Source organism: Salvelinus namaycush, chromosome 12, assembly GCF_016432855.1.
Source record: "Salvelinus namaycush isolate Seneca chromosome 12, SaNama_1.0, whole genome shotgun sequence".
Classification (NCBI taxonomy): domain Eukaryota; kingdom Metazoa; phylum Chordata; class Actinopteri; order Salmoniformes; family Salmonidae; genus Salvelinus; species Salvelinus namaycush.
This window is the reverse complement of record NC_052318.1, coordinates 2,263,659-2,402,591: the sequence shown is the minus strand read 5'-3', so window position 1 is coordinate 2,402,591 and position 138,933 is coordinate 2,263,659. Positions and strand designations below refer to the sequence as shown.

At 42.8% G+C, this 138,933-nt stretch overlaps 8 protein-coding genes across 10 annotated transcripts; 5 read left to right on the top strand and 3 right to left on the bottom strand.

The window, feature by feature from the left end:
• Positions 1 to 12,212: 12,212 nt before the first annotated feature.
• Positions 12,213 to 32,646, top strand: LOC120056817 (beta-glucuronidase-like). The gene is made up of 12 exons (XM_039005037.1): positions 12,213 to 12,503; positions 12,881 to 13,066; positions 14,683 to 14,864; positions 15,432 to 15,574; positions 15,821 to 16,008; positions 17,232 to 17,384; positions 17,669 to 17,847; positions 19,626 to 19,772; positions 25,009 to 25,093; positions 25,763 to 25,939; positions 26,325 to 26,460; positions 31,564 to 32,646. The coding sequence occupies exons 1-12, from the start codon at positions 12,291 to 12,293 to the stop codon at positions 31,725 to 31,727; spliced, it is 1,953 nt and encodes a 650-aa protein (XP_038860965.1). The 5' UTR covers positions 12,213 to 12,290; the 3' UTR covers positions 31,728 to 32,646.
• A 5,894-nt stretch (positions 32,647 to 38,540) lies between these two features.
• Positions 38,541 to 56,478, bottom strand: LOC120056816 (vitamin K epoxide reductase complex subunit 1-like protein 1). Its single transcript, XM_039005036.1, has 3 exons — positions 55,916 to 56,478; positions 48,172 to 48,281; positions 38,541 to 38,892 (listed from the first exon to the last, which is right to left on the bottom strand). The coding sequence occupies exons 1-3, from the start codon at positions 56,104 to 56,106 to the stop codon at positions 38,666 to 38,668; spliced, it is 528 nt and encodes a 175-aa protein (XP_038860964.1). The 5' UTR covers positions 56,107 to 56,478; the 3' UTR covers positions 38,541 to 38,665.
• Positions 56,479 to 61,827: 5,349 nt separating this feature from the next.
• znhit3 (zinc finger, HIT-type containing 3) lies at positions 61,828 to 63,236 on the top strand. 2 transcript variants are annotated; one of them, XM_039005035.1, is made up of 5 exons: positions 61,828 to 62,014; positions 62,325 to 62,362; positions 62,517 to 62,585; positions 62,800 to 62,877; positions 63,035 to 63,236. In XM_039005035.1, the coding sequence occupies exons 1-5, from the start codon at positions 61,947 to 61,949 to the stop codon at positions 63,202 to 63,204; spliced, it is 423 nt and encodes a 140-aa protein (XP_038860963.1). In that variant the 5' UTR covers positions 61,828 to 61,946; the 3' UTR covers positions 63,205 to 63,236. The 2 variants fall into 2 exon arrangements, with proteins under 2 accessions (XP_038860963.1, XP_038860962.1); XM_039005034.1 differs by having other exon boundaries at positions 61,831 to 62,014; positions 62,797 to 62,877.
• On the bottom strand, positions 62,695 to 81,421 carry LOC120056814 (unconventional myosin-XIX). The gene is made up of 24 exons (XM_039005033.1): positions 81,142 to 81,421; positions 78,899 to 79,052; positions 78,427 to 78,575; positions 78,017 to 78,130; positions 77,631 to 77,763; positions 77,412 to 77,481; positions 77,233 to 77,335; positions 75,423 to 75,519; positions 75,066 to 75,142; positions 74,863 to 74,953; positions 74,500 to 74,668; positions 74,083 to 74,156; positions 73,503 to 73,624; positions 72,815 to 72,928; positions 72,300 to 72,476; positions 71,597 to 71,737; positions 71,356 to 71,463; positions 71,061 to 71,131; positions 70,626 to 70,705; positions 68,835 to 68,995; positions 67,199 to 67,328; positions 65,416 to 65,501; positions 64,677 to 65,003; positions 62,695 to 64,444 (listed from the first exon to the last, which is right to left on the bottom strand). The coding sequence occupies exons 1-24, from the start codon at positions 81,187 to 81,189 to the stop codon at positions 64,331 to 64,333; spliced, it is 2,910 nt and encodes a 969-aa protein (XP_038860961.1). The 5' UTR covers positions 81,190 to 81,421; the 3' UTR covers positions 62,695 to 64,330.
• Positions 81,422 to 81,494: 73 nt separating this feature from the next.
• On the top strand, positions 81,495 to 88,481 carry pigw (phosphatidylinositol glycan anchor biosynthesis, class W). Of its 2 annotated transcripts, XM_039005032.1 has the most exons (3): positions 81,495 to 81,659; positions 85,444 to 86,106; positions 86,235 to 86,335. In XM_039005032.1, exons 2-3 carry the CDS (start codon positions 85,447 to 85,449, stop codon positions 86,322 to 86,324), a joined length of 750 nt encoding a protein of 249 aa, XP_038860960.1. In that variant the 5' UTR covers positions 81,495 to 81,659; positions 85,444 to 85,446; the 3' UTR covers positions 86,325 to 86,335. The 2 variants fall into 2 exon arrangements, with proteins under 2 accessions (XP_038860960.1, XP_038860959.1); XM_039005031.1 differs by having other exon boundaries at positions 85,444 to 88,481.
• Positions 88,482 to 89,455: 974 nt separating this feature from the next.
• Positions 89,456 to 103,708, top strand: LOC120056812 (gametogenetin-binding protein 2-like). Its single transcript, XM_039005028.1, has 14 exons — positions 89,456 to 89,643; positions 90,337 to 90,465; positions 91,106 to 91,186; positions 91,373 to 91,626; positions 91,997 to 92,095; positions 92,826 to 92,939; positions 93,057 to 93,266; positions 97,147 to 97,321; positions 97,561 to 97,749; positions 98,150 to 98,318; positions 101,332 to 101,457; positions 102,110 to 102,261; positions 102,482 to 102,694; positions 102,870 to 103,708. Exons 2-14 carry the CDS (start codon positions 90,373 to 90,375, stop codon positions 103,056 to 103,058), a joined length of 2,064 nt encoding a protein of 687 aa, XP_038860956.1. The 5' UTR covers positions 89,456 to 89,643; positions 90,337 to 90,372; the 3' UTR covers positions 103,059 to 103,708.
• A 1,059-nt stretch (positions 103,709 to 104,767) lies between these two features.
• On the top strand, positions 104,768 to 112,661 carry sap30l (sap30-like). The gene is made up of 4 exons (XM_039005027.1): positions 104,768 to 105,443; positions 108,188 to 108,310; positions 108,604 to 108,702; positions 110,957 to 112,661. The coding sequence occupies exons 1-4, from the start codon at positions 105,258 to 105,260 to the stop codon at positions 111,083 to 111,085; spliced, it is 537 nt and encodes a 178-aa protein (XP_038860955.1). The 5' UTR covers positions 104,768 to 105,257; the 3' UTR covers positions 111,086 to 112,661.
• A 3,264-nt stretch (positions 112,662 to 115,925) lies between these two features.
• On the bottom strand, positions 115,926 to 118,172 carry LOC120056408 (heart- and neural crest derivatives-expressed protein 1-like). Its single transcript, XM_039004568.1, has 2 exons — positions 117,333 to 118,172; positions 115,926 to 116,785 (listed from the first exon to the last, which is right to left on the bottom strand). The coding sequence occupies exons 1-2, from the start codon at positions 117,804 to 117,806 to the stop codon at positions 116,690 to 116,692; spliced, it is 570 nt and encodes a 189-aa protein (XP_038860496.1). The 5' UTR covers positions 117,807 to 118,172; the 3' UTR covers positions 115,926 to 116,689.
• Between the last annotated feature and the right edge of the window lie 20,761 nt (positions 118,173 to 138,933).

Genomic DNA, 138,933 nt, shown 5'->3' with positions numbered 1-138,933 from the left:
GGGGGGGGGGGGGGGGTTGGGGAGGTGGGGGGGTGTGGGGAGGGGGGGTGGGGGGGGTAGGGGGGTCGGGGGGGGCGTGGCGGGGGGGGACCGAGGGGGGTGGGCCGAGGGGCTGGATTCGGTGGCGGGGTGGGTGGGCGCGGAGGGTCGGGCGGGGTAGGTGTCTCGGGGGAGGGGGTGAGAGGGAGGGAGGGAGGGAGGGAGGGAGGGAGGGAGGGAGGGCACACGATGTTGAGCTCCCAGAATGACCTGTTTCACCTTGCAACACATGTTTACCGGACGACGGGCACAACTTCTGGTGCAGGACAGCTTGTGTCATCTTTCCGTTCTCCCTCCCCCACATTCTGACCCCTTGTCGGTATGACACGTTGGTAATTGGCACATCCAATTCGTCATCTGAAACTACAAAGTGAGGCCGCCCACCAGCCCCCTGTGCCGTCCCCTCAATATCACTCCGTCCACATTCTTTATTTACTGATTCAGTCAATGAGTGTCCAGTCTGTCACTGACATTAAAAACCCTGCCAACCCAGCGGTTCTTATTGTAAATAAGAATTTGTCCTTAACCAACTGACTTGCCTAGTTAAATAAAGGTTAAATTATATTACATTTTAAATAAAAATAAAAAAAGATTAGAAGGGGTTTGAGGACTGACATAAAAACACTGCCAACCCAGATTAGAAAGGGTCTGAGGACTGACATAAAACACTGCTAACCCAGATTAGAAGGGGTCTGAGGACTGACATAAAAACACTGCCAACCCAGATTAGAAGGGGTCTGAAGACTGACATAAAAACACTGCCATCCCAGATTAGAAGGGGTCTGAGGACTGACATAAAAACACTGCCAACCCAGATTAGAAGGGGTCTGAGGACTGACATAAAAACACTGCCAACCCAGATTAGAAGGGGTCTGAGGACTGACATAAAAACACTGCCATCCCAGATTAGAAGGGGTCTGAGGACTGACATAAAAACACTGCCATCCCAGATTAGAAGGGGTCTGAGGACTGACATAAAAACACTACCAACCCAGATTAGAAGGGGTCTGAGGACTGACATAAAAACACTGCCAACCCAGATTAGAAGGGGTCTGAGGACTAACATAAAAACACTGCCATCCCAGATTAAAACGGGTCTGAGGACTGACATAAAAACACTGCCAACCCAGATTAGAAGGGGTCTGAGGACTGACATAAAAACACTGCCAACCCAGATTAGAAGGGGTCTGAGGACTGACATAAAAACACTGCCAACCCAGATTAGAAGGGGTCTGAGGACTGACATAAAAACACTGCCAACCCAGATTAGAAGGGGTCTGAGGACTGACATAAAAACACTGCCAACCCAGATTAGAAGGGGTCTGAGGACTGACATAAAAACACTGCCAACCCAGATTAGAAGGGGTCTGAGGACTGACATAAAAACACTGCCAACCCAGATTAGAAGGGGTCTGAGGACTGACATAAAAACACTGCCAACCCAGATTAGAAGGGGTCTGAGGACTGACATAAAAACACTGCCATCCCAGATTAGAAGGGGTCTGAGGACTGACATAAAAACACTGCCATCCGAGATTAGAAGGGTTCTGAGGACTGACATAAAAACACTGCCAACCCAGATTAAAACGGGTCTGAGGACTGACATAAAAACACTGCCAACCCAGATTAGAAGGGGTCTGAGGACTGACATAAAAACACTGCCAACCCAGATTAGAATTGGTCTGAGGACTGACATAAAAACACTGCCAACCCAGATTAGAAGGGGTCTGAGGACTGACATAAAAACACTGCCAACCCAGATTAGAAGGGGTCTGAGGACTGACATAAAAACACTGCCATCCCAGATTAGAAGGGGTCTGAGGACTGACATAAAAACACTGCCATCCCAGATTAGAAGGGGTCTGAGGACTGACATAAAAACACTGCCAACCCAGATTAGAAGGGGTCTGAGGACTGACATAAAAACACTGCCAACCCAGATTAGAAGGGGTCTGAGGACTGACATAAAAACACTGCCAACCCAGATTAGAAGGGGTCTGAGGACTAACATAAAAACACTGCCAACCCAGATTAGAAGGGGTCTGGGGACTGACATAAAAACACTGCCAACCCAGATTAGAAGGGGTCTGAGGACTGACATAAAAACACTGCCAACCCAGATTAAAACGGGTCTGAGGACTGACATAAAAACACTGCCAACCCAGATTAAAACGGGTCTGAGGACTGACATAAAAACACTGCGAACCCAGATTGGAAGGGGTCTGAGGACTGACATAAAAACACTGCCAACCCAGATTAGAAGGGGTCTGAGGACTGACATAAAAACACTGCCATCCCAGATTAAAACGGGTCTGAGGACTGACATAAAAACACTGCCAACCCAGATTAGAAGGGGTCTGAGGACTGACATAAAAACACTGCCAACCCAGATTAGAAGGGGTCTGAGGACTGACATAAAAACACTGCCAACCCAGATTAGAAGGGGTCTGAGGACTGACATAAAAACACTGCCAACCCAGATTAGAAGGGGTCTGAGGACTGACATAAAAACACTGCCAACCCAGATTAGAAGGGGTCTGAGGACTGACATAAAAACACTGCCAACCCAGATTAGAAGGGGTCTGAGGACTGACATAAAAACACTGCCAACCCAGATTAGAAGGGGTCTGAGGACTGACATAAAAACACTGCCAACCCAGATTAGAAGGGGTCTGAGGACTGACATAAAAACACTGCCATCCCAGATTAGAAGGGGTCTGAGGACTGACATAAAAACACTGCCATCCCAGATTAGAAGGGGTCTGAGGACTGACATAAAAACACTGCCAACCCAGATTAGAAGGGGTCTGAGGACTGACATAAAAACACTGCCAACCCAGATTAGAAGGGGTCTGAGGACTAACATAAAAACACTGCCAACCCAGATTAGAAGGGGTCTGAGGACTGACATAAAAACACTGCCAACCCAGATTAGAAGGGGTCTGAGGACTGACATAAAAACACTGCCATCCCAGATTAAAACGGGTCTGAGGACTGACATAAAAACACTGCCAACCCAGATTAGAAGGGGTCTGAGGACTGACATAAAAACACTGCCAACCCAGATTAGAAGGGGTCTGAAGACTGACATAAAAACACTGCCATCCCAGATTAGAAGGGGTCTGAGGACTGACATAAAAACACTGCCAACCCAGATTAGAAGGGGTCTGAGGACTAACATAAAAACACTGCCAACCCAGATTAAAACGGGTCTGAGGACTGACATAAAAACACTGCGAACCCAGATTGGAAGGGGTCTGAGGACTGACATAAAAACACTGCCAACCCAGATTAGAAGGGGTCTGAGGACTGACATAAAAACACTGCCATCCCAGATTAAAACGGGTCTGAGGACTGACATAAAAACACTGCCAACCCAGATTAGAAGGGGTCTGAGGACTGACATAAAAACACTGCCAACCCAGATTAGAAGGGGTCTGAGGACTGACATAAAAACACTGCCAACCCAGATTAGAAGGGGTCTGAGGACTGACATAAAAACACTGCCAACCCAGATTAGAAGGGGTCTGAGGACTGACATAAAAACACTGCCAACCCAGATTAGAAGGGGTCTGAGGACTGACATAAAAACACTGCCATCCCAGATTAAAACGGGTCTGAGGACTGACATAAAAACACTGCCAACCCAGATTAGAAGGGGTCTGAGGACTGACATAAAAACGCTGCCAACCCAGATTAGAAGGGGTCTGAGGACTGACATAAAAACACTGCCAACCCAGATTAGAAGGGGTCTGAGGACTGACACACTGCCAACCCAGATTAGAAGGGGTCTGAGGACTGACATAAAAACACTGCCAACCCAGATTAGAAGGGGTCTGAGGACTGACATAAAAACACTGCCAACCCAGATTAGAAGGGGTCTGAGGACTGACACACTGCCAACCCAGATTAGAAGGGGTCTGAGGACTGACATAAAAACACTGCCAACCCAGATTAGAAGGGGTCTGCGCAGTGTAAACAGGAGGATTGCTAGGATAAAAACACATGAAGGTTTACCTGTTCCAGGCCTATAGATCAGCGTCCTACTCAGACAGGCTGTCAAGGATTCCTTATTTATCGACTGTGACCCGAACAGTGGCCGACCAAGGGCCAACAATGTATTGAGACAGGAAGCAGAAATGGTATAGGGGACTGGGGAAGAATATCCACAATGCACTGGTCCCTGCTACTTAGCAGGCAGCTTGTTTTCCAGTTCCACTGATGTGTGTAGTCATGCATGATTATGCAATTGTTGTTTATACAAACAGCCTTTACTGTACGCAACGGATTATTACGGGGTCTAATCACATGGATGAACAGGTAATTATAGTGTTATGTACACTCCTTCCTCCTTCACTGTATGCCCATAGGTGTTATGGTACAGAGAGTCATCTCCGCTGCATGTCTCACTCAGAGATTGAAAGCCATCCATCAAATGAACATGTAAATCAACATGGCCCCCCACCACCATGGATAATACAGTAGATCGTGTGTTCAAGGGAACTTCTACCATGATCTACTTCTCCCATCGTCTGTCTTTATATTTTACTGATCTCATACATCATGTGCTGATTACAGTGATGGATCTGTTACATCCAGTACAAAGCAAAATATGGCTACTACAAATAAGTCTCTCTCTCTCTCTCTCTGTCTCTCTCTCTCTCCTCTTTCTTTCTTTCTCTCTCTCTCTCTCTCTCTCTCTCTCTCTCTCTCTCTCTCTCTCTCTCTCTCTCTCAGCCTCAAGTCTTCTTGGGTAGGATGCTACAAGCTTGGCACATTTGTATTTGGAGAGTTTCTCCCATTCTTCTCTACAGAACCTCTCAAGCTCTGTCAGGTTGTTTGATGGTTCGTCTGAGGGCATGGCGGGATTTCTTGTAAGAGTCCGGATTAGTCTCCCGCTCCTAGAGCGGCAGCTCTAGCTTTTAACTCAGTGCGGATGCTGCCTGTAATCCATGGCTTCTGGTTGGGATATGTATGTACAGTCACTGTGGGGACGACATCATCGATGCACTTATTGATGAAGCCGATGACTGAGGCGGTGTACTTTTCAATGCAAAACAGTCCTGTAGTGTAGCATCCGCGTTATCGGACCACTTCTGTATTGAGCGAGTCACTGGTACTTCCTGCTTTAGTTTTTGCTTGTAAGCAGGAATCAGGAGGATAAAATGATGGTCAGATTTGCCAAATGGAGGGCGGGGGAGAGTTTTGTATGCATCTCTGTGTGTGGAGTAAAGGTGGTCTAGGATTTTTTTCCCCTCTGGTTGCACATGTGACATGCTGGTAAAAATTTGGTAAAACTGATTTAAGTTTGCCTGCATTAAAGTCCCCGGCCACTAGGAGCGCCGCTTCTGGATGAGCATTTTCTTCTTTGCTTATGGCCTTAAACAGTTGGTTGAGAGCAGTCTTAGTGCCAGCTTCACTTTGTGGTGGTAAATAGATGGCTACGAATAATATAGATGACAACTCTCTTGGTAGATAGTGTTGTCTACAGCTTATCATAATGTACTCTACCTCAGGCGAGCAATACCTCGAGACTTCTTAATTTTAGATATCGCGCACCAGCTGTTATTGACAAATAGATACTCACCCCCACCCCTCGTCTTACAGAGGTAGCATCTCTGTTCTTCCAGTGCATGGAAACGCCAGCTCAATATTGTCCGTATCGTCGTTCAGCAACATCTCGGTGAAACATAAGATGTTACAGTTTTTAATGTCCCATTGGATAATTTTAATCGTACGTCATCAATTTTATTTTCCAATGATTGCACGTTAGCAAGAAGAACGGATGGCAGTGGGAGTTTACGTGCTACGAATTCTCAGCCTGATCTGTGTCTCCTTTTCCTGTGTCTTTTCTTCACGCAAAAGGCGGAGATTTGGGCCTGTTCCAGTGAAAGCAGGATATCCTTCTCGTCGGACTCGTTAAAGGAAAAAGTTTCTTCCAGTCCGCGGTGAGTAATCGCTGTTCTGATGTCAAGAAGTTAGGCAGCAACATTATGTACACAATAAGTTAAAAAATAAGTTACACAAAACGCAAAAAAACGAACAAAATAGCACAATTGGTTGGGAGAATGTAAAACGCCGGCCATGTTCTTCGACGCCATCTTGTTTAGGGTTCTTGGTCACTTCCCTGACCTAGGCCTTTCACCCCCGATTGGTCAGCTTGGCCGGGCGGCCAGCTCTAGGAAGAGTCTTGGTGGTTCAAAACTTGGGGACCTTCAATGCTGCAGAAATGTTTTGGTACCCTTCCCCAGATCTGTGCCTTCACACAATTCCTTCGACCTCATGGCTTGGTTTTTGCACCGACGTGCACTGTCAACTGTGGGACCTTTATATAGACAGGTGTGTGCCTTTCCAAATCATGTCCAATCAATTGAATTTACCACATGTGGACTCTAATCAAGTTGTAGAAATATCTCAAGGATTATCAATGGTAACAGGATGCACCTGAGCTCAATTTCAAGTCTCATAGAAAAGGGTCTGAATACTTATGTAAATAAGGTATTTCTGTTTTTTAATACATTTGGAGAAAAAAATATGCGGTATTGTATGTAGATTGATGAGGATTTTTTTTATTTAATCCATTTTAGAAAAAGGCTGTAATGTAACAAAATGTTGAAAAAGGGAAAGGGGTCTGAATGCTTTCCGGAATGCACTGTACATCAGAGCTCAATTTTCTTATCTACGGTGATAAGGTATGAGTGGAACTGAAGAATTGCAGTTGTTTATGTTATGGTTTGAAAGTGAAACACATACTTTAAATGCATCAGATAAGGCAGGGTAACTGGCGGCCCGAATTTGGCCCGCGGGAGGTTTTATTTAGCAAATGTTATTTTAAAAACAAACATTTTTATTGTTGGACATAAAGGACTGTAAAAAACACCAGGAAATGAGCTCCAAGTGATTTTAAATCTAAGAAATCTATACCCAGGTATTCTCACGCATAATAAAACAAGATTTGAAATTATTATATTTTAGTCAAACATGATATCTGTTCGAGCTTCTTGCGGTTAATTTGCAGTCTACAAATTATTAGTAATTATGTTCCGGCCCCCCGGACAATCCGCTCAAGAAAGAAAATCGTCCCACGGCTGAATCTAGCTGATGATCCCTGAGATAAGGTTCATTCATTTCAAAACAGTATGACTGTGAAAAGCAGGGTGCAGAGAATTCACACACAGGGTTGTCCTCTATCTCTCCTTCTTTCCCTTCGTTTCTTTTTTTCATTCTTTCATTCTTTCTTTTTTCTATCACTTGTTTACTAATCAATTATGCATGGATAGCACCCTTTAAAACACACTCCCCAAACACTACTTTCTCCTTCATGTAACACCATCTCATGTACTATTAAATGCTGAACAAAGACTAATAGAAAACCATATGATGTCAGCCGCCGATGACCTGCATGCAATTATGCATTTATTCCCAAATAACACGATGAGCTAAAGCGCCTCCTCTTTTCATGACATTCCCCTAACAAAATGTCCAGCCCATGACATCGAAGGTAGCTGGTCCCAGATATATTTGTGTTGTCTTGTCAACTCCTATGGTTGTTTTGTGTGACAATGACCATGTGATTTGGCAAAACAGCAAACACAGATCTGGGTCCAGGCTACAGCTAAGGTGATTCTCTTATTACAAGGATCAACAGCAATAAACTTTATAAAAGGATTTTAGAATGTCTCTCTCTCTCTTTTCCCGCTCTTTAGATAGAACTTTTCTATTGGGGTGGAATTTGATGACGTTCAGGGTTTTCCCCGGTATGCTAAAATGATGGTTGGACAATTTCACTATAAAAGCTTCATTTTTTTTGCACCAACAGAGCAAAAGCATGAGCACAATTTGAGGATTCCCTAAAAAAAAAAAACGTTTTATTCAAAGTAAAAACACGATGCAGCAGAAATGGGTTACTGAGTGTTGTTCCTCTAAAACGAAACAATGTGATTGTTATGCTCAGGGCCGTAGTGCCACATGGACTTTATATATAAATAACAGTAAATTGGCAATTAAACTATTTTACATTTCATTTAACTTTTCTGTCCTGACCCCTGTCTTAACTCAAATTCATCCCCTAACAGCGGAAAGATGCCCTGCATAGCAAATATTAAGTTACAATGAAGGTCTGTATCCCTATGCTCAGCCTGTTTTTTTATTTATTTTTTATTTAACTAGGCAAGTCAGTTAAGAATAAATTCTTATATACAATGACGGCCTACACCGGCCAAACCCAGACGACGCTGGGCCAATTGTGTGCCGCCCTATGGGACTCCCAATCACGGCCGGTTGTGATACAACCTGGAATCAAACCAGGGTGTCAGTAGTGATGCCTCTAGCACTGAGATGCAGTGCCTTAGACAGCTGCACCACTCGGGAGCCTGTAGTGCTGTAGCTCTGGTGCCAGGTAAGAGCTGAGGTTTCTGTTAATTGCAACAGTTCAGAGGTCAGAGGGTTAATTTAGTTTCTCTTTCATCTTAATGAGACCAGAGATCAGAGGGTCAATTCAGTTTCTCTTTCATCTTAATGAGACCAGGGGTGTATGTATTAGTCGAATTCTGTTGCAAAACGTTTGGTCTGTTGCAAAACGTTTACCTTTAACTCGAGGAACCAAATGGAAGCAAACGGAACGAAACGGGAGGGACCTACCTGAATTTGTCCAATAGAAACTCTTGTTTTCATTGCAAAACATTTTCCGTGTGGAGTAAACGAGTTCAGTTGCAAAACATTTTGCAACAGATTAAATGTTTTTCAACAGAATCCGACTAATGAATACACCCCAGCTGAACCTTAGAACAATCCATTGAGTCATCGAACCGCTGAACATGCACACACTAACACACACACACACTGGAACCATGCATAGCATAATTAATATATAGCCTAAACTTAGTGATTCTCATTATTTATAGTGGAGTAAACATATGAATGACGCATGTGGATTATATAAAGGGCTCTGTGTGTCCCTCTAGGACCCAAGTGCGGTTCTGCACCAACATTGGGAAAGTCGCCTAAAGGGGGGGATGAAACAACCTAATGCCTCATATCCAAAAGTTTCATACTACCTCTATAAACTAAAACCTTCTATACTATGTTTATACTGTATGGCTTGGACCACGGATGGGTATATGAATGAAACATGGATGGATACTGGCTCAGCATTGAATGACATCCAAAATGACACAGGCCAGTGACCTTCACTTGCCCATTTCTTCTAATAAACTAATTTCATTCAGAAAGAAAAAAAAAATGAATGAGGAACTAGACTCAGACAGGAAATTAACTTAAAACTCAGCAATAACATAAACACTCATTTAAGTTGGATTCTTTATTTACATGATGTCTCAGAGACAAGGCTATGGTATCAAATCAAATCAAATCAAATTTTATTTGTCACATACACATGGTTAGCAGATGTTAATGCGAGTGTAGCGAAATGCTTGTGCTTCTAGTTCCGACAATGCCTCTATGACCTCACAGGGAATCTCTCTCCATAGGCTGTGATCTCTTAGCCCGAGGATCCTCTCGCTCATTGGATACGAGACAGACAGATCCTCTCTCTCATTGGACATGACATGAGATCTTACAACATGGTACAACAAGGAGCATGCTGTCCTCTGTCCATCACTATACTATACATGCTATGCTTTGCTCTCATTATATGCTCTGAAAGGTTAGATTGTACACCACTTATTATTGATCAATAGCGCCATCTGGGTGGTTGACTATTGATTAAACGTCTCAATCTGATGAGAAGTTCAAGATGATAATCGTTGATGGACTTTTTGATTAGTATCGTCAAGGAGCTTTCAATTAAAAGACAGTTGATGTAGCCTATTGCTGCAGAGTATTTACTTGGCAAGGGCCAAACCTCAGCCAACTGGACAAAAAACTGGTTGAATCAATGTTGTTTCCACGTCATTTCAACAAAAAAATGTTTGATGATGTTGAATCAACGTGGGAAAACTGGTTGGATGTTGAAAAAGTCATCAATGTAAGGAACTTTTGTATTTGTTTCACCCAACTTTTTACCTAAATCCAGTGGCATGGTGACATGTTTTGTTGATTTCATCTTGATTTTACGTTCGTTGACAACTCATCAAAAACTAGACACTGAACTGACATCTGTGCCCAGTCCGAGCCCTCGCTTTGTACCACGCCGTCTGGCCCCTAGGCAAGCAGAGTATAAACGATTGCAGCTGAATACTGCAGGACATGGTCTGGATCCCCCATACTCAACCAGAACGGGGTCAATACTACAAACAAAGTCGAGACTACAATATATATTTGTTTTTTAATTTGGCTGGGGGGGGGGGGGTTTGGTTGGTATCATATTCGCCCCTGGTATCACACAAGACATGGACAATGAGCTTTAAAACAGCAAACAACATCTCTGTCTCATGCAAAATGTGTAGAATTTAGGAAAATTTGATTTAAAATTGCTACATTTTCTCTACATCAACAAGAAGGGTGTGGACAGTTTGGGCTCGCATGAGTCGCGACTACGCCAATAAATGACCATATCTATCCAGACATTTGCCACCTAGGAAATGTGTGTCCGGACCTTCTCAAATAGTACCGAGTAACCCTGGTCTAGATAGTTACATGAATTATCTGGGGTTCATCCAAATTAAGTTGTTGGGCCATGGTTCAGGTTGTTTACGTTAGAGTAGCCTACACTCATTAAGTTTAGTGAAATCAGATCCATGATGTTTCCAATCCCAACCAATGGCAGTGAACCGCAGGCACAAATCATTAATATACACCTTTCTGCTTGGAGAGGTTTGCACGGTTTTTGCATACATACATTTCTTGCTCTTTATGAAAAAAGCATGACATCTCCTGTGTTAGGCTCCGCCTAGTGGTCAGAGCTAAGCATTACATTTTTGTTGGTGCATAGGAATTTTACAAAAACATTCTTCTTCCTGTGCATTAATGCATAGAAAAATACAATGGGAAATAAATGACCAATCCATTTGAGATATCCAAACTGGTGGAGAGAGTTCTGGGAAGAGTGAAGGCTGTGAGGATCACTAGAGGCGGGGCTTGTTTAGATTTTTTTTGTGCTTCTGAGGAATAGAAGAAAGTGTGTTGCGTCTCACCCGATTTGATACGTTTGAAGTGTCGTGTCTCCTAGGAACCAGTGGTGAATGAAGAAACAGTGAAGAGTTTCTGTTCTTTTTTTATTTTTTATATGTAGTCTCTCCCTACTCAAGTAGGCGGCAAGTAACCTAGTGGTTATAGTGTTGGACTAGTAACCGAAAGGTTGCAAGCTTGAATCCCTGAGCTGACAAGGTAAAAATCTGTCGTTCTGCTTCTGAACAAGGCAGTTAACCCCCTGTTCCTAGGCCATCATTGAAAATAGTAATTTGTTCTTTCCTGACTTGCCTAGTTAAATGAAGATAAAAGAAGTGCAGTTAGGATATACAGAGTCAGAGCTTTTATCCCAAGACCAATGCAGTGGGATCATTGCAAATCTTTTGGTCATGTAGCAAGCGTTTGCAGAAGGGAGAAGCCGAGATGTGGAAAAAGGTCATATTATGTGTTGTAAAAGTGATGAACATGTGACACGTTGCCATTGCGGTGGGAACCATGAAGCCACCTCTTTCGAATGCCCCGCAATGATGAAAGATAATTTGGACAAAGTCAGGGCTGTACAGAACATTTCATAAGCAGCAGCTGTGAAAAGGGTTGGGAGTTTGAATGGTGCATCAGAAGAGTTCATGGTGGTGGATAGGCCTACACTGCAGGATGCAGGGGTTGCCTTTCACCAGCAGGATCCTGGCATTTTAAAGGTTAAGGAGGTGGATTTTGTGGCCTTTATAGCTGTGGTAATTAATGGCACTGCCAAGGTGGAGAGAAGGTCCAGGAAGATAGAAAACATAGTGGATGCGGCAGAGCGGTTCCCAAGGCTGAAAGATTTCTCAGCGAAGGAGTTACATGGAATATTGGCACAAGCCGTACCACCCCTCTCAGGTCCTCAAGCCTGAGAAGGGAGATATGGAGAATTAAAAGAAGGAAGGAAGTGGGAGTTTTGTTAGTTTTGGCAATGTACTATTTTTATTGGGGTGTTTCACTATTACTTATGGATTTATTTTTGATTTTTTTCAAACCATCCAGTTGGTGGCGGCAATACACCTTTATGGGTTGTAGTCCGCCATAAAACCCACAGAAGAAGAAGATTTACTTTAAAGGTGGTCATGTGACTAACTTCTGCAAGCCAAATACGTTTGTTGTTAGCTAATGTGTGAACTGTGAAAATGGAGCCTTTTGGAAGGCTAGTAAACTATTTAGTGTTCCTATCTGCAGTATGGGATGTCGCTCATTTTCAGGACCGTGGAATGCTCTTCCCCCGAGAGTCGTCGTCGCGGGAGATCAAAGAGCTGAATGGGCTGTGGGACTTCAGAGCCGACGTCTCCCACAACAGGAACTTGGGCTTTGAACAGGCATGGTACAAAAGTCGCCTTGCAGAGGTAAACAGAGAACATCCATTGTTTAATAAACCATATTAACTTTGTAACGTAGATATTGTGTCATAAAATCGTCGCCAAAAGCATGTGGACTACTAGTCCTGTTTGTTCAGAATAGTTATCTGCCATTAACTTTTAATGCGTGGTCTATTTGGTGAACATTGATAGGCTAGTCTGCAGAACAAACAGTTTATCGGTAGTCTGTTAACTTCAAACCAACTAGAACTGTTTGTTTCGCCAAGTCTTTGCATGTATTTCAGCTAATACTTTGTGTAAACTGTCTTGATAATAATTCAAGTCAAAATGAGTGTAAACATTTGTTCTTATTCATTCTTCCCTCTTCTCTTTTTCTCTCTCTCTCTTTCTATCCGTTTGTCTAGACCGGTCCAGTGATTGACATGCCAGTGCCTGCCAGCTACAACGACATCACCCAGGATCCAGGGCTGAGGGATTTCATTGGCTGGGTGTGGTATGAGAGAGAGGTGTTGGTACCCTCACGATGGGTGTCTGATGAGGGAACCAGAGTCGTGCTAAGGGTCGGGAGTGCACACTACTACTCAGTGGTCGTGAGTATTTCATAAATCTTCTACCACTTGTTTTCAGCTCCAGGTGACATTCTGTATCACTTGTGTGAAAGCTGTAACTCCACAGCCTCTTACGTGAGTTCATCTGCAATGTACATCCCTCCGTGTGTGTGTGTGGATAGATAAAAGTCAGAAGTTTACATACACTTAGGTTGGAGTCATTAACTTGTTTTTCAACCACTCCACAAATTTCTTGTTAAGAAACTATAGTTTTGGGAAGTCGGTTAAGACATCTACTTTGTGCATGCCACAAGTCATTTTTCCAACAATTGTTTACAGACAGATTATTTCACATATAATTCACTGTTTCACAATTCCAGTGGGTCTGAAGTTTACATAAACTAAGTTGACTGTGCCTTTAAACAGCTTTGAAAATTCCAGAAAATGATGTCATGGCTTTAGAAGCTTCTGATAGGCTAATTGACATAATTTGAGTCAATTGGAGGGAAGGAAGGAGATGTGTTCTGTCTCCTAGAGATGAACGTACTTTGGTGCGAAAAGTGCAAATCAATCCCAGAACAACAGCAAAGGACCTTGTGAAGATGCTGGAGGAAACCGGTACAAAAGTATCTATATCCACAGGTAATAGAGTCCTATATCGACATAACCTGAAAGGCCGCTCAGCAAGGAAGAAGCCACTGCTCCAAAACCACCATTAAAAAAAAAAAAAAAAAAAAACTGACTTCGATTTGTAACTGCACATGGGTACAAAGATTGTACTTTTTAGAGAAATGTCCTCTGGTCTGATGAAACAAAAATAGAACTGTTTGGCCATAATGACCATCGTTATGTTTGGAGGAAAAAGGGGGGAGGCTTGCAAGCCGAAGAACACCATCCTAACCGTGAAGCACAGGGGTGGCAGCATCATGTTGTGGGGGTGCTTTGCTGCATGAGGGACTGGTGCACTTCACAAAATAGATGGCACATGAGGGAGGAAAATTATGTGGATATTTTGAAGCAACTTCTCAAGACATCAGTCAGGAAGTTAAAGCTTGGTTGCAAATGGGTCTTCTTAATGGACAATGACCCCAAGCATACTTCCAAAGTTGTGGCAAAATGGCTTAAGGACAACAAAGTCAAGGTATTGGAGTGGCCATCACAAAGCCCTGACCTCAATCCTATAGAAAATGTGTGGGCAGAACTGAAAAAGCGTGTGCGTGCAAGGAGGCCTACAAACCTGACTCAGTTACACCAGCTCTGTCAGGAAGAATGGGCCAAAATTCACCCAACTCATTGTGGAAAGCTTGTGGAAGGCTACCTGAAACGTTTGACCAAAGTTAAACAATTTAAAGGCAATGCTACAGAATACTATTTGAGTGTATGTAAACTTCTGACCCACTGGGACTGTGATGAAAGAAATAAAAGCTGAAAGAAATCATTTTCTCCACTATTATTCTGACATGTCACATTCTTAAAATAAAGTGGCGATCCTCACTGACCTACGACAGGGAATTTTTACTAGGATTAAATGTCAGGAATTGTGAAACTGAGTTTAAATGTATTTGGCTAATGTGTATGTAAACTTCCGACTTCAACTGTGTCACTCATAGAAATAACAGTCCTATATTTCTCACTTTTTTTTCCCCATTCCCTGCCAGTGGGTGAATGGAATCAAAATGACAGAGCACGAGGGCGGCCATCTTCCCTTCGAGACTGAGCTGGGTGATGTCCTCCGTAAGGCCCCAGGTGTGGCCTGTAGGATCACCATAGCTGTGAACAACACCCTGACACTCGAGACGTTGCCCCCAGGAACCATTCAACATATAGACGACCCCACCAGGTGAACTGATGACCCCACCACATTTGACTTCATTTCAATGTAAAATATATTTAAATGTTTTTTTTTTTTTTTTGCATAAAATTTTAATTAGGAGGAATCTCACATTGTCAGACACTCATTTTAGATGTTCTGGAGATCAAACCTAGAACGGTTGAGGCTAAGTAAGCATTTCCTGATGGTTTTGAGGGGGGGTATAAACAATAAAAAAAATGTTTCGGAATACAAATGTAAATCTATATATAGTCTACAGCAGGGGTGTCAAACTCATTCCACGGAGGGCCTAGTGTCTGCAGGTTTTTGGTTTTTCCTTTCAATAAAGCCCTAGACAACCAGGTGTGGGGAGTTCCTAACTAATTAGTGATGTTAATTCATCAATCAAGTATAAGGGAGGAGCGAAAACCCGCAGACACTCGGCCCCCCGTGGAATGAGTTTGACACCTGTGGTCTACAGGTATCCTGCTGACTGTTGTGTCTATATATTGTCTACAGGTATCCTGCTGACTATATTGTGTCTATATATTGTCTACAGGTATCCTGCTGACTATGTTGTCTATATATTGTCTACAGGTATCCTGCCAACTATGTTGTACAAAACACAAACTTTGACTTCTTCAACTATGCTGGTTTGCATCGTCCTGTTCTACTGTATACCACTCCTAAGGCGTACGTTGATGACATCACAGTGCTGACCAACTTTGCTGACAACATTGGTGAGTGCAACAACAACAACAGATTCTCATCCACTTTGCTCGAGTGGTAGTTTAGGTCTTTTCATTCCCCAGTTTATCCATACCCTGTTTACACTATCGTGCCGACCAAAACCACACTGTGCTGACTTGGCTAGTTCCTTTTCACATTGTCCTTTTCTGCATGATTCCAGTATCTATGGAATAGTGTGAAAAATGGCACAAGTGTACTAAGGTGTTAGTCTCTCCTGTTCTGCCCTTTTGGTGTAGGGCTCATCAGTTACCAGGTGTCCGTGCTGGGCAGTCCCAATTCCACGCTGAAGGTGACCCTCTCGGACAAAGATGGCCACTCTGTGGCCTCCTCCACTGGACCGTCTGGGGTCCTCAACGTGACGGACGTCAGCCTGTGGTGGCCGTATCTAATGCATGAGAGCCCAGGTTATCTGTATTCTATGGAGGTAAGTTGGGTTATGTTCCTAGTTGCTAGGCTTAGATGATCCACTGTCTGTTCCTTTTTAGTGTTTGGTTTTTAATTTAACTTTTTATCAAATGTATGAACTACATGACATTTTAATTATACTGAACAAAAATATAAACACAACATGTAAAGTGTTGGTCCCATGTTTCATGAGCTGAATTAAAAGATCCCAGAAATTTTCCAGACCTACAAAAATATTATTTCTCAAATGTTGTGCACAAATTTGTTTACTTCCCTATTAGTGAAGATAATCCATCCACCTGACAGGTGTGGAATATCAAGAAGCTGATTAAACAGCATGATCATTACACAGGTGCACCTTGTGCTGTGGACAATTAAAGGTCACTCTAAAATGTGTAGTTTTGACACACAACACAATGCCACAGATGTCTTGAGAAAGTGTGCAATTGGCATGCTGACTGCAGGAATGTCCACCTGAGCTGTTGCCAGAGAATGTTAATTTCTCTCTACCATAAGCCGCCACCATCGTTCTTTTAGAGAATTTGGCAGTATGTCCAACCGGCCTCACAACCGCAGACCACGTAACCACGCCAGCCCAGGACCTCCACATCCGGCTTCTTCACCTGCGGGATCGTCTGAGACCTGCCACCCGGACAGCTGATGAAACTGAGTATTTCAGTCTGTAATAAAGCCCTTTTGTGGGGAAAACGTATTCTGATTGGCTGGGCCCGGCTCCCCAGTAGGTGGGCCTATGCCCTCTCAGGCCCACCCAATGGCTGCCCCCCTTGCCCATCATGTGAAATCCATAGATTAGGGCCTAATGAATTTATTTAAATTGACGGATTTCCTTATGAAATCATTGAAATTGTTGCGTTTTTATATTTTTGTTCAGTGTACGTTATTTAGAGAAATAAAAGCACTTGCTAAATATTAACTGGTTTGTTCTCGTGTATTACCCTTTTCCGTGTGATGAGTCAACGCTACCATGAACATCGCCTTAGTTTGACAACTCAGCATCACACCGTCCCTACTTCCTGTGTTAATGGAAAGACTGACTGGAACAATCCTCCTGGCTAGAGCCTGTTCATTACAGAATCTAATGCAACGTTATAGAATGTTCAGAATCATATTTTCTAGGCTGTTTATTTCTATCTGTTGAGCAGATTTGTTATTGTCAGCTCTACTCTTTCCATTTCTATCTGCTACATTCTGAACATTCCACCTCATCTCAATTGTTTCCAGGTTCACATGACGACAGCTATCGAGGGTTCTGTCTGCGAGGATGTTTATGCTCTGCCCGTGGGAATCCGCACTGTACAGGTCACCAACACACAGTTCCTCATCAACAACAAACCCTTCTATTTCCACGGAGTCAACAAACATGAGGATGCTGATGTGAGTACCGAGTAGTACCACTAGAGGACAGCAAAACACTTGTCTTGCGTGTACAACTGGTGTCCGTCCTGCAGGTGTTTAGTTGCGTTCCATATTTGCAAAGATATAGAAGTAATGAATGTTGACGCTGATTTAGAAGTTATCGGTTTCTGTGGTTTTTAACAAACTAATTTCAGTTCTGTCATGCGTTTTGGAATTATTTTAAAGGGTCAATGGAATTAGGTCTCTTAAGTCTATTAAATGGGTCTCTAACTGTTTCCCCCTGCTTTCTGTGTCTGTGTCAGATCAGAGGGAAGGGCCTGGACTGGCCCCTGATTGTGAAGGATTTTAACCTGTTGAAGTGGCTAGGGGCCAACTCGTTCAGGACCAGTCACTACCCGTACGCTGAGGAGATCCTGCAGATGGCAGACCGCCATGGCATTGTGGTCATTGACGAGTGTCCCGGGGTGGGCATCAAAGACATGTAAGTTATATTGTATTTGTCACATGCGCCGAATACAACCGGTGTAGACCTTACTGTGAAATGCTTACTTACAAGCCCTTAACCAACGATGCAGTTCAAGAAAGAGTTAAGAAAATATTTACAAAATAAACTAAAGTAAAAAAATCTACGTATCAATAAAATTACATAACAATAACGAGGCTATGTGCGGGATTAGTCCTGGTAATTTATAAAGTGACTATGCATAGATAATAAACAGCGAGTAGCAGCAGTGTAAAAACAAAGGAGCGGGTGTCCATTAGATTAATTGTTCAGCATTCTTATGGCTTGGTTGTTCAGGTGCCTTTTGGTCCTAGACTTGGCGCTCCGGTACCGATTGCCGTGCGGTAGCAGAGAGAACAGTGTATGACTTGGGTAACTGGGACTTCCTCTGACACCGCCTGGTATAGAGGTCCTGGATGGCAGGAAGCTTGGCCCCAGTGATGTACTGGGCCGTACGCACTACCTTCTGTAACGCCTTACGGTCAGATGCTGAGCAGTTTCCATACCAAGCGTGATGCAACCAGTCAGGATGCTCTCGATGGTGCAGCTGTAGAACTTTTTGAGGATCTGGGGACCCATGCGACATCTTTTCAGTCTCCTGAGGGGGGAAAAGTGTTGTCGTGGCCTCTTCACAACTGTCTTGGTGTGTTTGGACCATGATAGTTTGATGTGGACACCAAGGAACTTGAAACTCTTGACCCGCTCCACTACAGCCCCGTCGACGTTAATGTTTTCCTGTAGTCCACGATCAGCTCCTTTGTCTTGCTCACATTGAGGGAACGGCTGTTGTCCTGGCACCACACGACCAGGTCTCATTGTTGACGGTGATCAGGCTTACTACTTGTGTTGTCAGCAAACGTAAGGATGGTGTTGGAGTCGTGCTTGGCCACGCAGTTGTGGGTGAAGTCCAGGATCCAGTTGCAGAGGGAGGTGTTTAGTCCCAGAGTCCTTAGCTTAGTGACGAGCTTCATTGGCACTATGGTGTTGAACGCTGAGCTGTAGTCAATGAACAGCATTCTCACATAGGTGTTCCTTTTGTTCGGGTGTGAAAGGGCGGTGTGGAGTACAATAGACATTGCGTCATATGTGGATCTGTTGTGGCGGTATGCGGATTGCAGTGGGTGTAAGGTTTCCAGCATGATGGTGCTGATGTGAGCCATGACCAGCCTTTCAAAGCACGTCTTGGCTACTGACGTGAGTGCTACGGGCGGTAATCATTTAGGCGGATTACCTTCAATTTTTTTTTTGTTTTGTTGCGCATTGCCATGTTGACAGTTTCTGTGACCTCTAAAGGGTCAAAAGTTACACGTTCCCCAGGGATATATTCATTCAGACGATTTATTTAGAAAAACATTTCTTAAACGGAAGCAAATGGAACGATACGGGGAGGGGCATACCTGAATTTGTCCAGTTTTAAAAACGCTTGTTTTGCCTCTGTTTGCTTTCAGTTGGTTTGTAAACGTTCTGTAATGAATACACCCCTGGTGTAACATTTTTGAAGAGAACTTCAGGTGTTTTTCACACGGAACTGCATGCCAGACATTTTTAAAAACACTTTTTTTTTTTTTAAGCTTGCGTGCATGTCTTTACCATTAACTCCTCAGTTGTTAATGGACGGTTGTTAAGTTTATATACCACATAAAACAGAGCAATATATAATATCAATGCTCAGGCTTTACATCATGGATAGAATCTAGCGTCAGGTCTTCTGTGTCTCCGGGACAGCCATTAACCCTGTCCTCTCTCTCGTCCCCCAGCCGTAGTTTTGGGAACGCCTCCCTGTCTCATCACCTGGCGGTCATGGACGAACTGGTGAGAAGGGACAAGAATCACGCCTCCGTGGTCATGTGGTCTGTAGCCAATGAGCCGGCCGCTGAGATGCCCCCTGCCGGATTATATTTCAAGTAAGAGAACGTTTAGCATTCATTCACTTCCCGTGAATGTGGGTCCTTGTTATTTTAAAATGCACATTGACATTATGATGTTGTAGTGAACAGATTGTCTGTTTTTAACTTCCTCTTCTCACATTAACACGTTATTGGTGATGTCATAAAGGAAGGGAAATGGAGCAGTAATGGTGACCTCATAGAGGAAAGGAAACGGAGCAGTAATGGTGACCTCATAGAGGAAAGGAAACGGAGCAGTAATGGTGACCTCATAGAGGAAAGGGAGTATTAGTTTGTTGCGGTTGCTTACACACTTATGCAGAATTTGGCTCATTGTGTCAGAACTACACAAGCCAAATAAGACAACACTTCTATGTCAAAACACACGTCTGTCAAAATGAAACTCTGCAATTAAAACAATCCTTTTTCAAAACGGCATTTTTGCAACAAAATAATACACATGCACCAATTTTGAATGACTCTTTCATAGCAGCAACAACACACTGATGTACTTTATGGAAAACACTGCTGTCTTTAGTACTTTGTAAACCTTCTCATACAGGCTTCTGTGAAAGATTGCTCCAGTGCAGTACATCTACTCACATTTCAATGAACACAAACATAGAAAGGCTTCAGAAAAAATATGTACAGCTCATTTTTTTTTTGCCATTGCAGGTTTATACAACAACAAAAAAACAAAGGTAGAATTACAGTAATCAATATGTTACTGTAAACTCATGGAAACAAAATGAATTACAGTGCAATGATTTAAAAAAATATATATATAAAAAAAAAAATAGTAGTTGATGGATCCTGTCTTCTGTTAGGCTCTGTCAATATCACCTCATCCATGTCATCCCTGGCTAGGCAACGGGGAAAATAATCTCCTCGTGTGCCGTATCCAACCCTGGACTGACCCCACCGCAATGTCTCCGCATGCCTCTTCCATTGCTTGCAGAAGAGGCAGGCGGGCATGTGGTTGGCGGTCATACACTTTCCAAACGCCAAGACGAAAATAATTTCTTCAATCGGATTGATAAATGGGGAGTAAGGGGGCAAGTATACAACTGTGACGTTATTGTGGTTGGTGAACCTGACCAGAGCAGCCCGGTGGAAACTAACATTATCCCAGTTGACAACAAACCAGGCTGCTTCGGTCCGTCCTGTACAGCTGCATTATGTAGTGCATCCAGACATATGATGATGTGTTGCAGTATTGTAGGGACCCAGGGTGGCATCGTGATGGAGAACTCCTTGCAGACTAATGGTGTCACACAAGGTGATATTTCCCCCCACGCTGCCCAGGGACATTCACAACGGCTCTTTATCCTATAGCATTGGGGTCAGACGCATTCAGTCAAAACTACAAGCTGCAAGGCAGGTGCCCCCACAGACAACACCCCCCCGCTCCCCCCTGCCTAGGTCACATACTGTTTAGTCTGAATGTATCTATGCAGTGCCAGTAGGACACAATCTACTGCCATTACAGTGTAGTACGGTGACACTTACATAGTGCACGTCGTCATAGCGAAGATCTTTGACTCTTAACGCTGTTCCCCTCAAATAGAACCCTGTACAGCTGCTTCATTGTAAGTTGGCGTTGACGCAAGATGTGGCAGAGGGTCAACATACTGACACGGTTGATTATTATGGGATGCTGTGTGATCTGCACTGATTTGCTCTGGTAGTTGATGTATGATGGTGGTGTTTGCCAACACTAGATTGACAACGGCCAGTTCCTGGTGAAACAGACGTTTCCTTCCACCCTCAGGAGGTCGTCTGGGAGTTCTGTAGAAAAATGCAAGAATATGATGTCATTGGCTTGGTTCTTCTTTACAGACTGTACACAGTAACATCACAACTGTATTACAATGTACTTCACAGTACTATACCTATTTTGTTTTGTTCACTGAGGAGCGTAGACCTAATATTGTAGGACTACATTGTATTGTACTGTGATGCAGAATGATGGGGAACAATTCAATAGGTACAGTCTAGTGTAGAACGTTGAACACATACCTGTTCTCCAGTCTAAATGTCTGTATTATGGATGCTACCGTGTAGCGAATCAGGTTGGGCTGGACTCTCTGACTCAAGAGGTGAGCTTACCTGAGGTTTATTTGTAATGGTAAGGCTCAGACTAATTGGTGTTCAAATACTGTAGAAGTGTTTGTGTGGGTGTTGCCAATTTCAGGTATGTTTTGCATTTTGAATACAAGTGTTTTCCCAATGATTGCAAGATTTAATTCTTGAACGAAGTGTCTAATGTAAGAAGTAGTGTGTTGCAGAATTGCAAACCAAAGTGCAAAACAGAAAATGTTTGTACTTTTGGTGACTTGTTTTTAAGGCATGGTTACAGAAGTTTTGATGCTTTTGTTTACACACTGAAAGTGAATTAGACAATCGGCAAAAACTGTAACGGTGACGTCATAGAGGAAGAGAAACAGCATAACAGATTGTAGGTGTTTTTATTGGAGGACTACCTAGCATTACGTCATAGAGGAAGGGGAAACAGCATAACAGATTGTAGGTTTTGTTTTTATTGGAGGACTACCTAGCATTACGTCATAGAGGAAGGGGAAACAGCATAACAGATTGTAGGTTTTGTTTTTATTGGAGGACTACCTAGCATTACGTCATAGAGGAAGAGAAACAGCATAACAGAGATTGACCTTTAACTAGGCAAGCCAGTTAAGAACAAATTCTTATTTTCAATGATGGCCTGGGAGTGCCTTGGAACACTGCCTTGTTCAGAGTCAGAGTGACAGGTTTTTACCTTGTCAGCCTGGGGAATATGATCTTGCAACCTTTCGGTTACTAGTCCAACGCTCTAACCACTAGACTACCTGCCGCCCCAAAGATTGTAGGCTGTGTTCTTATTGGGGAGGATTACTCAGTACTGCTTGAGGGGGGGAGGGGACCGGGCAAGACCTTGAAGGCTACAATTTCCAAGGTATTTCAAGCAGCTTTGGTATTTACTTTACATCTGTAAAACCCACGTATGTGAGTGGGTGTGTACTTTGCATGCTTATTCATCAGATGGGAGAGAAGTGTATGGGTGCGTCTGAGCATGTCCTGGTAGAATGGATTGCTGTCATGTGGAATGCAGTCCGAGTACTAGTGAACCCTGCCATTCACAGAGCAGTTGTAGGTGTCCTTTATCATTGGATCACAGCCTACTTCGCCAAACGGGTGGTGATTTAACAAGCGCATTCGCAAAGTGTCGTTGCACCAATGTACCTAACTATAAATATCAACGTGACAGACCGACAAGCAAACAGCAGGAATTTCCTCCATGAAGTTTCTTGACGTTACAATACTTGACTATGTATCATAGTCAATAGTCTGATACTGTGAGACTGAGTTTGTATCATAGTCTGATACTGTGAGTAGAGGTCGACCGATTATGATTTTTCAACGCCGATACCGATTTATTGGACAACCAAAAAAAGCTGATACCGATTAATCGGACGATTTTTATATATATATATTTGTAATGATGACAATTACAACAATACTGAATGAACACTTATTTTAACTTAATATAATGCATCAATAAAATCAATTTAGTCTTAAATATATAATGAAACATGCTCAATTTGGTTTAAATAATGCAAAAACAAAGTGTTGGAGAAGAAAGTAAAAGTGCAATATGTGCCATGTAAGAAAGCTAACGTTTTAAGTTCCTTGCTCAGAACATGAGAACATATGAAAGCTGGTGGTTCCTTTTAACATGAGTCTTCAATATTCCCAGGTAAGAAGTTTTAGGTTGTAGTTAATATAGGACTATTTCTCTCTCTACCATTTGTATTTTATTTACCTTTGACTATTGGATGTTCTTATAGGCATTATAGTATTGCCAGCCTAATCTCGGGAGTTGATAGGCTTGAGGCATTGCGAAGAGCTGCTGGCAAATGCAGGAAAGTGCTGTTTTAATGAATGCTTACGAGCCTGCTGCTGCCTACCACCGCTCAGTCAGACTGCTCTATCAAATCATAGACTTAATAACACACAAATACGAGCCTTAGGTCATTAATATGGTCAAATCTGGAAACTATCATTTAGGAAACAAAACGTTTATTCTTTCAGTGAAATAAAGAACCGCTCTGTATTTTATCTAATGGTTGGCATCCCTAAGTCTAAATATAACTGTTACATTGCACAACCTTCAATGTTATGTCATAATTATGTAAAATTCTGGCAAATTAGTTCGCAACGAGCCAGGCGGCCCAAACTGTTGCATATACCCTGACTCTGCGTGCAATGAACGCAAGAGAAGTGACACAATTTCCCTAGTTTAATATTGCCTGCTAACATGAATTTCTTAACTAAATATGCAGGTTTAAAAAAATATATACTTCTGTGTATTGATTTTAAGAAAGGCATTGATGTTTATGGTTAGGTACATTCGTGCAACGATTGATTTTTTTCGCAAATGCGCTTTTGTTAAATCATCCCCCGTTTGGCGACGTTGGCTGTCTTTGTTAGGAAGAAATTGTCTACACACAGTTCGCAACGAGCCAGACGGCCCAAACTGCTGCATATACCCTGACTCTGTTGCACAGAACGCAAGGGAAGTGACACAATTTCCCTAGTTAAAAGAAATTCATGTTAGCAGGCAATAGTAACTAAATATGCAGGTTTAAAAATATATACTTGTGTATTGATTTTAAGAAAGGCATTGATGTTTATGGTTAGGTACATTGGTGCAATGACAGTGCTTTTTTCCGTGAATTCGCCTGTTAAATCACCATCCGTTTGGCGAAGTAGGCTGTGATTCAATGATAAATTAACAGGCACCACATTGATTATATGCAACGCAGGACAAGCTAGATAAACTAGTAATATCATCAACCATGTGTAGTTAACTAGTGATTATGTTAAGATTGTTTTTTATAAGTTTAATGCTAGCTAGCACCTTACCTTGGCTCCTTGCCGCACTCGCATAACAGGTAGTCAACCTGCCACGCAGTCTCCTCGGAGTGCAATGTAATCGGGCATGATCGGTGTCCACAAATGCCGATTACTGATTATGAAAACTTGAAATCGGCCATTCCGATTAATCGGTCGACCTCTAACTGTGATACTGAGTTTGTATCATAGTCAACAAAGACAACCTCGCAGTATCAGACTTTCAGACTCATTTTCTTCTTCCAGGTCCTTCCTCACTAAGTCCATCTGTATCCTGACCCCCTACCCCATCTTGGAACAGGGAAACCATTGCTCTTTAAATGTTTTTGTTTGTCTTTTTCAGGACACTGATAGCTCATACCAAATCTCTGGATGTCACTCGACCGGTCACGTTTATCACCGCCAGTAACTTTGCCAGGGACAAGGGGGTGAGATGGCACTTTTTCTCTTATGTTTATGAAGGATTATTCACCGAACTATGGCTTTCTCAATTTGCTTGTCCTTGATTCCTCTCCTCCTTCTCCAAACTTATTGAATGAGGTCAGAGGGGGAATTGTGGACCTCTTCCAAGACGTTTTTCAAAGTAGAGGATCTGAGGAATCGAGGAATGACTAACTGGAAAAAGAGCCTTTGACTGTGCTTGTTGCCAAAATATATAGTTTTTTTTTTTTTTAAGGCATACCTATGCCCTGATTCAATCATCCTGGCTCACTGAGGTCTGCCTCTGCAGCCACAGTGACTCCCTGCTGCAGATAACTCTATAAGAGGAATGTTTTACTGAATGTCTGTTCCACTCAGACTTACCAGACATAGTTTATCAGTGACTAAACTAAGCACAGTTATGACCATAACATTCCATACATTACTATGGCAATTCAATGCCAATGAAGAGATATATATATATATATCGTAACAAGGACCGCAACACTGAACCAGTAGTTCTATTTCTTCTTCTCACGTTGAAAACCGTCTATACATAGGCGCCATTTTAATTATGACCGTAACGTTCCATACATTTACAATGGCAATTCAATACCAATGAAGTTGTAGTTGAACACCGTAACACTGCTCCTCCCCCCCCCCCCCCCCCACACAAGGCTCCCTATGTGGATGTGATCTGTGTGAACAGTTACTTCTCCTGGTACAGTGACCCGGGTCACCTGGAGGTCATCCCCTTCCAGCTCAACACCCAGTTTGAGAACTGGTACGGGAAGTACCAGAAACCCATCATCCAGAGTGAATACGGAGCCGATGTGGTTCCAGGACTGCACACGGTGAGTGTTCCAGAACTACTTTGATGTTCTACGTTCCGTGTCATGTTCTCTACAGAACAGAAACAGACTAATTTATTTTTTTATAACATAAGGTATTGTCTAAAGCAAACACATGTGCTTGTTAAGATTGCAAGGTCTCTCTTTAAGGCGAACAATAGTCTGGATACCATTTTGTCAAATGTGCTTGAACAACGACCTCTGTCAAGCACCTACCCAGGCTTGAACAAAGACCTCTGTCAAGCACCTACCCAGGCTTGAACAAAGACCTCTGTCAAGCACCTACCCAGGCTTGAACACTGGTTGAAATCTATGAATTGAAAGTTAAGTGGTTGAGCTTGAGTGATCAATGGAAATAAAAGGTTGTCTTTTTTTCCCCCCCCCGCAGGATCCTCCCATGATGTTCACTGAGGAATACCAGAAAATATTGTTAAAAAACTACCACGATGTGTTTGACCAGAAGAGGAAGGAGTATGTCATTGGAGAGCTCATCTGGAACTTTGCGGACTTCATGACGGCACAAAGTAAGGAGGAATTCCTAAAAACCTGTAGGACTGGAGTAGATTGAAAGTGTCGTTATGACGACCGTTCTTGTAAAAACCTACCATTGAAGCTGGTTGTCATGCTGGTTGTCATGCCTTTGCTTGTTTAGCTAATATTGACTTTATTATTGCGATGAACTTCCACCATACGGATTGAATGGAGCCTAGAGTAAGGGGAAAGACGGCAGTAGTACGAGGAGTTAGTCGTGTGGGGGCGGTAGGAGTTAGTCGTGGGGGGGGGGGGGGGCGGTGGGAGTTAGTCGTGGGGGGGGGGGGGGGGCGGTGGGAGTTAGTCGTGGGGGGGGCGGTGGGAGTTAGTCGTGGGGGGGGCGGTGGGAGTTAGTAGTCGGGGGGGGGGAGTTAGTCGTGGGGGGGGGGGGGGGGGGGCGGTGGGAGTTAGTAGTCGGGGGGGGGGAGTTAGTCGTGGGGGGGGGGGGGCGGTGGGAGTTAGTAGTCGTGGGGGGCGGTGGGAGTTAGTCGTCGTGGGCCGGTTCTTGAAAAGGTGCTGATATTGATGTGAATTATATTTAAAGCTCTGAGTCAGCAGGGATGGGTGTGGCACAAGGAGGGTTTACACCAGGAATCATCAACTTTATTCAGCCGCGGGCCGATTTCTTTCTTGAGCGGATGGTCAGGGGATCGGAACATAATTACTAATTATTTGTAGACTCTAAATTGACCGCAAGAAGTCCAAACATTTTTATTTAAAATATAATAATTTCATACCTTGCTTACATTTTGTATATGATCACATCTCTCTACCATGCGTGGGAATACTTCAGAACAGATTTCTAAAATTAAAATCACGTTAGTATCGTGGTAAGGAAACAAAACCCGAAATAAAATATGAATCGAAACACGAAGCCGATTTTCACTTCTTCTTTAAGGAAAACAGCCCTAATGTTGGAAACAAACATGTCATCCAGAGTCACATTTTAATTATTTTACGAGCTATAGCACACAATATTATACATAGAGCAGGTTTTTAAAGGTCAGACTTCGGTTTGCTTCGTGTTTTAATATTTGCCACGGAAAAAAACATTGCGATACTGTTATCGTCCTGGCCCTAGCTTTTAATATTTTATGTCCCGAAAATGTAATAATGAATTTTAACAAATTCCAAATGCAAGCTTCATAAGTGATAAATTTCAAGCCATTTTGACATACTAAAAGACCTGTAGACCTATGCTAGTAATTGTTGATGTCCCATTTGCTTATGAGCTTGCAAAGTAAACAGTTCATATTCTTGATAAACAAAACTATTTTTTGGGAGGTGCATATTTATTTATGGAAATCCTCTCTCACAATTTGATGTTTGTTCAGGACCCCGAGCCAATAGCTGTACAGCAAATCAACAATCTGTTTGCTAGCTGAGTGGTTTTCAAACTGTTTGACCTGCGGAAAGAGAAACTGTGGATCAAAGCTTGCAACACAAAGCTGCCCAAGTGGAACCTGTCATTACAGCCATAAACGGCAATGCATTTTCAAAACTTAAGATACAGAAATAAATTGTTTTACACCTGCATTATTTTGTTGTTGCTGAAAGTCATTCATGTTAGCAGTCAATATCAGTTCTCTGGAGTCCAGAGCAAGCAGAGTCACACGGCCTGCATCTATGCAGTGGAGGTTGCAGGATCAGATGGGACAGCATGGTCTGTCTGCACATTATCACTTTGGACAGCCTGGTCTCGTAGACTAGATGTAACAGTACGGGACACTCAAATGAGTATATGTTTGGTATGGTCCGTGGTGTAAAGTACTTAAGTAGTACTTTAAAGTATTTTTACTAAAGTATTTTTTGGGGTATCTGTACTTTACTATTTATATTTTTGATTACTTTTTACTCCATACATTTTCCCTGACACCCAAAAGTACTTGTTACATTTTGAATGCTTAGCTGAACAGGAGAATGGTCCAATTTACACACGTATCAAGAGAGCATCCCTGATCTACTGTACCCTACTGCCTCTGCTCTGGCTGACTCACTAAACACAAATGCTTTGTTTGTAGATTATGTCTGTGTGTTGGAGTGTGCCCCTGGCTATCTGTAAATTTAAGAAAAACATGAGTACTCTGCCATCTGGTTTGCTTAATATAAGCAATTTGAAATGATCTATACTTTTACTTTTGATACATAAGTATATTTAAAACAAAATACTTTGACTTTTACTCAAGTATTATTTTACTGGGTGACTTTCACATTTACTTGAGTCATTTTCTATTAAGCTGTCTTTACTTAGGTATGACAGTTGGGTACTTTTTCCACCTTCATGAAACTACTTAGCCTACATTTTGAATGCCACGGCAGAAGCTTCAAGGCATCTTCCCAATTTAAGTAGCCTAGTTTTGTTGTTTGGCTACCTCTTCCAATGCATTGTGGAAAAGTGTGCATCGAATTCTACTAGATGAAGAGCCGAAATGAACATCTTGACGTTTTATTAAACCATACTGGATTTTTTCATATGTTGAATACTATTATAAACTTTCTTTTCGCATACTGAGAATGCGTCACATCAAATTGTATTTGTCACATGCGCCAAATACATAACTGTATTCAGGACAGAAAAATGAATTGCTTTGTCACATTTTTTTTTGCAGTTTTACTTTAGTGCCTTGTTGCAAACAGGATGCATGTTCTGGATATTTGTATTCTGTACAGGCTTCCTTTTCACTCTGGCAATTAGGTTAGTATTGTGGAGTAACTACAATGTTGTTGATCCATCCTCAGTTTACTCCTATCACAGCCATTAAACTCTAACTGTTTTAAAGTCACCATCGGCCTCATGGTGACATTCCTGAGCGGTTTCCTTCCTCTCCGGCAATTGAGTTAGGAAGGACACCTGTATCTTTGTAGTGAATGGATGTATTGATACACCATCCAAAGTGCAATTAATAACTTCACCATGCTCAAAGGGATATTCAATGTAAAAATTTAAAAAAAAATATCTACCAATAGGTGCCCCCCTTTGCGAGGCGTTGGAAAAACTTCCTGGTCTCTGGTTAAATCTTTTTTTTTTTTTATTCACTGCTCGACTGAGTGACGTTACAATTATCTGTATCTGTGGGGTACAGAGATGAGTCAATGCAACTTATTATGTTACTTAAATTCTCTAGGATAGGTGGGACGCTAACGTCCCACTTGGCCAAAATCCAGAAAAAATGTAGCGCGCCAAATTAAAATATATTACTATAAAAATAAATCTTTCATGAAATCACACATGAAAGACACCAAATTAAAGTTACACATGTTGTGAATCCAGCCAACATGTCTGATTTCAAAAAGAATTTACGGGGAAAGCACACCAAACAATTATGTTAGCTCAGTACATAGCCACAGAAAAACAGCCATTTTCCCAGCAAAAGATAGTAGTCGCAGAAATAGAGAAAATGAATCACTAACCTTTGATAATCTTCATCAGATGACTCATAGGACATCATGTTACACAATACATTTATGTTTTGTTCAATAATGTGCATATTTATATCCACAAATCTCGGTTTACATTGGCACCATGTTCAGAAATGCCTCCAAAATATCCGGAGTAATTGCAGAGAGCCACGTCATAACAGAAATACTCATCATAAACTTTGATGAAAGATACAATTGTTATTAATGCAACCGCTGTGTCAGATTTAAAAAAAACTTTACATAAAAAGCACACCATGCAATAATCTGAGACGGCGCTCAGATTTAACATTTCTCCGCCATGTTGGAGTCAACAGAAATACGAAATTACATCATAAATATTCCCTTTGATAATCTTCATCAGAATGCACTGCCAGGTATCCTAGTTCCACAATAAATCGTTGTTTTGTTCGATAATGTCCAATTAGCTACTTTTGCTAGCATGCGTAATACACGTGTCCAAACGCTCGCGCAGATGCAGGCAAACGTCGGACGAAAACTTAGTCATATTACAAGTCGAATAAACTGGTCAAACTTAGTAGAGAATCAATCTTCAGGATGTTGTTATCATAACTATCCAATAACGTTCCAACCGGAGCATTATTTTCAGTCTCTATAAGTAATGGAACGTAAGACGATAACTTGAGGAAAGCGCGTGACTAGGAACTGGCACTCTGCCAGACCACTGACTGAAACACCTCCCATCCGGTCCGACATCACAGCAGAGGCTTCATTCCACGTTCTACAGACTGTTGATATCTAGTGGAAGGCGTAGGAAGTGCAAACAGATCCATATCTTACAGGGAATTGAATAGGCAATGACTTTAACATTGACCACTCTCAGAATTCTCACTTCCTGGTTGATTTTTTTCTCAGGTTTTTGCCTGCCATATGAGTTCTGTTATACTCAGACATCATTCAAACAGTTTTAGAAACTTCAGTGTTTTCTATCCAATAGTAATAATAATATGCATATATTAGCATCTGGGACAGAGTAGGAGGCAGTTCACTATGGGCACGCAATTCATCCAAAAGTGAAAATGCTGCCCCCTATATGAAAGAAGTTAATTATTACTTATTTCAGCTTGCAATTACAAAGGGGTTAAATAGTTTATTGACTCAAGATATGTCAGCTTTTCATTTGTAATTTAATTTTGAGAGAAAAAAATAAAACATAATTCCGCTTTGACATTATGGTGTGTTTTGTGTGGGCCAGTGACGTCGAATCCATTTTAAGTGCAGGCTGTAACACAACAATATGGACAAAGGGGTGTGAATACTTTCTGAAGGCACTGTGTGCTCCAGTCAGACTACTCCAGTCATGTGACTCAAGTGAGTCTACACCTCTGGAATTTGGCATTGAATTTGTCGATAGTTCCCCTGTTTGCTTCCCGGGGCGGCAGGTAGCCTAGTGGTTAGTGTTGGACCATTAACCGAAAGGTTGCTAGATCGAATCTCTGAGCTGACAAGGTAAAAATCTGTCGTACTGCCCCCTGAACAAGGCAGTTAACCCACTGTTCCAAGGTCGTCATTGTAAATAAGAATTTGTTCTTAACTGACTTGCCTAGTTAAATGAGAATTGCTTGTATTCTGTACAGATCAATAGTTTTTCTCTATACTTTGACGGCTGAAACAAGCACTCAGGGAAATGAACCTTTATCTCTCTCTCTCCTCTGCAGCGGTGCTCCGTGTGGTGGGCAACAGGAAGGGAATCTTCAGCCGGCAGAGGCAGCCCAAAGCTGGGGCCTTCCTCCTGAGGGAGAGGTACTGGAGGCTGGCCAATGAGACGGGCCTGCTGCCCACCTGGTCCAGGTACCCCTGCTACCTGGCTACATACCCCTGACACACCTGGGTCGTATTCATTAGCGCAGAACCCTGCACATTATAACACAGCATTTTCTAAACGCTTTGCAACTGAAAACAAGCATTTCTTATTTGACGAGTCCAGGTAGTCCTCTGTTTTGTTCCGTTTGGTGTCTAACACCAACCTGTATGGAGCAGACTGCGTGACGACTAGAACGCTATGAAGACCACAGCACATAAATACCAGAACCAACTGGATCAATGGCTGCGTTTACACAAGCAGCTCAATTCTGATTTTTTTTTTTTTCTTCTCACTAATTGGTCAAATGATCAATAAGATCTGATTTAAGTGGAAGAATGATCAGAATTGGTGTGCCTGTGTAAACGCATCTATTCCTGTGCGACCCTCTGCTCAGACGTTGCTGACGCCTGGCAGATCTTAAAACGCCTGGGTAGGTATTTTACCAATCCGCTAACCACATGTTATAGCAATCTGTCAGTCAATGGGTGGATTTGATTATGCTGAGCTGCAGGACAAGGGTCTATGGCTCGTGACGTGAACGATCAAAAGCAGTAAGAGAAGGAGTGTCCTTCTCAAATCAAACAGTAATCTGCGCTGTTCGGTCATGTTAGTTTTCATTCGGAAGGCGGATAGTGTTTTTATCAAAAGCAATCACTTTTGCATTGTGAAAACACAGAATCCTACTCATTACTCCCATGTCCTTAACCGGTTCCAAAACCAATGCAATCAACTATCACCCTGTACAAAACACGCCTACCCGGGCCAGATTAATCAAATGCCCTCATTTGAGACAGTCTGACTTGGCACACAACCGTTGGTTACAACGTCTGTCTTGCCTCTTTTTGTCATTCAGGGATCAACCAGTTATATACATGAATGTGAATCATGATGCTGTTCAGTGTAAATAAATGGGAATGTGATGTAAGAAAAAATATGATTTTGTTTCTACTCTTGTCTTTTTATTTGTATTCATCTTAGGACTTTATTCAGTCTGAATCGCTGTATCAGATTGTGTGATAGAAATGTAAAGGACATATGCAGCGTTTACCGTGGACATACAGTCCGTTCAGAAACTATTCAGACCCCGTGACTTTTTCCACATTTTGTTAAGTTACATCCTGATTCTAAAATGGATTACAGTCCCCCCCCCCCCATTAATCTACACACACTACCCCGTAATGACAAAGCAAAAACCGGTTTTTAGAAACCTTTTGTTGAAGCACCTTTGGCAGCGATTACAGCCTCGAGTCGTCTTGGGTAAGACTCGAGGCTGTAATCCGCTCGCCCACAAGCTTTGGCAGACGGATTTGGAGAGTTTCTGCCATTCTTCTCCCCTCCAAGCTCTGTCAGAGACACTCCTGTGTTGTCTTAACTGTGTGCTTAGGGTCGTTGTCCTGTTGGAAGGTGAACCTTTGCCCCAGTCTGAGTTCCTGAGTGCTCTGGAGCAGGTGTTCATCAAGGATCTCTCTGTACTTTGCTCCATTCATTTTTGCCTCAATCCTGACTAGTCTCCCAATCCCTGCCGCTGAAAAACATCCCCAGTTTAGCATGCCAGATATTGGGTGCTACCTTGTCACCAATCAGTCTTTGTTTTTGGAACATTCCATTACTTCTGCCTGAGGCCTATACTAGGAATCAGCAAGGTAACTTTGGTCAACTCCGAGTTCAATTTGGGATAACCGGTACCACGGATATGGCTCACCAAATTAGCCAGGTACATTTCTATGGTAACGAATCCTTCAGAACTAACCGGGAAGCTAACTCGGGGCTAATTCCATTTATTTTGACATGTCTGAGCTGTGAGTTGAGGACCAATGAAATCAGATACCTTCAATCTCACAAAGATTAGGTCATCCCCTTCATTTGAGCAAGATGACTGAAAAAACAATACATTTTGTGATAAGTATTTTATCACATTACAAGCATTTTGCTACACCCTCAACATCTGCTAAACATGTGTATATGACCAATAAAATTAGATTTGACATTACATATTTAGTACAAAATGCATTTAACTTCACGCACAGAAACTTTTGTATGACCTTAATAAGAGTGGGGAGGAAAAGGTGCTGGTGTGTTGATAAGCACGCCAAAGACTGCATTAACAATAAGTCATTTAAATAAAGACGTCTGCTAAATGACAAATGTAAACGATAACAATTTTGCTTTTGGAACAAATTTAAAAGTGGCACTATTTTTGTCAGTGGTTTGATGTTTCAGGATTGTGAAGAGTTAGGTGTTCAACAAGCCATGTGCGACATGCATCCGGAGTTACAAGCCTGCTTGAGTCCGCTGTAGGCGGACGAGCAATATCCACTGTTGTAGTACGGATGAAGCCTGAGCTGGAATGCGAAGATAACTGACGCTGGTTAGCTTTAGAAAACCCTGAGTAGATTTAGCTTGCTTCGTAGTATACCCCTCTGGTGTAATTTAGTTCCTAACGTCCCTAGATAATGAACTGTAGAGATTCTTCAATATAGCCTTGGGTATTCCACATTAAATAATAAAACCTTTATACCGTGCTAACCAGTCGGTCCTTTCCCTGAAAGAGAGAATTATTTAGTGCAGAGGTGCTGGCTAACGGCGAATAAACTATAAAAAGAGTAGCACACTCCTATTAATCTAACCTCCCAGTAATTTGGGTAAAAAAACATCCACGTTCCGGCCTGAAGGCGGCACAGTGATGTCGAAGGTGGTTTCTATCTAGAATCTCCCTAACATTGACTGGTTACTACAAAGCCTGAATATACGGTGTCGAATACAACAGGAAATAGTTTGGACAAGTATTATCAATAAAATGCATTTATTTTATTTTTTTAAAGCTCCTCCTGAAAAATATTGGTTATTTTTTAACACAAGTGAAATTTGAGTGACAGCCTTAACATTGAGTAGCTGATTTTGTTCTGGTTGGCAAGATTACGTTCGGTGTTTTTCAGTTACATATTTTGTGTAATATTAATTTAAAGAGTGAAATGCTACAAGAGGCACAAAGGTCACTTCAGATGGAATGTTTTTTAATGGTAGACCATTTCCACACGACAATGACCCCATTTTAAAATGTTCACTGTAGTGTCAACTTTCGCAACAGTTTCTCACAAGGTAAAAGCAAATAGTGGATTTCATTCGATTCGTTTCTCTGTACCCATTTCAATCTACCATTCACGTAATACTTTCTCCATGTATGAAAATACAGCATTTGTCAAATACAGAAGCAAACCTACAGTATTCCTCCCACAAACAAATGTTGATGCTGACACATGGATTCCTAGACATCACTCTTTCTACTGAAATAACCCAGAATGTTAAGTCTATACAGCTAAGATGTAGTGACAAATGGAGAGCCCATTCATACAAAGTAGAGAAATACAAAATGATTTCACTTGTCACAGAGAAAGAACTTTACAATCTAGTAATTCAGACAAATGTATTTTTTATAGCAGAAACAAGTGACCTCTAATGACAGAAATTAAAGTAGACATTAATGACAGTTTAAATACAAGACAGGGCTTTTCGGTGAGTCATTTTTACCTCTCACGTGGTTTATAGAGTAGCCTAGGGTGTATTCATTACAGAAACCGTTTTAAGAACCAAATAGATCCCACCTCGCGTCGGTTCCATCTGAATTTGTCCAATAGGAACTTGTTTGCGCTTTGTTTTTGAACGCAATATTTAGCAAAAGAATCGGGCATGTTTACACCCCTGGTCTCTGATCTGTTAGTGCTCTTACCAACTCATGACATTTCCTTTTAAAGTTGTCAAGACAGCAGAAACAGACTGGCACGCAGGCTATCTACAGAGTGCTGTGGATATTGACAAGTGGGGTGGGTCCAATGATCAGAAATACATGTTTAGAAAAAGCAAGCAAGAGAGCCAATCCCCAGGCTTTATTTTACCGTCTCTCTTTAACTGCTAAAGGCCCAGTGATCCAACAGAAGGCACTTTTGATGGCATTTTGTTGAATGCAGTGAACATGACTGTCATGGTTCTAAATCTTGGGACATTTTTTGAATCACTTTCTGAACAGGACACATGGATTAAAATTAGTCGAGGGGTGCAGTATACATTTCTGTTGATTTTGATTAATACATGTTTATCTTCTAATTTGACTTGAATAAAATCTTTTTTTTTTTTATGTGTTGACTCCTTATCCAGCAGGTTAGCGATAGGAACACATTCAGCAAGCTTTTAAGGACTTTGACTTGTGACTCAACGCCAAACACTCCACCCATACTTCTCTGGAACAAGTCACTTTTGGGACTATTATTACACCTATTTAAGTTTGTTGCTCCAACGTTAGGACCTATATGATGGCTGCCAACATGGGCTCTGTGAGTAACCCCTTAGGAAAGTCTATAGTATACAACCAGACTACTGTAAAGTCAAAACTCTGGGCGTTGGAGGATTAGACCTTATCATCGTGCACAAAATGGCGTCTCGACCCAAAGACCTCAGGTGTATCACTGCTAAAATTCCGATGCAACACAGTATTTTTGTGTCAAATACCTTGTGCGGCGCTAGTGAGCGAGTTACAACGCAAACCATGTGTAACCAATAAAGTACCTCATATTCCATCATGCATGTACAAATGACCTGGCATGGTTTAACAGGAAGCAGTCATTTGCGTCATCAGCCATCTTTGTTTAGACCTCTGCCATTAGGAAACATCAGCTCCTTTCCTATTTGGAAATTGCCAACTGGTGTAAAAAAAAAAAAAAAAAGTGGCAACACATGTAGCTATGTTGAGTGCCCATCTAAAACGGTATCAATGAGATTGTTCAATGTGAGCCAGGGGATGTTCCACTGTCCATGAATGTGGACAGTAACTTACATCAGGTTTGAAGGGCTTCAAACTGATCTGTCGGCTTATTCTGCTTTGCTTGCCCGCTGGTTCTGGACGATCCAACTGGCTTGGGTTGTATCACACACCTTGGCCAATACTGAGAGGTAGTGGCAAGGACACCAAGTACTGTGTGGTTTCCTTCCCCAAAAACTGTAGATACAGTGCTGTTGTACCACTAAGAGAGAGAGGAACTGAACCTTATTACTTAAAATCGACAACCTTAACCTACAAAAACGCCTAACTGAATGGCTGGCCTACTACTACTACCAACCTTAAGCTGACAGTCAATCACTGTTTGGCAGCCTGTGCTACCGTATCATTGCACTATACACAAGGGGTGAGGGAGACACCAATGGCCTTTTTAAGTACACAATTTAGTAAATACAAAACAAAAAAAGCAATGGGTTTGTAACAATGGTGAGACAATGAGGAAAAAATAAAAGTGAAACATTTACATATACCCCCTCCACCCAATAAAGGGAATTCACATCTCATTTACATATACCCCTCCACCCAACCAAAAAAGGGAATTCAGTCTCATTTACATATACCCCTCCACCCAACCAAAATAAAGGGAATTCACGTCTCTTTCAGGCACATAAGTCTACATGGATCCCCCAGTGGTACAGTAGTGTGTCCAGGAATGCCTTTTTTTACACAGAATGACGACAAGACAGGGAAGTTCACGGAGAGCAAGACTTCATCTTGGCAGAGAATAAATTAACTAGGGTCATGTACATTAGGCACCAAAAAAGAAGAAACCAACAAACAGGGTACTACTACCTGGACAATAGACGGGTTGGTTGTTTAGCAACAAAACTGACGGGGGTTTGTTTGTTGACACGTAAACTATATTTGTCATTGTTTATTGACAACATAAGTACATTGTTACAGTTGTTGGTTAAACTGAAACAAGCCACCTATGACTCACCAGATGGCAGCCTCATGTTATTGTTGCTGGCCATCAAGAATCACAACACCACACTGCCTTCTGCCCCATTGAAGCACGTGCATTGTTTTCGTGATGTCAGCTAACCAGTCTATAAGAAACGCACATTTTCATTTTTCCCCCAGTGCAAAACGTTATGAAAACATTGCGTTGCCTAATGAACACAACCCTGCTCTGAAGACTTTTTGAGAATGCACATATCATATGCTTTGTGACCTCAGTGAGTTAAAGACTTCTGAGAAAGAGATGAAAGAAACGGATTAGTGAACACATGATTCCACACAGGTCTATGCAGCATGCCTTGCTTGTGGGTTGCAGGAAATTAAGACGTCACACACTGACTGCAAAACGTCTTCAGACTGAGTTAATTCACCCAGATGACAACTTGACTTCACTTATTTTGTTCCTTATTTTGTGATTTCTTTTGAAACATTTTTTTGTATTTTTTTTACTTAGTCTATGTCAACACTAAATCACAATCTAACCTGGAATAAAATCAGCAGCTATTTACAGAATCAAAAGAGAAAAAAATAGAAACAATTCTGACTGATTTCCACACAGTTGCTCACAGTCTCCCATGTTTAATATTAGTGGTACTATCAAAGACACACAAAAAAAATTGCTGTAAAGTGTAAACATTAAACAAATTAAAAATAAAAACTATGCTGTTGGGTGTTAACCTGTTTGTCTTTCCTCATGTTATCCTAGCTATGCTGCCCAACTGTACGATTATAATCCCCACAATCATGCATTTGGTATTCTGACCCATTATTCAGTTCCGCTGAGGTTGTAGTAACGTCGCAGCTAGACTCCGGAGCCGGTCAGGAACAGGACCTTCTTATCGATTTTCAAGTATACACCTTTTAAGGAAGTCCCAATTTTCTTCCACACGTTCTGGTCCTTTTTTTGTTCAAGAAGGAATGTCCTGTCCTCTCATCTTTCACAGTGAAGTGAACTGGGATTATTACCTTTGCTTTCCTGCTTGTTTATTATGTGTGAGAGGAGTATAAATAAAAACGAAAATAAGAAATGAAGAGAATATTATTTCCCCCCCGTTTCATAATAAACATTGTTTTGGAAGCAAGGTCTCCTGGTGGAATTGTCAAAATGTTCTGTTCAAGAGTTCACGTAATTTGTTTGTTACTTTCCCCTCCCCACCGCCCCATCTTAGTCCTGTTTGACCGGCAGCTGCTGCTTCCAGGCCTCGTTCAAGTAAACCAGTCTCTTGTAGTTGAGCATAAAGAGAATGAAGCTCAGTGCATATGTGGTGATGCAGATAATGCAGAAGTCCTCGAGGACAAAGTAGAGGATGTAGCCCAGGTAGAGAGAGCCCATCACCGATAGGATGGACGTCGCCATGAGGATCAGGGCAGCCATCGCACTCACGGTGATTCCTGTAACCCACCAGAGAGAGAGAGAGCGAGAGAGAGAGACACAGAGAGAGCAGGGTTTAGGCTACTAACGTGTACAAACAAGTAAGACGTGCTGTGCGAGGCTAGCAGTGAATAAATATAAATCACTATGACAAACACTACTATGTGGAAAAGACAAATGCAAGTGTATTGGATAAATTGGTCACAAAATGCCTGGACCTTGTACTTGAATCAGGGAGGAATAAGTTCCGTGCCCTCCTCTGGTGACCTTGTATGATAACCAGTCAGCTTTAAGACTTAGCGCTTAACTGACATATTTATCCATTTGCTTACTCATGCTTGACGATTATAAATATATAAAGACAGAGATTGGACACCTGGCCATCTTTCTGACCTTTAAATCTGAGTACCCAGCTGTTGAACGTAACAAGGGTCTCGGGGGGCTGGGGGGGGGGGCATCCTATTCCCAATGTAGTGCATTTCTTTTGACCAGGGCCCGTGGGTATCTGGTCAAAAGTAGTACACTATATAGGGAACATGGTGCCGTTTGGAACTCATAGTCAGTGACCCATCAACTATGGCTAACTTACAGTGACGTCATAAAGGGCAGCCAGAATAACAGCCAACTAGCTGCATTTACGTAAGCGGTTTTCTAGTGACATTTATTTGGATACATCCATAACAATGAGCTAATGAGGCGCAATTTCACCTGGCATAGAAAATGTACTCTCTCTCGTCAGGACACTGTTGTTCAGAGGAGCTAGCCAGCAACACAGCTAACACAATCACTTCAAACTGAAGCTGAAAAGACTAGCTGCATTTCGTTTTAGTTTTTTTCAATTTAATTTTGTATATATATATATATATATATATCCATAAAAATAATGACAGCCGATTCATGATTTCAACTGGCTGAGAAACACTGCCTGTCTCTTCCCGGCACGTTCATTACTATGGGACAGCAGGCGATTGAATTTTAATATTGAAACAATGTTGCAAATGTCAGAGAGACAGACAGGAAGGTTTATACAAATCTGCTGTTGAAAATGAAATGTTAGATCATGTCTAGATTATTTTTTTTATAGTGGAGATCAAGTTTATAAATTGCCTGGCTGGGCTGATGAGACAGTGGATTGTGCAGTCAGCTGGAACAGAGTAAATAGGCATTTTAACGTCAGATTTAGCCTGTGGCAATTTGTGGAATAGACACCGGCTGGAATGCGGTTTTAACCAATCAGCATTCAGGATTAGACCCACCCATTGTATACTATACCGTACCGGACCATACCTTACTGTACCATACTATTCCGTACCATGCCCTACTGGACCATACCTTTCTATACCGTACAGATTTCCCTTCACTGGAACTAAGGGGATTAACCCGAACCATGAAAAACAGCCCCAGACCATTATTCCTCCACCACCAAACTTTACAGTTGGCACTATGCATTCCGGCAGATATCATTCCCCTGGCATCTGCCAAACCCAGATTCATCCTCCAAACCCAGATTCATCCGCCAAACCCAGATTCATCCGTCGGACTATCACTCCAGAGAACACGTTTCCACTGCTCCAGAGTCCAAAGGCGGCAAGCTTTACACCACTCCATGCGACGCTTGGCATTGCGCATGGTGATCTTAGGCGTGTGTCCCACTGCTCGGCCATGAAAACCCATTTCTTCTCAGCTCCCGACAAACAGTTCTTATGCCGATGTTGCTTCCATAGGCGGTTTCGAACTCGGTAGTGAGTGCAACCGAGGACAGACGATTTTTACGCGCTACACACTTTAGTAGTCAGCGGTCCCGTTCTGTGAGCTTGTGTGGCTCACCACTTTGCGGCTGAGCCGTTGTTGCTCCTAGATGTTACCACTTCACAATAACAGCACTTACAGTTGACCGGGTCAGCTCTAGCAGGGCAGAAATTTGACAAACTGACTTGTTGGAAAGGTGTCATCCTATGACGGTGCCACGTTGAAAGTCACTTAGCTCTTCAGTACGGGCCATTCTGCTGCTAATGTTTGTCTATGGAGATTGCATGACTGTGTGCTTGATTTTATACAAATGTCAGTAACAGGTGTGGCTGAAATAGCCAAACCCACTAACTTGAAGGGGTGTCCATATACTTTTGGCCATGTTGTTTATATAGACATGTTCAACCTAACCACACTGACAGTCAGTTCCACTCACCACTGTTGTGTTAGGCAAAATAAGCCTGTGTAGTAAACTAGGTTAAAGGGCCTCTTGTTCTGAGGCAGCACCAGGTGGTTAAGCAGGGCCTGTAGCCCAGTCAGTCAGTAGGCCCCAAGCCCCGTAGACCAGTCAGTCAGTAGATCCCGTAGACCAGTCAGTCAGTAGGCCCCAGGCAGTAGGCCCCGTAGCCCAGTCAGTCAGTAGGCCCCAAGCCCCGTAGCCCAGTCAGTCAGTAGGCCCCAGACCCCGTAGACCAGTCAGTCAGTCAGTAGGCCCCGTAGCCCAGACAGTCAGTAGGCCCCAAGCCCCGTAGCCCAGACAGTCAGTAGGCCCCAGGCTCCGTAGCCCAGACAGTCAGTAGGCCCCAGGCCCCGTAGCCCAGTCAGTCAGTAGACCCCAGGCCCCGTAGCCCAGTCAGTCAGTAGACCCCAGACCCCGTAGCCCAGTCAGTCAGTAGGCCCCAAGCCCCGTAGCCCAGACAGTCAGTAGGCCCCAGGCTCCGTAGCCCAGACAGTCAGTAGGCCCCGTAGCCCAGACAGTCAGTAGGCCCCAGGCCCCGTAGCCCAGACAGTCAGTAGGCCCCAGGCCCCGTAGCCCAGACAGTCAGTAGGCCCCAGGCCCCGTAGCCCAGACAGTCAGTAGGCCCCAAGCCCCGTAGCCCAGACAGTCAGTAGGCCCCAGGCCCCGTAGCCCAGACAGTCAGTAGGCCCCAGGCCCCGTAGCCCAGACAGTCAGTAGAGCCCAGACAGTCAGTAGGCCCCAGGCCCGTAGGTCAGTCAATGCTTGTCCTAGGATTTTTTCAGCAGCGGTGGCAAAGTTAGCGTGGTAGTGGGCGTAGCCAATGGGGCGGTCTACGACCAATGTTTTTAAAGGCCCTCCTCTTGGACACAGGAACAAAATGTAGCTGCAATTCTACACATTTTACCATGGCTTACGTCACGTTCTTATGCTATCTGAGTAACTCAAAAATAAAAAAATGGGGGGGCCCCCCCATGTTGACATTTTTTTAAATGTTTGATTCTCCCTGACGGTCTAGTTGTTTTCATTTAGGTGAGTATACATTCTTAAAAGATGATCTAATATTAAATATGAGTCCAATATATTTTCTACATACTTTATATCTGGTTTTGGTTACTTAACTTTACTCTAAAAACATTTACCACCCCAAAAATGCAATTTTTTAAATATTTTTGGGAGTGGCTGTCCTCCACTGCTAAATGAATATAGGGGGAACAAACTGGTCAGTCAGCAGGCCCCAGGGCCCATAGGTCAGTACTCAGAGCGTCATGCCCACAGGGGGCACGTGCCCCCTCAGATTTGTTTTGTTGTTGTTTCTCTGTAATACTACTAGCCACCTAGCAATTTTATGAGGTTGGGTTTAGCTAGCCCATTTAGTTATGAGGTTGGGTTTAGCTAGCCCATTTAGTTGTGAGGTTCGGAACCTAACTACCAAGAAGCCATTTCAAGCTATCAATCGTGTTAGAGTAGCTAGCTTATCTAAATATATTTGCTGGAATGCCTGCTGGCAAGGTTAATATACTTTTTTTTTTAAAGAAACCAATTATTAAATGTACTGAATAAGACTCATATTCCTTTCAATATTTCACTCATATTTTAGAAGAGAAGCATATTTTGTTTCTTTTTTAAAAAAAGAGCTATGCTTAGATATGCAGAAAAATAAATGTTTTAATGATTATGGCTCTAGATTGCAGTCAGCAAAACCTCCAACCTGCCACACGGACTTCAGCCAGTCAGGGGAGTGAACAGTATGATTTAACACAGGCCCTTAGAGGGACTCTGGGGAAAGCTTTTCCTAAACAACATTAACCCATGCTGGACTATCTACTACTTGAATGACACCAACATTTCATGTATTTATTTTTTCTTTATTTAACTAGGCAAGTCAGTTAAGAACAAATTCTTATTTTCAATGACGGCCTAGGAACGGCGGGTTAACTGCCTTGTTCAGGGGCAGAACGACAGATTTTTACCTTGTCAGCTCGGGGATTCGATCTTGCAACCTTCCGGTTACTAGTCCAACACTCTAACCTTGTCTATCCAAGATGGCGTAGCAGTAGGACGTGTGTATTTGTCGTATCCCGTGTCTTATGAAATTTCCATCCTCAAATACAACATTTTCCGCCAAGATAGAACTGCCAAAGGGGGTGGAGATGCAATCTACTGTAGAGATAGCCTGCAGAGTTCTGTCATGCTATCCAGGTCTGTGCCCCAACAGTTTGAGCTTCTGCTTTTAAAAATCCACCTTTCCAGAAATAAGTCTCTCACTGTTGCCGCTTGTTATAGACCCCCCCTCAGCCCTCAGCTGTGCCCTGGACACCATATGTGAATTAATTGCCCCCCATTTATCTTCAGAGTTTGTACTATTAGGTGACCTAAACTGGAATATGCTTAATAACCCGGCCGTCCTACAATCTAAGCTAGATCCCTCAATCTCACACAAATTATCAAGGAACCTACCAGGTACAACCCTAAATCCGTAAACACGGGCACCCTCATAGATATCATCCTGACCAACCTGCCCTCTAAATACACCTCTGCTGTCTTCAACCAGGATCTCAGTGATCACTGCCTCATTGCCTGCGTCCGTAATGGGTCTGCGGTCAAACGACCACCCCTCATCACTGTCAAACGCTCCCTAAAACAATTCAGCGAGCAGGCCTTTCTACTCGACCTGGCCCGGGTACCCTGGAAGGATATTGACCTCATTCTGTCAGTAGAGGATGCCTGGTTATTCTTTAAAAGCGCTTTCCTCACCATCTTAAATAAGCATGCCCCATTAAAAAAGGTAGAACCAGGAACAGATATAGCCCTTGGTTCACTCCAGACCTGACTGCCCTTGACCAGCACAAAAACGTTCTGTGGCGTACTGCATTAGCATCGAATAGCCCCAGCGATATGCAACTTTAAAGGGAAGTTAGGAACTAATATACACAGGCAGTTTGAAAAAGCTAGCCTTTGCTTTCCTAACAGAAATTTGCATCCTGTAGCACAAACTCCAAAAGGTTCTGGGACACTGAAGTCCATGGAGAATAAGAGCACCTCCTCCCAGCTGCCCACTGCACTGAGGGTAGGAAACACTGTCACCACTGATAAATCTAGGATAATTGAGAATTTCAAAAAGCATTTTTCTACAGCTGGACATGCTTTCCACCTGGCTACCCCTACCCCGGTCAACAGCTCTGCACCCCCCACCGCAACTTGCCCAAGCCTCCCCCTTTCTCCTTCACCCAAATCCAGAAAGCTGATGTTCTGAAAGAGCTGCAAAATCTGGACCCCTAAAAATCAGCTGGGCTAGACAATCTGTACCCTCGCTTTCTAAAATTATCCGCCACAATTGTTGCAACCCCTATTACTAGCCTGTTCAACCTCTCGTATTGTCTGAGATCCCTAAAGATTGGAAAGCTGCCGCAGTCATCCCCCTCTTCAGAGGGGGAGACACTCTAGACCCAAACTGTTACAGACCTATATCTAGCCTACCCTGCCTTTCTAAAGTCTTCGAAAGCCAAGTTCACAAACAGATCACCGACCATTTCGAATCCCACCGTACCTTCTCCACTATGCAATCTGGTTTCCGAGCTGGTCATGGGTGCACCTCAGCCACGCTCAAGGTCCTAAACGATATCATAACCGCCATCGACAAAAGACAATACTGTGCAGCCGTCTTCATCGACCTGGCCAAGGCTTTTGACTCTGTCAATCACTTTATTCTTAATCACCGCAATCTTATCGGCAGACTCAACAGCCTTGGTTTCTCAAATGCCTCGTGAGGTTCACCAACTACTTCTCAGACAGAGTTCAGTGTGTCAAATCGGAGGGCCTGTTGTCCGGACCTCTGGCAGTCTCTATGGGGGTGCCACAGTGTTCAATTCTCGGGCTGACTCTTTTCTCTGTATACATCAGTGATGTCGCTCTTGCTGCTGGTGAAACTCTGATCCACCTCTATGCAGACGACACCCGTCTGTATACTTCTTGCCCTTCTTTGGACACTTAACAACCCTCCAGACGAGCTTCAATGCCATACAACACTCCTTCTGTGGTCTCCAACTGCTCTTAAATGCAAGTAAAACTAAATGCATGCTCTTCAACTGATCGCTGCCCGCACCCGCCCGCACGTCTAGCATCACTACTCTGGACGGTTCTGACTTAGAATATGTGGACAACTACAAATACCTAGGTGTCTGGTTAGACTGTAAACTCTCCTTCCAGACTCACATTAAGCATTTCCAATCCAAAATTAAAACTAGAATCGGCTTCCTATTTCACAACAAAGCATCCTTCACTCACGCTGCCAAACATACCCTCGTAAAACTGACTATCTTACCGATCCTTGACTTCGGCGATGTCATTTACAAAATAGCCTCCAACACTCTACTCAGCAAATTGGATGTAGTCTATCACAGTGCCATCCGTTTTGTCACCAAAGCCCCATATACAGTTCAAGTTGGAAGTTTACATACACCTTAGCCAAATACATTTAAACTCAGTTTCTCAATCCCTGACATTTAATCCTAGTAAAAATGCCCTGTCTTATGTCAGTTAGGATCACCACTATTTTAAGAATGTGAAATGCCAGAATAATAGTAGAGAGAATGATTTATTTCAGCTTTTATTTCTTTCATCACATTCCCAGTGGGTCAGAAGTTTACAAAGAGGCAAAGAGGCACTGAGTTTGAAGGTAGGCCTTGAAATACATCCACAGGTACACCTCCAATTGACTGAAATTATGTCAATTAGCCTATCAGAAGCTTCTAAAGCCATGACATAATTTTCTAGAATTTTCCAAGCTGTTTAAAGGTACAGTCAACTTAGTGTATGTAAACTTCTGACCCACTGGAATTGTGATAAAGTGAATAAGTGAAATAATCTGTCTGTAAACAATTGTTGGAACTATAGTTTGTTAACAAGAAATTTGTGGAGTGGTTGAAAAACAAGTTAATGACTTCAACTGTACTATCCACCACTGCGACCTGTATGCTCTCATTGGCTGGCCCTCGCTTCATATTCGTCGCCAAACCCACTGGCTCCAGGTCATGTATAATCTTTGCTAGGTAAAGCCCCGCCTTATCTCAGCTCACTGGTCACCATAGCAGCACCCACCCGTAGCACGTGCTCCAGCAGGTATATTTCACTGGTCACCCCCAAAGCCAATTCCTCATTTGGCCGCCTTTCCTTCCAGTTCTCTGCTGCCAATGACTGGAACGAATTGCAAAAACCACTGAAGCTGGAGACTCATATCTCCCTCACTAACTTTAAGCATCAGCTGTCAGAGCAGCTCACAGATTACTGCACCTGTGCATAGCCCATCTGTAAATAGCCCATCCAACTACCTCATCCCCATATTGTTATTTATTATTTTGCTCCTTTGCACCCCAGTATCTCTACTTGCACATTCATCTTCTGCACATCTATCACTCTAGTGTTTAATTGCTAAATTGTAATTATTTTGCCACTATGGCCTATTTATTGCCTTACCTCCCTAATCTTACTACATTTGCACACACTCTATGTAGATTTTTCTATTGTGTTATTGACTGTACGTTTGTTTACGTGTAACTCTGTGTTGTTTGCGTCGCACTGCTTTGCTTTATCTTGGCCAGGTCGCAGTTGTAAATGAGAACTTGTTCTTAACTGGCCTACCTGGTTAAATAAAGGTGAAATAAAAAATAAAATAAAAAGTTGGTTAGATTAAAACATATACATTGTCAACGACTTGATGACAAGCATATATTATGCATGCATCCAAATGCCTTTGACTTCTAATTAAAATTATATACACAGTGAACACACAATAGAGACGACACAATGACGAGAAGCATAAAATTCACTCCTCTCGTATACTTTAGCCTCATCTGAGCCAGGGGCCAGTCAGGCCTCAGCATCTGAGCCAGGGGCCAGTCAGGCCTCAGCATCTGAGCCAGGGGCCAGTCAGGCCTCAGCATCTGAGCCAGGGGCCAGTCAGATATAGTAAAGACTGAGAGGGGGGCCAGTCAGATATAGTAAAGACTGAGAGGGGGGCCAGTCAGATATAGTAAAGACTGAGAGGGGGGCCAGTCAGATATAGTAAAGACTGAGAGGGGGGCCAGTCAGATATAGTAAAGACTGAGAGGGGGGCCAGTCAGATATAGTAAAGACTGAGAGGGGGGCCAGTCAGATATAGTAAAGACTGAGAGGGGGGCCAGTCAGATATAGTAAAGACTGAGAGGGGGGCCAGTCAGATATAGTAAAGACTGAGAGGGGGGCCAGTCAGATATAGTAAAGACTGAGAGGGGGGCCAGTCAGATATAGTAAAGACTGAGAGGGGGGCCAGTCAGATATAGTAAAGACTGAGAGGGGGGCCAGTCAGATATAGTAAAGACTGAGAGGGGGGCCAGTCAGATATAGTAAAGACTGAGAGGGGGGCCAGTCAGATATAGTAAAGACTGAAAGGGGGGCCAGTCAGATATAGTAAAGGGCCAGTCAGATGTGTGTCAGCACAAATAGCACCAAGTGACTATCAAGGAGGCTTGGAGGGTGTTTTCTGCCATTGTTATACTAAGCGGGGTTTTTTCTCTCGGTTCGCCTAAATCCAAACTAATTAATTTTCTGGATAGAAAAGTGTTTTCGGTGTAAACTTAACACAGCTAAAAACAGTATGTAGAATAGATAATGAACCTATATACATATATATATTTTAAATATAATCTTTGAGAACTAACAGTCACCTAAATAATAACTATGAGAATCGAAAATTCCAAAAATAATACATTTAGCAGTATATAATTTGTTATTATGTTTGAGCAAAACAACACAGTATTAGCCATGGCAAAATGCATAGTCGTATGATATTAGCTTAAAAACTGCTAAATGTTCTCTCAGCTTTGTAGAATAGCCGGAATTTGTCTTAAAAATGCTAAAATTACTCTACACCGTCAAGATGGGGGGCCTCTAAAATGTTCTCTAAAATTAAGCCACGCTGATGACCGCCCCCCCCCCAGTCACACCCACCACCTAAGCCCCCTTTTGATCCAGAAAAAAACCTGGGTTGCCACCTAACATCTATCCATACTTTGAATAGCATGTGCCTGTGGCAGTGGGAAAACCAAAGTCTTACCTAGTAACAGTTGAAAGACATAAAATACAATTCCGTAGACACTGTTTGGCTGGTTCATTGCACTGTCGTTTCCGAAGATCGAGCCCAACAGTCCAAATCCTCGACCCCACCTACACATTGAGAGGAATTGGAAGAAAGAAATGGAAATTTGTTGGTAATTGTGATGTTGATGAATTGCAAGGATAAATTGACAAATACATTTAATTAACCTGAAATACAAATGTCAATGTCCACCAATGGCAATGTCCGAGAAGTTCAAGCTATTATTGGGCTCGATTCTGATAAGGTGATAACTAGGTAGACTAAACGGTGTCATTTACAAGTTACAACCATAAAGTTAACAGCTCTACAATACTAAGTTATATTCTGATAGGGCGGCTAAATAGGTAGCCAAAACGGTGTCATTTACAAGTTACAACCATAAAGATAATGGCTCTACAATACTAAGTTATATTCTGATAGGGCAGCTAAATAGGTAGCCAAAACGGTCTCATGTACAAGTTACAACCATAAAAGTAAAAGCAGGCTTTCACTGAACCACTGTTTCCTTAGTTAGTGGAACTTCCAGAGGCCTCAGAAGCAAGACAACCAAGTACTTTGGAAGTTCTGAGCGACGCAACAACCACTGGTCCTGATTACACGTCTCCCCCTCTCTGCACTGCTTCCCCTCCCTGCCTCCCCTCCCTGCACTGCCTCCCCTCCCTGCCTCCCCTCCCTGCACCGCCTCCCCCTCCCTGCACCGCCTCCCCCTCCCTGCACCGCCTCCCCCTCCCTGCACCGCCTCCCCCTCCCTGCACTGCAGCATTGTTCACAGCTGACTTTTATGCACTACATTTAGGACCTATATATTCCATTATTGTGAACTGTTCCCACCTAATCAGTGAACTGACCTAAGCGCTTGCCCGAAGTATTAATCAAATGACGAGTTATCAATGTATGTTTGTTGATCCAATCTGGAAACAAAGAGGGGTTAAGAGGGAAGCCCTGAACTGGCAAACCAACCTTCAGACTTCAAGGTAAACTGACTCCAAAATGTTTCACTGTTGACTGTTTGACAGGAGGCCAATGAAATGCACACTAATATTGTATTTTACCCCCTTTTTGTCTCCCCAATGTTCGATCTTGTCTCATCGCTGCTACTCCCCAACGGGTTCGGGAGAGGCGAAGGTCATGTGTGGGCCAAAGCATGACCCGCCTAACCGCGCTCCTTCACAACTGCCAGCTTAACCAGGAAGCCAGCCGCACCAACGTGTCAGAGGAAACATCATTTAACTGGCAACCTGGGTCAGGCTGCAGGCACCCGACCCACCACAAGGAGTTGCTAAAGCCCCACCGGCCAAACCCTCCCCTAAACCGGGCGATGCTGGACCAATTGTGCGCCGTCCTATGGGACTCTCGGCCATGGCCGGTTGTGGCACAGCCAGGGAATGAACCCAGGTCTGTAGTAACGCTTCAGACTACCGCGCCACTCGGGAGACCGAAATGCACACAAATTTTACAAGATAAAACAGCAATCATTACTGCATAGACTGCACTTTTACCCAATAGCTCATCAAGAGGTCTGTAACAGCCAATGTCAACATCCCCGTAACAGTAACCAAGAGAGAAGTGAGCCATGTCTTTCCTACCAGCTCCAATTCAACCAGAGTGATTTTTCCTACCAGCTCCAATTCAACCAGAGTGATTCTTCCTACCAGCTCCAATTCAACCAGAGTGATTTTTCCTACCAGCTCCAATTCAACCAGAGTGATTCTTCCTACCAGCTCCAATTCAACCAGAGTGATTTTTCCTACCAGCTCCAATTCAACCAGAGTGATTTTTCCTACCAGCTCCAATTCAACCAGAGTGATTTTTCCTACCAGCTCCAATTCAACCAGAGTGATTTTTCCTACCAGCTCCAATTCAACCAGAGTGATTTTTCCTACCAGCTCCAATTCAACCAGAGTGATTTTTCCTACCAGCTCCAATTCAACCAGAGTGATTTTTCCTACCAGCTCCAATTCAACCAGAGTGATTTTTCCTACCAGCTCCAATTCAACCAGAGTGATTTTTCCTACCAGCTCCAATTCAACCAGAGTGATTTTTCCTACCAGCTCCAATTCAACCAGAGTGATTTTTCCTACCAGCTCCAATTCAACCAGAGTGATTTTTCCTACCAGCTCCAATTCAACCAGAGTGATTTTTCCTACCAGCTCCAATTCAACCAGAGTGATTTTTCCTACCAGCTCCAATTCAACCAGAGTGATTTTTCCTACCAGCTCCAATTCAACCAGAGTGATTTTTCCTACCAGCTCCAATTCAACCAGAGTGATTTTTCCTACCAGCTCCAATTCAACCAGAGTGATTTTTCCTACCAGCTCCAATTCAACCAGAGTGATTTTTCCTACCAGCTCCAATTCAACCAGAGTGATTTTTCCTACCAGCTCCAATTCAACCAGAGTGATTTTTCCTACCAGCTCCAATTCAACCAGAGTGATTTTTCCTACCAGCTCCAATTCAACCAGAGTGATTTTTCCTACCAGCTCCAATTCAACCAGAGTGATTTTTCCTACCAGCTCCAATTCAACCAGAGTGATTTTTCCTACCAGCTCCAATTCAACCAGAGTGATTTTTCCTACCAGCTCCAATTCAACCAGAGTGATTTTTCCTACCAGCTCCAATTCAACCAGAGTGATTTTTCCTACCAGCTCCAATTCAACCAGAGTGATTTTTCCTACCAGCTCCAATTCAACCAGAGTGATTTTTCCTACCAGCTCCAATTCAACCAGAGTGATTTTTCCTACCAGCTCCAATTCAACCAGAGTGATTTTTCCTACCAGCTCCAATTCAACCAGAGTGATTTTTCCTACCAGCTCCAATTCAACCAGAGTGATTTTTCCTACCAGCTCCAATTCAACCAGAGTGATTTTTCCTACCAGCTCCAATTCAACCAGAGTGATTTTTCCTACCAGCTCCAATTCAACCAGAGTGATTTTTCCTACCAGCTCCAATTCAACCAGAGTGATTTTTCCTACCAGCTCCAATTCAACCAGAGTGATTTTTCCTACCAGCTCCAATTCAACCAGAGTGACTTTTCCTACCAGCTCCAATTCAACCAGAGTGACTTTTCCTACCAGCTCCAATTCAACCAGAGTGACTTTCCTACCAGCTCCAGGGGCTCCCGAGTGGCGCAGCAGTCTAAGGCACTGCATCTCAGTGCTAGGGGCGTCACTACAGACCCTGGTTCGATTTCAGGCTATATCACAACCGTCCGTGATTGGGAATCCCACAATTGGCCCAGAGTCGTCAGGGTTTGGCCAGGGTAGGCCATAATTGTAAATAAGAATGTTCTTAACTGACTTATTTTTTTTTATTGACAGTGTCTTTCCAACCAGCTCCAATTCAACCAGAGTGTTTCTGAATGTCAACAGCAAAGAATAATACAGATATATTACTGAATGTTTATTTGGACAACTTTTAGGGCCAGAGCGTCACCAGCTCACAGCACTTAAGTTTAGTTTTTCAGTTTGTCATCGTGCTTTATTGGTGTTGCCTCCGTGGGGAAGGCCTACACAGGCGTGGAGAAGGCCTACAAAGCCGTGGAGAAGGCCAGCTGACAAGGCCTACACAGCCGTGGAGAAGACCTACACAGCCGTGGAGAAGGCCTACACAGCCGTGGAGAAGGCCTACACAGCCGTGGAGAAGGCCAGCTGACAAGACCTACACAGCCGTGGAGAAGGCCTACACAGCCGTGGAGAAGGCCTACACAGCCGTGGAGGAGGCCTACACAGCCGTGGAGGAGGCCAGCTGACAAGACCTACACAGCCGTGGAGAAGGCCTACACAGCCGTGGAGAAGGCCAGCTGACAAGACCTACACAACCATGGAGAAGGCCAGCTGACAAGACCTACACAGCCGTGGAGAAGGCCTACACAGCCGTGGAGAAGGCCTACACAGCCATAGAGAAGGCCTACACAGCCATAGAGAAGGCCTACACAGCCATAGAGAAGGCCTACACAGCCATAGAGAAGGCCTACACAGCCGTGGAGGAGGCCTACACAGCCATGGAGAAGGCCAGCTGAAAAGACTAGAGCTGACTGTCAGGCAGTGTGGTTAGGTTGACAGGGCATTCGGACACTATTCAGACCCCTTGTCTTTTTCCACATTTTGTTACTCGTCATTCGATTAATACTTCGGGCAAGCGCTTAGGTCAGTTCACTGATTAGGTGGGAACAGTTCACAATAATGGAATATATAGGTCCTAAATGTAGTGCATAAAAGTCAGCTGTGAACAATGCTGCAGTGCGATCCCATGGAGGCAGTGCAGGGAGGGGGGGGGGGGGGGATGCAGGGAGGGGGAGGGGTGCAGGGTGGGGGAGGCAGTGCAGGGAGGGGGAGGCGGTGCAGGGAGGGGGAGGCGGTGCAGGGAGGGTGAGGCAGTGCCGGGAGGGGGAGGCAGTGCCGGGAGGGGGAGGCAGTGCCGGGAGGGGGAGGCAGTGCCGGTAGGGGGAGACGTGTAATCAGGACCAGTGGTTGTTGCGTCGTTCAGAACTTCCAAAGTACTTGGTTGTCTTGCTTCTGAGGCCTCTGGAAGTTCCACTAACTAAGGAAACAGTGGTTCAGTGAAAGCCTGCTTTTACTTTTATGGTTGTAACTTGTAAATGACACCGTCTCGAATACAGCCTTATTATAAAATGGATTACATTGATGAGGGGGGGGGGAAACAACCTACACACAATACCCCATAAATGGCAAAGCAAAAAAAATGGCAAAGCAAAAAAAAAATTGTGCACATTTATTAAAAATAAAACTTAAATATCACGTTTAGATTAGTATTCAGATCATTTACTATGTACTTTGTTGAAGCACACCTGGCAGCGAATACAGAGTCTTCTTGGGTATGATGCTACAAGCTTGGCACACCTGTATTTGGGGAGTTTCTCCCATTCTTCTCTGCAGATCCTCTCAAGCTCTGTCAGGTTGGATGGGGAGCGTCGCTGCACAGCCATTTTCAAGTCTCTCCAGATGTTAGATTGGGTTCAAGTCCAGGCTCTGGCTGGGCCACTCAAGGACATTCAGAAACTTGTCCCGAAGACACTCGTGCATTGTCTTTGTTGTGTGCTTAGGGTCGTTGTCCTGTTGGAAGGTGAACCTTCACCCCAGTCTGTTGTCCTAAGTGCTCTGGAGCAGGGTTTCATCAAGGATCTCTCTGTACTTTTCTCCATTCATCTTTCCCTCAATCCTGAGTAGTCTCCCAGTCCTTGCTGCTGAAAAACATCCCCGCAGCATGATGCTGCCACCACCATGCTTCACCGTAGGGACGGTGCCAGGTTTCCTTCAGACGTGACGCTTGACATTCAAGCCAAAGAGTTCATCAGATCAGAGAATCTTGTTTCTCATGGTCTGAGGGTCCTTTAGGTGCCTTTTGGCAAACTCCAAACTGTCATGTGCCTTTTACTGAGGAGTGGCTTATGTCTGGCCACTCTACCATAAAGTCCTGATTGGTGGAGTGCTGCAGAGATGGTTGTCCTTCTGGAAGGTTCTCCCATCCCCACAGTGGAACTCTAGAGCTCGGTCAGTGACCATCTGGTTCTTGGTAACCTCCCTGACCAAGGCCCTTCTCCCACGATTGCTCAGTTTGGCCAAGCGGGCAGCTCTAAGAAGAGTCTTGGTGGTTCCAAACTTCTTCCAATTAAGAATGGAGGCCACTGTGTTCTTGGGGACCTTCAATGCTGCAGAAATGTTTTGGTACCTTTCCCCAGATCTGTGCCTCGACACAATCCTGTCTCGGAATGCTGCGGACAATCCCTTCGACCTCATGGCTTGGTTTTTTGCTCTGACATGCACTGTCAATTGTGGGACATTATATAGACAATTGAATTTACCACAGGTGGACTCCAATCAAGTTGTAGAAACATTTCAAGGATGATCAATGGAAACAGGATGCACCTGAGCTCAATTTTGAGTCTCATAGCAATGGGTCTGAATACTTATGTAAATAAGGTATCTGTTTTTTTATACATTTCAAAAATGTCTAAAAATCTGTTTTCTCTTTGTCATTATGGGGTAGTGTGTGTATATTGATGATGGAAAACATTACTTTTATCAATTTTAGAATAAGGCTGTAACATAACAAAATGTGGAATAAGTCCAGGGGTCTGAATACTTCCCAAATGCACTGTATACAACCAATGGAGAAGGACAGCTGAAAAGGCTAGGCCTATATAATCATGAAGGCCTATATAAATCATGAAGGCTAGGCCTATACAACCATGGAAAGGTCCAGCTGAGGTCTGGTGTGAACAACTTGGAATATGGATACCATGCCAATCAAATCCCATGGGAAAATGTCATGACAGTTACACTGACTCTTAAAAAGACTTCTATGAGCAAGCCACTGATGCCTAAAGAAGGCATTACAATGACTTTTCCAAGAATGCTAACCAAGGTTATTGGGCGAATGTCTTTTAGTATTTATAACAGTTCTGGTCTAGCAGTTATGCTACATGGTCAATGATATAGGCCTCCTTTCCTATAGGGTTCATCTAATTTAGTTCACAGACGTGCCACACAGACCAAAAGCATCCAGTCTCTTTTCTCTCTCTGCTATAGAAAAAAAAGCTCTCCCTCGAGACAAAATACTGTATATTATGCCACTATAAATGAACAGGTTTAGGTTGGGTGTTATTCAAAGCATCATGATGGCCTTCGGCAGGCAGAGTGTGGTTGAGAAACTTAAGGTCTCATCACGTGTTGTTCTCATGACTCCAGCACCATGTCTGAAAAATCTCTTCACTGTATCCCCCACCCACCCACCTGACATTGCTTGTCCACATTAAACACCAAACATGAACGTGCGTTTCATATAATCATGGTAGCTACCATGAAATCCAACAGGTCATGTGACTTCAGCTTTGTCAATATAACATTTGCATTTCCCAATCTAAGGAACAGGTTGTTCATATTGTCATTGACATATTACAGCTGACAATTCAACTATTCTCAATGAGGGCAGAAATCGGAAAAGTATATTTGATATATAGTTAATGGTCCTACACAAATGTAGCCTACAGTTTCTAGTTAAATCAGTTTTAGATATTGGAAAACGTGCTTGAGGTTCCCTCCAACTTATTTCATGTGTTACACGTTAGATTAGACAGCTGATTCACACGTTTAGACAAGCTACACAAAACTGACTGAATGGTTACGCCGATCTCGTCTAGCTAGCTGGGCTAGCTTAGTAAATAACGTTAGCCAATGTTAGTTTGCTGCCGGCGGTGGCGCCGTATTCGCTAGTTAGTTGGCTAATTTAGCAATCTAATGAAAGCAATATGTGTTTAGAAGTTTGAAGAACAAAATGTGTAACATGTACATCCATGCAAATTAAAAAACACCACTTCCTGGCATCTAGCAAACAAACAGCCAGTTAGTAGCTAGCTAGCGTTAGTTGCTGGCTGGTGAATAAGTAGCGTAGCGTTAGCAATTTGGCTAAACAACTAACGTTACACTAGCTTCTACAGTAAAACATACCAGCCTAAGTTTGTTATCAACAGTAAGCAAGCTTCTGATTGTAACTTTTGTACGTTTTTTTGGGCGAAAACCATTGCATTTTTTTACAGAAATTGTAAAGTGTACTAAAGAAGAGGGGCATGCGGAAAATATATATATATATTTGACAGTTCAGCCCGCGCAGCCGTTCCCACAATGCCACCCAGTCTCATTCAGAGCGCTGCTGGTACTCGGCGCCGCTGGTGAATTCAAATTACCTGGAGGTGAAGACTTTTGAACAGCTGATAGAATTGCTCACGTCGCACATGGCCCGATAATTCGAGTCTCTAGACTTTTCCGTTTCCACGTGAAAGGCGTATAAGGACAACAATATACCCAAGACGCAAACAAGGAGCCTAGCTATTCTTTCCCATCGAGGGGTGGACACTCTCAGGACGGGCGCCGCCATCTTTCTCCGGCCTTGCTCGAGTCGTACACGCAACCGCTTACCATTGGGGACAACGAGAACTGCGACGTGGAAAAGCGTCAGAACGTGCCACACCACCAGGGCAGGGGCGTGTCACCGTCTCGCCACCCCTCGTCTACAGTACAATGGCCTGCCAAATGCCAATACAGAAAATATGTTTGTGTAGATATAAACATTTGCATCAAAATGTTTCCATACCCTACCTGTAACAGTCTGACTTGTACTTATTACATTGCTGGTCAGCTAAACTTAGTCCTGGTCTATGATAAAAAACTATACCTCTATCTAAGAGTTGAAGCTCCCTATGTCCTTGCACTCTGAGACCAATCTAATCTATTACAAAAATAAATAAATTCAATGAACATGTATGGCAATCCCCTCATGCCTCTGAGCAAGTGTAGCATCTTTAAAATGTTTGTTTTTTTGCCAGTGGGGTCATACTGCCTCTTAGTGTCTCAGTCGTGTACTGTTAGATATTAGAGTTTGAGATCATTTCTAATGAAACATATACTGAGTTAAACATAGGACTTTGTCTCTCTACAAATCAAATCAAAGTTTATTGCTCACGTCCACAGATTTGCAGGTGCAGCGAAAAGCTTGTTACTAGCTCCAACAGTGAAGTAGAATTTTATTTAACTCGGCAAGTCAGTTAAGAACAAATTCTTATTTACAATGACAGCCTAGGAACAGTGGATTAACTGCCTTGTTCAGGGGCAGAATGACATTATTTATTTATTTTTGTCAGCTCAGTGATTCGATCTAGAAACCTTTAAGTCAACTGGCACAACGCTCTTACCACTAGGCTACCTGCCATCCCAAAATGTCTTGCAAATACAATACACATGGAATGTGAAAGTGGACAGTATCATATGTTTACTGGACATGTCTAGATTGTACTCGCATTGCCCAGTTTGCAGTCTACAGCCAACAGACATATTTAATACTGTGTCGTCATGATAGATTTACAAGTCAACTGCATGTATCTGGGTATAGGGATTGCAGTGGCGACCCGTCATTCAGGGCAGGAGAGGTAACTCTGGGTCTTCCTTTCCTGTGGCGGACCTCATGAGAGCCAGTTTCATCATAGAGCTTGATGGTTTTTGCAACTGCACTTGAGGAAACTAAAAGTTCTTGACATTTTCCACATTGACTGACCTTCATGTCTTAAAGTAGTGATGGCCTGTCGTTTCTCTGCTTATTTGAGCTGTTCTTGCCATAATATGGACTTCGTCTTTTACCAAATAGGGCTATCTTCTGTATACCACCCCTACCTTGTCACAAGCTCAAAATTATTAAGAAGGAAAGAAATTCCACAAATGAACTTTTAACAAGGCACACCTGTTAATTGAAATGCATTCCAGGTGACTACCTCATGAAGCTGGTTGAGAGAATGCCAAGAGTGTACAAAGCTGTGATCAAGGCAAAGGGTGGCTACTTTGAAGAATCTCAAATATAAAATATATTTTGATTTGTTTGACACTTTTTTGGTTACTACATGATTCCGTATGTGTTATTTCATAGCTTTTATGTCTTCACTATTATTCTAGTTAAATAAAGATAAAATAAAATAGTAAAAATAAAGAAAACCTCTGTAATGAGTAGGTGTGTCCAATCTTTTGACTGGTAATGTATATTATCAGCATTCTTGAAGAATATAACTTTTAAATGCCTCATGAGCTTAGTTCAACTCTTACACTCCACGAGAACCCAAAATATAAGCTTGTTTTCCTCCAATGTTTGTAAACATTGTAAATGTAAACAAACACTGTATAGCCTCATAACATAGTTAAAACAATAATTTTGATATCAGGCATGGTCAGTCTTTGCATCCATAGCTCTATCTAGTAATCTGAGAGTGGTTATATTTCTCCAGGCCCATCCCTCAGCTTTTTACCAAAACAGAGGCGGGGCATCCGTTTTTGTTATTGTTTAATGTCTAGATTTGTCCTTTATACAGCTGCATATTATCAAGATATCAAAATGTCACCAACTAAAAGGTAAACAATAGGCTTATAGCAAATGCAGCATATGGCATTCATTTTTCACATGTATATAACACTTTTCAGTAGTGCTGAAAGCATGTCATTCCATGAGCGCAGCATTTATTTTTCAACTCGACTCAATGAGCCCAATCAGTCGTCCATGACAACAAAATCATAAACAACAGAGTAGGGCTGGCTAATAAGTCCTTCGTTTTAGGGTTATGCTCAGGTAAAACAATATTCTTGAAGATTGGAATGACTGGAATACTGATAGACTTTGTTTTTTAATGGAAAGATATAATTTAATTGTAATATTATATGTAGTAGAAAGCGATGGGTTAGAAGAAGCCTACATAACCAACCCATAAAGTAAAATGTAACATCCATATATGGCCAGCTATGTAAACTTTAACATTGATTTATCCTGCGATAGATGTCGTTCAATTGGAAACATACATTTTTGTCTTCTTCTAATGCCTCTTAAGGGGAAAGTAATATAAAAGTAACTGAATGTAAACAGTTTAAATTACTGAGTTTGGGTAATCCAAAAGTTACATTACTGATTACAATGTGGACAAGTAACTAGTAACTGTAACGGATTACATTTAGAAAGTAACCTCCCCAACCCTGGTAGTGTAGTGGCTTTGCTGCCATGCATAGAAAAAAAAACAAGGAGAACACCGCCTTGTAAAACGAAGGGATCTTGACATGGGCCAATCAGAATCGTCTCTTGATCATGTGACGTTAAGAATATAAACAGTGAGTGACATCATCTGTTTACTTCAGCTTTTGCACCGTTGGTAGACTTCAATAGAGTACTAGCAATATTTGCCTCTCCTAAAATTATGGCAACAGACATTGAAAGATTTGCTTTTTTCGAAGAAGCACACTACGACCAATACGATTACTACAATCTAGCCGAATATTCATGTCACGCTGGTGGAAAAGGTAGAACCAAGAGAGAAATCGGACTGAACACCAATCGCCATATCCCTGCTGGACACGAGAGAAAAATTACTGAAAAATATCAAAACAGTGAACTCAAACGCAGGAGAACCAAAAGTTTATCATCTTGATGGACTCTGTGTCAGGTAATGTTGTAGCACTACGAAAGATATAGAAAATGTGATGAAAATTAAGCTGTTTTAGTGCGAACAATGTTGCGCATAAACATGTCTGTTCGTGTCTTTTTGCCTCTGCGCTGTTGTTGTTCTTGTCCAACTGCCATTTTAAGACGAACAAAGAACCGTGTGCATTGCATTGGGTGGAGTTTTTGACATTCTGGATCAACAGCAGTTATACCCAATAGCAAATGTAACTGTTGTTCATGTTGACCTTGAAAAATGAATATTATAGTTGATTTATGTATTTTATCTCCCTTCTATACAGATCTCAACCCTAGCTGAAGATTGAACTGGAACATGGTCCAAATTTGTATTTTTGCCGTTCCTGACCCTTCTGACCCAGAGAACGGAGTTGACTGTGACTGGCCTGCCAAGAAATGCACCTTGGCAGTTAGTTTCGAGTGCACTCCTTTTCCACACGTTGCACCCCTGTAACTGGACCTAACTGGTCTCCAGTTACAGCAGTGTGCAAGAATAAATGGTTTTAAATGGTTGAAGACCTCTCTAGGACTATTATGCTGTTATGATACTGTTTGGTTTAAAGTGTAAAAAGTACTGTGTTGTGAATAAAGAGATGATGATTTAAAAGAGGATTAAAGTTTACCCTCATTTATCTGATCTAAATACCTCTATGAAATACATCTTGCCTATTTTACCCATATTTTCTGTTCTTTTAGCAAAAAAAAGTAGTGTGTAGTTCCAGTAGTAGTAATTAACTACTGAAAATGATACCACAATTTGAATTTAGTTCAACTAGGCATACCACAAAGCTACCGCAAAATGTAATTAAATTACTAGTTGAACTATACTGAACAAAAATATAAAGGCAACAATTTCAACAATTTTACTGAGTTACAGTTCATATAAGGAAAACAGTCAATTGAAATAAATAAATTAGGCACTAATCTATGGATTTCACAACTGGGCGTGGGCCTGGGAGGGCATAGGCCCACCCACTGGGGAGCCAGGGCCAGCCAATCGGAATGAGTTTTTTTCCTCTCAAAAGGGCTTTACTACAGACAGAAATACTCCTGAGCTGTCTGGGTGGCTGGTCTCAGACGATCCCGCAGGTGAAGAAGCCGGATGTGGAGGTCCTGGGCTGGTGTGGATACACATGGTCTGCGGTTGTGAGGCAGGTTGGATGTACTGCCAAATTCTCTAAAACGATGTAGGAGGTGGCTTACGGTAGAGAAATTAACATTAAATTATCTGGCAACAGCTCTGGTGGACATTCCTGCAGTCAGCATGCCAATTCCACGCTCCCTCAAAACTTGAGACATCATTTTAGAGTGGCCTTTATTGTCTCCAGCACAAGGTCTCTTGATATGCCACACCTGTCAGGTGGATGGATTATCTTGGCAAAGTAGAAATGCTCACTAACAGGGATGTAAACAAATTTGTGCACAAAATTTGAGAAAAATAAGCTTTTTGTGCATATGGAACATTTCTGGGATCTTTTATTTCAGCTCATGAAACCTGGGACTGACACTTTACATGTTGCGTTTTATATTTTTGTTCAGTGTACACGTACTGTAGTTCACTACTCCCCATCACTGACAAATTTGGTATGAATCCCAAATGTAAGACAGTCACTTCACTCTCCATCTCCTCTCTCAGCCTCTTCACTTTATCTGTCTTTCCACTTCTTTCTCATTCATTTCTATCATTTCTCTTCACCAGTAAGACTTTTTTTCCCCCTCTCTAAGTCTTGCCAGTGCAACTGTCCTTGTGGCAGTTAGCCTAGTGTAACAGTATAGCTTCCGTCCCTCTCCTCGCCCCTAACCTGGACTCGAACCAGGGACCCTCTGCACACATCAAAAACAGCCACCCTCGAAGCATCGTTACCCATCACTCCACAAAAGCTGCGGCCCTTGCAGAGCAAGGAGAACAACTACTTCAAGGTCTCAGAGCAAGTGACGTCATCGATTGAAACGCTATTAGCGCGCACCCCGCTAACTAGCTAGCCATTTCACACCGGTTACACTAGCGGTTAAGAGCTTTGTGCCATTAACTGAAAAGTTGCTGGTTCAAAATCTGAGCCAGCAAGATGGAAAAATCTGCCGTTCTACCTATGAGTAAGGCAGTTAAATGTGGAAGACATATGCCAAGTCTAGGTCCTAAAGGCTTCTCAACAGCTTCTAGTCATAATACTCCTGAACAGCTAATCAAATGGCTACCCAGACTATTTGCATTGCCCCCCTCCTCCTCTCTCTTTTACTCTGTTTAAAATCTATGCATATTCACTTTAACTCTATCTACATGCACATATTACCTCAATTGCTCGTCTAACCGGTGCCCCCGCACATTGACTGTACCGGTACCCCTGTATATAGCCTCGCTACTGTTGTTTTACTGCTGCTCTTTAATTATTTTTTATTTGTTCTATTTTTTACTTAACACTTATTTTTCTTAAAACTGCATTGTTGGTTAAGGGCTTGTAAGTATTCGGCGCTTGTGTGACAAATAAAATGTGATTTGATTCAATTGAATGCATTCACCTGTGCAACAGACTACAGTAGGTATCCCCTCTACCCACGCTGGCCTGTAGGTGTCCCCTAAAGTATTGTTACCAGCGCGACTGGGCGGTACTTTCACCCCTGATTACGTCACGCTTCTTTTTTTACCAACATGTGTCTGTTTTGCTAGCTAGCTAGTTAGTAGTCGACGCGTTACAATTTTGTTCCCTGTTTATTTTGTTTAAAATATTACAATCAAAATGCAGATCTGCAATGTGTGCAGTGGAGAGACACCCAAATACCGGTGTCCGGCCTGTAGAATCAGATAGTGAGTATAATTTCTTATTGTTTGTACTTCTGCTGCAGATTTGTTTAAATTAAACAGCTAGCTATCGCTACTAAAGCGACAGCATTTATCTAGCTAACGTTAGCTAGCTAGCGTAACTAAAGCTACATAATTTAGCTAGCGCTAACATTACTAAGGCGACAGAATTTAGCTAGCTAACGTTACCAAAACTACAGGATTTAGCTAGCTAACTACCGTTACTAAAGCTACATTATTTAGCTAGCTACAAAACATGCATTATGATTTGTCTGTCATGTTGTTCCATATTATTTTTTTGTCCTTTGTTTTTCAGCTGCTCTCTCAGTTGTTACAAGACCCACAAGGCCAATGGTAAGAACGTTAGTTTTTCCATTATAGTAGTATCTAAAGTCTTGGAAGTGACTATCATTCATAAATAACTTTACACATGCCTATACAGTATATAGCAATAGCTGATAACACTTGTTTGTGACATGAGTCTACCATCATGTTTCCTTTTCCCCAGATACCTGCCAGCCCCTAAAACAGTCAGTGCCTCCTCCTGATCAAGACCTAAATGGAGCATACAGCAATGGTAGGACATGATGGTCAATGTTATACCTAGAATCTTCTCATCAATTCCCAGGAATGTACTCACTTTTGGTGAGATGTTCAGAAGTTGAACATTGCAGACAGAAATATGCTTTATTCGTTGGGACCCATTTCCTATCAGGTATCACATTTGTGTTTGAAGATCTGTATAAAAATACAGCAGTTTGATTATACACTCTGACTTTGTGTTTCAGCAGAGGATCCCTGGACCGTTGAAGATCTCCTTGATGATGACCATACAGATAGAGTACCACTTCAGAGGCTACGACTATTAGGTACTAAACACCTTTATTTCAGTTTGCACTCTGAACTTTTAAACCCCTTTAACTTACTGGGTATATAACTGTCATAGTTTCCACTAATACATTATTAATGGATGAATTGTGCTGTATGAAATGTTGTTCTGACACCTTTGTTTATGCTTCTCTACAGGCAAGTCGGAGGAGCTGAGAGAGCTGCTCCGAAACCCCCATCTCCGTCAGCTGATGCGCTCTTTGGACGCGGCCGACAGCAAAGCAGACGCCATTAAGACCGCAATGCAAGAGCCTCTGTTTGTTGAGCTATCAGATCAATGCTTGCAGATTGTTGAGAATAACTATTAAAATGTACTTGCAGACGAGAGTTGAGCAGAATACACACTGAGTCCATAATTCATGTTCACTTTTCAATTTGACAAAAACAATTAAATCCTCAGTTTCTTTGTAAATATACAAAACTGTATACCAATTTGTTAAATATTTATTTTAACTTGTCTGTGCAATACTGTAGTTCCAACTAGCTAAGTCAGATCTTTAAAAGGGTTCTTGGTACAGCTATATAAAACACCAAGTAGCTAGCTGTGTTTCATAACACATTTGATCTGGGTATGGTGTTGAATGCCCTTAAAAACAAACAACATTGTTTAGTCAGTTCAAAATAAAACATGATTATACAAAATAACAGTTACTCTAGTAGCAGATTGGGACAAGGTAGCAAAATACAGATCAAAGTATACAATCCTTTTCAGGCAAATAAACATATTAAGCAATGTGGCACATCAATGGTTCCTTTCAAATAAATACAGCAAAACATTGGTGTTTTTCTGTCATGCAGTTTGGTTTAACACTGAAGCGATCAGCAGCAAACTGGTTGACATTGATTATAAAGCTTGTTCAAAGACATACTATTCCCTTGTATGCAAAACACTGTAGTGTACCTCTTCTAATAATGAAGCTTGTGCCATAAAAATAGACTGGATTTGGTGTAAATTCCCAGCTTTCCCTTGATCTGTAGTTGACTTTGCTAAAATTACACTTAGATATGGTCTGTGAGCTCAAGTGTACGGAATACAGATTAAAAAAATGGAATGTGGTTTAAACATATTTCCCTCTGAAAACAGGCCTGTCAATAACTTAAAATGCAGCAATATCTCAAATTAAACATTACAAAAGGAGTACAAATATCCCAAAGGAACTGCTTCCCATAAATAAAAATTCCAAGTTCAACCCACAGTACATTCTTGAGTTGAACGCCACAGATTTTGAGAAAGGCACCCAAGTGGTCATAAAGCCTGAGACTTTCAACAATGATCAAATATTTCCAATATGGCAGCTAAAGCATGACAAAACTATTTCTCCTGGTCCATTTATCTCCATCTACAGTACTTATCAAAAAGGTACGGTTATATGATTGAGGCAGCTCACTTAAAAAAGTGCTGGATATAAGACAGGAACATAGAATGGATCCCACTCAGGTGCTCTCTAGCAGTATCTGGTTTAAGCCTGTCACTCCATCACGCTTGTGGTTTGGATGCAGATCAGCGTAGAGCAGTGGAGATCGCTGGTAGTGGAGCTTAATAGACCCCTAATGAAGTAGGAAAGGACCACAAACAACATTCACAATGGATTTGTACAGAAATTCAACAATACAGTATCACATGTGAATACAGGTGGGAATTGTCTGGTTGAGGGGGTAGACCTGGGTCAAATACATATTGTAAAAACTTTTTTTTTTAATGTATATTTGAGGTGCGCTCGACTTCGCTTGCCTCAAGTATTACAAATATTTGTCTGGAGGGGAGAGATAGTAGTCTTACCCTGGGCTGAGCCCTGATGGAGGCAACCCCCTGCTTGAATTGGTTGGTCTCCACCTTATACTCCCCGCTCCTGAAGCAGTGTCCGTTGAGGCAGGCCATGACAGAAATCATCTTCTGGAAGCCAGTAGCGGTCATGGACACAGTGATGGTGGGGGCTGAGGCCAGAGCCAAGCCCATGGGCCAGCCTCGCACCATGACGGGCTCCTGGATGTTGGAGAGCTGGACCGAGCCCCTGGCCCGGAGGATGGGGTCCAACTCTGGTGGCATAGCCTCCTGAAGATCCTCTGCGTCATCCAGCTCTGCCTCAGCCAGGGCGTCCATCAGCGCCTGCAACACGAGGACAAAGTCTATACAGTCACAACTCCTGTACTAGCTTTTCCTTCTTGCATGTCTGACAAGGACCATCACGATGAAAAAAAAAAAGACTTGATTTTGTTTTTAATGGGTATATGGTGTATTTTCTTTGAATGAAGCAACCGTTAGTATTTTAACATTTCTAAAATCAAATGAATTCATTCCTGTAGGAAAGGAGAAATTCCTACATAGAAGAAACCGACCACTTGAGTTAAACACTGTCCTAGAATTCAGACAGCGAGGATGAGAGCCACTGAATTCAAGAAAATCGTGCGTGCCTCCTATTTTAAATTTACCCTTTGTTTAACCAGGAACAATCCTTCAGGTTAAAAAAACATTTTGTGCGAGGGTGACCTAGCGAGAAGCCAGCAGGACTTCTACTCACCCTCCATTTCCTCCAGGACCTCTGGAGGACTATGGCTGCCCTGTGGCACCTCCGGACCGCTCTCCTGACCAGCCATGACCGCACCACTGCAGGAGGAAGGAGAAGCGATCAGATAACGATACAGCCACAGAATTAAAAAGAACACTATTACATCGTATCTCTATAGATCCACCACAGACAACCGTGCATTCTATACATGCACTATTTTATCTTAACAGCTGTGTCAAATGCTGTCATCTGTATAAAAAGGAACACTTTATCTGGATTAAAACATCGAGATCTGATCAACAAAAGGTATATCTACATATTAACATCAATGTGACTCAGAGGAAACATATGGTCACGGTGTTGTTCAGGTGAGCTTAAGTTGTTCTATTCCTTCATAAGGATTTAAGGACAGTAACCCGTAGTCATCTGAACAGGGTTGCAGGCTCTACCATCTGGTGCCTCTTGGCCAGACAGACAGGAACAGCCAGACCAAGACGGGCCCCCTAGACAGGAACAGTGACGCATTCCTAGGAGGGGTGCGTCACTTGAGTGGGTTGAGTCACTGACGTGATCTTCCTGTCTGGGTTGTGCCGTGGCGGAGATCTTTGTGGCCTTGTCTCAGGATGGTAAGTTGGTGGTTGAAGTTATCCCTCTAGTGGTGTGGTGGCTGTGCTTTGGCAAAGTGGGTGGGGTTATATCCTTCCTGTTTTGCCCTGTCCGGGGGTATCATCGGATTGGGCCAGTGTCTGCTGACCCCTCCTGTCTCAGCCTCCAGTATTTATGCTGCAGTAGTTTGTGTCGGGGGGCTACGGTCAGTCATATCTGGAGTACTTCTCCTGTCTTATCCGGTGTCCTGTGTGAATTTAAGTATGCTCTCTCTAATTCTCTCCTTCTTTCTCTCTCTCGGAGGACCTGAGCCCTAGGACCATGCCTCAGGACTACCTGGCATGACTCCTTGCTGTCCCCAGTCCACCTGGCCGTGCTGCTGCTCCAGTTTCAACTGTTCTGCCTGCGGCTATGGAACCCTGACCTGTTCACCAGACGTGCTACCTGTCCCAGACCTGCTGTTTTCAACTCTCTAGAGACAGCAGGAGCGGTAGAGATACTCTTAATGATTGTCTATGAAAAGCCAACTGACATTTACTCCTGAGGTGCTGACTTGTTGCACCCTCGACAACTACTGTGATTATTATTATTTGACCATGCTGGTCATTTATGAACATTTGAACATCTTGGCCATGTTCTGTTATAATCTCCAGCCGGCACAGCCAGAAGAGCACTGGCCACCCCTCATAGCCTGGTTCCTCTCTAGGTTTCTTCCTAGGTTCTGGCCTTTCTAGGGAGTTTTTCCTAGCCACCGTGCTTCTACACCTGCATTGCTTGCTGTTTGGGGTTTTAGGCTGGGTTTCTGTACAGCACATGTAAGGGCTATATGAATAAATTTGATTTGAACAGCCAGGCCAAGACAGGCCCCCTAGACAGGAACAGCCAGGTCAAGACAGGCCCCCTAGACAGGAACAGCCAGGTCAAGACAGGCCCCCTAGACAGGAACAGCCAGGCCAAGACAGGCCCCCTAGACAGGAACAGCCAGGCCAAGACGGGACACAGACAGGAACAGCCAGACCAAGACAGGTTACTGTTCATACAGCAGTGGAGCTGTGTGCCATGCAATGATCTCCATTTGCATAACAGAAGTGATGGCAGACCCAGTTGGAGCGAGGCCATTGTTACAGAGCGCTATACTGTGACCTCTCCCTCTCTCACAGACTGCTAGGGATTTAGGTCTTGACCTTACCTGCTTGGATCAGGGTGACGGCCCGTCTCATGGCGTGACGTCTGCGTTGTTTGTGCCTGCGCCAGCAGCACTGGATAGAGAAGGCCCTCTGGGAGCACACCCGGTTCCTGTGTTCCTCCAGCAGCTCCAGCTATAGATTAGATCAGTACTGAGGATTAGGCCTATCCCAGACTCAGCTCACAGTACACTGCTTTTAGAAAGGACAACTGTCTGGAGGCCACCTACGTTCATTCATAGTCCACAGGGGCCGAGCCCTCAGTCTGTTAGCCCCATAAAACATCCTATTAAATTCTACGGTCAGCCCACGGTGACAAAGGGTCTGCAGACTATCAGGTCTGCTTTGACCCTTCCCACTGGGCAGATGTCAGTTCAACATTTAGTTTTGATTTTAAGTTGTCAACTAACGTGAATTCAAGAAAACATTTGAACCATCTCATTGGATTTAGACTAAAAAAAAGACGTGTCCGAAATTCCTTTACGTTGATAACTTTTGCAAATCCAAATCAGTTTTCCATGTTGATTCAACGTCATCACATTGATGTTGTTGTTGTTGTTGAAAAGACGTGTAAACAATGTTGTTTCAACCAGTTTGTGCCCAGTGGGATGTTTTGAGTGTTTATGCTCCACGCAACAGTGTGACACTGTTACAGCGTATGGATTAGGGGCCTTAACATACGACTCACACTTACTACACTGAACAAAAATATAAAACGCAACATGTAAAGTGTTGGTCCCATCTTTCATGAGCTGAAATTTAAAAAATCCCAGAAATGTTCCATATGCACAAAAAGCTTATTTCTCTCATATTTTTGTGAACAACTTTGTTTACATCCCTGTTAGTGAGCATTTCTCATTTGCCAAGATAATCCATCCACCTGACTGGTGTGGCATATCAAGATGATGATTAAACAGCATGATCATTACACAGGTGCAGCTTGTGCTGGGGACAATAAAAGGCCACTAAAATGTGCAGATTTGCCAAACAAGACAATGCTACAGGTGTCTCAAGTTGAGGGAGCGTGTAATTGGCATACTGACTGTAGGAATGTCCACCAGAGCGGTTGCCAGAGAATTGAATGTTAATTTCTCCACCATAAGCCGTCTCCATCTTAGTTTTAAAGAATTTGGCAGTACGTCCAACTGGCCTCACAGCCGCAGACCATGTGTTACCACACCAGCCCAGGACCTCCACATCTGGCTTCTTCACCTATGGGATCGTCTGAGACCAGTCACTTGGGCAGCTGATGAAACGGAGGAGTATCTATGTCTGTAATAAAGCCCTTTTGTGGGGGAAAAAAACTCATTCTGATTAGCTGGGCCTGGCTCCCAAGTGGGTGGACCTGGCTCCCAAGTGGGTGGTCCTGGCTCCCAAGTGGAAGGCCTATGCCCTCCCAGGCCCACCCACAGCTGCACCCCTACCCAGTCATGTGAAATCCATAGATTAGGGCCTAATGAATTTATGGATTTCATCATATGAACTGTAACTCAGTTAAATCGTTCATTTTTGCATGTCGCGTTTATATTTTTGTTCAGTATACATAACTGGACGTCTCAAGAGTATTAAATCGCATTGATTTGATAAATCACAAAGGTTAATTCAACCAACTATGATGCTTCAGACCAACACAGCACTGACCATGGAATTAGTCAGGAACACTTTGGTCCTGCCGCAGTGCACCAGCGAGCTGCGGGTCTCGTTGTCGATATGGCGTGAGGCGTCGAGAGAGTGACTAAACACCACCCTGAGAATATCAGCCACAGCCGAACCAAGAGCGTCCTTGTTGTCCGCCTCCAATCCTGAGAGAGAGAGAGAAGGGTTAGAGACATAAACAGATTGACATCTATATGAAGGACTGCATATAGACACACACAGCAGAGTCCAACACATCTTACATGTCAATCCATGACACCGTAGTCTGCATGGTCCCGAAACACTGACCAGATTTCTAACCACAGCTGATATTTTGATTCAAGGTAGCACTTAAAATGGTTGCTTCAAGGTTAAAGTGAATGTTGTTGACCCATTTGGTTTCAACTGCCAAACCACACAATGAATGCCCTTTGTGTATAAACACTTGATGGCATGCCTGTAAACCATGGTATGAGGCAAAACTATGTAGATGTTGAGAGCATACCACGGTATTTAGGTTCTAGAGCTATAAAGTGTCACCCCATAACAATGGACAATTAGCATAACACATATTTCCGTTTTGGAATACAACCAAACAGCGTCAACTTGACAGCGGGACAGATAATTCATTTTGACAGCAAGTCAATAGCCGGTGGGGAACGTCAGAGAAGGAAATAGCACAGCATGCAATGAAGAAATTGCTTAAGCATGCGTTTACCTGAGAGATTATAAAATAGTTGGAAACATATTTTAGAAAAGTCAACTCTAAGGAGCTTTCAGAGTAGGAGGGGAGAGTACAGGATCAACTCTAAGGACAGGAGAGCAGAGAGAAAAGAAGAGAGCCATCAGCAAGAGAAAACAAAGATATCAGAATGAATACAGCAGGGGGGTTCTGCTAAAACTACTGACCATGCATATGAGAGTATGAAAGAGTTCCCTATTCAACGGTTTGTTTTCTTTGGAGTTATAGTGCCTTCAAAAAAGTATTCATACCCCTTGACTTATTCCATATTGTGTGGCGTTACAGCCTGAATTCAACATTTATTAAATAAACTGTATATAGAGCTTTTCACACCTGGATCGTGCAACATTTGCCCATTATTCTATTCAAAATTCTTCAGGGTCTGTCCAATTGGTTGTTGATCATTGCTAGACAACCATTTTCAGGTCTTGACATAGATTTTCAAGCAGATTTAAGTCAAAACTATAATAATTCGTCCACTCAGGAACAGTCTTCTTTGTAAGCAACTCCAGTGTCGATTTGGCCTTGTGTTTTAGGTTATTGTCCTGCTGAAAGGTGAATTCATCTCCCAGTGTCTGGTTGAAAGCAGCCTCAACCAGGTTCTCTTTCAAGATTTTGCCTGTGCTTAGCTCCATTCCGTTTCTTTTTCATCCTGAAAACCTCCCCAGTCCTTAACGATTACAAGCTTACCCATAACATGATGCAGCTACCACTATACTTGAAAATATAGAGAGTGGTACTCAGTAAAGTGTTGTATTGGATTTGACCCAAACATAACACTTTGTATTCAGGACAAAAAAGTAATTTCTTTGTCACATTTTGTGCATTATTACTTTAGTGCCTTTTTGCAAACAGGATACATGTTTTTATTCTGTATAGGCTTCCTTCTTTTCACTCTGTCAAATAGATTAGTATTGAGAAGTAACCACAATGTTGTTGATCCATCCTCAGTTCTCCTATCTCATCGATTTAAAAAACAAAAAACAGAGTTAGTCACCATTGGCATAACGCCACCAAACACTACTACAGTACACGTCTCCTGATGTCAGACTTACCTTGTTCACCAGCTCCTTGAGAAAACCATGTCAAGTTGGAAATCAGTCCATAACGCTGTGTGAAACTCGTATAGGGAATTCTGCACAGAGAAACAAAAACAAAGTGAGATGGAAAGCGGCGGGCTAAATCAAGAGATTTTGTTCAGTATAACCCTCGTCTTTCTGGGTCAGTGGTACTGATGACAGTGCCTCTTGTGAAAGGGATCTGCTCTCTATAGTATTGCAAAAATCCAGAAAACCAGGTTGGAAGATCCCTGGAATCAGGAGGGAATAAGCAAGAAATCCAGAAAACCAGGTTGGAAGATCCCTGGAATCAGGAGGGAATAAGCAAGAAATCCAGACTCCTCCAACCAGGACTTCTGGACAACCTGGGAAAGTTACTTGAAATTTGACACCCCTAACTCTGTACAATACACCATCTCCCTCTGACCTTACCTTATTGGAAAGCCTGCTGCACTGATGTGTATGGTCTCTACAATCCCACAGGCCTCCAGTTGCATAATGACCTAACAACGAGTCATAAAATATAGCTTTATAAGAGAGAGTTGAAATAATACGATTTGCCTAGTGACCAATATCTGAGTTATCAATTGCACATTTCATTTTCCAGTTATCAAATGTCACGATTGTGTTCCAAGAAGATAAAAAACCATCTACTGAACAAAGACGTGATGATGATTCAGGCGTTTTCATCGCTTGTTACCGCGTCAAAGCAGTCTCTTTCTCCTACCTCCTCCTTTTTGAAGGTGAGAGGCCTGCAGTCTGTGTTGGGCTTGATGCAGCGGGTGTAGTGAGGAGTGGTGCTGTGTAGAATCTTCATGAGGCTCTCCAGAGAGTTCTATAGGGAGACAAAACCATCCATAACATATGGAACAAGAGGCTCTGAGGAATTCCAGAACAAGTGAATACCACAAAAAAAGAGATCAAGAATACAACAGAAGGATTCCTAACATCTAGGGTGTTTGCCTCACCTTGAACTTGGAGACCACAGTGACCACTTGTCTGAGTCCCCTGGTGCCTTGACCCACTGGGTCTCTGTCGGCAAACAGCTGGTGAAGCAGAGGGTTCTCAGACTTCTTTAGCAGGTGGATTAGTTCTGGGGGCACTGGGTCCTATATGAAGGGAGAAAAGTGCTTTTAGTGTGAATCTTCTCGTGAAATTAAGTCTTGCAATGTCCTTTGGCTTATGAAGTTACAGTGCATTCAGATAGTGAAGGGGTGTGAATACTTTCTCCACATGTAAATTGGATTGCAGTTGTTTATTTTTAATACATTTGCAAAAAAATAATAATTTGCTTTGTCATTACAGTGTTTAGATTTTTATTTATTTATTTATTTTATGTAATCCATTGTAGAATAAGGCTGTAACTTAACAAAATGTGGAAAAAGTCAAGGGGTCTGAATACACTGTATGTTTGTTGTTAATTAAGTCTCCTCGTGAAGTTAAGTCTTGCAATGTCTTCTGGCTATGAAGTATGTAGGGCTAGCATCTTTCACAGACTTCCATACAGTAGTGTATGACTGGACCAAACATGTCAGTTATCTTTCACAGACTTCCATACAGTAGTGTGTGACTGGACCAAACATGTCAGTTATCCATTAGAATATCGGTACAGGCGGGTCTCGTAACTATGAAATGATTAGCAGCACCTTCCACAGCATTGTTCCGACGTACCTTGTTCTTCTCCATCATGCCTTCTATCTGGTAGGAGACTTTGCCAGCGTAGTGAGCCACAGTGAAGTGGGGCTGCTTGCTGAACTTGTCCCAGCTCATACTGCCGTTGTCAGACAGCTCTTTCTCCAGACGAACCCTGAACTGCTTGGCGTCGGACGCTCGGTTGAGAAGGCATTCCTGAATGGATGGATGGGTTAACAGACAGAAAACATGAGAGTAACATAAATAACCAAAGAGCTTGATATATTGTTTCTGTACAAAAAAATTAACTTTATAAAAATAAAAAAAAGGTAGCTCTAATGCAGTATTCTAGACCGGTGGATCCCAACTCCGGTCCTCCAGTACCCCCAACAGTACATATTTTTGTTGTGACCCCGGACAAACACAACTGATTCTACTTGTCAACTAATCATCAAACCCATGTCGAATCAGGTGTTTCTGTCCAGCGCTACAACAGAAATGTGTGCTGTTGGGGATACTGGAGGACCGGAGTTGGGATCCACTACTGTACACACCTCATTGAGGAGAGAGAACACTCCAGTGGGGATGCCCTCGATCAGATCCAGACAACCCTGGTTGTCCTGGTATTTAACAAACGACCACTCCAACCCTTCTGAGACGTACTCCTCCTAAGGGTGAGAGACTTCACTGTTGAGCACTAGATAACCAAGACAACACTAGATCACCAAGACAACACTAGATCACCAAGACAACACTAGATCACCAAGACAACACTAGATCACCAAGACAACACTAGATCACCAAGACAACACTAGATCACTAAGACAACACTAGATCACTAAGACATTTTCTTATGCTCCAAAGTGTTACACACCCTCTGGCTCATTCAGAATTGGAACATCTAGTTCTGTCACGCGGTCCAGTTCTGTCACGGTCCAGTTCTGTCACGGTCCAGTTCTGTCACGGTCCAGTTCTGTCACGGTCCAGTTCTACACAGGTTAGCGCCCTAAGACCGGAGGCTAGAGCCGTACAGCCCCCAAAACAACTCTGGACCTCGAAGCCAGTTTCACTGCTTTTTTCTCTTCTTCCATTGTTCAATTAATAAATCAGGGTAGAACAGAAAAGTAGGAGGCTCTGGACTTCGTAGGGTCAGAGTTGAATACCCCTGATGTTCAGGGTAAACTAGAAAAACACAGTTCGCTATTTCAACTTGGAAAATGTTAAATTTAGCTTAACAGCTACCTGTTGGGCTTTGAGATAGTGGGCTACAAAGTGCTGCTGCAGTTTCTCGTTGGCGTAGTTGATGCATAGCTGTTCTAGGTTGTTGAACTGAAAACACTCAAAACCATAAACATCCAGCAGACCTGGAGACAGAGAGAGACAGACAGAGAGAGAGACAGACAGAGAGAAAGAGAGACAGAGAGAAAGAGAGACAGACAGAGAGAGAGAGACAGAGACAGACAGAGAGAGACAGACAGAGACAGACAGAGAGAGAGACAGAGAGAGACAGAGAGAGAGACAGAAAGAGACAGAGAGAGACAGAGAGAAAAGAGTGAGCGAGACAGAAAGAGACAGAGAGAGACAGAGAGAAAAGAGTGAGCGAGACAGAAAGAGACAGAGAGAGACAGAGAGAGACAGAGAGAGAGAAGAAACGTAATAAATGCTATTTAGCAGACGTTTTATCAAACTCACTATACCAGTGTAATTACAAAGGAAAAGTTAACCAAAAATAGGACAGGTTCAGCTTAACCAGAGTGACAAGTAAACAAAGGATTCATTTTTAATATGGGAGAGATTACGTAATAGTAAACGACCTATTTACCTATGAAATTACACCAGGTAGAGTTGTCTGCACATATGCTGTCGTTGATGAACGTAACCAACCATTCAAATAATCTGTTCGGAAAAATTTTAAAATTAAAAGATTAACATTCAGTACACATTACACAAATGGCTGATTCCTTTGTAGTTACAGTACACATTAAAAGGGTGTGATATTTTCAGAATGAAGTTGATGAGGGCGAGGACAGGTAAGTCTTTCATCCCAACAGACAAGAGCTGGACCTCAGCCCAAACGCATGCTTCTAATAAGTATTCACTCTCAGAATCTACTTTAGGAAAAAATAAAGTACTCAAAATCACAACCTGGTTCAGATCTGAATATTTAAGACAGATTTTTTACATAGGAGTGATTATAAGAGGTTATGAAGGAAATGTGTCCTCTGTTGGTCTGACTCACTGTGCATAGATGACCTTTGCGAGGCAGTCCCTCCTGACACTGCAGTCTGCCAGGGAGCAGGGCTTGAAGAGAGCACTCTGCTTCCCTGCCCTCAGGGTCCGTACCCTGAGGCATGTCTGCAGTTCCTCCACCGGGACACACAGCAACGATGCACAACGCTGCATAAAGTCTATAAGACAGGAGGGCTCATGTAAAAACGGTCTTCAAATTGGATTGATTAATTGATTGTTGAGACCACGTTGGGAGCTGAACTGATGTCTAAAAGGTTTGAGAACGGAGTCAGACAACAGTTTAAATTGAACTGAATTGAAGTCTAAAACGCCAGAATGGAAAGTTGATCTAGCGTAATATCAGATTAAATACCTTTGGATTTCTCCTCGAGGTCACAGGGTTGCGATTCATCCGTGGCAGAACAGAAAGTCACGTTCCCCAACTGCAGAAGACCTGCTAGTATCTGTTAAGACAACAGGAAGTTGTGGTAGAAATACATTTAGGAGTGATTATGTGGAGACAGTACATAAATCTTCCTTGGAATCATTTAAGTGATTTAGTTTAAATCATTCTACCCTAAACATATGTCCCTGCTTCTCTGCATTGATGCCAAGGTGTACCATAGCCTCTACAGTCTCATCAAAACAATCCTCTGCAAAACAAGAAGACGAAGAAGAGAAAAGAGAAGAAGAAGACAAAGCGAAGAAGAAGACAAAGCGAAGAAGAAGACAAAGCGAAGAAGAAGACAAAGCGAAGAAGAAGACAAAGCGAAGAAGAAGACAAAGAGAAGAAAAAGAGCAAAATCAGAAAATGGGAACATTGACCTGAATAGAATAAAAATACATGGTACCTTTACATTCAATACATGCAACCAATTAGAAGCTATTTGTTGTCAATCCCCTGGCTGGAGGATGAGGACACAACAAACGTACCTTCCAATGTCTTCTCAGCATTTGGAAGCCAGGCAAAATGTTGGTCATGTGACATCTTCCACTCCTTCCTCTGCTCATCGCTGCCTCCTGTCATCATCTGAATAGAAGGACAATATACACTGCTCAAAAAAATAAAGGGAACACTTAAACAACACAATGTAACTCCAAGTCAATCACACTTCTGTGAAATCAAACTGTCCACTTAGGAAGCAACACTGATGGACAATACATTTCACATACTGTTGTGCAAATGGAATAGACAAAAGGTGGAAATTATAGGCAATTAGCAAGACACCCCCAATAAAGGAGTGGTTCTGCAGGTGGTGACCACAGACCACTTCTCAGTTCCTATGCTTCCTGGCTGATGTTTTGGTCACTTTTGAATGCTGGCGGTGCTTTCACTCTAGTGGTAGCATGAGACGGAGTCTACAACCCACACAAGTGGCTCAGGTAGTGCAGCTCATCCAGGATGGCACATCAATGCGAGCTGTGGCAAGAAGGTTTGCTGTGTCTGTCAGCGTAGTGTCCAGAGCATGGAGGCGCTACCAGGAGACAGACCAGTACATCAGGAGACATGGAGGAGGCCGTAGGAGGGCAACAACCCAGCAGCAGGACCGCTACCTCCGCCTTTGTGCAAGGAGGAGCAGGTGGAGCACTGCCAGAGCTCTGCAAAATGACCTCCAGCAGGCCACAAATGTGCATGTGTCTGCTCAAACGGTCAGAAACAGACTCCATGAGGGTGGTATGAGGGCCCGACGTCCACAGGTGGGGGTTGTGCTTACAGCCCAACACCGTGCAGGACGTTTGGCATTTGCCAGAGAACACCAAGATTGGCAAATTCGCCACTGGCGCCCTGTGCTCTTCACAGATGAAAGCAGGTTCACACTGAGCACATGAGCACGTGACAGACGTGACAGAGTCTGGAGACGCCATGGAGAACGTTCTGCTGCCTGCAACATCCTCCAGCATGACCGGTTTGGCGGTGGGTCAGTCATGGTGTGGGGTGGCATTTCTTTGTGGGGCCGCACAGCCCTCCATGTGCTCGCCAGAGGTAGCCTGACTGCCATTAGGTACCGAGATGAGATCCTCAGACCCCTTGTGAGACCATATGCTGGTGCGGTTGGCCCTGGGTTCCTCCTAATGCAAGACAATGCTAGACCTCATGTGGCTGGAGTGTGTCAGCAGTTCCTGCAAGAGGAAGGCATTGATGCTATGGACTGGCCCGCCCGTTCCCCAGACCTGAATCCAATTGAGCACATCTGGGACATCATGTCTCGCTCCATCCACCAACGCCACGTTGCACCACAGACTGTCCAGGAGTTGGCGGATGCTTTAGTCCAGGTCTGGGAGGAGATCCCTCAGGAGACCATCCGCCACCTCATCAGGAGCATGCCCAGGCGTTGTAGGGAGGTCATACAGGCACGTGGAGGCCACACACACTACTGAGCCTCATTTTGACTTGTTTTAAGGACATTACATCAAAGTTGGATCAGCCTGTAGTGTGGTTTTCCACTTTAATTTTGAGTGTGACTCCAAATCCAGACCTCCATGGGTTGATAAATTTGATTTCCATTGATAATTTTTGTGTGATTTTGTTGTCAGCACATTCAACTATGTAAAGAAAAAAGTATTTAATAAGAATATTTCATTCATTCAGATCTAGGATGTGTTATTTTAGTGTTCCCTTTATTTTTTTGAGCAGTGTATATATCACACACTAAATGTATTGACGTGTACAGAGGCCAGGCACACACACACAAGATATTACTTAACTTATAAACATTAACTTAGAATTCATCTTTTAACTTGCCTGGTAGAATATGTGAAAGTTTCTCTCATTAGCCGGTTGTCCAGCTACCCTGGTCTTCTCCAGTAGGTATGTTTGCACTGACGCCCCCACAAGCAGCTGAGACCTGGACAGATGACAAAGACATTTGACCACTTGGCTAAACAGGACTGATCTAGAATCAGATACACAACCAGACATACCGGTTAAGCTGGAGCTGGATGTACTTTCCAAAACGGCTGCTGTTGCTGTTTCGTAAGGTGCAGGCGTTGCCTATATAAATAGGGGCCCAGTAAATAAACAGAGCATGGAATGAGCACATACAGCAACAACAACAATTGTTGATGATTGCGTAAAAAAAAAAAAAGAGAAGAAAAAAAAGGGGGTTGATATTAGAAACTAAAAATGGTTTCCAGTCTCACCAAAAGCCTCCATGATGGGGTTGGAGTCCAGTACCCTCTTCTCTATCCTCTCCACGGTGTCCTGACTCTTCAGCAGAGAGGAAGACGCTGCTACCGTGGCATAGTACTTCATAAGGCAACGAGAGGTCCATGTCTGGCCAAGAACAAAGAGACAGTGATTTGAAATAATTCAAGGTACTTTTAAAAACAAACTGTTAAAACTTCCATTATTGATACTTCATAACAGTTTAATAAAGGACCGTAGACATTTATATCCACCATTATTGATACTTCACAACAGTGTAATAAAGGACCGTAGACATTTTATATCCACCATTATTGATACTTCACAACAGTGTAATAAAGGACCGTAGACATTTATATCCACCATTATTTATTAAGTTTACCTTTCCTGCTCCGCTCTCTCCGCTGACCACCAGAGACTGGTTCACGGGCTCCACCTGGCCTTGTACGTTTCTGTAGGCCTCCTCCGCAACGATGAAGATGTGGGGTTTGGACTCCTGGACAGACAAAGAAAAAATATTAGAGACAGTTGTAGAATTCATGAAATGGGACTCCTTTCTGTCAGCATTGACCCTTCCCTATGTTTTTAAACTATTAAAACACGAATTTACCCAACAAACTTTGTTTCATGTGTTACAGTCATGTTACAGTAACTTGGCACGAAAATTAAATCTAGTAGACAGTGTTTGTAGATGTGTGTATGTATGTATGTATGTATGTATGTATGTATGACATGCTATAAACCAAAAGGCCATGATAACACCACTGAAACATGCTAATGGTTGTACAGTACCTGTGGCTGTGGAGCACAATGGTACTCCTTCATCACATCCAAGGAGTAGAGGTCAGGGACTGGCTGGAAAGGGTTGAGGGCCACCAGGGTACAGCCAGCATGGGTGTAGAAAACCTTCGCCCTGTACCTGGCTTGTAGGCATTTCAGCACTAACCACAGAAAAACACAGGGATTTACACACGGAACACACAGGGATTTACACAGAAAAACACAGGGATTTACACAGAAAAACACACAGGGATTTACACAGAAAAACACAGGAATTTACACAGAAAAACACAGGGATTTACACATGAAATAACAAGAAAACAGAAAGTCTAAACTAGTAGCTATAATAACATGTTCAAAAAGGAACCATCATTTAAAGTCCCTCGGAAATGTCAGTTCCAGGTCCAAAGCGAAACAAGCTTGACTGCTGGTGAGTCATGTCTGGCTCTCTCCAACACAGAGGTAGCCATGGCTTCGGGCCTACCTGTTGTTGGGGTCACGGGGTTGACTTTGGTGAGGTCATCGTAAGTGTGCAGTTGGCCCTCGTCTATGAGGAAGGCCTTGACCTCTCCCTCCAGTGAGTCATTCAGAGACTTCCTGTGAGCATGTCCAGACTTCTTCCTGACTCCTCCTTTCACCTGTGGTAAGCAAGGGAGAGAAGACCAGGGTAAACACCAGCGGCCTGTACTATTCCACAGGAATGCAGGTCTGTATCATAACAGGCGTTAGCATTAAATGAGGGCTTTGCACTGAGATTAATCTAATAAGACTTAACAATTTCCACTGAACATTTTACAAAAACACATTTACTTTAACAGTGCAGATGCAAAGTTTTGCAAAGTTTGCAAACCGTCATTCTGTTACCAAACGTAGCATCTGCACTGTTCTTCAAGTAAACGTGTTTTTGTAAAATGTTCAGTGGTAATTGTTAAGAGTAGTACTTGTGCATAGTTGTATGATTAATTTATCTTTTAAATCATTGTTTTTTGTGACATAGACTGGCCTACGGGACAAAACAGACTGGCCTACGGGACAAAACAGACTGGCCTAGGGGACAAAACAGACTGGCCTAGGGGACAAAACAGACTGGCCTAGGGGACAAAACAGACTGGCCTAGGGGACAAAACAGACTGGCCTAGGGGACAAAACAGACTGGCCTAGGGGACAAAACAGACTGGCCTAGGGGACAAAACAGACTGGCCTAGGGGACAAAACAGACTGGCCTAGGGGACAAAACAGACTGGCCTACGGGACAAAACAGACTGGCCTACGGGACAAAACAGACTGGCCTACGGGACAAAACAGACTGGCCCAGGGGACAAAACAGACTGGCCTAGGGGACAAAACAGACTGGCCTACGGGACAAAACAGACTGGCCTACGGGACAAAACAGACTGGCCTACGGGACAAAACAGACTGGCCTACGCGACAAAACAGACTGGCCTACGCGACAAAACAGACTGGCCTACGCGACAAAACAGACTGGCCTACACACAAAACAGACCGGCCTACGCGACAAAGACAAAACAGACCGGCCTACGGGACAAAGACAAAACAGACCGGCCTACGCGACAAAGACAAAACAGACCGGCCTACGGGACAAAGACAAAACAGACCGGCCTACGGGACAACGACTAACTGCACCACAGCTTCTGTCAGGAGACTACAAAAACAGTTGTAGGTTAAGTCTATTTACATTCAACAAAATAAACATTTAATCTCCAGCTACCTTGTTTATCCTAAGTGTCTAGTTAGTGTGTTCTCTAGACATCTTTATTGGATTGGTTAAATCCTACCAAATGTTTGAAATGGTGCCCAGTTAAATATACCTCTTTAGTCTGGCAACAGATGCATGAAATATGTGCACTTTGCATACAAAGTGTGCGGAGGCTTATTTTTTTTTTTTATGTACATACCATCAGCATTGTCGTGATACAATTGTTTTACCTTATCATAACAAAACAATCATGATCTATTTACGTTTTTATTTGTCATGTGAAACTTTGCAAAATTGTGTGTAGCTTCAAAACACGTTTTTAAAAAAAGCTATGTTACTCATGAAATGTTCGTTGAGCACTAGATAGCATAAAAGTATGAGGCAATAATGGGGTGCATTTTTTGCTCCGTTGTCAATGTTTAAATGTTTGTATTCAATTGTTTGTAACAAGTGATGATTGCATGCCACCAATTGAAAACTGTCAGTAAAAAGGTTGAAAATAACTGTCTTGGAGATCTTTCAAAAGCCTGAATGAAGCCAACTCTAGATTATCGAATTTTGTAAATTCTATGAAATTGAGGAGATTCATGACAGTTACAGATTAACTGTTACATATTAGCACACGAGTTACACAGGTGTGGCAACGGCTAGGCATGTTACTACTCTAGACCAGAGTTTCCCAATCTCTGTCCGGCCCCCCGGTTTGCCCTAACACTACACAGCTGATTCAAATAATCAAAGCTTGGTGATGAGTTGGTTATTTGAATCAGCTGCTGGGGAAAAGAAAAAGAAAAAAGTTTGGGAAACCTGGTGTAGACAATATTTATTTATGTAACGCTACACTCTGCTGAACAAGCCCCTTTACTCAGAACAGTATCAATGCAAGATAAAGCCGACTTTAGTTAATAATACGGTCAGACGTCGATTCTTTGAGAGATTTGGAAATCATTAAAACACTTTATATACTACTAACTACCAAAGTGTTCAAAAGGCCCACTGTTGTCGCCTACCTTTTCCCCATGTCCATTTCCTATGCGCTGACTCTTCTCAGAATTCATGGATTTGGAAGTTGTCCCGCCGCCCTTGCGAAGAGTAGAAAAAGCGATGCTGTTGATCAAGGAGTTTTTTTCTTGACACCAGGCAAAAGTGAATCAGACTTTTATATAGTTTAGACGTGTAGGATCCATAGTCTGTCTGACTATTCCGCCGCCATTTGACATGGGATGTGAAACTTTCCCTATCCCTCTGTCATAAAATTCCACAGTGAAGGACAAAAACGCTTAACCCGCCTCGTTTTGCTCACACCGGCTGCTGAGACATGAGCCTAGTACGCACACTCTTCGTGACGTAGAACACAGAAACGCCCAGCTGCAGAACGCGGAAATAAGAATACACCAGGCTGTGGTAGCTTTTTAAATCCATTAATCGAGGATGTGGGCTACATTTTCTCTCCGATTAATCTAGGATGATTCATCTATTATAAACGTACATTTGTTTTGAACCAGGCTAGCTACCGAAGGAAAGTGCGGTAGGTGGAAAAAGAATCAAGTCTGTCTGTGTATGATGTTAGCGCCAAATGCTGGCTAGCCAGACTCATTGTCTCATTGAGGCGTAAATTATTTTAAATCTTGTAATCACATTTTGTAATGAAATAATGAGTTGGTTGGCATACAAGTAAACTTATATTTGCTTGTACTTCATAATAATAAAATTTAAAAAAAATATATACTGCTTAGCTATCTCGTTATGCAAAAGTCAACTGGATCCAGAGTAGGCTCCCGGCACTGCATCTCAGTGCTAGATGCGTCACTACAGACCCTGGTTTGATCCCGGGCTATCACAACCGGCCGTGATCGGGAGTCCCACAGGGCAGCGCACACTTAGCCCAGCGTCGTCCGGGTTAGGGGAGGGTTTGGCCGGTGTAGGCGTCATTGTTAAATAATAACTTGTTCTTAACTGACTTGCCTAGTTAGATAAAGGTTAAAAAAATATATAAAAAATCTTTGCTATGTTCAGCTCTGACTTCACCTCATTGAAGTTGAAATTAAACAGTCATGGTGCTTTCAAGACAATTGGGAACTCAGAAAAAACTAGGTCAAATCATGACGTCAGTGATCTTCAGGTTGGAAAGATGCCCTAGTTTTCGACTTAGATTTCCGAGTTCAAAAGATTCCACGCTCGTTTTTTCCCCCGAGTTCCCAGTTGTCTTAAACGCTCTAAAGTCTGAGAGTTCCGAGGTCCCAGTTGATTTGAATGTGGCATCAAAGGTAGATTCAGCGGGTGCACAAAGTAAACAGCTTGGTGGGTCAATTTCCACAACAACTTCATTTCGAACTTGCAACTTGTTTATTCTACTATTCTAGAGTGTTGGAAGCACAAGGTTAAATGTCTGTTGAAGTTAGAAACAGCTGTTTTGGTCCCATACCTACCAAGCTTAAGCGTGAAAGGTAAATCCATTTGAATCACATTAAAATATAGAGGATGTATTTTTGTATGTGCCATTATAGCTTCTGTGACTGCATGGGCAGAGCTATTGAGGCTATCTCCATTTTGAAGTAGTCCATTTTCTTCTTTACAATTGTCTGATCCCTCCTGATGACCCGGTTGGACATGACTCCCAACAGGGTCACCAGGAGGGATCAGACATTGAAGTTGGAAGTCTGACCCAGTTGACTACATTAAAATGATGGAAGCCCTCTTCTTCTTCGATGAGGTTTAATGGCGGTTGGCATCCAATAAATGTTGCATTACCGCCGTCTGCTAGACTGGAGTATAACTCCCTTATACTTTGCTTGAAAAAATAAAACAAATACCCTACCATCTAACACTACATTCACACACACAAAAAATACCCTACTCCACTATTTAAATCTATTTAGTTCTACTTCAGGCCAACAATCTGAAAGGATGGGACACCACCACTTAACACACCCTGTAACTCTGATGTCAAGTCTCGCACACCCAAATACCTCTCTGCAGCTGCCACCACAACCTCTATTTTCTGCGACTTACGTTCCATCCCTGCAGTACAGTTGATAACCATTGCTATAAATGCCAAAAATCCAATCTTACTGGAACATATATATCTTGATGGTTTATCCCTCTGTTCTGGTACAGATCTACTACTACACCACTACTCTCAGGATCCCTCCCTCTGTTCTGGTACAGATCTACTACTCACACCACTACTCTCAGGATCCCTCCCTCTGTTCTGGTACAGATCTACTACTCACACCACTCCTCTCAGGATCCCTCCCTCTGTTCTGGTACAGATCTACTACTCACACCACTCCTCTCTGGATCCCTCCCCCTTGACCCATCTTCCTCTACTTTCTTCACTGCCTCAGCATATGACAACTTCTGCACTACTCTAACCCTGGAAACCTCAACCTGCCTCTCTCACAGGGGACATTTCTAATCCCCAGCCCCATGGGAACCCCTTCAATTAACATATACCACTACTTTCCCCAATGCTACACACTCCTTTGTCGCATGCCCTTCTGCACACTTCTCACACCTTCTCACACCCTACTGCCACCACATGCCCATAAGCTTGACACCTGTAACAACGTAAAGTATTCGGCACAAAAGCTCGGATAAATGTATTGTTAAAAGGATATTATTGCATCTGAGCTCCTAGAGTGTGCAGCTCTCATTTTTTTCCCCAAGTGTTCTACTCCGCTAGCCAGCACCTCGCCTAAACAGGTGTTCTACTCTGCTAGCCAGCACCTCTCCTAAACAGGTGTTCTACTCCGCTAGCCAGCACCTCTCCTAAACAGGTGTTCTACTCCGCTAGCCAGCACCTCGCCTAAACAGGTGTGCGTTTCTTTCGCCTCCAGATTAACTTAAATACAGTACCTGTCAAAAGTTTGGACACACCTACTCATTCTAGGGTATTTCTTTATTTTATTTTATTTGAATAATAGTGACGGCATCAAAACTATGAAATAACACATATGGAATCATGTAGTAACCAAAAAAGTGTTAAACAAATCAAAATATATTTTATATTTGAGATTCTTCAAAGTAGTCACCCTTTGCCTTGATTATTAAATGATTTATTTATTAAACCTTTATTTAACCAGGAAGGGCTCATTGAGATTTAAAATCTATTTTTCAAGAGCGTCCTGGCCAAGATAGGCAGCACCAAGTCATTACACAATTACAGACAGACAACATGAAAAACTACAAGTAATCTAGTAAAAACCATAGAATTCACAAGTATGACAGCTTTGCACACTCTTGGCATTGATATTTTTATTGAATTGACAGTTTTACTTCTAAATACTACCACGAAGATGATCGCCGGTCCTCCCACCATAAAATGGTCATGTCTATTCTATTATCTATATTTCTATGGTTTCAATAGGTTTCCTATGGAGGATTGATAGTTTAATTTAAAACAACAGATATTCATGTCAACATTCTCTGATGTGTGGACCTCCAACCATCTTTGTGGTACCATTTTGAAAAAGGTATTCTCACCCTGTATTCAAGAGCATGTGTCTCAACCGATGGCGGGCACAACACGCCTCTTGGATGATGTAAAATATGGTCTAAGCAACAAGATAATAGAATATGAAAAAAATCTGTGTTTATGCGTTTTAGATAATGGACGTTAAAGAAAAAATAAATGCAATTTTTAAAGTTTTTTTTTTTTTTTTTCAGACATTATACATTTGTTTGAAATCCCTGTTTGTAAGCTTTTAAATAATATTTAAACCATTTATCTTTTCAAGTGATGAAGACATGGATGTCTCATTGTATGGTGGGGTATGCAAAAATGGGTTAACTTTGAGTACCTGAATGTTTTGTCATTCAGGTCTAAAATGCCATTTTCTCACCACTTCTACAATGGGCAAATATGTATGGAAGGTTTTGTTCAAATCAAAAAAGCGGTGCTGTCAAAAAGGGATTGAATTCAAATGGATTTTACCTCTGAAGAAAACCCATCCGCATGCTCAGATACTGTGTCTACCTGTGTGAGAGCGAAGTCTTGAATCTCACTCACTGCAATATCTGCAGTGCTTCTAGATGCAATGTTATTTCGCTGAGTTTAACTTTTAAGGGGTTAGGGTAATGGTGGTAGGGGTTAGGGTAATGGTGGTAGGGGTTAGGGTAATGGTGGTAGGGGTTAGGGTAATGGTGGTAGTGGTTAGGGTAATGGTGGTAGGGGTTAGGGTAATGGTAATGTTAGGGTAAGGGTAATGGTAGGGGTGAGGGTAATGGTAGGAATGTCCTTATATTCTGATGGCTACTGTCCAATACTTTATGAGGTGTTGGAATGATGATTTTCTTTTCCTCCTTTGTAGGAAATGTCAAGTCAGAAGGAATTGAAGGAGGCGTTCGTCAGCAATCTGAATGGGACCAGCCTTGGGGAAGTTGCCCTGGGCTCCTTTCTGGCCCCACTGTGCCTAATCAGCAGAGGACTGTTTCTGATTCTATACCATCTGGGCAGGGGGGCGCTCCCCCTCCCCTGGATCGCCCACCTCGTCCTGGACTTCTCCATGATCATACTACCCCTGGTCTTATCATGCACCGTTCTGAGTGACATCCTTCACCTAGTCATCCTTGGCCTGGCGGTTGTGTCTGGGGCTGTGCTATGCTATATCTACCGTACCAAAAGGCCAACCAGGCCCAGGGCAACTTCTATGGACACTGTTGCCAAGAGCTTCTTCCAGAGCCATGTTCAGTGCGACCAGGTCCCCTTTGTGACTATTTTTCGAGTCCTCGTCAATGTGAAAACGGCCATTAGCATTCTAGCTGTGGACTTCAGCGTGTTCCCAAGACGCTATGCCAAAACAGAAACCTACGGAACAGGGGTTATGGACTTTGGTGTTGGAGCATATGTCCTCGCCAACGCCCTCGTCTGCCCAGAGGCACGGAGGAAGGAAGTCTCAGGATCCAAGTTAAGCCAAGTGATTAAACAGCTGGTGTCTGTCTGGCCCCTGGTCATTCTAGGCTTGGCCAGGTTGGTGAGTGTCAAAATGTCTGGTTACCACGAGCACGTGTCAGAGTATGGTGTGCACTGGAATTTCTTCTTCACCCTAGCCATAGTCAGAGTGGTGGCCTCTGTGCTCTTGGCTCTGTTCCCTGTCAACAGGTCATGGCTCCTGGCCCTTCTGATTGGAGGACTTTACCAAGTGACCCTGGAGATGTCTGGACTGAAGTATTCCATCATCCACAACAATGACAGGACGGGAGGCTTTCTGCAAGCCAACATGGAGGGGGTTTCATCTGTTGTGGGCTACATAGCCATCTATATGGCAGGGGTCCAGATTGGACTGTATGTAATGCGACCAAGGACACAGGTCAAAGAGTGGATCAGAGTGATTTGGAATCTCTTATTGGGAAGTGCTGTGCTGTATACTGCCTTGATCCTATGTCAGGCCTCTGTTGAGCCAGTGTCTCGCAGGATGGCCAATCTACCATTCTGCCTCTGGACTATTGCCCAGTCAATGTTTTTCTTGTCCTGTTTAGCAACTGCTGATGTTATTTTGTTTTTTATGAAAACGGTATCAGGTTGCGTATTGGTGTCATCTTCCTGGTATCCTTGTAGAAAGGAAGCTTCTGTATCCGAGGAGAAAATGGAGAAGAAAGTTGAGGGACTTTGTCTCATTCAAGCTGTGAACCGTAATCAATTGTTGTTTTTCATGCTTGCCAATTTACTGACTGGAATCACAAATGTGCTAGTAGATACATTCAACAGTAGTGATTACATTTCTGTGTGTGTTTTGCTGTCATACATGTTCATAAATAGTTTTGCAATATACATTTTACATCTCATGAAAATCACAGTAAAATTCTGGTAAGCACAGTGCCATTCTCGTTACAATGCCTGCCTGTTCTTCTTATTTTAAATAAGTCATAAAGACTTATTCCAATAAACTGTAGTGTTTTATTACATTGTTTTCATATATTATAGTTGGTGTTAAAGGTCCTGAACAGTCATTCTGATTCCCATGTAAATTAGCCTTTTGAGTAACTAAAATATCACCTGTAATTTTTATTTTTTAGAAATGCTCAAATTTTTTCAAAAAGTAAATTTCTCTCTCATGTCTAACTACCAGGAAGTTAGAAAATACAGGCTGAGTGGGCAGGGATCTTATATTCATGAGCTCGCCTTGACAGACAGCTCTTTGAAACGCCTATGTCAAGCAACGTGGACGCAGTGTTGCAGTAAAATCATCTTAAGCTAATTTGGTGAAACACAAAACAACTCAAACATCAGTAACCACGTTTTCAACCAGTTTTTATGTGGGTTACCGTATTAAGAGAATCATGACAGCTGTGATGAGGAAACTGGTAGTTTCAGCACAATTTTTGTAAATTCCGACAGAATTTGTTCGTTCGACATGGTGGGATCTTTTTGTGTCTGTAAAATTAATTATGCGAGAAATGGTGGTGGAAATGCCTTTATGCGCAAAAATATCAAAGTAAACTTGGAGTCACTCGATGATATGTTGTGTGGTCCGCCCACTATGACTCCGGGAAACCGTGCAGTTTATTAGGCTACAGTTTAAATAAGTTATGATGGAACTTCACAGGGTGGTGAATGTGCACGGTGATGGACTTGATGCTCCTTTCCAATAAATATCGAGGGTCTTATTCTGATGACATGATGATCGATGCTTGGCTGCTGTTAAACAAATACTCTTTTGTCCATGATAATCTCATCATGTAGGCTATACCCACACTGTATCTGCCAGCTGTTGGCTAGAGCGCACATGCCAAGACCAGTGGGCACAATCCCTAATTTAACGCAAAATGTTTTGTGACAAAACCTTCAGTAGAGTTGAAAATGTGATGGGAACCCATTTAGCTTGTATTTTTGATTTGGTACATGGGAATTAAACAGCAAAAGTAATTTTTATGTGCCCTACGTCATCACGCACAGCCAAGTAGATTTGATGGAAAATACATCTCTGGTGAGGAAATGCACATATTGTTTTTTAATGCAGATTTTAGAATATTAGCACGCCTTCTCCGATGTTGGTTACAAGGCGGGTCCCTATTTAAGAGAATATCATGTTACCATTGGTGTATTAAAATTATAATTAGGGTGATTTCAACCTATCCCCTTAATAATCCCGCCTCCTGAATCCTAGTGTTTTACATGGGGGAGGGGACCAGTAACTTAATGATCCAACTTTATCAACGTAGAAGCAACAGTAATTTTTCATAATTTGGTCATCAATACTTTGATCTGGTTTCATCCAAATATCATCACATTTCATGAAAAACATGATTTTGACTGTTCATGACCTTTAAAGCAAAAGTTGCCATTTTAAATATTATGCAAATATGTTGTACAAATATGATCTCTTAATAATAAACTGCTTTCAAATGTTTTGTTTTTAATTCACATTTAATGTCACTTAGATCAAATATATTATCATAGAGCCAGCCAGGAGAAAAAACAGACATTCATCTTTATTGTTTAGGTCCACCAGAAATAACATTTCCCTCTTTGTTGACCCCTAGCGCTCGATTTTGAAAAATAATTTCCAGCAGGGTTAGTGCTATTAAGAATCCTTGGGACGGCCATAACACCCATTGAAGTCCATTGAAGTAGACATTTCAAATGGTTAAGGCAGGATTTCCCAAACTCGGGACTCGAATGGGGTGCACGTTTTGGTTTTTACCCTAGAACTACACAGCTGATTCAAATAATCAACTAATCATCAAGCTTTGATAATGGGAATCAGCTGTGTAGCTAGAAACCAAAACGTGCACCGAGTTTGGGAAACGCTGGGTTAAGGTTAGGCAAGGGTTGTGGTAAGCATTTCGCGACACTCGCATTAACATCTGCTAACCATGTGTATGTGACCAATAAAATTTGATTTGATTTGAAGAGAAGTCTGCCACAGATATTTCACCAGATGTATAAATGTGAAGCATCCGCTTGGCGTTTCCACTAACTACCAAATATGGTAGAAGCTCAGTGGACGGCAGTGGGAGAAGATGGAGCGAGATGGATTTTGGCCGACATTCTGCTAATTTTCTCATCGATGAAACATTTGATCTCAATACAGTTCTCTTTTCCAAAACTAGAATATGTTACGATCAGATTTGCCAAAGTTTTTTTTTAATGCAGTTGTTTAGGAGTGCAAAGGCGAATTGAGTTTTTGCACACGCGCACTTCAGAGTAGGCGTTGCCTAACAGAATTATGCAAATTATTAATAGAACGCACCAATAGGATCTCGCTAGATTGTGCTCATTTCCTCGCTTGTTATGCCCACTATGACTCTTTGTTTTCATTTAAAACGACAGGCTGTGGTCTTATCTAGGTTTAGTTATACAAATCTTTGGTCTCTCTTTGCCATACCTCCAAAATCACGAGGTTAAGGTTAGGGACGTCCCAATAATCCCTGATTGCACAGACCCTGCCCGGAAGTTATTTTTGTTCGTACGTCTTGAGGGCGAAGGTTACATGAATATTCTGCCGCCGGCACATACACCTCTGTCGCACTTGTTTGTTTTTGTATAAAAAAGCAACTTTTAAAAGCGGGTAAGTAATGTACGATGATTGCGTGTGTTTACGAAATTATGTCATTATAAGTTCGGAAAGGAGTGTCCGTTTTTTAAGAACATAGACAGATCTGTTATTAACTTACTCTGAGGCGAGAGCTAACCAGCTATCTGTGGCGTTCTGACGCTTCGATTTGATTAGAATTTCCTCAGACCCTGAACGTAACTGCTAACTTAACATAATGTTAACCACAACTAGATACTAGTAAATAAGAACAAAGCCAATGGCGTAATCTAACACATCATGACTGGTGTTTTTGTATTTTCTTAAAGATTGTTCAGTTTCAAACCAACTGAAGTTCTCTCAAAACTAGCGCGCTAACTTTGCTACTGTAAGCACCATGCTAGCTAGCCAACATTTATTAGCATCCATTTAACTAGCGTAGCCAGCAAGTTAGCCATGATAAATTTGTCAGACTTGGTACAATTTGTCAACCACATACGCGTTTTAAGAATACTCGCGAAATTGTTGCCGTCACCATATTGTCATATCATTAACTAGTTAGGTAACGATACATTGCAATGTCACCTTACAATTTTTAATTCGTTAACTTTTGATATTACGCAATGACAAGGCATAGAAGTTGAAATGACCCGCGGTGTAAACGTTAGCCCTAGCTATTGGTGAAACTGCGACTGTTGGATTTGCTCAATCTGTCCCCACTGTAAACAGGCAGTACTGCTACCACCACGACAGGAGCTGGAAGACATGGCGCGCCTGGTTGCGGTTTGCAGGGACGGGGAAGAGGACTTCCCTTTCCTCGCAAGACAGATTCCCTTGTACATCGATGACACTCTCACGGTAAACATTTTTACCGTCTCGCACAAGGTGCTGTAGTTGTTAGAAGGCTTTTCAATCAGGTACTCTTCTGAAAGAAGCTAGCTATGTCGACCAGGAAACTCAGGTCAAATGCTTTAACGTTAGTTGCGAGCGAGATGACTACTGTAACTAGGCCTCTCCAACAACTAGCGTTAGCAAGCTAACTTAGCTAGCCCTCTTCTCCAACCGGCTTTCCAGTCAGCAATGTTTGCTAGTTATTTTGGCATAAGGAGCTATCTCGAACTGTCATGAATTTGCAATGATTCCCAGATGTACGTTATGCAATGTATTTTGGAATTACGTTTGAGCTGTTAGGCCAGCCTAACTGACCAGCTAACCGGCAAACTGTTAATTGAATGTGGTTGCTAGGTAGCTTGTTAGCTGGGTGGGTGGCTAACCTAAATGGTTATCATTTGAGCAGCGGTAGCGTTTTTGATACTGTCCTTGGACATATGTTGGCAATGCAGGAACTGTATGGACAGGTTAATGTTGAAATAGCAATCATTTAGTGGATAGCTTTACTTCCTCTACTTAGCCTGTGTACCAGTCGCGTTGTGGGATACTTGTGCTAATGACACTATCAATATATGCCCCTCTTTTTATTTTTTTTATTTTTATACAGATGGTGATGGAGTTTACTGACAGTGTCATGAACCTTGGCACTCACCAAATCAACAGCTCTCAGATGAAGCAGTTTGTTGAGGTGAGTGAGTGCTGTGACCGAAGATTTGGTTGTACCTTTCAAACATGGCTTGATAATATTTACCATAAGACTGTTGGTCATACTTCAAGGTTTATGCCTTTTTATTTCCTCAACACTTAACTATTACACACGGTACTAAGTCAAGTGGTGTATCGTGTGCCTGCCTGCTTCTGCCCCCCCCCTCAGCATCACAACTTGCTGAAGCAGCAGGACCTGAACATCGCCATGATGGTAACTTCCAGGGAGGTGTTCAGCGCCCTGTCCCAGCTGGTGCCGTGTGTGGGCTGCAGGCGGAGCGTGGAGCGCCTCTTCTCCCAGCTGGTGGAGTCTGGGAACCCGGCACTGGAGCCCCTCACTGTGAAGCCCACCGGCGTGCTGTCTGTCACCAAGACCTGCATAGCCGACGCAAAGATGCTCTACACCCTCTTTTACGTCCACGGGTGAGTGAGACACGTGTCACAAGACTAATACTCCTGTAACCTTTACTTACTTGGCGTGTCAGACTGCTTCACTTGAAGCCTACCTTTTATTGACATGTCACAAGACCGACTCTTGCTGTGGCCTATCTTTTATCTGTACTTTATTGGCCAATTTACCTAAGAAACAATCTTTCTAAACTGTGCCCTCGATTGACAGCAAAAATATTACATACAATTTCTTGCGTCCCTGTAAGAATCGGCTGTATTTGTGTGTGGAAGGTTTTTTGTTTAGCATATGTAAGTACTGAAACAATCTGACCACTATGTTTTTATGGTAAACTATTACTATAAGTAATGTGCTAAACAGGGAAATAAATGTTTTTTTTTGTAGGTCAAAGTTGAATGACATGATCAATGCCATTCCAAAAAGCAAAAAGAATAAACGCTGCCAGTTGCACTCCTTAGAAACACACAAGCCAAAGCCTTTGGGGTGAGTCACATTTACCGCTGCTATTTATCATCTATTAAACTGCTTGTATTGAACTTGATGTCATATATGATACCATTTTTTGGAAAAACAAGTTGTAAAGCCTGTTCTCTCAGACCTTGTAAATTAAATGTAGGCTGAATATCCACATTTGTCATACCAGGGCCAAACTAGGCTTTTGAAATGGCAGTAAGTCATTTGTGATGTGCAGTAAGTCATTTGTGATGTGCAATATTGTAGTGTCTTTGAGATATCTCTGAATCTTTAGAGGAGAAGGGAGCGTAGACAAAAGGCTAGGTTTAGAGAAAGCTGGAGGAGCCAAGACAGACAGCAGATGTAGCATCGTTTTTCACTCTGGACCCCTTCAGGCCCCCAGCAGGTAGGCAGCAAAGCAGACACAGCTCGTTCATTCAGAGCATTTCTACGTAACATTTCTGGATGCTAGTTAGTTAGCGCCAGTCTGAAGTAGTTTACTTCATTGTCTGGATCATGTAATGCATTATGTTGTGCACATGTACATCTGTGAAGCTCTATGTTTTTGAAAGTAAAATACTTTGGAGTTAAAGAGAATTTGAATCTGTATTTATCCAGTGAATACTTGCCAATGTTAAGTTGGCAATGCCTGTCCTTTTCGTCACCTCTATTGTGAAGCTGACTTGATAGGTTTATTTATTGAAATAATACGCTGCTTGAGTCGTGCATGATGTTAACAATGGGGGTTTGCTGCTGACAGGGGAAGCTGGATGGATGTGTGGGAGCTCATGTCTCAGGAGTGCAGGGACGAAGTTGTCCTGATCGACAGCACCTGCCTCCTGGAGACCCTGGAAACATACTTGCGCAAACACAGGTAAGTCACGGTAATGGTTTTAAGTAATATAGGCCATGTTTACATCCAACGGGCTTTATTTTCGCATTAGACTGCTTGGGAAATTGTACTAGTGTTTTAATCTTCTCTTCCTTTCAGGTTCTGTACTGACTGCAAGAACAAGGTACTGAGAGCATACAACATCCTTGTAGGGGAGCTGGACTGCACTAAAGAGAAGGGCTACTGCGCTGCCTTGTACGAGGGACTCCGCTGCTGTCCCCAAGAGCACCATGTCCACGTCTGCTGTGAGACTGACTTCATGGCACATCTCCTGGGCCGGGCTGAGCCAGAGTTCTCCGGAGGTTACGAGTATGTAGACTGCTGCTTTTTCCTTTGTTCTATAATATATGTTCTATACACATGAAGTAACCTTCAGTACTGGACAAATAAATTGTCATCCTTAAACTTAAATAATTCCTTATTTCTTCTAAAAATTTGTTGATATTGGGGGGAGAACTTTTGGTCTCCACATATAAAAAAATATTTAAAAAAATAAATCCTGGACCAAATGATTGGCCCCACAGCTAGTACTTGATTGCTCAGCCTTTAACTGCTCTATTTCTTAAGTGTTTGAGGAGTGCTGTCCACCAACTGCTGTTGTCAGCACTTGCCATAGGTTTGGATGGGATTCAGCTACTCCACAGGAATGCAAACTAGTCACCTTTCGAAATTCGCCGTTTTGGAATGCGATTCGTGTAGATCCGATGAGAAAAGTTTGGACTGGCTGTAAACGAACGAGTGATGCGCGTTTGGAGCAATACTGGCTGCTGTATCCAAGGCTCAGCTACTCGTTCACATAACAACAGAATGCAGCGCAGCACCTCGACCTGAAGAAACAAGAGACAACCAATTTACAGCATCAGCTAGCGCTCTGGAAAGGCAGCTTGCCGTTTACAGCAGCGCGTCCCGTGAACGATAACGATGAGGTAACGACAGGTGAGAAGCATGACCACGGAGACGAAGGTGATATGAAGCGTAACGTTACTTCACGAGCTGTAACCGAAAAACAACTGGCATTTGGAAAGTTTGAGGTGAGGGAGAAAGTGTGGTGGAACAAGTGTTAGCTTTGTTAAGTATCTTGCTAACGTCAGCTGGATTGACTTTTCCGTTAGCTAGCCAGTGTAATGTTGAGCAACATTAGCCAATTTAACAGCTCAAATAATTGAGTTTATGGTGTGAAAATTAGCTTGCTAATAAAGTCAGACAGCTAACGTTAGTAACCTAACCAATTCGCTATAGTATTAACTGGTATACGACTCCTTGCCGTTGTTGTGCCGAAAATCCCCCCTTGACAGGATTTTGCTGCGACTTGCTTGCTAGTTGAGATTTTTGCTCTTCACTCCGTTGTCAGTTTAGCCTACATTTCATTGATCTTAATAGCAGAAAGCATTTTTGTCTGCAGTTTTCGGTTTGGCTATTTGTTTCAAGTGTATGTGGCGGTTCTAGCTTGTATGGCGCCCTGGCGAACCCTCCTTTCAGCGCCGCACCGGGAGGCGCACGGTGCCGCCCCCCCGGGCAATCTTAGTAGCAGAAAGTCCTGGGCGGCTGCCCGTGTCGCCCATACCTAAATCCGCTCCTGATTTTTATTAGTCTATAAATAAATCTTTGCCGAAATTTGTCACCTCTCCCATGTCTTATTCGACTAGTATTTTTGTAAGTGTAAGGATAATAATTCAGCCATAGTTGTTCTGAAATGTTTATTGCTTGCCAACATTTTACTCCCTCTATGTTTAATATAACACGCATACATTCATTATTAATTTCGGTTGAATATCCTGACGTGAAGTTTGTTCTATAGAAAGTATTTGACTTTGGCCACAAAATGAAGGAAATTAGAAGGGGGTGGGGGGATTCTGGCAGTTCCTCAAATTATAACACGTTAGTTGCTTACTGGACCCTAGCAATCTGTGTGAAATGAGTTAACTAGCCACTATCTGGTAACTAGTGGTTTCCCTCATCAGTATGTGGTTAATTTTCACAATGAGAGAATTAGGTGAAAATGAGGTGTTGCTTGTTAAACAATTGGATCAAGTATAGCTGGAGCTGGGCCTGGTTTAAGCTGGATGCCACTATAGAGGTGATAGGAACACCACACATCTTTCCCTCTTTCTCACTTTTTCAATACAGGTGTAAAGGCCAGGTGTACTCGCTGTCTGAGAGAGATCAGTTATGCCTACAAAGGGTCTCATGCTCTGCTGGCACATTGTAGAACAGATGTCCCCAGGCAGAAAGTGTATAATGTGCAGTGTAGCCCAAAGATATTGTATTGTTGTTTTGATCTTGACAGTATTATACTTTTTAAAAACATTTTTACTCAGTTAACGTTATATTTGCACACATGTAGCCTTGTGAACTTGATCGATGTCTACTATAGTGGCCACTATAGTAGAGCAAAAATAGAATGCCTGTTTCATTCTAGTTCTACTTAAAAAATAAAACCAAGTGCAATATTTAGATTGTGTGTGGTCATAAGCCTTCTATTATCAAGGCTGTCATGGTAACAGGCGTTCTATTATAAAGGCTGTCATGGCTAACTGCAATATTGGTGTCGTTTTCTTCCAATGAAGACATTTACATTTAAGTCATTTAGCAGACGCTCTTATCCAGAGCGACTTACAAATTGGAAAGTTCATACATATTCATCCTGGTCCCCCCGTGGGAATTGAACCCTGGTCCCCCCGTGGGAATTGAACCCACAACCCTGGCGTTGCAAGCGCCATGCTCTACCAACTGAGCCACACGGGACCACACGGGAAGAGTCCAGATCTGAATCACATCCAAAACCAGCGAGTGCAGAGAACAGAAGTTGGAGGGCCGTCCCTTTAAACATTGAAGTAGAGGAGTTTGTTGCTGAAAAAATGGGCAAAACTTCCAGTAGAAAGGTGCTGCAAGCTCATGGCTACAAGGAGTGTTTGTCTGCAGTCGTCTTGGCCAAAGGCTGTGCGACCAAGTACTATCTCCAGGACAGTGATGTAGTCCAGTCACTAAGCCTCAAGGTCTAGTTCCTCGTGTCCAAGTCTGAATCCTTTATACTCAAGTCAGAAGTCCCTTGGTAGTTCTGAAAGTAGTTGTCTTTTTAAAGCAACATTTCATTACATTAACCAGGTTTCGATATGACCTTTTTATGAAAGTAAAGTACGTTGGATAAAAGAAATGTCACGACAGGCCGGATGGAAAGGGCAAATTTTGTCGGTAAACTTTCCAAATGTTGACAACTAAATACTCTAAGACAAGGTGGGATCTTTTTGTGTCTAACATTTACGTCAAAATATTGATATAACCATATCGAAGTAAACTTGGGAGTCACGCGATATGTTGTGTGGTCCTCCCGTTATGACTTGGGGGGGAAAGCATGCAGTTTTAGGCTAGAGTTTAAATAAGTTATGATGGAACTTCACAGGGTGGTGAATGTGCACGGTGATGGACTTGATGCTTCTTTCCAATAAATATCGAGGGTCTTATTCTGATGACATGATGATCGATGCTTGGCTGCTGTTAAACAAATACTCTTTTGTCCATGATAATCTCATCAGGTAGGCTATACCCACACTGTATCTGCCAGCTGTTGGCTAGAGAGCACGTGCCAAGACCAGAGTGGGCACAATCGCTATATAACTCAACAGTTTTTGACAAGCATAACTAGAGTAGAGAATTAGATAATGCACATAAAAATGATTCCATGTCATCACGCACAGCCTTTTTTCTGCAACAGGTGAATTTTATGGAAACTCGTCTGGGGAAACTGAGTTTGTGAATTTTAGAGTAATTTTCTGTCGCTACTGGTCGACTCCTAGTCTGAGTCAAGGGTGCCAATTTTGTCCATGCGAAATCTTAAGTTTACAATTGTGTATTTAGAAAATAAAGTTTACGAAAATAAAATTGCTTCTGCAATGTTGAAAATCCAATAACATGGTGTCGAGCACAAACGTAAAAAAATAAAAAATAAATTCATGTTAATTTCCCCATTTCTTGTAAAATAAGGAAAGTGCCAGTATATTTGACCAGCACTATAGTAGTGAAGTATGATTCACTCTCCTGTTGACCTTCTGATGTACTTAGTTGTAATTCTAAACTAACTTTTTGTTCGCTAGTTAAATGTTCTAAAAATATGACATTCTAGAATCGTCTAGAATGTCATATAGAATTAACATGCAAATTCTAACAACTCCTGCCCCTCTCGCTCGTTTAGACGCAGAGAACGGCACGCCAAGACCATTGACATTGCACAAGAAGAGGTGCTCACCTGCCTGGGCATCCACCTGTACGAGCGACTGCACAGAATCTGGCAGAAACTGAGGGCAGAGGAGCAGACCTGGCAGATGCTCTTCTGCCTCGGCATCGACGCTTTACGCAAAAGCTTTGAGGTTTGTTTGCACAATGCCTGCCAGCGTTAGGCTACCAATAACAAGCTTATGTGACACAGACCTGTTTTGTTGCATGAAGTGATGTATGGCGAGTGCTTTCCCAGCCGACACAAGTCTATGTTTACAGTGTGGTGGCATGTCAGTATGTATTGACTCGTTTGACATACATTTTATGTCATGTTTATTTAGCCAGGATTTCTCTCTTTATAATAACGACTTGGTAACACCCATTTCCCCAGACGGCGGTGGAGAAGGTGCAGGGCATCAGTCGTCTGGAGCAGCTGTGTGAGGAGCTGTCGGAGGAGGAGAGGGCCAAGGAGCTGAAGCAGGAGAAGAAGAGACAGAAGAAGAAGAACAGACGCAAAAACAAGTGTGGCTTCGACATGTCTGAGCAGGAGGCCGAGGGCAAGGACAAGAGCCTGGATGAGGTAACGCTTCGTCGTTTTCCCCTCCCACAGACAGACACACACGAGCACTGAGGCAGCATGACAACAGGGAAATACCAGGGAGTCTGTTATAGGAAACTGTCCTCACATGCTATCAGCATACTTGTTCCACATTATCTGGTTAACCTCATCCAAGCTAACCATGTTATTGACGGATTAGTAATGCATTCTGTTTGTGACGTTGTTGTTCACACATTGTGTTTCATCACATTTTAGACGTTCAAAATGCCGTCCGTAGGTTTAAATGGCAAATATAGCGATCTAGTGTTTAAATTCCTTAACTCTCCCTGCCCATAACACTGTCCTCCATTTTCTATGGTCTGGCCATTTAGGGATGTTACTCTAATACTGTCCTGTCGTTCTCTGTTATCCCCCCATGCAGGGTTCATTAGAGTCTGTGGAGAGCGGTGGCTGCAAGGCCTGTGGAAGCCGAGAGGAGGAGGGGCATGTCAGCTGTGTGGAGGTTGTCGTCACCAGCAACGAGAGCACTACTTCCTGCAGCTGCCCAGACAGCACCGTGCCCATCCCGGGCTCTCCTAAAGTCAAGAAAGGTAATGCTGTCACCACCATCCAACCATCACTCAAGACCAGACACCTGACCCTGGGTAAGATCAATCTTACCAATGACAGCCACCCTTTCTGAAATGTATTTATGTGATATAAGGGTACCATGTACAATTTGAAATGTGAATCTCAGGAGGAAATGTGATGTATTTATATGCTAGCTAGACAGCTAATTGTCATCTTCAGTGCCTGTTGATGAATCGACAGGCTGAACTCTGTTCCAGTTCCGTGTATATATTTCATGATTTTCCCTTTATTCAGACAGGAGGCAGAGTAGCAGTGGGCTTGGGATGTGTACCCACACTGACTGTGACGGTGTATATAGTCAACACGCCGTTGTCTGGCTTATCGTTTTAACATCTAAAATCATTGAAATTGTTGCCTTTTTTTAAATTTAAATTAAATTCAGTGTAAATGCACAATTTGTAAGCTATTCAAAATAATAGCCTAGTCTTTCACGATCAACCATTTGAATTACATTTACATTTAAGTCATTTAGCAGACACTCTTATCCAGAGCGACTTACAAATTGGAAAGTTCATACATATTCATCCGGGTCCCCCCGTGGGAATTGAACCCACAACCCTGGCGTTGCAAGCGCCATGCTCTACCAACTGAGCCACACGGGACTACTGAATGACTCTATAAGCTTAATGGAGTTATCTTAGTAAGTTGTTTTGCGATTTTAGCATTAAATAAAAACATGGTAACAATGAGAGAGACCAAACAATTGCAAGCGACTAATGGAATAGGAACTTGAAACGTTACTGCCTTTGACTAAAATCACTCCTGGCAAATCAAAACAGACAATAATAGGCTATAGACCTACACGTAGGCTACTGTCAAAAGTTTCAGTAGGCTAAACATTACTTATATATTAATTATTTACAATGCGTTTATTGATGTGCTTGACTTGCACAATGAACAGTAGGGCAAATAAGCTCCTATAGCTGCACTTCAATAAGCGGGAACAAAAAAATACATAAATTATGAGTTAGAAGTTAACTCACTAACCACTTTATTTTGAATAGCTTACAAATTGTGCATTTACACTGAACAAAAATATATAAATGCAACGATTTCAAAGATTTTTTTTAGTTAGTTTCATATAAGGAAATCAGTCAATTGAAATAAATTCATTAGCCCCTATTTTATGGATGTCACATGACTGGGAATACAGATATGCATCTTATTCATCACAGATACCTTAAACAAAACAAAAAAGATCCTGTTGAAACATGAGGTGATGGCGGCGGATGAATGGTACGACAATGGGGCCTCAGGGATCTCGTCACGGTATCTCTGTGCATTCAAATTGCCATAGATAAAATGTAATTGTGTTCATTGTCTGTAGCTTATGCCTGCCCCATACCATAACCCCACTGTCACCATGGGGCACTCTGTTCACAACATTGACATAAGCAAACCGCTCGCACGTAAGACAAATAGGACTATTTTCCAAACTATGCCTTTTGCCGATTCAAATTTATTTATATAGCCCTTCGTACATCAGCTGATATCTCAAAGTGCTGTACAGAAACCCAGCCTAAAACCCCAAACAGCAAGCAATGCAGGTGTAGAAGCACGGTGGCTAGGAAAAACTCCCTAGAAAGGCCGAAACCTAGAGGAACCAGGCTATGAGGGGTGGCCAGTCCTCTTCTGGCTGTGCCGGGTGGAGATTATAACAGAACATGGCCAAGATGTTCATAAATGACCAGCATGGTCAAATAATAATAATCATTATGCATTATGCACCAAATCACAGTTCTGTTATAACCAATGTGTAGTTTTATATTGTGTTTTTCCTGCCATTTGACACCTACGAGTGCAACTATATCTGGACAGGATGATGTGTCATTAAGACATTGCCCAACCCTAGTGTGTGTGCACCATGAACAAAAGTATGTGGACTCCTGCTGTTTGAACATCTCATTCCAAAATCTTTGGCATTAATCCCCCCCCCCCCCCCCCCCCCCCCTTTGCTGCTAGAACAGCCTCCACTCTTCTGGGAAGGCTTTCCACTAGATGTTGGAACATTGCTGGAGGGACTTGCTTCCATTCAGCCATGAGCAATAGTGAGATCGGGCACTGTTTGGCGATTTAGCCCTGGCTCGCAGTCGGCGTTCCAATTCATCCCAAAGGTGTTCGATGGGGTTGAGGTCAGGGCTCTGTCAAGGCCAGTCAAGTTCTTCCAAACCGATCTTGACAAACCATTTCTGTATGGACCTTGCTTTGTGCACCGGGGCATTGTCATGTTGAAACAGGAAAGGGCCTTCCCAAACTGTTGCCACAAAGTTGGAAGCACAGAATCGTCTATAATGTCATTGTATGCTGTAGCGTTAAGATTTCCCTCCACTGGAACTAAGGGGCCTAGCCCGAACCATGAAAAACAGCCCAAAACATTATTCGTCCTCCACCAAACTTTACAGTTGCCACTGCATTCGGACAGGTAATGTTCTACTGGCATCCGCCAAACCCAGATTTGTCCGATGGACTGCCAGATGGTGAAGCGTAATTTATCACTCTGTTGCTTCCAGAGGCAGTTTGGAACTCGGTAGTGAGTGTTGCAACCAAGGACAGACAATTTTAAGCGCTTCAGTGCTAGGCGGTACAATTCTGTGAGATTGTGTGGCGTACCACTTCGCGGCTGAGCTGTTGTTGCTCCTAGACGTTACCACTTCATAATAACAGCACTTACAGTTGAGGCAGCTGTAGCCGGGCAGAAATTTGACGAACTGACATGTTGGAAAGGTGGCATCCTATGACGGTGCCACATTGAACGTCACTGAGCTCTTCACTAAGGCCATTCTGACAACGTTTGTCTATGGAGATTGCATGGCTGTGTGCTCGATTTTTATACACCTGTCAGCAACGGATGTGGCTGAGATAGCTGAATCCACTGAAGTGGTGTCTGCATACTTTTGTATATATGTAGGGGGCATTACCAGCTAGACCAGCCTCATTGAGTTTATATATTTAATTGTTTGGTCATTTCTTTAGGTCTTTCGCCTCACAGTAATGGGAGTGACTGTGGTTACTCGTCTAGCATGGAAGGCAGCGAGCCTGGCTCACAGGAAGGATGTGACGTCGCCTGCACTGAGGGTATCTGCAACCACCACGAAGCAGGTTGGTCCATCTTCAGTTAATGGTCCAAATAGTAGTGGCTAGTTGTGTCAAAGCTGAAACAAAATTGGGATTCGTAACATTAAGGGGGAAAAACTATCCCGAAAAACTTTTTTTTTACCCCCACAAGTTTTAATCACAGTTATTACAAAACATATTATTTTCCGTGTTATGGCCTAACTAGACGATAGGCTGTTAAGGCCTGGGGAAAGTTGTCATTTTAAATAAAACCAGAGTAAGAGGTGAACTTTAGGCTTTGCGAGGCCTGTAAGACGAGACGCAGATTACGAAGTCGTATGCGCTGGCTCACCTGCTCTTTCTCTTTGCTAACGATGCGCGTGTGTGTTCAGTCTTCGTTCTGTTGCCTGTAGAATATCCTAGCCTATTCATTGATGATAGCCTCTGCTTTACTGAAGGTTTCAGATATTGCATGCCAAAAAATTGCGAGATACAGCTTTCCCTCGCTATTCACATGGAATTTTATGAATTTCTGATGGTTTTAACAGAACCCCCCCCAAAATGCTGTTAACCTTATGATCCCCCCCCCCTATTTGTTCCATCCCTAGTAGTGTTGCTGTTTGTCATTTTGTTGAAGGCTCAGAATGTGGCATACGTGCATAGAATGCTTGTCATTTCCTTGTCTTGTCATCTGAAGGAGACTACTTGTGCGGTCATCAATGTGCTGAAGACAAGGAGGAGGAGGGTATGGACAGCTGTGTGGAGTGCTGGGCCAGCTCTGAAGAGAACACCAAGGGCAAGAAGAAGAATAAGAGAAGAAAGAACAATGGCCTGTTATCTTACTATCAGGTTAGATGAGAATGTCCTAGCGATGGGATTTAGCAGGAATTCCTGCTTAAATTTATTTGTGTTTTCCCATTCATATAGCCTATAATTGAAATGGACCTTTCCCTTAGCCAGATTTCCCTGATGGATATGTTAGCCTAGTCAGAGATGTGATCTGGTCATGTCATTCATTGCTTCTCAGATAAAACTTTTAAAAATATATACTTTTTCCTTTTTCAACCAGGGTCCAAATGCAGAGGTTTGTGTTATGGAAGAGAACAGGAAAGGGCAAAACACTGCTGCAACGTCACCCGTGTGCAGAACGAAAGAGACGTGTGCCCAGTTGTGCCTCGACACTTTTTCTAGTATCGCACTGCAGTTACCATGTGCAGAACATCGGAAGAACATCAGCCATTATCTGGAGGATAGCAGTGCCAAGAGTCTCATGGAACTACTGGTGAGTGACATTTTTCAAAAAAGTTGGGGTGGTCACTTCAGTGTTGACATCCATTATTTGTACTAGTTTTGAGTTCCATATGAGTGGTAGGATGTAAAACATTCAACATGTGCGTGTGTCTTTTGAAAGGTCCATTTGATCAGTGCTTTTTTTTTTTTTATGTACTGAAAAACAGGATGACTCTGAAGTGACTTCAGATGAAGAGAACTGCCTCACGCAGGATGAGATCCAGTCATTTGTGGACAACAACAAGTCCTTCTACAACAACCGTGACCAGTACCGACAGCACCTGAAAGATAAATTCACCAAGTACTGCCACGGAGATGCAGATTGGTTTGCTGCTGCCACCACCAGTGTCAATTAATGAATTAGCTGCTGTTGCACTACTCCACTGTCATGATATCTTGTTACTGGGACAACACACATGGTGATTACCACCCCTCTGCTCGCACCGCCTTTTAAAGGAGAAAGAATTCAGTAGTACATTTTAGTGTCTTTGTTCAATGAGCCCCCCACCCCCTCTTTGTTCAATGATCCCCCCCCCACCCCCTCTTTGTTCAATGATCCCCCCACCCCCTCCTTGGTTGAAGTACATGTGGTTCTTATTTTCCCACCTCTGTTCATCCTGTCACATTCTACCTGTTCACCTTGTCACACCGTCCTTGTTGTCGTCCGTCCCACCCTGACCAAACCCCGCTTCTTTTCTGGTCTCATTTTGTAGGGCTGTTGGTTTAGAGCACAGTGGATCTGATAATTAAGCTTGCAAGCTGTGACATTAGGGTTTAGATGGTAGTTGTCTTGTTGTTTTTTTGTATTTTCCATTTTTTTTTCTCGTTTCTTCCTCTGTGACGCTTCATTTTAGTGGGAAAAGTTGTACCAATAAATGTGTACAGGAATTATATAATCTGAATAGATTTTACAGTGAAACATCCATTTATAACAGGGTTTGGATGTGATGTTAAGAAGGGTGCAATGTGTAAAATTGACAAAATAAAGAATATTTATTAATATGCATTAGAAAGTTGTTTGTGCTGTAACTTTTTTTTTCTTCTGACATGGCAACAAGCTCGTGCTATGTTCATAAAGAACCAGGTGATGGCGTGATGACGAGTTTACCCTCACAGATTGGGAGCTGACCAAGGCTTATGTCAGAACAGTACTATACTTTACCGTCATCAGACTAATCATTTAATGGCTTTTTATAGTCTGCATTACATTTTCACACATGAAAAGTTTTGCAAGAACTTAAGTTCAAACTGGCTGCTCTTGGTGCCGGAAATGTAACACGCATGTGAAAGTGACATGATGACAGGGCTTACTATTTTGCTATACTGTAGCTAAGTACTCCCCTGACTTGTTAAATAGTGAGGATGACGTTTGTCTCCTTAAAGATAGACAATGCTTAAACATTGTCTATCTTTCGCCTTGTTCCAGCCATATTTGTGATCTCGAACCACCATTTTATTTGCAGCAGTATTGGATTTGAGTGTTCACTTTTTTTTGTTGCCATTTTTGTCTTATGAATCTACTTTGATACATATTTATAATTATACTAGCTTCTAAAGAATAAACGATCCGGGGCCCGCTTCCCAAAAGGATCCCAAAGCTAAATGCATCGTTAGAATCATAGGAACCAGTGGTTCTAATGCCGTAAGATTATTTTAGGGAACCGGGTCCAGGACTGGCTGAGCAAGTTTTTTTTTTCTCCCCCAGTTATCAGATGTAACAAAATGAATTCTGCGTTGGAAATGTCCAAACGAAATCGTTATGAAATCATAGTCGATAGGAGACTACATCAGCAGTGTTATCAGACTAGCAGAGTACATGATTATCAGTATGTGCACAGTAAAATCCCGTATGTCTGTTTTTCGGTATGAAGATTACTCATGAACACAGTGGAGGTGTCAGACTCGTCTTTTCATAAACAAATACGCGTTCTGATCCAGGAAGCAACCACTGAATGATTGGCTTTTTTTTTTAACCAACCGAAGAGCAATACAAACCTGTTAATTCCGCCTCTATTAGAAAATGACCAATAGTGATCCAGGAAGAACTTCCGCTGCAGGAGCAGGGCATGTTCATTGTACAGGCTGTTCTGAAAGAATACCGCGGCTATTAAGGTGAAGTCTGAAATACGTGATTACTTCAAAGTTGTTTAATCAGTGAAAGACGACTTTTGTGTTCCGATTTAGTTTGATATGTGTTAACCGGTTGGAGCCGCATGTACGAATGATCGAAAAGTAACGGTTGCACGTTGTACAAAATCGACATCACCGTTGTCGGCTCAGGAATTTGTTCGCTAGCACAGCTAGCTTTGATAGCAAGCCACCTTGTGGTCCTGTCTTGGCATTCTAGCCTGTATTGTGGTATGGATTTTTATCCATAGACAGTTTCTAGTTTGATCAGGAATCTCGTTAAAGTGTAATTTTAATTGTAGTTCGCATTTGTTTAATTTGAGAAAAACAGCTTTCTAGTTAACGCTTGTCTGTGAAGGGGGGCATTTTGGGAGGAGAAAATAACGTTCTCAGTGGTTTTTACAAAAAACATCCCCAAACCAACAATCATGAACGGGTTCAGCACTGAAGAAGACAGCCACGACGGCCCCCCAGCGCCGCCGTTTTACGGCCAGACTTGTTGTTTGATTGAGGACGGTGAGCGCTGCGGACGATCAGCTGGAAACGCCTCCTTCAGCAAACGGATCCAAAAAAGCATATCGCAGAAAAAACTAAAGCTGGACATCGACAAAAGCGTAAGTGTTTTTTATTGCTAACTAACGTTAGTTGTCTCAATCATTTGAGACGGTAGTTAGCCCCGATTAGACATCCCCTCTACCAACTGGCTAAGCAAGCCAAGCACTTGCTAATCGAGCAAGCTTGTCAAATTCAACCTTACTCTTTTATTATAAGGTTTGTTCTGCGCCATAATTATGTATCACGGAAAATGGTGGACTTCTCTCTGACTGCTTAAGGTTTCATTTGGAGTAGCAGCTAGTGGGACAGCAAACAAGAAGGGTTGCTCCCCCACCTCCAATCCGAGCCTTGGCTCGCAGTTTCACCCTGCGTAGACAGTCTTTTCCACGCCTCCACTCCCTAAAATGGCTGTTACTAAGGAAGCTATAGGTTGTCCTGGGGGGGAAACACAAAAGTTAGAGGCAGTTCTATTTGGCTACAAGCAAGTGTGATGAAGAAGAAGAAAAACTCCCTAGTGTATATAGTTAGTTGTCTGTAAAATCCAACAATGTATCCGCCACAGACAGATCGAACTCTTTCAGCACTCAATGCTATAAGGTGTTTCGCAAACCCCCCGCCCCAATTGAAGTTGAAGTGTAAAATTGCGGCTTTGCTATCTGGAAACCTACACGTTGCTGTGTTCCAATACGGGGGTGCGGCTTCTTGCTCCCTAACTACAAATACCCAAGTGGTGATCCATGGCCATTTCTCTTAGAGGATTTTATGCACAGCGGTTGAGTATAGGAAAACCTGCTCATTTAAAAACATATATATTTAACTAGGCAAGTCAGTTAAGAACAATTGTTATTTACAATGACGGCCTTGTTCAGGGGCAGAATTATAGATTTTTACCTTGTCAGCTTGGGGATTCGATCCTGCAACCTTTCTGTTACTGGCCCAACACTCTAACCACTAGGCTACCTAAGGCCAGAGTTTTGGGTTCCTCTTCCTGTGGCTGTCCCAACACAATATTACCAGAGCTACCACACCACACTTGGTTAGGCTAACTCAAATAGAAATAATTATTCCCTTTGCTTTCCCAAATTATATTTGTCAAGAACACGAGCTAAATACAAAATTATGTTGAAACGTACGTTATGAGGAGTTAAACTGGCCTAGTTTTGGTGGAATAGCACATTGAGGTGGCAGGTAGCCTAGTGGTTAGAGCTTTGGGCTAGATCAAATCCCTGAAGCTGACAATGTAAAAAATCTGTCGTTCAGCCCCTGAACAAAGCAGTTAACCCACTGTTCCCCGGTAGGCCGTCATTGTAAATAAGAATGTGTTCTTAACTGCCTACAACAGCCTGGTTAAATAAATAAATTGAGTAGTGGTCACATCTGTCACACCCAAAAGGAGAATTATCTTGTTTTTCAACTTGTGCATCATCATAATTATACAGTACCAGTCAAAGTTTGGACACATACATGTACTCATTTAAAGGTTTTTCTTTCTTTTTACTATTTTCTACATTTTCTACATCAACTGTGAAATAACACATGGAATCATGTAGTAACCAAAAAAAGTGTTAAACAAATCAAAATATATTTGAGATTCTTCAAAGTAGCCACCCTTTGCCTTGATGACAGCTTTGCATTCTCTCAACCAGCTTCATGAGGTAGTCACCTGGAATGCTTTTCCTACAGTCTTGAAGGAGTTCCCACATATGCTGAGCACTTGTTGGCTGCTTTTCCTTCACTCTGCTGTTCAACACATCCCAAACCATCTCAATTGGGTTGAGGTCGGGTGATTTGTAGAAGCCAGGTCATCTGATGCAGCAGTCCATCACTCTCCTTTTTGGTTAAATAGCCCTTACACAGCCTGGAGGTGTGTTTTGGGTCATTGTCCTGTTGAAAAACAAATTAGTCTTACTAAGTGCAAACCAGATGGGATGGCGTATTGCTGCAGAATGCTGTGGTAGCCATGCTGGTTGTGTGCCTTGAATTCTAAATGAATCACAGACAGTGTCACCAGCAAAGCCGTGCTTCACGGTGGGAGCCACACATGCAGAGATCATCCGTTCACCTATTCTGCGTCTCACAAGGACACCGCGGTTGGAACCAAAATTCTCAAATTTGGACACATCAGACTAAAGGACACATTTCCACCGGTCTAATGTCCATTGCCCGTGTTTCTTGGCCCAAGCAAATCTTTTCTTTTTATTGGTGTCCTTTAGTAGTGGTTTCTTTGCAGCAATTTGACCATGAAGGCCTGATTCACGCAGTCTCCTCTGAACAGTTGATGTTGAGATGTGTCTGTTACTTGAGCTCTGTGAGGTGCAGTTAATTGTTGATTTTTTTTGAGGTTCTTGAAATTAAAGTAATGGACTGTTGTGTCTCTTTGATTATTTAAGCTGTTCTTGCATTAATATGGACTTGGTCTTTTACCAAATAGGGCTATCTTCTGTATACCACCCCTACCTTGTGACAACACAAGTGATTGGCTCAAACGCATTAATTAAGAAGGAAAGAAATTCCACAAATTAACTTTTTACAAGGCACACCTGTTAATTGAAGCTGGTTGAGAGAATGCCAAGAGTGTGCAAAGCTGTCATCAAGGCAAAGGGTGGCTACTTTGAAGAATCTCAAATATAAAATATATTTTGATTTGTTTAATACTTTTTTTAGTTACTACATGATTCCATGTATGTTATTTCATAGTTTTGATGTCTTCACTATTATTCTACAATGTGGAAAATAGTAAAAAAAATACCCTGGAATGTGTGTCCAAACTTTTGACTGGTACTGTATATCTGTCTTATTTTAGGTTCGACATCTCTACATATGCGACTTCCACAAAAACTTCATCCAGAGTGTCCGTAACAAGAGGAAGAGGAAGACCAGTGACGACGGAGGGGAGTCTCCGGACCATGACGTGGAAGTTCCAGAGGTAACAGCCGAGAAAACAAAACCCATCGTCTTCACTTTAATCATCTGACTCTAAAACACCACATTGCTTCTCAATAGGAATCATCCTTGTGGAAGAAAATACCAGCAAGTTGAATAGATATGAAAGACAACATAAGATGGCTATTGATGAAAATTCCTAACAGCATGAAATCTCTTAAGTATTTTATGTGTGAAATGTAATTGATAGAGAACAGTAAAAATGTGCTTAAAGATATTAAATCCTTTATGGGTAACTCACCAGTCTTTCCTCACGGTCTGTTTATGTGATGTTAGGTGGACCTGTTCCAGCTTCAGGTGAACACGCTGAGACGCTACAAGAGACACTACAAGCTGCAGACCAGACCTGGCTTGAACAAGGCCCAATTGGCTGAGGTAAGTACTACATTTCAAATGTAGTTAAGTTCACTGTCTGATTCAGAAAGACTTACGTCACTGCATTCAGGTAAGGTAGCTAAGACAACCACGTATCGCAGTCAAATAAAACTTTTCTCAAAATAATGACTGTTAGAGAAATTAGTGCTCGTAAGAAATACAAGGGCCTGTGTTACATCAATGAAGACTAGTAAGCCTACAGCAGTAAGGTGTAAAGTAAGATGTCATAGACAGCTAACAGTGTCCACACCAGTGGGGCATCTAACAACATTTTCCAGCTAAAGACAAGCATCAGGCACTTTTTAAAATCATTTTTTTACTTTGATGAATGTATTCATGTATTGTCCTATTATGGTGTATTGATATTTTGCAATCCTAGATGTACTTTGTAATACTGGACAACTACCTACCAAGTCTCCCAGCGGCTAAAACAAACTGCGACTTGCCAAACCAGTTCAGCTTAACAGCTGCTCTGTGCTGGGTTAAGAGTTGCTGGCTGGTAGACTGGAACACCTAATTGGATAAGCGCCAGTTAAACCCACGGGTGGTGAAACTACTCGTGTCACTCCCATTCCATGTCCAAATAAGCTTATTCCAACTTAATTTGGGCTTGGATTGCTTAGTGTTAATATATCCATAGGACAAACAGTGCAATGTTTATTGCCACAATGACAGTAGATGGACTTTAAAAATGTCTCAGATTTCAACATTTGCATTCATTTTTTTATACAAAAATGCAGCTCTTTAATATATATATATATATATATAGCTAGTGTCCCACCCAAAGAAGTCGGTAAGCTGTCTCGGAAGGACTTAACTCTGTTAAAGCTAACTTCTGTCTTGGGGTTTTCGTTTAGGATAATTATTCTTAGGGATTTTCCTGGAAAGGGGTACCCTCACCCTCAGTAGGTGTGCCCAGCCCATCCAATGGAACCGTGACCCATAATAATATTATTATTTACCATGATGTATGTGGTGTGGGAGACCAATTACACAGTAATTGGACATAGACGTATTGTTAGGAGAATTTGTGAAATCGACATGTAATCTTGCAGCTGGCTCGACTCCTGTCCTTACAAATACTCCTCTGTGATGTTTCCAGCCCGACCCGGTGATGGGGGGGGGGGGGGGTCGTTGCGGGAGCTGGCTGAAATAAATGAAACTGCCCTGTAAGTTAAATGTTTCCCCAGGCTGTAGAGAGGCCCAGACCTCTCCATTAATGAGCCAGTCACATCATTAATAAAGCGCACGCCAACGGGTCCAACCAATTACAGCTCTCCATGTGCCGCCCACATTGAGTGGAACTGTCAGCCTAAATGGAGCTGGGTGAAACTACACAGAGGATGTTTATTTCCCCTCACGCTTGTTATTTTAAATTCGAATGATCTCTGTGTTTGGGTTTAGAAGGGGATTGAATGTCTCCTAGAAACACATCTTGTGAATTTATACGTGGAGTTTTAATCCTTGACAGTATGGGGACTCAATGTTTTTTGTCACTTTGTGGTTAACCAGACTGGTGATCCCACTTGGTCTTTGTTGGCCTTGCCTCCTGCTTTTACATATAACATTCTATATTCAATATCACTAATCTTTGCCATTATTTATTTATTTATTAAAGTGGGCAGAAATCAACTGGATATTCAATCAACAGACTGATTACACTGACCTCTTTCTCTCTGGTGCACTCTCTTAAATCTAGAACGTTGTTCTCCTCTGTGATAACTTAATGATTTAAATATAGAACGTTGTTCTCCTCTGTGATAACTTAGTGATTTAAATATAGAACGTTGTTCTCCTCTGTGATAACTTAATGATTTAAATATAGAACGTTGTTCTCCTCTGTGATAACTTAATGATTTAAATATAGAACGTTGTTCTCCTCTGTGATAACTTAGTGATTTAAATATAGAACGTTGTTCTCCTCTGTGATAACTTAGTGATTTAAATATAGAACGTTGTTCTCCTCTGTGATAACTTAATGATTTAAATATAGAACGTTGTTCTCCTCTGTGATAACTTAGTGATTTAAATATAGAACGTTGTTCTCCTCTGTGATAACTTAGTGATTTAAATATAGAACCTTCTCCTCTGATAACTTAGTGATTTAAATCTAGAACGTTGTTCTCCCTGTGATAACTTAATGATTTAAATATAGAACCTTCTCCTCTGTGATAACTTTAGTGATTTAAATCTAGAACGTTGTTCTCCTCTGTGATAACTAAATGATTTTGGCCTCAATGTTATTTGTTTACAGACTGTCAGTCGTCACTTCCGGAATATCCCGGTGAACGAGAAGGAGACTCTGACCTATTTTATTTATATGGTGAAGAGCACCAAAAGCCGACTGGACCAGAAGTCGGACGGTAGCAAACAGCTGGAGTAAAGGCCACCGATTTTAACTTCCCATACCAAGACTTGGACATGGACACGTGTGTTTGATAACAAGGTGTTTTTCCGACAGGCAGCCAAAACTGATCTTAAGACAGTTGTTGAGACTCCGCAGGGTAATGTAATGCTGTAATGTGAATATGCTGATATGTACAAAATGCACAGATTATGAAGAAATCAGCAAACGGTAGAATGCAATGTATGATAACTGCCTTAAAGGTGTTTGTGTTTTTTGTTTTGCGTCGACTGTTAACAACTTTGAAGAAGAAAAATGATGGGTTTGTGCCAAACCAGGGTGTGCAAACTTAAGATATCAATAAACTGGACAGGGTGCATTTTGTGAATGAAAAGATCATTTAAAAAAAGGTTTTAGGAAGCGTTGTACATTTTCCCTGTTGTCCAGCTAGTACTCATTCTGTTATCCGGTGGTGTGACATGCATGTGAAGACTGAGGAAGTTGAATGATGTAGCATTTTGGCAGACCCTTTCACATTTTTATTTTTCCTCTCACTCAGACTTTTCCCTCTCCCTCTATCTTCTACACTGAAACACACTCAGACTGAAGTGGCGTTTCAGTTAAAAAAAGGTTATTTTCAAATATTGTTGTCGATGTTTTTTTTTTATGTTTGTTTTCTTTACCCGCTACCCTTTTTGTGATAAATATAAGAACAGTACTTTTAGTTCATCCTTGATTGTAAGATTTCTATGTGAAGTTGTGTTTCTGGTAGGAGTAACTATTTCAACAATTGTTTTTAGATTTGCTTTCAGCAATTTGAGACTAATTTTAAGCAATTAATTAAAGCTGTGTTCATTAGAGTGGGAAATGCCCTATTATCACAATATGTTATTTCCAAAGCAAACGTTGTTGCGCTACTAACACAGGCACAATATAGAAAGTCTCAACTTGAGAGCAATGAACTGCATGTGAACCACCTAAATTACTTTCAACAGTGCACAATGAGCACTGGCTGTACCTTTTTGCTTTAGTGTTTACAATATGTTAGTTCTATTCTATTGGAATGTATTTCTGAGGAATCATGTCACCCTGGACTTGTCAAGTCCATTTCCTTTCCTGGTACAGTGTTGAAATGATGTGTGTCTAGTGGATCACAGTACCAATTATAGTCACTGGAGGAAGATGGGAGTTGGGTTTTGTTTCCTCTGTGTCACTAATTATGAGTTTCTTCACTTCAACACCACTGTATGTTCACTGGTTTGTTTGAGTCAGTGGTCTCTCCACAGATGGTATGCCTTTTTTTTAGTATTGAATTGTTTAAATTTTCCCTGTCCTTATTTAAGTCCCAAGAAATAAGTCATGTCTGCTGCGTTCCATGTTACACCATCAGTTAGCCGTGTCGGGTGTGTCATTGCTGAATTATCGATGGCTTTTCTTTTTCTTTTTTTTGTTGCTTGTAGCCTTGTTAGCACCATATAGAGTTCCCCTCTTGAACATATTGGCTGTGCTGCGTTAATACTGTATTGGCTGTGCTGCTTTAAACCTAACTGTTGTAATAGATAATACGTGTATTTAAATATGGCTGCGTATTGCTTTTAATAAACGTATTGTACATAGATAATGGCTTGTCTTTTTTATTTGCTGTGGGGTAGTCACTCTCTCTTTTTGTGATTTTTAGTAGCTGGATAGAATTAGTAACTGACAAACTGCTCTCCTTACATGCTTTTCCAACGACAGACCGTGGAGTTATTATGCAGCCCTATCACTAGTGTTGCAGATTTACAGTGCGCCTCTACGGCATGCATTTTCCTCCCTGTCTTCTCTCTGTAGTTACTCGATCTACCGCTAGGTGTCAGCAGCATTCTGTTGGGCTCCAGTGGTTGAACGGCAGAAACAACGCTAGACCTACTCCTACATGAAGGTAGCAGGGCTGAAACCTGACGTGTTACCTACATGTGACATTTCGTAGGCTATGCAATAAGAGAATGACACGTGTGTGTGTGTCCCAATAAAAATTCCTGTTGATGAGCAATGAACTTTGCCGGTTGAGACCATCCATGTGTACAGGTGCAACTATTTGCTGGAGGAACCAGTTTAATGCCTGTAGATCTATAGGTTAGACGGGCCATATATAGCCTGTATAACCTATGGCTAGTGCTATCCGGGGTTCCCTGGGACGTCCCTACCGTAAACCTTAACCCCTAGCCATAAAAGGGTTATGGCTAGGGGTTAAGGTTTACGGTAGGGACGTCCCAGAACCTATAACGTAAGAACGTCCCAAGGATCCCGGATAGCTATGTTGTCTTGTTTTTGTTACTTTTCTACTTTTTTGTGTGAGAAATATAAGAACAGTACTTTTAGTTCATCCTTGATTGTAAGATTTCTATGTAAAGTTGTGTCTGGTGGGAACTAAATATTTCAACAGTTTAGATTTTTGGTAATTTTCATGCTTTCAGCTTTTAAGACTCATTTTAAGCAATTAATTGAAGTTGTGTTCATTAGGGTGGAAAATGCGTAATTGTTACTATATATATATATATTATTTCAAAAGTAAACGTAGTTGCTGTACTAACACAGGCACAATGTAGAAAGTCTCAACTTGAGAGCAATGAACCATATTTCAACTACCTAAATTGAGTTGTTTTTGTCGCTTGCCTACACAATATCCCATAAATGAAAAGCTGAAATGTCTTGAGTCAATAAGTATTCAACCCCTTTGCTATGTCAAGCCTATATAAGCCCAGGAGTAAAGATTTGCTTAAGCTTAACAAGACACATAAGTTGCATGAACTCACTCTGTGCACAATAGCAGCGTTCAATGTGATTTGTCAATGACTACCTCGTCTCTGTACCCCACACATACAAGTTTCTGTAAGACCCCTCAGTCGAGCAGTGAATTCCAACCACAAAGACCAGCATGGATTTCCAATGCCTCGCAAAGAAGGGCACCTATTGGTAGATTGGTTAAAAAAAAAAAAAAGTAAAATCAGACACTGAATATCCCTGAGGATGGATCAACAACATTGTAGTTACTCCACAATATTAACCTAATTGACAGAGTGAAAAGGAATCCTGTACAGAATGAAAAAATATTCCAAAATGTTCATCCTGTTTGCAACAAGGCACTAAAGTAGTACTGCAAAAAATGTGGCAATGCAATTATGTTTTTGTCCTGAAGACAAAGTGTTATGTTTGGGGCAAATCCAATACAACACATTACTGAGTACCATTCCTCATATTTTCAAGCATAGTAGTGGCTGCATCATGTTATGTGTATACTTGTAATCGTTATAACTGGGGAGTTTTTCAGGATAAAAAAAATGACCTAATGGAGCTAAGCACAGGCAAAATCCTAAAGGAAAACCTGGTTCAGTCTGCTTTCTAACAGACACTGGGAGATGAATTCACCTTTCAGCAGGACAATAACCTAAAACACAAGGCCAAATCTACACTGGCGTTGCTTACCAAGGAGACAGTGAATTTTCCTGAGTGGCCGAGTTCAATCTATAACAAGACCTGAAAATGGTTGTCTAGCAATGATCAACAACCAATTTGACAGAGCTTGAAGAATTTTGGAAAGAATAAATGGGCAAATGTTGTATAATCCAGGTGTGGAAAGCTCTTAGATATTTACCCAGAAAGACTCACAGCTGTAGTCGCTGCCAAAGGTGCTTCTACAAAGTATTGACTCGGGGTGGTAATTAGATACTGTTGTATTTCATTTTCAATTAATTTGCTAACATTTCTAAAAACACATTTTCACTTTACCATTATGGGATATTGTGTGTAGATGGATGAGAATGTTTTATTTTGAATTCAGGCTGTAACACAACAAAATGTGGAATAGGTGAAGGCGTATGAATACTTTCTGAAAACACTGTATATGCATAGGCCTCTGCAAATATAGACTTCCAAACCAATATTATGCTGGCCTAATATTAAGCACTAGTTGCTGAGTGATCTATAAGAAAATCTTTGTTCAAGCCTATATGTTTTTTTGCATCATTGAAATAATAGCCTAATCTTATCTCTTAATTTGATTATTCTATACTAAAATAGGCCAGGGTTTCACAAACTCGGTCATGCTCGAATCAGCTGCTAGGGCAACAACCAAAACGTGGCCCCGGGATCTAATTTGGGAAACCCTGGTATAGGCTATGCTTTGAAATTGATTGATTGATGGGACGAGTTTATCTTGTGGGCTGATAAGTCAATCGAAAGACGGTTTTATTGGTTCCGGGCGAAACAGCGTGCATCTGTCCCATGAAAAAATGGAACGTAATCAACGTAAATTGAACGTAACCAAATATTACCTTTTCGTCTAAATTTTTAACTGAATATATTGATCTATAATGAATTTCTGAATATGGTAAATATCGTATAGAGCCAATCAAATGTTTTAGCTCATACCCAAGAAAATTGCCTATAACTGCCATCACGAATGGCGTATGACTTCCCTCGCCTATATCAATTATGACTAGAGATATATGCCACTGATTATTTATTGTACTTCGGACCCAGCACCCTGAAGCGTGTGTTTTCATATTTTAAACCACTGCACCTCAAACCCTTATGTTATTTAGTACATTACCATAAAACAAAAGATTGAAGAAACAAAATAAGAAAATGTATCGTCGAGGGCCGAGCTGTATGGAGACCTGGGATAGTGGGAGGGAATGGGCTTCTTATGGTCTTCCGCAATCTTTTATTTTTTATTTTTCCACACATGCTATGATTAAATTGTTCCATTTGTAACCTAAAATGTTTTACCAAACTGTACCATTACCCGGATGTGTCTCGTGATTGGTATCAATACAACAACAAAAAATGAACTCTTAGAAAGTGTATCCTCAAATAAAGGAAATGAATATGCCTAGGGATATGCATATCAATATTTGGAGACCTATACCTAATCGTTATTTTGAAGCACTGAATGATTTCATTGCCGTTTTACAACGATTGTGTGATTAATTATGTAATTCATTTATTAAGTCATCTATTAATATAATTTTACATCCAATTCCACACAAAGACAACAATTTCGTCAGATTCAAATATACAGTCTAATAGTTAACCACCTGTGTCATTTGGAATTACGTTCCGTTTTTTTTATTTTTTTAACAGATATTTATCCTGCACTTCTCTAAATGTAATTGTTTTCTATTTCAAAGGGACAGACAGATACGTTAATTTGAGGTAGATTCCCAACAAATATTTACAAGACATAAACACGACAATTCGACACTATTATAACAAGACAATGCATAGCATAAAAAACAGTGCTGAACATTGATTGCCGCGTAAAGAATAAAGAAACACCAACACACATCCCACCGTGGCAGTCTCTCCGTTCAGTATTGTGGCCTATCCACAACCAAACATATTTATTCTAAGCTATATAGCCTAACTTTCAGTTATATTCTATCAAAGAATACAAATGACAAAGAAAAGGTATCCAGGTATTTTTTGAATCATTTGCATAATATTGCATTTCACCAAAGTCTACCGTGTTTGAATTTGAACATTGCACGTAGAAGGCCTATAGATGTGTATATTAAGTGGTTGTATTCCTTGCAGCGAAGTGCTTGAATACGGAGGCTGCGTGGGTTTCTGCTGCTGCTCTGCTCAGTGAGGTCAGAACAGTCACTGGTTCAATTCCAAAGCCCAGACTTGCTGAGGCCAACCTGTCCGCCCTTTGAACTTTTTCTCGTTTCCTAATGACTCTTGCAGGTCCTCGTTCTGTGAAAGACAATACACAAGGGGATCAGAATATTGATATAGCATAGCATTATGCAGTTGTATTGCTAACTGACTTTTAACTCAATGTATATTGACATGGTCTGAATTAAATAAACACCTATTAGCCTACATGTACTATTTAACAACCAGGCTAACAGGATCACAGTGCTCTACTGTGAATCTTTAAAGGCCTTCTCAGGCTTGTTCAATTGAGCAAAAAACATGTAACTCTTGATATGCGATTCTAAAATAACTTTCATTGTTCTAAACTGTGAAATGTTTTCGCTTTAAATTGTCAACAAATGTGGTTAAGCAAATAATTTTAACATGAATTTAATAGACCTATACATGAATTACAATATTATGGCCTCAACTTTGTTTCAACAGTTAAAACCACAATCACGAAGGTGCATATTCCCTAATTACGTATTAAATACACTCAATAACGATGAAAATAATTTAGGTTGATGGCAGAATGTAAATACCAACAAATACTTTTTAGGCCTACAAAGTTAGAATAATATACAATGTATTACACATAGCCTACCGTTTCCCGTTTCCGTTTCAAATCTCTGTTATCATATTTCTTGATTTCGGCATTGAATCCCTGGGTCTCTCCAGTGTCTTTAGCCAACACGTCCATTAGGTAGGCAATGTAACTTGTTGCTAGTCGTAACGTTTTAATTTTGGACAGTTTCGTGTCTGCCGGTACGTTTGGTATACATTCTCTCAGTTCGGCGAACGCAGTGTTGATGCTCTCGGTCCTCCTCCGTTCCTTCTTCGGCCCCGAGGCTCTCCTCTTCCCAGTGCGCGCCGAGGGAGCGTCCAGCTGGCTGTCGTGAGACGGACCCTGAACCCCAAACTCCGTGGAGTACGGCGACTGGATCTGGAAATCAGGAGGGACTTCGCCGTGGTTCACCACCCAGCTTTGGAAGTACGGGTTATCTTGATGACACCTCTGGACGAATGGAAAGGTCTCGTGCATCAGATGATGATGCTGGTAGCTCCCAATAAGGTTCATTTTGGAAAATAGATAAAAAATAAAATCTCCTCAGGTCCCAGCAGGTCTTTTGGAGTCTTGAGGTTGGTAACACTCGTCACTGACCAAAGCTATAGTGATCAGGGGAAAGTGACATTAGCGAACGATGCTCCAAATCGACATAGGAATACCTTCACTATAACAAATACAAACACATAAGACAAGCAAGCAACACACGTTTACAAACGTTTCTCCTAAAAAACAAAAAAGTGTCAAGTTTGTTGAATAACCGTCGTTGTCATTCTGATAAGGCTAGAAAAATTACGTGTAAAGTGAAGTAGTATAATCCAGACAGGTTTTGACAATCTGGAGAGCACTTATTTTTCGTGGGATTGCTCTCATTTGCGCAAGAAATTTGACCCTACTGAAGGTGCGGGGCCTCGGGTTTATATGGTTTCGAAAACAACAGAACGACCAGTCAGCCAATGAGGTGAGATGGCCACAGGTTGGGGTGGAGAGTGTGGGAGAGCAGAGCAGTCAGCGAGGTTTACAATAACATGCGCCATGGTGCCACAACCAAAACCGGTATGAGAACGTATGCAAACCAATACATCATTTGCACGGCCTGTTCCCCTTTCAACCCGAAGAAGAGTATAGTTTTCATGTTTAGTTCGATTAGTTATAGTTGAAAAGGCTCCCGCGGATTCCATATTGAGCTCTCTGCAGCCTTTACGCACGCCCCCCCCCCCCCCCCCCCCATACTCAGAATTTATAATTTGTCGATATTGCTTCAGTTAGTAAAATATTGTGTTTTCGTTCAGCATAGATTCCATTGGTACTACATTGCATGGATTTGTGGGAAAAATAAGTTCATTGTATGCATGTTGTAGCTTATTTATTTGTGAGCACATAGGCTATGTAATATAGGCTATATATGTAATACAATTAGATGTGAAATACTTTGAGAAAGGGAAATGGTTAATTAAATATAACGTAGTCTATAGATAGGAATGAAAAAATGAACGTGGAGGTAATACGCCTACACCTAGAAGAAGACAAAATGCAATGGTGTATTTTAACATTGTTATTTTGCCAAATTGATAATATGGTCTACTCGGTTAGTGCGCAAACTGTGGTTTCTCATTTGTAAGATGTGTGACTGAGCAGTGGCAACCCCTATAAGAACATTTGGAAACATTTGTTTTTATCAATTAACCTTTAAAATGCGTCAATTGTTGTTTTCTCTGATTTCAACCCCCTGCATTGAAATCGTCCATGTTTTTGAACAACTGTGCTTTTAATAATCATACCAAAAACTGTACAATCAACCTTTGTTATAGTTTTATAAATGCCTAATCAAATAAAACCATATAAACTGAATTTATAAAGATAATTTAAAATCATGACCTCACTTGATGAGTTTACCTGAATAGGGGGAGAAAAAAAGGTGTAGCCTCATATTTGTGTGTCCTCTGAATAATGAAATGTTAACATCGTTTCGTAAATCTAGCAAGTTACATTCAACAGCGTGGATCATTTGGGATATTTGTCCTATTTGGGAATAAAATATAAATATTTCGAAGCTGCCTATTTCGTCAAATAAGTCTACTTGTTTACACAATAACATACATTCATTAGAGGCTGCTATTAAAATGTCTAAGCAGTTAATGTGATCAACATGGGAAAAGATAAATTATTTATTAGCCAATATTCCATTAATTGTAGAGGCTTCTGATATTAGATTTTTAATTCATTGTTCAAGTAATTAAATGTATATCAAGTAAAAATATGCAGTAACGGCATATAGTCTAAGTATTGATATGCTACAAAAACATTAATGTTAATATACATATTTTAAAATGTATTACAATTATTCATTTTATCATAGGTTAAATGTTTACAATTCAAACGCAATGACGCACAATTTGAATGAATGTTTATGGTCTTGGGGTTGAAATGAATGATGGTTCTGTGTGTTTGTGTGAATATTTTTTTTTAAATGTTTTGTGTAACACGTGTGTACAAATACACAGGCCTAAATAACAGATCTGTAACATCACGTGCTTCAATGATGCTATGGCATGAGAGCCATTCGAGAGGGAGACGGCTGAAGGGAACGCGCCGGTTATCTCTCTTCGGGCTCAGGATTATTAATTCTCCATAGCTCAGTCAAGTAGAATTCCTCATTGCTGCCTGCAGCCCCATACTAACATACCATCTAATCTCTATCAGCCTAAAACATTATCCCATTACATTGTATGACCTTGACGCTATTTTGAAACCATTTACTTCATGTCTTATCTAAATATAGTAATAAATCAGAGGTGTCACGTTCCTGTTTATCACACATATTCCATAAAAGCACTCCTTGGAAGGCCACTGTTTGTATTAGGGCAGTTGGTTACATATTTTAACGTCACCTATGTTAATGTCAACGGTCAGGAGAAATAATCAATCACAACAATATGATGGCCATGCAGTCATGATCGGCTAGCTGCCTTTTCAGCGTCAGTAAAGATGTAGGATCATAGCAAATAACTGTTGTACAGTTGCAACAATAATCATTATGTCCGTGTCATTTTTGGTGTGGGGGGGGGGGGGGCAACACTGTTGTTTTCGAGTGCACCAGATTTGTTGTGCTTGACATTTTCAATATTATTGGATGTAGTCTACATTGTTCTATTAATATTAGACTATATTAGATTCAACGGGTTGCAACTTGCCAGCATTTTAAATCGTTGCTTCTGCCTTTTCTTTAGCTTCTTAAATGTATTTTTGGAATATGTTTTTTTTTTCGTGCTGATCTTTGATTTCTATTACGTGGCTACTGCTATCTCATTTTAGAAGGTATAGACAATTAAATCCATAGCATGTTCTACCCGTGGGGCTCCCGAGTGGCACAGCGGTCTAAGGCGCTCAGTGCAAGAGGCGTCACTATAGTACCTGGTTCGAATCCAGGCTGTATCACATCTAGCCGTGATTGGGAGTCCCATAGGGCGGCGCACAATTGGCCCAGCGCCGTCCGGGTTTGGCCGGGGTAGGCCGTCATTGTAAATAAGAATTTGTTCTTATTAACTGACTTGCCTAGTTAAAACATTTAAAATGAATAATATGTGATTTGCAAAAGGTTATCATAATTTATATCCATTTTCTTTCTGGCATTACACACTGGGTACACACTGGTTGAATCAACGTTTTTTCCAGGTCATTACAATGAAATTATGTTGAACCAATGTGGAATAGAAGTTGATTAGATATCTGTGCCCAGTGGGAAGGTTCACTCTCCGCATATCTCAAGAAGAATGAATGACTTACAATCATTCCATTTAATATACCCTCCGTTTGTATGGTATAGTTCTCCCCCCATAGTTCTCCTATGAGTATGAAACAACCAATGCAGACACAGCCTCTTGAAAAGACAACCTGACACTGTTGATTAAGAGTCCACTACGCAGATATGAAATACAATACTGGTCATATTGTTCTGTAGCTCGCTGTAGCCGACACTTTTCAACACGAAAAAGGCATCAGCTTCCTCATAGGCTTGGATAGGCTTGGATAGGCTTGGGCATCTTGTAGCACCAACAGGAGCACTGAAAGACCCTGGTCCCTGGCACCAACAGTGACCTCTTAACCTTATGCCTTTACCCCTCCACTCCCATCTCCCTCTCTTTCTCTCTCTTTTGCTCTCTCGCTCGTGGTCTCTCTCTTTTGCTCTCTCTCTCGTTCTCTCTGTCCTTTCTCCCCCCTCTCTCTCTCTCTCTCTCTCTCTCTCTCTCTCTCTCTCTCTCTCTCTCTCTCTCTCTCTCTCTCTCTCTCTCTCTTTCTCTCTCTCTCTCTCTCTCTCTCTCTCTCTCTCTCTCTCTCTCTCTCTCTCTCTCTCTCTCTCTCTCTCCCTCTCTCTCTCTCGCTCTCTCTCCTTCTCTCTCTCTCTCTCTGTCGTTTCTAGCTGTGCCTGGGGAAACATCCAAAATAGGTCATAGGAGCCATCTTGACCGTGTTATGAATTCTCTTCAGAATTATTTGTGTCATCATGTAGATTTTTCAATGGTGCCGTTTCCCCCCTCTTCAGAATGCTTACTCTGGACTTCAGATTTTAAACAAATATCCCCAGAATGATTCAAAGCTTATGTGCTCAGCATGGCATAATAACTAACTCTAGGAAACTATTCTACACAGTATGTTCCCTCGCTTCTTCTCTTTACTTTCAGGGCTGTGTTTAATGTATTCTCTTATATCCATCTCTCACATGAAACATCTAAATGCAAATTGATTAAACATTATGCACACAAACAGACAGTCTCTCTCCATGGCTGCTCGTTAGGGGGGAAATATGCTCTTTGGCTTCATGTGCCTCCCTGGCTGTCTCCCTGTCCCATTCAATCTCAAGCAGCATCTCTCTCATGCATCACCCTCATGACTGTCGGTCGCTGTTGTGTTTTTCCCCCATCCTCCACTAATAAAGATAAGGCACCCCGGCTGGAATGTGGTGAGGGTGGCTCGGCGAGGTACATTTTGGGGCAGATTCTTGTGATTGTTTACAGCAGTGATGAGCCTGGGAGACCCTAGTGCCCTCTGAGCTGATTTATGCTGTGTGTACAGCCAGGGAGAGAGAGACCAGTGGTCTGGACAGAAGCCTACCCAGCCCAGCAGAATACCACCTCCAGCCCCATCTCTGGGCAGACACAACCCCCCCCCCCCCCCCCCCTCCCCCGCCCCGTCTTACAGTCCCGGCTCCTGAGACCACCAACCGGACTGGCACTAATGATTTCACAGCAGTCATTTTAAAAGTGCACAGCTGTTCTATGTCAAAAATGCTGCAGAGTATTTTGGGAGAACAGCATTGACACACAAAAACATCATCCTATAGATTTGACTCTGGGAAGTTTGTTTTAAAAGGCTTTGTTGATACTGGAAGTAAGTAGCACGTCTTAGTAAAAAAATCTGTTTTTATGTACCATTCTATAATACTATGTGTCAGTGTATGCTATAATGCTGCTGTTGTCATTGTGTTCGTAGGACTAATTGCCTTTAATGGTAGAAACAGGTAGCCACTCTGTTCATTCATACTGAAGTCTCTCCGCTCATTAAAACCAATGAATGAGCTACAGATGTCAGATTGCCGTTAGCTTACCTGGAGGGAGCATTGTAAGAGGTTAGTTGAGGTTTAACGAAGTTACACATCACACAGACTGAGAGAGAAACCAAGAGACAGAGGGGTAGGACTGAGAGCCATGTGGTAAAATCTGAAAGAGCATAGTGAACCTGTTACTGTAAGCATCTGGGAAACCTGTTTGCTCGAGGCAAAAAGATTTTCAGTGAACTGTAAGAGGATATAAATATGGTGTAGCATATAACTCTTAAGGCCATGGAGGGGAAAATTCCCCTAAACGCTATTTATAAGTGTCTTGCGTTACAATAGCCTCGTTCTGCTCTCTGGCATGCCACCCTCTCTTGACAACTCCTTATGGAATTGTCACGCCGAACATGATGATGATGTGAGCCAATGAGTGACAAGGAGTAGGCAAGAGCACAAACAGATCTGGGAACAGGCTATAGAAGGAGAAAACAGATCTGGGAACAGGCTATAGAAGGAGAAAACAGATCTGGGAACAGGCTATAGAAGGAGAAAACAGATCTGGGACCAGGCTATAGAAGGAGACAACAGATCTGGGAACAGGCTATAGAAGGAGACAACAGATCTGGGACCAGGCTATAGAAGGAGAAAACAGATCTGGGACCAGGCTATAGAAGGAGACAACAGATCTGGGACCAGGCTATAGAAGGAGACAACAGATCTGGGACCAGGCTATAGAAGGAGACTTTCAGATCTGGGACCAGGCTATAGAAGGAGAAAACAGATCTGGGAACAGGCTATAGAAGGAGACAACAGATCTGGGACCAGGCTATAGAAGGAGACTTTCAGATCTGGGACCAGGCTATAGAAGGAGACAACAGATCTGGGACCAGGCTATAGAAGGAGACAACAGATCTGGGACCAGGCTATAGAAGGAGACTTTCAGATCTGGGACCAGGCTATAGAAGGAGACAACAGATCTGGGACCAGGCTATAGAAGGAGACAACAGATCTGGGACCAGGCTATAGAAGGAGAAAACAGATCTGGGACCAGGCTATAGAAGGAGACAACAGATCTGGGACCAGGCTATTGAAGGAGAAAACAGATCTGGGACCAGGCTATAGAAGGAGACAACAGATCTGGGACCAGGCTATAGAAGGAGACAACAGATCTGGGACCAGGCTAGCATTACAAGGCATGTCAATTTGCTGGTCCGAATCAGTTGGGTTGCCAGGAAAGGGGGTCTGACTTATTAATATGCCCACGGCATGCAGTGTCCTTCCCTGTCCACCTCCCTGAAGCATCTAGATATATCTGAATAGACCCTAAAACAGACACAGGAAGTCTATCTGCGTCAGGCTGCGTGATAATGTCAGAACTGCCGCCGGAATGCAGTGACAAGCTCTCAGACCAACGCTTGATTGGATCCTTATCATAGCAATGCTGTTCCTGATTGGATCGCTTATCATAACCATGGTCGGCTCTGTGCTAATGTTATGATATTCAGGTTACGTCCCAAATGGGCAACCTATTCACTATATAATACACTACTTTTAACCAGAGCCCCTATTCCCTATATATAGTGCACTACTTTTAACCAGAGCCCCTATTCCCTATATATAGTGCACTACTTTTAACCAGAGTCCCTATTCCCTATATAGTGCACTACTTTTAATCAGAGTCCTATGGGCCCAGGTCAAAAGCAGTGTACTGCATAAGGAACCTGGTGCCATTTGCGACACAGCCTGATTATGAGCCGTGAATTCTTTGCCTGGGTGAGGTAGCTGCTATCTGCAGTCTGGACTTTCCCGTGTATAATAATCACAGAGTGGAACGTGTGTGTGTGGCAAAACTACAAAATAGCATTATAACCACAGGATAACGTCACGCGAAGAGTGAGTGTTTTGAACGCCGTACCTCACGCAAACCCCCCCCCCCCCCAAAATGAAGTTATTTTCATGTGAATTACAGTGATTCTGTCTGGACCGTTGCAATTTGAGGTCTCGTCTAAGAGGAAGTGGACTCACTTCCCAAAAAGGAAAGAGGATACTGCTGTCGTGGAGCTCTCCTGTTTTGATTTCTTCAATAGGGACCAATTCTCTATGAAATGAAATCGTCCATTTAAAGATATACACTACTTTTGTGTGTTTCCATTGAGAGAAATAACGATCCTTGTATCAAATGGAATATTGTTGTTCATCCATCAAGGTGTATGACATTATTGTACTTTCAGATGTTTTTAGATCTGGTTTTTAATAGAAATAATGGAAGGATGGAACATAAAATCTGTCCATATTGTTTGAACTTTGTTATGAAGGGAATTCTCTGGGAAGAGAATATCTCAGCTGAGCTCCAATGGTGCCCGGTGAACCACCTTGCTTGTCTGAAGCCAGGATGGGCCGTCACAGCCTAACCCTGGCCCTGGGTTTCATCTGGACCCTAACTGCCTCTGGGACCAGGGCTGTGTGCTGTCCCTGTCCTGAGTTGTGGGCCTAGAGTGGGTTTGGAGCAATGCTTAGGGTTGGAGGTTCTGCCCCGCTCGCACCGCTTTCCCATTCTCTGGCTTTTCCACGTCGGCCTCGCTCTGCAGCCTTGCTCCTGAGAAAAAGCAGACACCACCCCCCCCCCCCCCCCCCCCCCTCCCCCTCCACCTCCTCCCCTCTCCTCCTCCCCTCTCCTCCTCCCCTCCTCCCTCTCCCAGCTCTCTTTTCTGTACCTTTCCCTCTGGGGGTTTTATGGCAGCTCCTCTGTTTCTGACATATGACCTCTGCCATGCATTAGACAGCGTGTACACTATCATACAACGGCAGATATACAGAGCATGTGATTATATATTTATGTCCGTGTAAATATGTAATAGGAAGTATTACTTTCCAATCTCTGTCCATGCCAGTTTTCAGCAGTGATAACGTGGTTGATTTATCCCCCCTAAAACGTATATACTTTAATCCAATTAACTTGGATATTTAGTACACTTGGATATTTAGTACACTTGGTTATTTAGGAAGGTAGGGAATCATCTCTGTGTAGTGTAGACCTCATTGGGCAATTTTTTTTGTAAAGCTTTCTACCTTGCATGAGTGCAGGTTTCTGTGAACTCTCTGCTCAACTATTGTCTTATGCAGTATGACATGTTGTAATTCTCTGTATACAGTTCACTCATTTGCATGAAGCCTATTTGTGCTGCCTGGCTGCCACCAAAATGAATGATTTTTATTTATTTTTTATGAACAAAGGGAGATCAATGTTACTCGATGTACGCTGGAAAGGCAAAAGAAAGTTGTTGTTTAACAATGAACCTTTTTTTTGTTGTTAAAGGTTTGTGTGCTTTGTTCCTGTGCTTTGTTCCTGTGTAATGGTGTCTGGTTCTCTTTTGTGGAGGAGATGTACTGTCGGGACCTGATCCTAGATCAGATGTTGAGTCGATGTTTAAAGGCCATCCTATCCGAGGGAGAGAAATGTTGTCCTGTCTTTCATTGATCTTTATTCTCATTCGTCTTCATTGATTCAATATTCAACACAAAGGGACTGCAGATTAAAATGAACTACGTCATTCAATCTGGTACAATAACTGTTGAACATGGTTCCTGTGAAGTTAAAACAATTCAAATTATAATACAAATAATACAAATTATAAGGACTTATTTCACTTTTATTTCAGAATATCTGGAGAAAAAAAAATGTAATTATCCAGTGGTAATGCATGGACAGTTGGTCAGGGTGGAAGAGAGAGAGAGAGAGCGAGAAAGACACATGGATGGATGGAGAGAGCAGTGTCCATAGATGTCCTGTGAACTCATCTCATGGCATACGAGCCCGTCAAGTAGGTCTATTTCTGTCCATGCCGTTACGAAGGATTTTGTGCCTTATTTGTTGTAAAAAATAATAATTAGCACATCAGCCATGGAGCCATGATTTTGACTGGCAGAATGTAGCGCAGGGGCCCACGAGCTGATGTGTTCTTCTTAAAGTCCCAGTGCAGTCGAAAATGTGAATTTCCTGGTTTTTATATATATATTGTCACACCCTGACCGTAGAGATCCTTTTTATGTCTCTATTTTGGTTGGTCAGGGTGTGAGTTGGGGTGGGCATTCTATGTCTGGTGTTCTATGTTGTCCTTGTTTTGTATCTCTGTGTGTTTGGCCTGGTATGGTTCTCAATCAGAGGCAGCTGTCTATCGTTGTCTCTGATTGAGAATCATATTTAGGTAGCCTGTTCCCACCTGTGTTTGTGGGTGGTTGTTCCCTGTTTAGTGTTTGTTTCACCTTTCAGGACTGTTCGTTTGTCGTGTTTGTTGTTTTGTCAAGTGTTGCGTATTTTATTAAATAATATGAACACTTACCACGCTGCACCTTGGTCCTCTTCTCCTTCTCCCGACGACGTGCGTTACATATATATATTTCCCACACTATGAGGTTGGAATAATACTATGAAATTGTGAAAATTGTGATAATTCCCTTTTAGTGTCAGAGCTGTTTGAAAAGACGGCCTGAAATTTCAGCTTGTTTTGGTGTGATGGAGTTTTGGCTGGCCTGGTGACATCACCAGCCGGTAAATTAGTTAATAGACCAATAAGAAAGAGAGTTCAAAACCTCTCTGCCAATAACAGTTAGTTTTCAGTTTTCCCCTCCCCACTCAAACCATTCCCAGACAGTCCTAGCAAAATTCTTGCCTGAGAAATGGCTTTTTGCTAAGAAGCAATTTTTGTTTACTTTTGACCATTTTAATTAAAAACGATCACAGTAAGGTACTTCATTTTTATCCAGATGTTACGCTCGTTGGTGGAATGAGTGGACCAAGGTGCAGCGTGGTAGGCGTACATCTTCCTTTATTCAATGAACACCGAAGAAAACAACAAATACAAACGAAACGTAACGTCTAGTCGGGCTAAACAGCACAGTACCAAAACAAGATCCCACAAACTACAGGTGGGAAAAGGCTGCCTAAGTATGATCCCCAATCAGAGACAACGATAGACAGCTGCCTCTGATTGGGAACCATACCCGGCCAACAAAGAAATAGAAAACGTAGATTGCCCACCCAAGTCACACCCTGACCTAACCAAATAGAGAATTAAAAGGATCTCTAAGGTCAGGGCGTGACACCAGAAGTGATTTGATGTTGAGATAAAAATGGCTGCACTGGGTCTTTAAGTCCCCCCCCTTGAGAGTCATGTATTATATATAGTTTGTTTGTGAGTAGGATTTAAAAGTTCTGGGCTAACAATCCGTTCTCGGGTTTAAATACGCTCCCCCTCAAATCTATGGTCTGTCATTGGACGAACTCTGAACCTGCGGGCTCCCCTCTGCCGGTGAGAACCACCGTTGGCTGCTGGAGATGGGGCACGTTGTTTTATGATGCGATCTGTCTTGTGAGTCTCAGCCAAAATCCTATTTTTATGGCTTGCTTATACATTCCTGCTGCAAATGGTTTACATACCAAGGCAGGGAGCCTTCCTAAATCAGCTGGCAGGTCCAGGCAGCTGGGACAAGGTGGAAACCCTGTCATCGGGCCGCTCCGCACGGGATTAACGAACCCCAAATCAAGATAATAACATCTCTGCATGACCCGGAGCGCCGGATTACATCACTTTCACAGTAGTTCTATTTAGACTCTTGTCGTTCTCGGTCCTCTGTGACCCTTTTCTCCCTCATTCTTTATGAAAGCCCAGAATGCAACACCCATTCATGAATGATATGGGTGTTTTTTCTTCAACCCGAGGGTCCTTCAACACCGTTCAAAAATGGTTGAGTAAAGGTGGAGAACTTCATCCCAAATGGTACCCTGTTTCCGTAGGGCTCTGGTCAAAGTAGTGCACTATGTAGGGAATAGGGTGCCATAGGACCTGGGTCAAAAGTAGTGCATTATATAGGGAATAGGGTGCCATAGGGCCTGGGTCAAAAGTAATGCACTATGTAGGGAATAGGGTGCCATAGGGCCTGGGTCAAAAGTAATGCACTATGTAGGGAATAGGGTGCCATAGGGCCTGGGTCAAAAGTAATGCACTATGTAGGGAATAGGGTGCCATAGGGCCCTGGTCTAAAGTAGTGCACTATGTAGGGAATAGGGTGCCATTTGGGACGCACCCTAAAAGTGGAGGAGTTAAAGGGTGCTGACTCAACCATTCAGGACCGGGCAACAATCTAGACCAGTGTTCAGGAGGCCCCAGAGTGCAGCCACACAAATCCTCTGTTACCTACTCTGTTTTAAAACCTTGTTTCATTCATGTTAGCAGCTCATAAAGGGCCGCCCACTGCTTCGGCAGAAACAATCTAGGGCCTTCAGATTATATACGACACACTACTGTGGGCTCTAATCACGCTTTGGCTTTCTTTAGTAGACTCATTTGGCTTGATTAGAGATATGTAGAGGTCATGAACCATTGAACAGTCTCTTGACGCTGCTCTCAGAGTAATCTGACTTACCATAAATAGCCCAAAACTCCCTTGGCCCGATTACTTTCGTTTTTGTTTATGTTGACGCAGTAAATTAGTCAATAGGTCTTAATGTTTTCCTCTCCCTTCGCCTCGGTGGAGAACTGCTTCCTCGCATGTGGGAGGAAAAAGGTTCTTTAAAAAAAGTCTTATGAGTGAAAAGGATGTTACCTCATTAAAGAAAGGGACGTAAATCTGTCTCCCCACTCAGCTTCACCATACCACATCTGTCCCGCTCCGCCCCGCCCCGCTCCCTCTAACCACTCATTGTTCCTCATACCTACTGAGCCACGGAGCTTACACCCCATTTTATAGGCCATGCCGTTGACCTCACATGCTTTTTAGCCTCCCTTGAGTCCCTTCACTATCCGCGGTGTCATGTTATGGTGGTTCTGACTGGGAAAGCATGTACAGTATTAGGCATTAGGTACTGTTATGGGTACATGGCTTGGAAGCACTTAAAACAAAGGAGGAAGACTTGATAGATACATTGGTTGTGTCCAAAATAGCAACCTATTCCCTATATAGTGCACTACCTTTGACCAAGGCCACATAGGGCTCATTGGACTGTGGTCAAAAGTAGTGCACTAAATAGGGAATACTGTAGGTTGCCATTTTGGACACAGCCTTTGTATTAGTCGATGAGGATCGTCCTATTATATCAGAGAGAGGAGGAACTCCCTTGTCTCTGGGGTGAAAGAGAAATCATTTAGATTCCTATAATATCTGTTCTCTTCTTCCCTGCTTGGTTTGACTGTCCCTCAGTAGTGGTGCTTTGTCTTTTCTGAGGTATTTACGACCCAAAGTGAACCAGTGTTTCAGAGATGTTCCTAGAGTTTTCTCTCCCATAGGACAACACGTCTCACAGTCAATAGATCAGTGTAAAATGGCTGTGACGTTTAGTCGTGATATACTGGGACTCACCTATAACTGTGTGTCCAGGTCGGAATCTCTCTGTACGTGAAGACAGAAGCACTAAGGCCGTAGGCTAACACGCTACACCAGACGCTTTCAATTACATCCTTATGTCCTCGTCCCAAATGGCACCCTATTCCCTACATAGTGCACTATTTTTGACCAGGGCCCATAGGGCGCTATATAGGGAATAGGGTGCTATTGGGGACGCACACTATTATATCTGTCAGGAGCCTTAAAGTATGAAAACAACGGCCTGGAAAGAAAAATCACTGAAGCCAACCAAGGACTGGAGGTAAGAGGACTGGAGGTAAGAGGACTGGATGTAAGAGGACTGGAGGTAAGAGGACTGGAGGTAAGAGGACTGGAGGTAAGAGGACTGGAGGTAAGAGGATTGGATGTAAGAGGACTGGATGTAAGAGGACTGGATGTAAGAGGATTGGATGTAAGAGGACTGGATGTAAGAGGATTGGATGTAAGAGGACTGGATGTAAGAGGACTGGATGTAAGAGGACTGGATGTAAGAGGACTGGATGTAAGAGGATTGGATGTAAGAGGACTGGAGGTAAGAGGACTGGAGGTAAGAGGACTGGATGTAAGAGGACTGGATGTATGAGGACTGGATGTAAGAGGACTGGAGGTAAGAGGACTGGAGGTAAGAGGACTGGAGGTAAGAGGACTGGATGTAAGAGGACTGGATGTACGAGGACTGGATGTACGAGGACTGGATGTAAGAGGACTGGATGTAAGAGGGCTGGATGTAAGAGGACTGGATGTAAGAGGACTGGAGGTAAGAGGACTGGATGTATGAGGACTGGATGTAAGAGGACTGGATGTAAGAGGACTGGAGGTAAGAGGACTGGATGTAAGAGGACTGGATGTATGAGGACTGGATGTAAGAGGACTGGATGTAAGAGGACTGGAGGTAAGAGGACTGGAGGTAAGAGGACTGGAGGTAAGAGGACTGGATGTAAGAGGACTGGATGTAAGAGGACTGGAGGTAAGAGGACTGGAGGTAAGAGGACTGGATGTAAGAGGACTGGATGTAAGAGGACTGGATGTACGAGGACTGGATGTAAGAGGACTGGATGTAAGAGGACTGGAGGTAAGAGGACTGGATGTAAGAGGACTGGATGTACGAGGACTGGATGTACGAGGACTGGATGTACGAGGACTGGATGTAAGAGGACTGGATGTAAGAGGACTGGATGTAAGAGGACTGGAGGTAAGAGGACTGGATGTACGAGGACTGGATGTATGAGGACTGGAGGTAAGAGGACTGGATGTAAGAGGACTGGATGTACGAGGACTGGATGTACGAGGACTGGATGTAAGAGGACTGGATGTAAGAGGGCTGGATGTAAGAGGACTGGATGTAAGAGGACTGGAGGTAAGAGGACTGGATGTATGAGGACTGGATGTAAGAGGACTGGATGTAAGAGGACTGGAGGTAAGAGGACTGGATGTAAGAGGACTGGATGTATGAGGACTGGATGTAAGAGGACTGGATGTAAGAGGACTGGAGGTAAGAGGACTGGAGGTAAGAGGACTGGAGGTAAGAGGACTGGATGTAAGAGGACTGGATGTAAGAGGACTGGAGGTAAGAGGACTGGAGGTAAGAGGACTGGATGTAAGAGGACTGGATGTAAGAGGACTGGATGTACGAGGACTGGATGTAAGAGGACTGGATGTAAGAGGACTGGAGGTAAGAGGACTGGATGTAAGAGGACTGGATGTACGAGGACTGGATGTACGAGGACTGGATGTACGAGGACTGGATGTAAGAGGACTGGATGTAAGAGGACTGGATGTAAGAGGACTGGAGGTAAGAGGACTGGATGTACGAGGACTGGATGTAAGAGGACTGGAGGTAAGAGGACTGGATGTAAGAGGACTGGATGTAAGAGGACTGGATGTAAGAGGACTGGAGGTAAGAGGACTGGATGTACGAGGACTGGAGGTAAGAGGACTGGAGGTAAGAGGACTGGATGTAAGAGTTCCATTGAGTTCCATCATTGTAAACAAGAATTTGTTATTAACTGACTTGCCTAGTTAAATAAAGGTTAAATAAAAATAAAAGCTGGATTTCAGAGGGATAGAAAGCAATAAGTATTTTCTGAATGTGAAAGATGATTGAAGAGGTGAAATATGAGAGGTAGGCAGGGATCAGACACGGCATGGGGAGAGTTGAATGAATATCCCTGTAGGCCTGTCCTGTCCACCCCACCACTGCAATAAAAAGGATTGTTAGAAACAGAGGACTAATACCGATGATCAGTAACGGCCGGCTGCACTGACAACATCCAAACAACAATGTCCCTCGTGAGAAATGACTACATTGACCATAACAAATAGATATTGTTACCAATTTTCTTTTTTAAAGTCAAGTTGATCATCTCTGTGTCTTCTCAGCCAAAAGTCATTGATTTTTCAACGTGAGATGCACCAGCACCCATGAAACAAACATCCTGGCGGCACAGAAAACATGGCACCATGTATCTTGATGAATCTCGAAAGCCATCCATCTCACTGAAGATGAAGAAGGTTTTCTCTGCTTGGAAATGTAATAACAAAATATTTCTAATGGCTCTTAGTTGTATTAAAGGCTGGTTATAAAAACCATACGGCCACTGTCATGGCAGGAGGGGATACAGCTTCATTACTGTAGCAACATACATCACTTTCTGATAACATTAAAGGAAAGCTTCCTTTGTGTGGCTGCAATCTGTTCAGTGCCATTCTAATGGTCTCTGGCGTGAACCAGACAGAGGGCGCTTTAAAGCCACACTCCATAGCCAGGGATACTTATCTGATGTCGTTGGAACAACATGGACAACTATAGCTAGAGGCTATTGAATTACAGTCACCAGAATAGGTTAGGATAGAGCCAATATGTCGCGTACGAATGTAGGTCAGTTGAAACAACGCAGCACTTGGACTCTGACGACTGGCACGCAGTACAACACAACGTACACGGCATAAGGTTTTACTGAAAGGCAATGTGCTTTGAAGGTTGACATCCTGCGAAGCTGAACTCTGAACTACACTCAACTTTACCAAACAAGAGTAAGCCGAGGCCAAATATAATATTTGCTATAATATTTGCACTGATGAACTATTCACAATTCATGTCTGTAAAACATTGTTATTCATAGTATCTTCCATCTGTGCCATTCAAAAGAATAGGTTCTGGGAAAGTAAAAACCTCCTGTTTGCACATTTCAACTTTTATTTATTTATTTAACCTTTATTTAACTAGGCAAGTCAGTTAAGAACAAATTCTTATTTACAATGACATGCCTACCCCGGCCAAACCCTAACCCGGACTGCGCTGGGCCAATTGCGTGCCGCCCAATGAGACTCCCAATCACGGCCTGTTGTGATACAGCCTGAAATCGAACCAGGGTCTGTAGTGACACCTCTAGCACTGAGATGCAGTGCCTTAAACCGCTGCGCCACTCGGGAGCCACTCAGCTTGCCTTAGCAGAAACACTATATCAAGACAAAACAGATAGATTTGACATTCCAACCGCTTCTCCCTTGCGTTTTTTTTTTACTGTGTTTTGTTTATTTAACATTGCGTTGTAAAAGATGTCTTCCGACTCCCAGCATAGGTCAGTTTGTGTACAGGCTTTGATGAACACCCCTTGCCCCCCCCCCCTCCCCGGCCCCTCGTTGCAAATCTAAATGGGGGTCTTTGATGTTAGTGGACGGGGCCTGTTGTTTTTGTTTGTATCAGGGCTTATCAGTGCAATGCTACAGCTCTCCCCCTCCTTCCCTCCCTTTCCCCCTCACTCCCTCCCTTCTTCCCTCTCTCTCCCCCTCACTCCCTCTGTCTGCCGGTCCCAGTGTCCTGGGCCTCAGGAGCACTCACTGGGCCAGCCCTCTGCTTTCCTCTTCTCTGGAGCAGGCCTTGCTGGGCCTGCTGCAGCCTGGGACTCCAGTGCCGCCAGACTCCCCCTGATAAGGATGATGGATGGGCAGGTCTCTGGCTCCACCAAAGCCCGGCAGCTTCCTGGGAGCTGGAGATAGGTCCGCCATGGCAGGGGGCACAACATCTTTATTTTGGAGTTGACCCTTAACCTCAACCTCACACAACCATCACTAGGCCCTATCCACATTCCCAGGAATGATTTGTTTGGTTCTCAAGATGATCAAGAAACGAAGGAAAGCAAAGGATACCTCCTCACACAGTGAGCTTTATCTTTATACATTCATCATTGTATTATTGCCTTCAGACATTTGTTTTCATCATACAATATTTTCAATTATTATATATTTCATGTTTACATTTTTTTTTCTAAATTCCTGTTTTTTGTTTTTTTGTTTATTTTATGTGAAGAAGAGGGAAGCAAACAAAACCACGTTCTCATAAGTGCTACAGTATCTTGTATGATCACAGATCTAGTGATGGAAAAAAAACGCTGTGGCTAGAGCTGGCAACAGCTGCAGTTTTCAAACAAATCACAGCGTTTGTGTGGCTTTCTTCTCTCTCTGTGAGAGTTAATCACCCAAAACGTTCCTCTGTCGCACTTCAAATATTCACACAGAGACAGCTAAGAGACGGCTAAGAGACGGCTCAGAGACGGCTCAGAGACGGCTAAGAGACGGTTAAGAGACGGTTAAGAGACGTCTCAGAGACAGCTAAGAGACAGCTAAGAGACGGCTCAGAGACGACTAAGAGACGACTAAGAGACGACTAAGAGACGGCTCAGAGACGACTAAGAGACGGCTCAGAGACGACTAAGAGACGACTAAGAGACGACTAAGAGACGGCTCAGAGACGACTAAGAGACGACTAAGAGACGGCTAAGAGACGGTTAAGAGACGTCTCAGAGACGGCTAAGAGACGGTTAAGAGACGGTTAAGAGACGTCTCAGAGACAGCTAAGAGACAGCTAAGAGACGGCTCAGAGACGACTAAGAGACGACTAAGAGACGACTAAGAGACGGCTCAGAGACGACTAAGAGACGACTAAGAGACGGCTAAGAGACGTCTCAGAGACGGCTAAGAGACGGTTAAGAGACGTCTCAGAGACAGCTAAGAGACAGCTAAGAGACGGCTCAGAGACGGCTCAGAGACGACTAAGAGACCGCTCAGAGACGGCTAAGAGACAGATCAGACACAGCTCAGAGAGAGATCAGAGACAGCTAAGAGACAGCTAAGAGACAAATCAGACACGGCTAAGAGACGGCTAAGAGACGGTTAAGAGACGTCTCAGAGACGGCTAAGAGACGGCTAAGAGACGACTCAGAGACGGCTCAGAGACGACTAAGAGACGGCTCAGAGACGACTAAGAGACCGCTCAGAGACGACTAAGAGACGGCTAAGAGACCGCTCAGAGACAGCTCAGAGACGACTAAGAGACGGCTCAGAGACGACTAAGAGACCGCTCAGAGACGGCTCAGAGACGACTAAGAGACGGCTCAGAGACGACTAAGAGACGGCTCAGAGAAGGCCCAGACACGGTGAAGAGACGGCTAAGAGACGCCTCAGAGGCGGCGCAGAGATGGCTCAGAGACGGCTAAGAGACGGCTAAGAGACAGATAAGAGACGGCTAAGAGACGACTCAGAGACAGATAAGAGACGACTAAGAGACAGATAAGAGACGGCTCAGAGACGACTAAGAGACCGCTCAGAGACGGCTCAGAGACAGATAAGAGACGGCTCAGAGACGACTAAGAGACCGCTCAGAGACGGCTAAGAGACAGATCAGACACGGCTAAGAGACAGATCAGAGACAGCTAAGAGACAGATCAGAGACAGCTAAGAGAGAGATCAGAGACGACTAAGAGACAGATCAGACACGGCTAAGAGACGGCTAAGAGACAGATCAGACACGGCTAAGAGACGGCTAAGAGACAGATCAGACACGGCTAAGAGATGGTTCAGAGACAGCTAAGAGACAGCTAAGAGACAGATCAGACACGGCTAAGAGACGGCTAAGAGACGGTTAAGAGACGTCTCAGAGACGGCTAAGAGACGGCTAAGAGACAGATCAGACACGGCTAAGAGACGGCTAAGAGACAGATCAGACACGGCTAAGAGACAGATCAGACACGGCTAAGAGACGGTTCAGAGACAGCTAAGAGACAGATCAGACACGGCTAAGAGACGGCTAAGAGACGGTTAAGAGACGGCTCAGAGACGACTAAGAGACGGCTCAGAGACGACTAAGAGACCGCTCAGAGACGACTAAGAGACAACTCAAAGACGACTAAGAGACGGCTAAGAGACCGCTCAGAGACAGCTCAGAGACGACTAAGAGACGGCTCAGAGACGACTAAGAGACCGCTCAGAGACGGCTCAGAGACGACTAAGAGAAGGCTCAGAGACGACTCAGAGAAGGCCCAGACACGGTGAAGAGACGGCTAAGAGACGCCTCAGAGGCGGCTCAGAGACGGCTCAGAGACGGCTAAGAGACGGCTAAGAGACAGATCAGAGACGGCTAAGAGACGACTAAGAGACGGCTCAGAGACGGCTCAGAGACGGCTAAGAGACAGATCAGAGACGGCTAAGAGACGACTAAGAGACCGCTCAGAGACGGCTCAGAGACGACTAAGAGACGGCTCAGAGACGACTCAGAGAAGGCCCAGACACGGTGAAGAGACGGCTAAGAGACGCCTCAGAGGCGGCTCAGAGACGGCTCAGAGACGGCTAAGAGACGGCTAAGAGACAGATCAGAGACGGCTAAGAGACGACTAAGAGACGGCTCAGAGACGGCTCAGAGACGGCTAAGAGACAGATCAGAGACGGCTAAGAAACAGATCAGAGACGGCTAAGAGACAGATCAGAGACAGCTAAGAGACAGATCAAAGACAGCTCAGAGAGAGATCAGAGACGGCTAAGAGACAGATCAGAGACAGCTAAGAGACAGATCAGAGATGGCTAAGAGACAGCTAAGAGACAGATCAGAGACAGATCAGAGACAGCTCAGAGAGAGATCAGAGACAGCTCAGAGACAGATCAGAGACAGCTAAGAGACAGATCAGAGACAGATAAGAGACAGCTAAGAGACAGATTAGAGACAGCTAAGAGACAAATCAGAGACAGATCAGAGACAGCTAAGCGACAGATCAGAGACAGATCAGAGACAGCTCAGAGAGAGATCAGAGACAGCTCAGAGACAGGTCAGAGACAGGTCAGAAACGGCTCAGAGACGACTCAGAGACGACTCAGAGACGACTAAGAGACAGCTCAGACACTGTGAAGAGACGGCTAAGAGACGGCTAAGAGACAGACCAGAGACAGATCAGAGACGGCTAAGAAACAGATCAGAGACGGCTAAGAGACCGCTCAGAGACGACTAAGAGACAACTCAAAGACGACTAAGAGACGGCTAAGAGACCGCTCAGAGACAGCTCAGAGACGACTAAGAGACGGCTCAGAGACGACTAAGAGACCGCTCAGAGACGGCTCAGAGACGACTAAGAGACGGCTCAGAGACGACTCAGAGAAGGCCCAGACACGGTGAAGAGACGGCTAAGAGACGCCTCAGAGGCGGCTCAGAGACGGCTCAGAGACGGCTAAGAGACAGCTAAGAGACAGATCAGAGACGGCTAAGAGACGACTAAGAGACGGCTCAGAGACGGCTCAGAGACGGCTAAGAGACAGATCAGAGACGGCTAAGAAACAGATCAGAGACGGCTAAGAGACAGATCAGAGACAGCTAAGAGACAGATCAAAGACAGCTCAGAGAGAGATCAGAGACGGCTAAGAGACAGATCAGAGACAGCTAAGAGACAGATCAGAGATGGCTAAGAGACAGCTAAGAGACAGATCAGAGACAGATCAGAGACAGCTCAGAGAGAGATCAGAGACAGCTCAGAGACAGATCAGAGACAGCTAAGAGACAGATCAGAGACAGATAAGAGACAGCTAAGAGACAGATTAGAGACAGCTAAGAGACAAATCAGAGACAGATCAGAGACAGCTAAGCGACAGATCAGAGACAGATCAGAGACAGCTCAGAGAGAGATCAGAGACAGCTCAGAGACAGGTCAGAGGCAGGTCAGAAACGGCTCAGAGACGACTCAGAGACGACTCAGAGACGACTAAGAGACAGCTTAGACACTGTGAAGAGACGGCTAAGAGACGGCTAAGAGACAGACCAGAGACAGATCAGAGACGGCTAAGAAACAGATCAGAGACGGCTAAGAGACAGATAAGAGACAGCTAAGAGACAGCTAAGAGACAGATCAGAGACAGCTAAGAGACAGATCAGAGACAGATCAGAGACAGCTAAGAGACAGATAAGAAACAGATCAGAGACGGCTAAGAGACCGCTCAGAGACGACTAAGAGACAACTCAAAGACGACTAAGAGACGGCTAAGAGACCGCTCAGAGACAGCTCAGAGACGACTAAGAGACGGCTCAGAGACGACTAAGAGACCGCTCAGAGACGGCTCAGAGACGACTAAGAGACGGCTCAGAGACGACTCAGAGAAGGCCCAGACACGGTGAAGAGACGGCTAAGAGACGCCTCAGAGGCGGCTCAGAGACCGCTCAGAGACAGCTCAGAGGCGGCTCAGAGACGGCTCAGAGACGGCTAAGAGACGGCTAAGAGACAGATCAGAGACGGCTAAGAGACGACTAAGAGACGGCTCAGAGACGGCTCAGAGACGGCTAAGAGACAGATCAGAGACGGCTAAGAAACAGATCAGAGACGGCTAAGAGACAGATCAGAGACAGCTAAGAGACAGATCAAAGACAGCTCAGAGAGAGATCAGAGACGGCTAAGA

What these genes read in the sequence shown, in the direction of transcription:
- LOC120056817 (XM_039005037.1), top strand. Translation starts at nt 12,291, where the DNA reads ATGGAGCCTTTTGGAAGGCTAGTAAACTATTTAGTGTTCCTATCTGCA. An exon ending in CATATAGACGACCCCACCAG is followed by an intron (nt 14,865 to 15,431) that starts GTGAACTGATGA and finishes TATTGTCTACAG; the next exon opens with GTATCCTGCCAACTATGTTG. An exon ending in ACTTTGCCAGGGACAAGGGG is followed by an intron (nt 25,094 to 25,762) that starts GTGAGATGGCAC and finishes CCCCCACACAAG; the next exon opens with GCTCCCTATGTGGATGTGAT.
- LOC120056816 (XM_039005036.1), bottom strand. Translation starts at nt 56,106, where the DNA reads ATGGCGGCGCCCGTCCTGAGAGTGTCCACCCCTCGATGGGAAAGAATA. An exon ending in TCAAAAGTCTTCACCTCCAG is followed by an intron (nt 48,282 to 55,915) that starts GTAATTTGAATT and finishes CTCAATGTGTAG; the next exon opens with GTGGGGTCGAGGATTTGGAC. An exon ending in TGTCTTTCAACTGTTACTAG is followed by an intron (nt 38,893 to 48,171) that starts GTAAGACTTTGG and finishes GGTGGGTTACAG; the next exon opens with GAATCACCGTGAGTGCGATG.
- znhit3 (XM_039005034.1), top strand. Translation starts at nt 61,947, where the DNA reads ATGCAGATCTGCAATGTGTGCAGTGGAGAGACACCCAAATACCGGTGT. An exon ending in CAAGACCCACAAGGCCAATG is followed by an intron (nt 62,363 to 62,516) that starts GTAAGAACGTTA and finishes CCTTTTCCCCAG; the next exon opens with ATACCTGCCAGCCCCTAAAA. An exon ending in AAATGGAGCATACAGCAATG is followed by an intron (nt 62,586 to 62,796) that starts GTAGGACATGAT and finishes TTTGTGTTTCAG; the next exon opens with CAGAGGATCCCTGGACCGTT.
- LOC120056814 (XM_039005033.1), bottom strand. Translation starts at nt 81,189, where the DNA reads ATGAATTCTGAGAAGAGTCAGCGCATAGGAAATGGACATGGGGAAAAG. An exon ending in GCATGATGGAGAAGAACAAG is followed by an intron (nt 71,738 to 72,299) that starts GTACGTCGGAAC and finishes CCCTTCATATAG; the next exon opens with GACCCAGTGCCCCCAGAACT. An exon ending in TGTTCCTGACTAATTCCATG is followed by an intron (nt 67,329 to 68,834) that starts GTCAGTGCTGTG and finishes TCTAATCTATAG; the next exon opens with CTGGAGCTGCTGGAGGAACA.
- pigw (XM_039005031.1), top strand. Translation starts at nt 85,447, where the DNA reads ATGTCAAGTCAGAAGGAATTGAAGGAGGCGTTCGTCAGCAATCTGAAT.
- LOC120056812 (XM_039005028.1), top strand. Translation starts at nt 90,373, where the DNA reads ATGGCGCGCCTGGTTGCGGTTTGCAGGGACGGGGAAGAGGACTTCCCT. An exon ending in ACATCGATGACACTCTCACG is followed by an intron (nt 90,466 to 91,105) that starts GTAAACATTTTT and finishes ATTTTTATACAG; the next exon opens with ATGGTGATGGAGTTTACTGA. An exon ending in CTCTCCTAAAGTCAAGAAAG is followed by an intron (nt 98,319 to 101,331) that starts GTAATGCTGTCA and finishes TCATTTCTTTAG; the next exon opens with GTCTTTCGCCTCACAGTAAT.
- sap30l (XM_039005027.1), top strand. Translation starts at nt 105,258, where the DNA reads ATGAACGGGTTCAGCACTGAAGAAGACAGCCACGACGGCCCCCCAGCG. An exon ending in AGCTGGACATCGACAAAAGC is followed by an intron (nt 105,444 to 108,187) that starts GTAAGTGTTTTT and finishes GTCTTATTTTAG; the next exon opens with GTTCGACATCTCTACATATG. An exon ending in ACAAGGCCCAATTGGCTGAG is followed by an intron (nt 108,703 to 110,956) that starts GTAAGTACTACA and finishes ATTTGTTTACAG; the next exon opens with ACTGTCAGTCGTCACTTCCG.
- LOC120056408 (XM_039004568.1), bottom strand. Translation starts at nt 117,806, where the DNA reads ATGAACCTTATTGGGAGCTACCAGCATCATCATCTGATGCACGAGACC. An exon ending in TGAAACGGAAACGGGAAACG is followed by an intron (nt 116,786 to 117,332) that starts GTAGGCTATGTG and finishes TGTCTTTCACAG; the next exon opens with AACGAGGACCTGCAAGAGTC.